This window comes from Numenius arquata, chromosome 16 (assembly GCF_964106895.1).
Source record: "Numenius arquata chromosome 16, bNumArq3.hap1.1, whole genome shotgun sequence".
NCBI lineage: Eukaryota > Metazoa > Chordata > Aves > Charadriiformes > Scolopacidae > Numenius > Numenius arquata.
Window position 1 is genome coordinate 105481 of NC_133591.1, and position 143489 is coordinate 248969.

The 143489-nt window shown below is 41.6% G+C and overlaps 3 protein-coding genes across 4 annotated transcripts; 1 reads left to right on the plus strand and 2 right to left on the minus strand.

The window, feature by feature from the left end:
- Positions 1 to 11135: 11135 nt before the first annotated feature.
- SNAP29 (synaptosome associated protein 29) lies at positions 11136 to 19490 on the minus strand. 2 transcript variants are annotated; one of them, XM_074159460.1, is made up of 5 exons: positions 19091 to 19490; positions 17410 to 17606; positions 16580 to 16665; positions 15410 to 15514; positions 11136 to 13696 (listed from the first exon to the last, which is right to left on the minus strand). In XM_074159460.1, exons 1-5 carry the CDS (start codon positions 19301 to 19303, stop codon positions 13539 to 13541), a joined length of 759 nt encoding a protein of 252 aa, XP_074015561.1. In that variant the 5' UTR covers positions 19304 to 19490; the 3' UTR covers positions 11136 to 13538. The 2 variants fall into 2 exon arrangements, with proteins under 2 accessions (XP_074015561.1, XP_074015562.1); XM_074159461.1 differs by having other exon boundaries at positions 11466 to 13696; positions 15410 to 15493; positions 19091 to 19303.
- A 258-nt stretch (positions 19491 to 19748) lies between these two features.
- On the plus strand, positions 19749 to 83818 carry PI4KA (phosphatidylinositol 4-kinase alpha). The gene is made up of 55 exons (XM_074159734.1): positions 19749 to 19955; positions 22363 to 22479; positions 23710 to 23803; positions 24466 to 24554; positions 25064 to 25136; positions 25478 to 25737; positions 26423 to 26489; positions 28669 to 28817; positions 29101 to 29166; positions 30200 to 30296; positions 31446 to 31637; positions 32403 to 32503; positions 33209 to 33338; positions 34378 to 34510; positions 35184 to 35279; positions 36012 to 36195; positions 36892 to 36995; positions 39011 to 39179; positions 42104 to 42154; positions 54405 to 54513; positions 55026 to 55162; positions 56159 to 56292; positions 57675 to 57757; positions 58032 to 58102; positions 58220 to 58344; positions 58769 to 58850; positions 59494 to 59577; positions 59928 to 60017; positions 61528 to 61647; positions 63265 to 63357; positions 63716 to 63872; positions 64149 to 64276; positions 65491 to 65649; positions 65914 to 66065; positions 66585 to 66692; positions 67389 to 67516; positions 67597 to 67716; positions 68375 to 68454; positions 68598 to 68791; positions 69528 to 69618; positions 69805 to 69972; positions 70497 to 70550; positions 71782 to 71902; positions 72211 to 72340; positions 74465 to 74535; positions 75370 to 75442; positions 75562 to 75632; positions 76190 to 76299; positions 76905 to 77009; positions 77464 to 77589; positions 77910 to 78030; positions 78707 to 78866; positions 80131 to 80220; positions 81097 to 81180; positions 83119 to 83818. Exons 1-55 carry the CDS (start codon positions 19749 to 19751, stop codon positions 83168 to 83170), a joined length of 6360 nt encoding a protein of 2119 aa, XP_074015835.1. The 3' UTR covers positions 83171 to 83818.
- Positions 45439 to 51685, minus strand: SERPIND1 (serpin family D member 1). Its single transcript, XM_074159725.1, has 4 exons — positions 50830 to 51685; positions 47260 to 47533; positions 46047 to 46191; positions 45439 to 45630 (listed from the first exon to the last, which is right to left on the minus strand). The coding sequence occupies exons 1-4, from the start codon at positions 51683 to 51685 to the stop codon at positions 45439 to 45441; spliced, it is 1467 nt and encodes a 488-aa protein (XP_074015826.1).
- Positions 83819 to 143489: the final 59671 nt, after the last annotated feature.

Sequence of the window (143489 nt, forward strand, 5' to 3'; positions counted from 1 at the left end):
CATCCTGTATTCCCTGTGCATGGAAAGCTCTGCTGGAGATGATAGATTCTGATGGCATTTAATGTCAAAACGAACAGAAGTGTCTAGAGGCAGTAGCAGTGCAGGCTGGAGGTCTTTAGATTCCCCACAGAGCTAATGCCATGATACATAATTTACTTGTAACTGGCAAACAATATGCCTGTCTTTTCTCCCAGAAGCATTTCCATTTAAAGAAGCCATTTATGTTTATCTTTGTGCTGTACTCTCTGTGCATTCATACAGTTGTTTGCTGCTTCTCTGGACACTTGTGTTCTCCGAGGTTTGCAGCACAGATGCTGAATTACTTGCAGGGCAGTACATTAGCTGAAATTGCAACTCCTCCAGCCCAGCCTTGTAAAAACAGGTGTCTACCGGTCAGTGATGCAAAGCCGAATAAAGGGCACGGGAGTCAACGTCTGTTTTCAAAATTGTGACAGATGGGTCAGGGCTGCTCGGTACGTGAAACTTTTTAGAAGCTGAATTCCTCCTGAGTGTTTTCTCTGGCAGTTCACCCTTCAAGTGGATAGAGGGTGAACCTGTTCTTTGAAAACAGAACTAATGGAAAGAAATGAGATAGCTAATATAAGTAAGTGTGTACCTATTGCTAATTTCACTACTTCTGGAATGTCAGAAAACCAAGCTACACCTATAAATAGACCATGCAAAATCTTAGCCTAAATGGTCTGAATGGTTAGATAGCATTTAGGAGCATAACTAGTAAGTGTGCATAAATAGGACACAAGAATAAAAGTCTGGAAACGACCTGAAGTAGTCTTCAGTCTTCTGGTTATTACTTCTGTCCTACAGCAAGACTGAATGAACTGATGTTTTCTAATTGCAGATTAATGGGATGATTTGGGAAATGCTGAATATATTGACTGCTAGGGCCTTTGGAATAGACCCTTGATAGGGAAAACTCACTGTTCATTTTCTTAACATTATTATTTTATCCAGGAAATAGAGTAAAGCCAAGAAAAGCATAAACCCCATTACATTTTAAAGTGTAGTAATAAACCATGCAGATGGTAAACAGACTTTAAATTTTCTATATAGTCTTTACAGTATATTTCCCCGCCTCTTAATCCTGGAAAGATGCACTGTCTAAACCCATAAGCTATGAATTTGCCCCATCCCTAGAAGGAAACAAGTCTTTTAGGACTATGCTTTCCCTATGTTTGCCCATTTCCTTTTCCCCACCGTAGTAAGTTTTGAGACCACTGGCCAAATTCAGCCATACATGATGAGGAGAATAAGCTCAAAGATACTAAATTTCTGCAAGTTTCATGAAAATAGGCAGCCAGAGAGTAGAGACAGACTTGTATTAAGAAGGAATGGCTGAAGTGGGAGTTCAGCCCATATGGCAAGTCTACGAAGCAGTCAACCCAAATCACGGGGGAAAAAAAAGTAATCTTTGACCAAGGCCTGCACCTTCTTGGATTAGTTTTATTGTTCATTAAGTATTTTTGTTCCCTTTCTTTACGCCCAAATTCTTCCTTTTGTATGAATCTGTACCTTTGTCTGCATTAACTTTAAAGATACGTTCAGAAATCCCTTCCTGAAAACACTATTATTTCCTGAACTGTGTTCTCCCCTTCAAAAACAGGGTTTTACTAGATCTTAGCATGCTATTTTATGTAACACAAAGGCCCTGGGCTTAGTTTTTTGTTTGGTTGGGTTTTTTTTTCTATCAGCTTGTAGGGTTTCAGGAAGCTGAAGATAAAAGTCACTCTAATTTCCTTACTCATCTTTGGCTTCCTCTCTCTTGAATTGTTTGTGGAACAGGTTTTAATGGAAGTTCTCCAAATTTCATGGTTCTTAATGACATATATAACCTGAATGTAACAGACTGACTCTTCTTGAACTCCAGTCTTAACCAGAATTTTCAAAATGCAAACGCAACATGAAGATGTTTCCCAGAGAAGTTCAACAACTAGATATTTGCTACCTTTTAGATTTTTGAGAAAATAACAAGACAGGTGAGCTAGAAGAAAACATAGGTAAGCACAGACACACATGCTCAAAGTCCTCATAACAAAATGTCTAAATTAGCTTTAAAAAAAAATTCCTACCAATGCTAGCAGAAGTAGTATATAAGCACTTTTACTACCCTGTTGCTAGAATGAGTTTAAATGACACAAGATTAAGACAGCTGTGCCGCTTTACGCCAGTGCTTTCAGTGTAACTGATCCTACTTGCCTGAGGGATGTGAACAAAGGGAGAAAACCTCTTGTGCAGAGGCAGCCTTAATAAGCACCAGAGGGAATTTACAATCCTAGCTTTTTAGAGTGTAGTTAATCTTTTTAGAAATACCTATCTTTTTAGAAAGATCTTCCTAATTTAAAGAGTATTTAGTACTTCCTACTTTTCTAAAGGCCTGAGACGTGCCCTGCAGTATAAAAAAGTGACATTGATTTTTGGCAAACTGTGCCGTTCCAGATATGTAGAGTATCTTTAGCAAACACCAAAATGAAAGGGGAAGCATACAAAGTGCAAGTTAAACCATTTATTTAGCATTTTGTGGTTGCATTTCTTTACAGATTTTTGGTCCTCATCATGGAAAAATGGGATTTAATAAAGTATTAATTTCAAAAAGAATGTGTGAAGGTCCAGTTATGCAGAAGGTTTTAGTTGCCTCCCTCTTTCTGCACCATGCAATACTGCATCCAGGAAGCAAAGGAATGATTTCTAGTCCCAGCGTCAGAATTTTCCCTCTTCCATCCAAGCTCTCCACAAGTCATTTGCTCCCACTCAAGCAGAGCCTCGCATAAACATGTTTAAAATTCTGGAACGAGTAAGGCTGTGTATCCAGAGCACATCAGAAATGAGTGATCTTTGTGTGTTTCTATCCACTTCTATTTCATGAAGACTGAAACGTAACTGTTAAGAGTATATCAGCTTTTCTTTTGGAAGATGAGAACTAAAGAACTGAAAGAAACAAGTCTAGTGTTAATAAATAACCACTTTCATGGGCCCTCCCAAAGATCCTTAAATATCTGCATGGTTCTCTTCTAGCCGAGAATGTGTCTGAGGCGGCACGTGATGTGTTGCCTGCTGCAAGAACTACATTTCCGTTAATGCATATTGCCAAGTTCGTGTTTGCAAACCGGAGCTTGATTTCCTAAGTCTGGGCTGTGACTGATCATATCCATTCCCAAAGCAAGCAAACAAATGGCTGTGTAAGTGGCTGGTAGAACACAGAAAACTGTCCTGAGCTTTTTGATTAATTATACCAAAGCAAGGATAGTAAAGTATAGGCCATAGGATTAACACACAGCCCGAATCCATCCTCATCTGTAATATAAAGTTAAACATTTTGGAATGGTCACTTCCCAGTCCACCCACTCTTGTCAAAAAATGATGCAGCTCAATTTGCTGGTGATATGAGGGTTCTGGTAGGGTATCAGCGTGGTCCCTCTGGTTAGTCAGGGCTTCCTGATTTGTTCCACTGGTGTGTTGGCTCCTCAGCTGCTGGGTTACAAAAAGCAACAAGGCAGCATTTATTATACTGCTTATCTCAGATATCACTTCCTCTCTATTCATCTCCATTCATAGTTACATACGACATGCAGTATTATTTTCAGCTATATTTGGCTTGCATGTAATCCAACTTTCCAGCTCCTCGCTGTATTATGTAAATACAGCAGCAGGAGAAGCAGCCTTGTGTCCCCTTGTGCCAGGAGGATATGCTGAACATCAACATGGACATGTTCCTGAAGACTAAACTGTTTTCTGGAAGTCTGCTCACAGATTTCATAATCCATCTGTTTTCTGCAGAATGCAGTTATTTAAAGCTACAAAGTTCACTTCACAGACATTGTACAGTAGCTGCTGTTTATGTTGATATTTCTGATGAGGCTCAATATTGTCTATTTTCCATTTTATCTCAACACTGCCTTTAATAGCCTCTTTCCACCAGATTTACATATTATCCCTCCTGGCTGTTCACACACAGACGTCCCTTCACTTGGCAATCTTCCAGTCACTCCATACTACAGACAAAGGTACTAAAACAGCAAAGCAGTTGATGAGAGTCAAAATATAACTACATTATGTCGTAATACACGGCCTCCAGATGACTGAACAATTAAACAACAGAGCATTTGAGACTGTCATCAAAAGTTCTCTTCCTTAAGACTGCTCATTTTAAGTACTTGTGGGCAGGTACATAACAAGGTTGTAGAGACTTAAAAAATGTCTCTTCAAATGTTACCTAATTCCATTATTTATCACTAACCCAAGGGTAAGTCAGAATTAATGATTCTCTGAAATACTACATGAAAATTGTTCTTACAGGAATTGACTCCATAACCCTGGCACTTGAGATACCTGGGGAAGCAGAGACATTCTCCAGAGATTCGCACAGATCATTAACTCAGCCAAACTGACTCAGCAGTACATCCACATGTGCCTAAATGCAGAGACACAAGGAAGCTTATTGGTTTTAATGTGACCTGCAACACAAATATGAGCCTGCTTCTTAAGTAAGTACATTCTTGAATTAAGGCGCTAGCTTCTTGCCTTCTGATGTACCCAAATCCCACTGCTCTGCCGTTGCCACGAGTGGCTAGGTGCAGTGACACATGGAAACCAGCAACATGCTGCTGTGTCCCTCGGTGAAGAGCTGCTTTGGTTCTGCTCATTCTTGTACCTGGCTGGGGCACGGTGAAGCCCTCCAGCTCCTGGCGTGATGCCCCTGTAACCCCAGTACACTGCGTGTGAGCCTGAGGGGGGAATAAGGCCTCAATACCGCATTTCAAACACTGATTAGTAAAGCTGGCAATTGAAGTAAGTGTTTATTTAGCTTATGGAGATTGCAGAAAGGGAAACAGCTCCAGAAATTCGAAGCTAGAAATGCTACAGCAGTCGGGTACATCGGATTCCTAAGAACAAGCTTCCTTCCCACCACCTTCAGCAGCGAGGATGACAGTCCAACCACACCATCTTCCTCAGACGCTGTGCTGGACAAGCAGTTGAAATGCAATTCAACAACAAAAAAGAAACATTCAAAAGGGTCAAGAGCAAGGACTCAGGCAATAAAACAGACACCCAGAGACAGAAAAAAAATCCTTCTCCATTTTTCCTCCCACATGTTTAGGAATCATTGTGCCAGGAAATTATTAAATCACACACATTTCAATAATGAATGCATTGCTTGGATGGCACATGAAATTGCTGAGGGATATGCCTAAGTAAAATAAAAACTTTTCAAAGTCAGTAGTGATGAAAGATCAGACAAGAGGGGCTAGACTAAAACTTCTATGGACTTCTGCAAACAGTACCGGTATGGGAGGATATTCCCCTGATTGATACCAGTGAACATTAAGATGAAGTGTGTGCATAGAAAGCAGAGGAATCTGTTTAATATTTTCTGCTGTAATTCAGCACTGAGGTCCCCATGATATTTTTGCTCAAGTGGGAAGACTCTGCCACCTAATTAGGAGAGGGAGAAAGCTGACCCGCTAAATCCTGGAATCCTGGGCTGCATAGGGAAGAGTGTGGCTAGTAGGTCGAGGGAAGTCATTCTCCCCCTCTACTCTGCACTGGTGAGGCCACAACTGGAGTATTGCATCCAGTTCTGGGCTCCCCAATTCAAGAGGGATAGGGAACTACTGGAGAGAGTCCAACGTAGGGCAACTAAGATGATTAAGGGATTGGAGCATCTCCCTTATGAAGAAAGGCTAAGAGAGCTGGGACTCTTTAGCCTGGAGAAGAGAAGGCTGAGGGGAGACCTTATTAATGCCTGTAAGTATCTCAAGGGTGGGTTGAAGGAGGAGGGAGCCAGACTCTTTTCAGTGGTTCCCAGTGACAGGACGAGGGGCAACGGGCACAAGTTGGAACATAGGAGGTTCCACTCGAATATGAGAAAGAATTTCTTCACGGTGAGGGTGCCAGTGCCCTGGAACAGGCTGCCCAGGGAGGTTGTGGAGTCCCCTTCTTTGGAGATTTTCAAGACCCGCCTGGATGCAGTCCTGAGTAGCATTCTCTAAGCAATCCTGCTTCAGCAGGGGAGTTGGACTAGATGATCTATATGGTCCCTTCCAACTCTAAAAAAATTCAGTGAAATTCAGTAAAGCACTTCTGCACCTAGAAGGCCATTTTTGTGTCTTTTTGAGAACAAGGCTACTTTTGCTGTGCCACAAATGTCAGTTTGTAGCACACTAGAGTTGTTCTGTGGCTTAGCAAGGTTGGGGCATCGGTAACAGGATCCTGACAAGATCGTTTTCTCACCTGCACTTTGCTTAATGCTGCAGTTCATTTTTAGTTCACTAGGTCTTGCTAAACATGTACCAACAAAAATTAACCCATCATTGAATTATTGCAACTATGTTGTTTAGGAAAGAACATCCTTCTCTCCGTATCACGATACAGTATGTTCTAATCACTATTTTCTATCTGGCTCAGCCATAACTGAAGATGAACACAAGAAGAGGTGGGAGGTCGCAGGCTGGCCACGGCAGAGCTGATGCAGCACCATCCCTGAGCACACGTGGAGAGGTGGGAAGCATCCCAAAGGCAGGACTGAGGATTAGCACCCACAAACGTTGCTAGCTCCTATCTATACTGTATTACTGCATGCAGCTTTGGGAATAAAAATAAATGCCGGAAATGCCAACAGCCTAGAACACAGCAACGTACAATGAAGAAGGTGAAATGACCCGCAGGTCTCCTCTGCAATGTTGTCAGCAGCCTAAATATTTCTAGGGAAGAAGGCTGCAGAACTTTGTATCGGGAATAGTCACAGTCTCCATAGAATTCCTGCCTTTTAAGAAATCTTGACTTTCCACAAAAGTCAAGTTACAAGTCCTCAGACATTCAGTCCCGGTCATCCTGCATGCGTTACTGCAGCGGGAAAGATACAGCCTGATGCTGCCTCTCCCTTGCAAAGCTTTCTCCATTAGCAGCTGGATGCAATTGGGTTTTAGCCTTTGCTTTCTTACGTGGCATTTTGTAACCTTACTGTTTACACCATACTGCTGGATTTCTTAGCTGCCTCTCTGACTAGACTTCAATCAAAGGAGGAAGGAACATCCTGTCATCAAAAGAACCACCAAAAGAACCCTTCTCAGTTGCTTCAAGCAAGGGAATTCCCGCAGGAATTTTTCAGGCACCCAAACTGCTAGCCAGTAAACACTATCTAGCAACAAACATTAGATGCAAACAAACACTGGGGTTGCACAGAAATTCTAAGAGGGATCTGGGGATAAAATCTTAGGAAAAGCAAGTCATGTTTTAGTAGCTACATAATCTGAACTCGATTAGGAACTGGTAAAAATAATACACTTGTGACAGCATATTGAAGAAAAGCTCTTCCCTTAATCATTTCTTTCCCAGAGGAAGGAGAGTGGGTGAATTTAAATGAAGAAAGTGGGTGAATTTAAAGGAAGAGCAAGGAAGAAATTGGGAAGGACATAGGAAATGACAAGGAAAACTTTGATTAGTAACTTGATTTAATATAGGGAGACTGGAAGTCAGGAACAAAGAGTGTAGATTTTACCTATTTTACAAAATACGTCACGTCAGTAAGACATTTTCTTGAGTAAAACCAAAGGAAAATAATAAAACCATATAATTTTTGTCAACAGCTCTAGCGTGCCTGTTCTTAAATTTAAAAACTTTTTGGGGTACTGTCCCCACTCTCTAGGGCTGTCAGCAGCTGACATACACATTCCAAACTGTATAGTTTTCTTTCCACGCTGCAGGGTTGATACGCACAGCGTGGCCTTGGTGGCACACTGCATCCTCTCGCTGCCCTACCTGACCCTGAAAGCTGTGAGACACACGAGCTGGGCAAAGGCTGCTGCTTTCAAGTGACAAATTTTAGCGGCTCTTCAGAGTGCTGATCTGCAGGCAGAGCTCCCTGTTGGCAAATGACTGCTATCCGTTAACAGAAAGAACAGATTTCCAATTAATGTGGAGGGAAAAAAAAAGGATCATCTAAAAAGAAGATGCCAAGGAGGTCCATTGTTTTCCCCAAAATATCCACAGCTAGAAGGTTCTGCCTCACCAACAGCAAAGTCACAATCCATCTAGACTTTTTATAGCTGAGGCAGGGCTCCAAAGTCACTGTATTTAGAAAACCCTGCCTGGCATTCAGGGATCTTCCCAATTCAGCAGTCTCTTTACTCTGGGGGCACCTCCCTGTTTTCCTTCTAGTGAGCCTTACCCAGCCTTCAGTTCTGGCCCCAGTGCAGTGGGTCTTCATATCTTCCCATTTCAGGAACACGTATTTATTGGGAAGCCAAGAAAACAACCATCCACCTACCAAAACAAAGTGAAAATTTTAGAACTCCCTCCTAAAACCAAACCTCCTTCAGAAGCAGGGAAAAGGGAGAAAGGCAGCAGAAGCACATGGGTCTCGCTCTGCCTGGTTTTACATACTCGCATGAGCAACTTTTACCTCCCCTTCCCTCTCATTTCCCTGAAAAGCAGTGACTGAATTGTATCACGGAAGTCCTTGAGAAAACGCAAAAGAGCTGAAGTACCTGACCAGCCATAAACAGATTGGTGGGAAATACTTGCCCTTCTAAGACTTATAAACAGATTCACCACACAAAGCAGAGCAAGCTCAGGATATTCCCAGCAGAAATCCAGAATCTACTGCACTGCTCCATTCTCTGCCAAACTCCACTGTGCTCTTCACACTATTTTGTTTTTCCTATATGCAACAATAAAGTGCAGAGATGGAAGAGCTCTCAATTCCCATTTATTAAAGAACTCCTAGCACAAAGGCAGCAAAACAAAGTTATCTGCATCTTAAAAAACCTGTCACGCTCTCTAGCACATTGACTTTCCCTTTCCAGAGCTTTTGTAATAGCACTTCTGAATCTCTGCTTTATGGTACCAAACAAAATTAAACTCTACTACCAAAAAATTTTCAGAAGCCAAGCTTCTCCCTTCATACACTGATAAGAACCTAATGAAGGTCAGGACATTCTGAAGTTTTCTCCCAGCACCAGCTTTGGCCCACACAGGAATATTACATACCTGTTGGGTTTAAGTTTTCAAGACAGTACATTTTTTCTTTGCCTTACTCCTGTTTCACCTGCTTTGTTCACGCATGCATCCAGTTTATGCTACTCCTGATAACAGCAAGCACTATGGCAAGATTACTTTTCAAGACACATCTTGAATTATTTTATCATCACACGTTAGACTTCTGCAAAAATAAACACCTGTTTGCATTCCTCTCAGGATCAAGTAGAAATGCAATATCCTCTTTTTATTCTCAGAAAACAAAACATACCAGCTGCAAACTTATTTCCTTTCTGGCACAAACTGTACAGAGTAGGTCCAGCATTTAAACAGATCATATTATGGGAAAGATGTGTCAATGAAATTGCAGTCAAAGAATTTTGGGAAATAACTGCAAAAACTCTCCATTAACAATAAGCACCTTTATTGACCGTCTTACCATTCAACATTCATTTCATTCAATCTCCTAAACTTCTGAACTACAGTCCAGTTTAGCATTTAAATAAAAGAGATATTTCCATTTGACTTGTATAAAAAGTGTTATACCAGAGTGGCACACAATTAAAGTACCATTTTTACCATAGACACAGACAATCACTACCTGTGATTTTGAAAATTAAGCCCATATATTTCAAATTCAAAATTAACACATAACCTCCATATGTTATGCTTATAAAAATGCCTACAAAAATCTGTTTGTTCAGAAGGCTGAGTGGCTGGAAAGTATATTCTATTTCACAATCTAACAAGTTACATCACTTCACAAAAACTATGAGGCAGCAAAATATTTCAGATAAATTTCACACATTAAAAAAAAATCCCTGACACCATATAGTGTCCCAACAATTTCAGTAGGCCAAGAGAGTTCAACAAATCTTTGTAGTACAGACTAAAATTCAGCTATGCATCGTTTGTTACAGATATTTAATTCAATGCTCAGGAAATTTAAAAATCAAGTACATCTAGGAATCTAGTAGTCAGATACTGGTTATTCCCACTTTTGTTTTTTCCCTTGCTGCTTTTAGAGTATGTCTTCTCATACGTATGTTATGAAGGGTGTGCTATTTCCCAGTGTTTAAAACTTCTTCAAAATTTATTAGCAAACTTTTTGAGAAGCAAGAAAATCACCTTCTAGAAAGAGATTTTTTTTTTTTTTTTAATTAAACTTCTACTCAAGCCAACAAGAATAAAATTAGTTAACTAGAACTATTTTGCTGCAAGGACACCAATTCCTATGCCAACATGAGTATTTATGCAAAATCATTTAACTTACCAAAGCAGTGCTTAAGTGTAAATTACGTTTCTTCTGGAAGTCCTACACCCTACACAAGGTAAGTTTTTCACCAGTTTCAAAGAAGAAATAAAACTCTAGCTCAGGACATCGTAAGAAAAGCTACTGAAGTAAGTCTTTCATAACACGTGCAAAACAACATTTCCTGGAAAGGCAAAAATCATGTGTGGTTTTTTTTTTCCTTTAAATTTCCCCTTTCTGCAGGATGGAAAGTTATCCTAACAAGCAAAAAAATTTCACCACTCTTACAAAATAGCGTTGTGTCCTCATGTCAATTGGACTTAAGTTATCAGCATAAAGCATCTGTATGAAAGCTGAGAAATGGAATTCAGTTTGTAGCAGAAATTCATTCATACCCATGCATGATCTTCTCTCTCCTCCCCCCCCCCCCCCCCCCAAGAAATCCAATGTGGGAAATAACCCTTTAAAACAAGGCCATTAAAAAAAAAAAACCAAAAATAATATATAGAACAGGAAAGTCTATGCAAACAAAGATGTATGTTACTGAGACAGTAAACAGGACTGTTAGAAGAGATGAGAAGTCAGACATCTACATAACTTCCACATGGCTGAGATCCTGGTTTTCTAGTCTGCCTGAATCACGAGGTTCTCAAAGCAGAAGCAGTGATTTATTTTTTTTTTAACTTCCCCTTCCCTGCCTGTGTTTTTAAAGGCATCAAAGATATTCAAGATGCGGTAAACTTTTCATTAGGCTAATATAACTAAACAGTTGACCAAAACCTTAAGTTTGTTTTGTGAAATAGTTTAGACTAAAAAAAAAAAAAAAAAAAAAAAAAAAAAAAAAAAAAAGAAAAAAAAAAGGAATAGCTTACATCAGACAGGCAACAGACTTCATGCTTAAACCAACAGAAATTTTTGTTTAGATTCAAGCTCCACATTTCTTATTACATATCACACAATTAGATCCTCCAGCTACATTTTCCTCCATTAGCCACAACTTAGTGGAGAAAGCCTCAGCACACATCCTAGTTACCAGAGTCTTACTTTGGAAAAAAACTAGTTGCGAAATAGTTGCATAGAGGTAAAAGAAGATTTCACACTAAAAGAAGTGTTATTATTTACTATACAATTTTGGTATTCTGGAGAGAATGTATACATCCTTTCTAAGATGAAAGTGTTTCTGTTAGCCAGCATTGGGATAAGAAAAAAATACAAGTCTTTTCACCCTTTTTATTAAAAGGAGAAAGTCAAATAAGAAACTAAACATGGTATAATTAAAATTTCCGTTTTCCTTCATTGAGGTACTTAACACTTTGAAAACTAATGATTGTATCATTTAATAATAAATGTATCAGCCACCTTGAGACATCAAATCATATCATTCATAAATATTCTAACAGTAAGAGAGAATTAGTCATGGTATATACCCAAAAAGTTAGATAATACATTGATATTAAGAGGATACATTGATATTAATAAGGCTTTTATGGTTCTAAATGAGCATAAGTGACACAAACTGAAAATTAAAAAAGCAATTAGAGGTACTCAATAGCTCTCGAAGTTTTATGTCCCTGCAAAACACTTTTTTTAGGACCTGAAATCAATGACGTCAGTAAAAAAAGGGGAAACAAAGGCTAAGTAACATAAGGGGAAAACAAAGGCTCACCTTAAATCTAATTCTACTTTGGTAGTAATCCCAGGAATATTTTTTCTCTATAATACTATGTCCAAGAAGCATAGATTTTTTAGTGATTTATTTTTCTACATATGAACTTTCAGGAGACACAGTAAAAGAGGAAAGCCTCAAGTTTTCTTTTACCTCCTTAACAATCGGGTGGACTTTGTAGCAAGTAAACTCAAGGTAGCAAATCCCTTGGAAAAAAGGGGAGGGCATGAATGTGATGTTCATGAAGGATACAAGCTTGATAGCCCTAAACACCAAGGTCTTCCTTTCATTCCTAAGATAATGTGGCGTCAGCTCAAAAATGTAACTCTCTTTTTAGCCACTCGCTGTCATTTGTGACAGTGATTGTTGCAACACTGACACGGGTCCCTTGACCCCTGCAAACTGAAATAACTTACTTGTTTCCAAGACAGACAGCAAGTTCTCATTGTAATGTCTTCAGGCTGGAACAGAATTATTTTATCTACAGTGATACTTACAACAGAATAAAACAAATGGAAGGCCCAACTCGTATCCAGAAGACTCAAAAACGTTTCTGAGCTTCTCTTCATTTGCAGGAACTTTTCATACCTGCTAAGCCAACACAGAAGTATGTGAACCATCGCTGAGTTTCTTAAAAACAGTCACATTACCTAGGAAAACACAGCATTTGCTCAATCGCTAATCACATTTGAAATGTTACAATAAAGAATGATCTTTATATAATCTGTGCAATATCAGATCATTAAATGGAAGCTACTTTTCAAATAACGACCTAACTGAATAAGCTGAGAAAGAGCAGAAAATAAAAAACAGATGGTGACAATTTCTACAAAAGAATCTCTAAGACCACATGTTTAAATCCTGATTTTGTTACTCAAACTTTTCCAGTCACTGTCAATCAATATTTCTTGCAGAACATAAGATGCCCTTAGAGATCTTCACTGAAAATAAAGGTGATAGCATTTAGTGACTCAAACTTCAGAACCACAGTTCATGGTTCCACCATTTGGCAAAGGTCATCGTAGGAAAGGGAACACGCACAGAATATTATCATTAATGCATGACACCCTTGATACTTTACAACTTCCACAGAACAGTTTGTTCCTTAAGCCCCAGAAGTGCCAGAGAACAGTCACTTTGAATTATTTTTACAGCTGGAATTCAGCATTTTTTTAAATTTAAAATAGCTTTAGGTAAACAGAATTAGAGACATTTGTTCTGAACAAAGTGGCACATTCTGTTCCCCTGCCCCCTCTCCAAAACAGAGCCAAAACGTTGTTACTTTTCTCATCACAGCTCCTGGGCCAAGGACACTGAAGCTTTGTAGATTGCGAATTCCTGCACACACGTGATGCAGTTATACAATTGAGCAGGGCACCCAGCACAAAAGCACTTACCAAGCGCTGACAGATTTCATTCAACGTGCACTTTTCCCATGTACGGTAAGAAGGAATTTAAGGTATTATGCTGCATTTAAGATTATGCAATTTTAATGACAACAAAATCGATAACATAACAGAAAAAAGAGAAACAGATACTGTCCAAGATTATTATTTTTTTTTAAGAGATTAGTTGAGATAAGATATCCAAGAAGAACTGACGCAGGACAAAAAAATTTCTAAAAATTCTTCAAAGTTGTCGGACTTTTTTATCAGTGCTTTTAATATTGATGTCCAGTGTCTCTACTTTTTTTGTTAGGCGATCCAGCATATCATCTTGCTCATCTATTTCTGTTTGCAGACCAAGAGCTAGGTTTTTCAGACGACTCAACCCAGAAGACATCTCATCTGTCAACGAAGAGAGGGACCATAAGGAACAAAAGCAGTATAAAGCATACCATTTAAAGAAACCCTATCAGGATTCCCTCTTCTCCAAAAATGTTAGAAAAATGTTAGTTACAACTGCTCAAGTCTGAGTGCTCTTCTCAAACAGTGGAAACACTGATATTTTAACACTTCTACTGCATTGCTACCAGAAATAATCACTTCTTTTTTCCATTACAAGTTAACTACAAATGCTTAAAACCAAATTGGATCCTTATAAAATGACATTCCCTGTAGTTTTAACTTTTTTTTTTAAACATATTTTATAGAAAATTTGGTACATCTTTTCTCACATCAGTATACACAATACGCTCACTACCTCAATTGTTTTGCTTTAAACTTCATGCAGATATTGTCAATACACTGAAGATTTAAGCAGTGAGTTATTTAACATAGACGGAATCATCCCACTTCCAGATTTTCCAATTTGGCTATGAGGAAACAGTTTTACTGCACGATTGATTGGTATAAATGCTTCTGAGGCTAGCAAGTTTTGCATGGCTTGGGAGCAGAACAAGGTTGCTTCCCCTAACTCTTATGCTTGACTATTTCTCTTTGATCTATTCCTTTCTGATTTCTCTCCAAACTCTTCTTGTCAGCTAAACAGAGACACATGTAAGCAAAGAGGCACTTTGCATATATGCTACAGAACAAAGGAAGAGAAAGTCAGCTGAATGGTTTGAGGAAGTAATAAAGAGAAATGCTGCAAATTCACGAATTATATATTTAGTGTCTTTTGATTCTTCTATTTTCTGCAAAACATGTTTATTTCAAAAGCTGCACACAGTTGTAAATTCTTTGGATCCAAACTGATGTACAATTTAATCTGTGAGTTTAACTGTCAGTTAGGTAAGCTGAACACACCTTTCAATGTAAGGGGTAAGCTTTAGAAAAAGTGGTAGTAAGCATCCATACTGGTATAATCTGGATGTCAATGTGAAGCACTGGTTAATATTAACTAGTACCTGCTTAATAAGACTTTTCAAAATTGATAGGTAAGTCTGCTTGTCCCAGCGATACTCTACTCAACTTACAGGACGATTCAAAGAAACATTTCCATATCCTGAGTGCAAGTGTTATGGGATAATTCAGCACCATTTCCTCATTCAAGTGGCAGAGATTTGCTAGCATATTTGCATTTGGTAACAGTGTTTTTCTTGTTGTCAATATACGATCTAAGAGCATTTGTGCTTTTGGTCTGGGGTTTTTCCCCCTGGTCTCTTTGCTCAGGGACAGTTCAAGCAACTGTAACAAGCACAAGGGTGTTACAGAAGAGTTTAAGTATTGATGCCAGTAGTATATCAGTTTCCACAGTAGATTTAGTACTATTTAGTACTATTCCAGGCATCCTAGCCTGTTAGTTTCTAGCTGGTTTCATATGAAATGCATTTCTAACTCAGATTTGTTATTAATATTTGCAAGTAGTTGACACACAGACATCCCACAGTGTTCTACCATTCAAATAACAGATGTTTCAATCAAACTTTGGATTCTGCCATGTAGATAGCTTTGAAATGCAGAATAAAGCAAATGATTTTTTTTTTTATTATCAAATTTCACATGTGAACTAAATGAAAAAGTGTTTGTTGGCAATACATTACTTAGTAATTTTCTCCAGCTTAAGAACCAAAAATCAAAAATGGTATTACATCAAACAGCTTCAATTTTCTCACCCACCTAAGTTGTTATCAATTTTCTGGTGGTAAGCTCGCAGGTGTTGGTTCTTTGAATAGGAATCCCTTTGCACTGAAGAAACTAAATCTGCTTTGTTGAAATCACTGTCTGTTAAGAGTATAAAATACAGATTATATAATAAAAAAGCTAGCAAGAAGAGTATTTCATAATTTAGAAGCGCTATTAAAAATTAGTCTGACCACAGCTGCCATGTAATCACAAAACCTGTTAGGAGGAGTATCAAAAATAGTCCAACATCCCTATCTATATGGCATACCTCAAGACGAACAGTTAATTAAGCTACAATTATTCCCTTCTGGGCTGCCTTTTGTAGTTCTACTAAGTAGTTAAAAGAAAAAAAAGAAACAAAATAAAACAAAAGAGCCACCCAATCACCAAAGCAGGTCAGCTGGTAACTTCTACCGGCAGTTATTGATTCCCCAGGTCAAGCCACCAGAGAGTTATTTCTGCCCTCTATTGGACAGACTTTTAATATTATGTGGAGTGGAACGGAGATCAAGATTACCAAAAAGCATTTCTTCATTCACTTGCCAAACTACAACTATAAAGATACGTTGCTGCTTTCTCACTCTTACTAAACTATGTAATTTAAGGACACTTTAAGAAGGAACAATTAATTTGTACATAAAAGTCGCCACAGAAGTTAAGGCGTTGTGAGAATGGGGAACAAGACCAAACCCTGTAGGCTTCCTTGCGTGAATCAAGTAATGACTTCAGTATGAACAGTTATACTCCACGTTTGCAACAACAAAGAAATCTGAAAACCATGACAAATGATGGTTAAAAAGAAGAACCTCTGCAAGTATACGTTAACATTTTGGCAAACGTAGGACAAGGCTACCCATGCACTGTGTGGGTTCTTGCCTAAAGTCTCCTCTGTGCAAACATAAGCACTGGATACTTTTAAAGTGTTTAGTGGATATAGCATAAATCCCTCACAGGAACGGCTAAATAAAATCTGTAAAAACATTTCATGTCTTCCATAGAAGTATAAACAGTTTTAGGGGAAACAATTCCCTAGAATTCAAAGACATGAAGGCTGGGATACAAATCTCCAAATGTTAGGCAGACTGAAGGGTATCTGCCTTCACCACTGTGCAAGTTAGCCCCACGTTGATGACAGACATTCAGTGTAAAATAAAGTTAACAAACCTGAATTATCCAGCTTCCTTAAATTTGGATGACTCTCCTGATATTTTGACTCTTGTTCTTTACTAGACATCATTGCTTCTTTTAATCTAGTAATAAAGAGAATAAAAACATTCCTATGGACCACAGGCCTCATTCTGAATCTGCTAAACAAGGCATCAAATTTATAGCAGATGACCAAATTTGTTAGACTTGGTCCAAAATGTTCCTTTAAAATGAACTATTAGCATTTGTCTTCAGTGAAAGCAGAGCTGGTTGCTTTAGTGCTGAAAACAGCATATGGAAACTTTGGTATCAAAACCAAAATCGTACCCTCCGTCTTGGAGGCAACCTATTCCTTTTCTCTTGTGCAGGATGGAGAGGGATAGGAAAGAGGAAATCAATCCATGCAGCATTTCCAGACTTTACATATATTTCTCAGCTGAAGAAAGACAAGTACTGTAAAACATAGTAATTCCATAGCAATTAATTTTTATCTACAGCTTTTAATAGAAGCTAGAGAAATACACGTAGTATTTAACTCGAAGCATGTCAATAGTACAAATCATGATTTCCTGATAGAACTGAAGCAAGCATGGTAATTCAGAAGATTCTGAAAAAGTACTTGTGTGATTTTGTGTAATTGTAGGAATTGGTTTCCCACAAATACAAAGTTATTCTTACCACCTCAAATATAAATAAAAGTATTTTTAGTTAAAGGGAGACGGGAGCTATACACCATCTCAGGAGTTTACTTGACAGAATCAACAGATCTTTTGAGTTCTGATTTTCTGATGACATTTTCAGAGATGCTGTGGGAGGTAAGTGCCAAGTAAAACGTTTATTTTACTTACCTACTGTTAGTATAATATTCAGAGGTTCCATTTTGCTCTGGCTTGCTCTCTGGAGGTTTGGCTTTGAAGTAGTTTACCAAGCCCCCCCAAACGCTTTTAATGCTATTTATGTGCCTTTGACTAGTCTTCAAGTCCTGGTCCATTTTATCCACCATCTGTTCTGTGCGCTTCAGGGCCTCCCCTTGGCGTACAAGCTCCTAACAGATATTGACAGAAAAAGACAAGCTAGTAAAGCCAAGATGAACTGAAACATCAAACACCTGACACTCTAAAGAGAAATAACAGAGTTCCTTCAGCCATGTAGATTATTTCTAAAGGCATACAGATTTTTCACTCACACCTCTTCCATCAGGGCATTTCAATCAAGAGTTGCTAGTCAGCCACAGCATTAAGCAGCTATAAAATCCTGACCACTATGCAATGCCAGGTTCCTGACACCTACTACAAACAGCATCCAGGAACTTTCTGTATTGGTCTTTTGATGGTCAGGTTGACATTTGTACCTCTTCTTGTCAGAGCAAGCATGGCACCAGCTGGGTGATGTAGTGGAAATGCAAAAGTTTATGGCAGAGAAATGAGCAAGCAGAACTATTTCTAGTTGTAAATGGCACCTTCACGGGGAACGAATACTATTTTCACATTACTGGGATGATCCTGGTAATTTAGAAACAGAATAACCAAAGGAAATAAACACAAAAAGAATTTTTTCATACTGTAAGAATAATCTTTTAGCAAGTACTAACACTGCAGGATTTAGAAATTTTGACATATATGTTTAAGTTATTTTCTAATTCAGCAGCACAAACACAATTCCAAAGTAATCCAAAATTTAATTCTGTCAGGAAAATTGCCTGCAGCTAACACTAGTGCAAAACAAAGAACTTGTGTTCATATTCTCTCTAAACTTTGGGGAATCCTAATTGTATATTCTTTCACCCCCACCCCCAACAAAGCAGCTGACACATACAATTTCAGTTTTACCCCGAGCCCTGGGTTAAGCCTAAGTTCTTGGTTCTTGATTCCTCATTTGTGCTTTTCTGGACAAACAAGTCCCGAGGCCACGAGTCTGCAGAAGTGCAACTGCGACCCCCCTTCAACAGAAGCTTTTCCTCCAGCTCTGGATGCTTTCGGGGTGACTGAGACAATTGCGCCACTAACACTCAAGGAAACACCCCATTAGCAGGTGACACAACAGACAAAACCTTTGAGCCATGTTTCCAAGTATAAACTCTACTCTGAAACAAGGCCAGAAGAATGAAGGAAATGATTAATCGGGATGAAGCAAGCAGATCACAAACAACTAACAGGGCAGGCTCTTCATTTAATCGAAAGAACTGCTGAAAACTTTTTAGTCAGATAAAAATAAGTATAAATGCCATTAATAAGACTTAGTAAGAACGGTTAAACGCCGCTGAAAACACAGCCGAGTCCCATTCTCAGTATTATACAGATAGTGTCTAACTGCGATCTTTTCTTCAAAAACCAAACCGACTCCACCCAGAAAATCAGTCCACAATAACAGACAGGGTACGTTCTCTCTGAAACAATAAATCTAAAAAAAGCTGTTTCGAGAGACTTTCGGGAGGAAGAAAGGCAAACCAGCCCCCCCGCAGGCGGCTCTTCCTAGAGACGCCTCGGCAGCACCCCACCGCCCGCCTGGCCGCCCCCCGCAACGACCCACCTCGGAGGCGGCCACCCCGACCCGCTCCGACTCGTAGAGGAGCGAGAGGGAGCGGGTGGTGCTGTCGGCCGCAGCGGCGGAGCGGCGCAGCACCTCCTGCTGCAGGTACAGCTGCCGCCCACCGCCACCACCCGCCTCCCCGCCGCCCATAGCTGCCGCCTCTTCCTCCTCTTCCTCAGCAAAGGGGTTGTAGCTCCTCGAGAAGGCCGACATGGCTGGCGGAGGAAGCGGCCACAGTGAGTGCCTCGGGGAGGCAGCGTCCTCGGCCCTCGCTCCTCACGGCGGCTGGGCCGGGCCTGCCCCGCCGCTCGCCGCCGAGACCCTGCCTCAGGCCTCGGCCTCCGCCGCCGCCCGCTCCACTGCGTTCGTTCCGCCCGCAGGCCCTCACCCCGCGTCGGGCAGAGGCACCAGGCGGCGCTGAGGAGACGCAGCTGCTGGGCGGGACCACCACGGGGGGGATGGGGGGGGGAGGGTAGCCTGGGCGCGGCCACTTATAGAGAGGGCCCGGGGGGCGGGCGGCACGGCAGGAAGGGGTGGAGCCGTGAATCCGCTGCGGGCGCTGCCATCTCTGTGGCGCGGTTAGTGTTCTGGGAGGCGGCGGTCTCGCGAGAGAGCAGGCCGGCCGGCGCGCGAGCGGTCCCCTGCAGTGCCGCGCAAGATGGCGGCCGCGGCCGTTGCAGCGGCGGCGGCGGCTGCAGCCACGGCGGCGGCAGCGGCCACTACCCCTGCGGCGGCGGCGGCAGCGGGTCCCTCGGTGGGCGTGGGGCGTGGGACCAGCGCGGGCACCACGCGCGGCTTCTACTTCAACACGGTGCTGTCGCTGGCGCGCTCTCTGGCGGTGCAGAGCCCGGCGCCGCTGGAGAAGGTGAGGGGCCGCAGGGGCGCCGGGGGCGTCACGCGTGGGAGTCGCGTGTGCGTGGGGTGAGGGGTATCACGTTTCACGCGAGCGCAGGCTGCGCGGAATGGGGTCGGGGTCGTGGGCGCGGCGGTGGGGCTGGGGCCCTGCCTGCGGAGAGTGTCTCCGCCGCCTGCGAGCAGAGGGGGCGGGTCGCGTCCTTCTGTGAGGAGGAGGTGTCCGGGCCGCCTCGCTCGAGCTTGTCGTGCGTGGGAAGTGGGGGTTTATGCCGCGGCCCCGCGGGGTTGTGGCCGCGCTGTGTCCGCCCGCGTGATGCCGCCCTGCTCCGCGGGCGTGGCTGTCCCGCGGCCGTGGGACGGGGGCTGTCGGGCCCGCCGGACGCACGCCCGGCCCGTCGCGGCCCGAGAATACCGTGGTGGCCGCGGAGCAGCTTCAGGAAAGCGGGCCCTCAAGGCGGCGGCGCGTCCCGGGGGTGTGTGGAACAGGGTCTTGGAGGTGTCATTAGTCTCAGCCTAATTAGGGCTGGTTGCTTTAGTCCGCGCATCTGGTTAAATCCAACCGATGCGGGATCAAGGTAAAGACTGCTGTGTTGAAGTAAACATCTGCTGGATGCAAAACCGAAGTAGGGGATTTGTCTGGGTGGCAGGGAGGGGAGTGCAGCGGAGGGGAGGTGGGCAGCCCGGTGTTGCCGAGGTGGCTTCTCTGGGCACGAAGAGACTGAACTTTTGAATTGCTCATGCAATAGTGAAAGAAAGATAACTAAATTCTTCAAAAGCACGGTTCTGGGCTGAGGAAAATTACAGTGCATGGCTTGTTTCTGGCCAGCTTTTGCGAACTCCTTTTCTTAGTTCTTGCTCTGGAAATCTACTGTTGGTCTGACAACCAACAGCGAATAATTTTTTTAAGCCTTGCTGTTGGTTCACTAATATCCTGGGGTATATTTTATTTGTTTGGTTTGGGTTTGTGGGGTTTTTTTGTTTTTGTTTGTTTGAGAGACTACAGTAGGAGTTAAATGATATTAGGAGTTGTCCTGATTTGAGTTTTTGAGTTTCAGTGGCCAGTCCAGCCCAAACCATGACAGCAGTTCATATCTAGTTAAAGTTTTTCACTCATGTTATTGTGAATGTTAACCTGACATGTGGAACACATGCATCAGAATCATATTTCCTCTGCTGTATTTTATGTTGAGCAAGAGGATTATTTGTGTTGTATTCAGGTCTTGTAATTATGAGGTCTGGCAGTTTAAGGACCAGAACCTTAAATTCCGGTGACCATCCAGTAAATTCTGATTCTCTAGGGAAATAGTTTCTTGGTTTAGAATTTTCAAGGCGGGGTGTTAACAGAGTTATCTAAATAGGAAGTAACTTGACATGCAAACATAGGTCATTCAAACATATGTATTTATTATAACAGTCCTTTTTAAGCAATATTTATTAACATCAAGGAGACTTATAGAAAGACAATATGCTTGTTGCATTTTCCCTTTCTTAACAGTTTCATAGGAGAATCAAGCATTTGGGAGATTTGGTAGTTTCTTTAGATGTGTGGTCGCTGTATATGGAGTGAAATAGTAGGTAAGTTGTGGGAAAATGATTGTTCTGGTAACTTAATCTGTTATGTTTGAGCAAAGGTCATACTCAGCTGGGTAATAGTTTATCGTTCAGTGGTGTATATGAGGAAGGTGTTGGTGTAGCTGTAACCAAAGCTCCATCCACCTGGTTTTTGTTTGCAGAAATTGAGTAAATATATATGCCTGCTGCATATTTCTTGCATACCCCAAAAGCCCGATGAATTAGTGGAAGGAAGTCTTTGTTGTACCAGGGATGCAGGAATGAGCTCAGTAAATGAGATGCTCTGAAAAGTTTCAGAAAATTTCTTGAAATTTGAATCCCCCCCCCCAACCAAGCAGCTTGATCGAGTGTTGAAAAAAACTTTTAAATTGACCTGTGTTTGTGGTAAAAATGTTTGACATTTGCTTGAGATTTTTCTTTTTCTAGTGTCTGTCATGCATCACTCTTTCCTAGCCCTTCAATGCTCTCATGAAGATTGATGACTAGCAGAGTGCAATGTGGCCATCTGTCTGTCTTCCAGGAGATGGAAAGACTACTGTCCACTTCAGACACAGGAGGTCTGAATGAGTTTTGACAATCACAGCCTGTCATCTTGTTTCTCTGCTGTGAAAATATTTGCAATTGTATTAGTGCTCTCCAGGCCTGTTTCTTGGTGTGCTCTAGGGCACAGACATGATAGTGAGCTCTGCTCCATGGAAGAGAAGCTGTCAGCTGTTTGCATTGCTTTCCTGAAGTCTACTGGTGGATTTTTGAAAGACAATTTTAACACATGTACCATTGTTCCCTTGGATTCTTTTGACACTTACGATCTTGTTCCACTGATAGTTTGCTCCGCTGTTTTTCAGGTACAAAAACTCCTCTGTATGTGTCCGGTGGATTTCCATGGGATTTTCCAGTTAGATGAACGTCGCAGAGATGCTGTTATTGCATTAGGAATCTTTCTAATTGAATCTGACCTTCAGGTATTTTTCCCACTTAGGCTAACTCTGTTTAACTTGAAAGATTTTGGATTAGTTCAAATGTAGTTGTTCAGTGAATGAAAAGTTGGTATTTACTATCCAAAGAAATAAAATAAAAGATCAGAGATAATAGATGGATGCAGGCAGGAGAGCACAAGGAAACAAGGACAGTACTGAGGAGTGTTATAAGACAGTAGTCATGGCACTGCCACAGCCAAACTGCTGTCCTGTTCTTTGGTTATCATAGCGTAAGGAGAGAAAGGAAAGGCTATTCAGGAGGGTTTGCTCAAACCATGTGTGTCATCGGGTGTTCTTCCCCACATGCTTCTGAATGACAAGTATGTTCCAACGTACTCATGAACATCAGGTTTGTAATAGGCCTTTTCATGGCTGGCACTAGCCAGGATAAAAAGACAAAGTGCACATAGGCTGCGTTGTACACTGACTTCCCTGATGTGCTGTCGGCCTGTTTAGGACAAGCTAGTTCCCTTCCAGCTCCAGGCCTGGCACTCTTCCGTGCAGAGGAAAGGAAGGATATACCGAGTCTTAGATCCAAAGTCATTAGACCTCACTTTAAGTCATTTAATGTTGCTAGGGTTTGCATCAAGCATGAATTTCCTATTTACTATCTATTTACCATAATATAGCTGGCATGCATATTGTTGTTGTCCTTTTTGCATTTTTTATTATATGAAGTTTAAATAAGGTAGCTATATTCGTATTTCTTAGCATTTTTATGATGTTTTCAAAGCCAGCGGTTAGTATTAATTAATCCAACTCTATGAGGAAGGAAAGTGCTATTCTTTGATTTGCTGATTAGGAAGCTGAAGTGTTACACAGATGTGTGAAGTGACTTGTGCCATGGGATGGATCCCATATACTGAATTGGGACTGGCACTGAATTTTGAGCTGCCTTACCTTATTTTGTAACTTTGCTGTAAACTAATAAATTGTTTGGCGTAAATTACTGTTCTAGATTTTTTTTCTCCCAACTTTTACAGAGAATGAACTGTTGCCTAGAATGAAAAGATTGGATTTATAGCACTGAATTGGTTTACTTTAGTTTGCCTGTGTTGAAATCAACTTTACAATATTCAAGAAGCCCGTGGAGTAATTACTAGAAGCGAGTTCTGTGTGTGGTTAATATGTAGTCTTTCCATATCTCTAAAATATCTTGAGATTATATGGTTCAGCTTTTCTTCTCCATTTTAAATAGAGTATTTTCCTCTTCAGCACAAAGATCATGTGGTTGCTTACCTCCTCCGACTTCTGAAGGGTCTTCCCAAAGTCCAATGGATAGAAGAAAGCAATGCACGGAAAGGCAGAGGTGATGTTTGGGGTTTTTTCCATTCTTATGGAATGCCAGCCAGGAAATGGGGATAACGGAGGTTATTCAGGTTGTGGCGCAAGGGAATGTGATGGGTCCTGTTAGGTTCTTAGCTCCTGACTCAACAGCCTTTCATATTGATTTTCTTTAGAAGCAAAGAGGAAGTTGAATAGCTCCCAGCTTTCTTGCTGGACTGCTTTGTGATAAATTGCGCTTTCCAAATAATTCTATGCTCGGTATATTTGGTTACTAAATTAGAGAAGATAATGTAGTAGTTAGAGCAGGAGAGTGGAACCTGAGATTTGTCCGCTCTACTTTTAGCTTTGCTACTTAGTTGTTGCTTCATTTCTTGCTCCCTTAGTATCTCTTAATATAAGAATACTTTTTTCACAAGGGGTATTATAATATTTTTTTAAACTACTTGAAAGCCTGGAAGAGTTTTTAATTATTGGAATTATTCTTTAAACATTTATGCTGAAATTATGACGGCTAGAGTGTACTTCTAAATTCTGTATGTAATACTGTGTTTTTCTACAGTCTATATCAGAACCATATGATGTGAGAATCACTTATGTCTTCTTGCTTTGTTATCATTTGATTTTTCTGTGTTGCTATTCTCTAATAATGCTTAAGTGGCATATTTTCTGTACGTTACTTTGCAGGCTTGCTTCCCATTGCAGAAAACTTCAGCTTCTGCTTGGTAACGTTGTTATCAGATGTTGCTTACAGGGACCCCTCTCTCAGAGAGCAGGTAGAGTTTATTTTAAGTTTGTGCTCACGCCGTACCCAATTCTCCAATGCTGCAGTACTGATAAATGTCTAGAGAAGAGTATGCCACAGCTGATTTTTTTCTTGCAAAGAGATTGATTGCTTTCACATGTGTACTGTTGCATTATTCTGCTTGTGTTGATTAATAATTGGGTACCTAGGAGATATTCATGAGTCTGCTGTTACTTCCAGGTGTCAAAGGATGTCACTCGCTGAGCCAAGAGTTTTAGAATTCAGGTTTTGATACTGAAATTAGGACTGCTGCAATTTTATTCTGCTAGTAAATATCAGCTAACTGCAGACTTTACAGAAGAAGCTGTGTAAGGGCCATATAATTTTTTAGTCACGTAGCATTAAAAAAAAAAATCTTGTTTACAGGAGATGCTTACAGTAATATTTATAAGTTTCATTTGTGTTGTAGTGATCTAGTATAAGAAAATAGTATCTCTTTACGAAAAGGTATTTTTTTTATATCTGTCTTGATTACTTTAGATTTTGGATGCAATTCTACAAGTAATGCAGTTCCTCTTGGGAATGTGCCAGACCCCGCAAATGCACGATAAAGGTACTATTAAAATAACTCTTTATATTGTTGCTATAGTTGTAACTCCTGTCCTCTGAACTTCTCTTGTGTTTTCTAATTATCAGGATTACTCCTGAAAAGTGAGCAGCTTTTTCTTTTGCCTTCTCTTAGCACGTATTTATTCTGTTTGTTGCTTACTGGTAAATACGGAAGCAAGAGAAGTGTATTAATTTGCGATACCTTCATGGTTGTTCCTCTACTCGCACAAATAAGTCTTTGCAAAGCATATTAGGCTGAAACAATTTAGTAAAGTGGTAGCAAAACTGCGAAGAGAAGTTCTAAATTATTGGTAATGTACTATTATATGTGTTTTTCTTTTCCAGAATATTTATGCAAGTATGCAGTACCCTGCCTGATAGGAATTTCTCGAGCCTTTGGTCGCTACAGCAATTCAGAGGAGGCTCTCCTTTCAAAGCTTTTTCCAAAAATTCCCCCGCATTCCCTGAGAGTTCCAGAAGAGCTTGAAGGAATTCGCCGGCGATCCTTTAATGATTTCAGATCAATTCTTCCCAGTTCTCTACTCACAGTTTGCCAAGAAGGAACACTAAAGAGAAAGGCTAGCAGTGTGTCTAGCATCTCGCAGGTTTGTATGACTTGCTCTGCGTTGGAGTCAATGCTTAGATGATTTTGTGGTCTTGGTGGAGTTAAGACCACTGAATATGCACAGAGTCTCTTAACACGTTACTTGACCAGATACAGAAATTTTATTTTGGTTTTGCAACTGAGTTTCAAAATAATTTTATAGTTTCTAAGCTACAGAATAATCGATGACAGTTAAACTAATAACTGTACTAATAAGTCTTTACATGGAACAATTGGCAAATCCTGTTCCTTGTGTTATTCTTTGAAAAAACATCGTATTGTATATCTGTGAATTTGGGAAGCTGGCACTTAATGGATAAAGCTTTCTGAAGTGCTGAGGATACATGAGCTCTCACTGGTTTCACCAGGAGATGTCGATGTTCTTTGTCCTAGGGAAGAATGGTTTCAGATGTACTGGTTCTGAAATGATAGATTTTTATTAGCATGGTTTCATACAGCACTGGAGTCGTCATTCTGATAGCTTCCCTTTAGTCAAAAACACTGAACTAGCCTTTTTTAACTTCCCGTTTTTGGTTGGACTTGAGCTATTAGGCATGGCAATACATAGTTCTTGTTAGTTTTGCTTGAAGCTGTGTTTCTTTACAAAGTGAACGAACAATTCTCTGGAAGTTTTTTCAATGTTTTATAAATAGTTTTTAAATTACGGCTTTTGTGTGATGTTTCAGGTTAGTCCCGAACGCGGAATTCCCCCTCCCAGCTCTCCTGGAGGATCTGCAATTCATTACTTTGAAGGTAAATTATTTTGCAAAGGACCAGGGTGTGATTTGGGGATTTTGTTGCTATTTATAGAAAATTGAAAACCAGAATAATTTTGACCCTTTTCTCTACCCTCTAGAATTTGTACAGTAATTCTCTGGCATGTGCCTGCTAGGATTCTGAAAAGTTCTGAGGGATAAAGACAGTAGGAAGTTATTATTAACGCCAGTGTTTTCCAGGCTCAGTTGTTTCTGGCATGTTTCTGAGAGAGACGTGATTTCTTTACTGCTAGGCTATACCTGGTACTGAAGAGCTTAATTCAGCTAGGCCAAAAATATTTCAGGAGATTAGGCTGAGTAACTTTGAGAAACAAGAGTTAATATTGTTCTTCACTAGAGAACTATGTTGTTGGACTAGGGTCTGGGATTTTGAGACTTTTGTTGGCACATTGTATAAATCTAAAAGCACTGCTCCATTTGAAGTAAACGTGATATGGGTCATTGCATAACACCTAGTAATTTGTTGATGTGAGAAATAATGAAGGAGACACTGAAGTTGAGTGCTCACTAATGTGTATTAATTACTGTATCATAAAAGGCAGAAATGTGAAAAATTTTCATGAACTAATATGCAAACTCTTAACCACTGAGTTGTGGTAGAACTGTAGCTGTAAGTTCTGTGTCAAAGCAAGGCTTAAAAGTAAAGTCTTTCATGAATGAAATGGAGGACTAGCTCTGCATCTGAGGTGTTTTGGTGTATCGGGTTTTGTCTGGCCTTTTGAAGTTTTTAACAGTTTGGGCATTCTCTGTTTCTGGGTCATTCTTCTCCCTCGAGCCCTAGCTTTAATTTGTTCCACATCACTTTTCTTTTTCCTTCACATTACTATTTGTAGAGGCATCTGTATTCCTCAGTCACATCATGGGTTGCAGGGTAATCGTAGAATGGTTAGAGTTGGGAGGGACATTAAAGATTATCAAGTTCCAACCCTCCTGCCGTGGGCAGGGACACCTCCAACTAGAGCAGGTTGATCAAAGCCCCATCCAGCCTGGCCTTAAACACTTCCAGGGATGAGGCATCCACAACTTCCCTGGGCAACCTGTTCCAGTGCCTCGCCACCCTCACAGTAAAGAATCTCTTTCTGGTATCTAATCTAAATCTCTCCTCTTCCAATTTAAAACCATTACCCCTTGTCCTGTCACTACAAATAATAAATTCAAATATCATTCTTAAATTGCCAAGTAGAAGGAGACCTGTTTGTTGCCTGTCCACCCTGTTAACTAACCTATACTTCTTCAATTTTATGATCTTCATTAAAACTATACGTGGATAGTGGATAACTTTGTAAAAATTTTGGAATAATTTTAATTGTGTCTCTAGAAGACTTAGGATTATTCAGGATTTTATTTTCAATACTAGCTTCCACCAGATATTTCAGATGCAGGCAGCCCTTGTATTATTTCCGATAATATAGTTTGTGATAGTCTTATTTGCTGAAGAAGATGAGTAATGACCTTGTTTCTATTCTGGCCAAGGTTAATGGTTTAGAAAAATGGACTGAAAACATTTTTTTTGGGTCATTGTCAATAAATAGTGTTGCTTGAAAGCCTATTAGTCACAGGAACATTACTTTAGCACCGGCGGCTGAGTACCTTAAAAAGGCGGAGGTGTAATTTCTAAAGGGGAAATGGTGCCAAAAGCAGTATGCTTAGCAAGTTTTTGGCTTAATAGAGTACTTGAATCTGAAAAATAATTTGATTTCTCTTTGCCTTCAAATTGCAGTAGTGAATTGGTGCCTCTTCTAAGATGAAAGCTGTGCCATGTGTTCATTTCATCTAATACAGGGGAAAAGCTGGCAAGATATTTTTGACTTAACCTGTTCTTTGCACCTCTATGCTTTTGAACAAAATAACATTTACAAATATTTTCAGGTAAATGCACATCAGTAGTATGGAAAGACTTTTGTCAGCAGCGTCTCTGACATGAACACAAGTCATTGAAATGAATTCTTACGTTGTGGTTGTAAACTTCTAATAAACAAATGTATTTTTTAACATGGTTTCCTGTCTTGATTTACCAGTAGATTAGCTGAAATGCGCCTCTTGATAGCTTGTAAGTTAAAGACTGTACGTGTGTTGTAAATAATTCTTTAGTAGTGACTAAACATTAAACAAAGTTTACATAGCCTCACTCTCCCCAAACTTTTATTTCTGGTCAGGTTCATATCTTCCTGATGGGAGCGCACTGGATCCTGATTATTACTTCTCTACAATCAGCTCCAGCTTTTCAGTTTCTCCTCTCTTCAATGGCATTAACAATAAAGAGTTTAACATCCCACTGGAAATGCTCCGTCAGCTGTTGAACATGGTATGTGATGGGTTCTTATGAAGGCTGGAGTGAGACTGCATTCTATTCGTGCTAGAAATAGATGCAGTTTAAGCTTTTAGAATTGCAAATAAACAGACAGTGTCTCAAGCTTTGTGTGATGTTATTTTTATGGCATTTAACGTATTAATACTTCAATAGTATTCCTAAAAAGCTCTCATGTGAACCATGAAGAATGTTCTGTGCATGGGCAAAATTGTATTGTCTTCCTATCTAGTCATCAACAGGAAACATCCTTTTTTTTGTTGTTTTTTTTTCTCCATAGGTAAAACAGATTGTTGGGGATTCTCTGCTAAAGACCTTAGATGTAGTTGTAGCTGAAGTTGCAGAGGTATGTTTTAAAATTCATTTTCTAATTTTTATGACTCGAGCCATTCAGGCCATTTCTAATTACTTGAATACTTCATTTTTTGTCTTAATACTTACTACTTGGAAAATTAGTCTTACCTGTGTAAGGTATGCCTTCTCTTTGCAAAATGATACTAATTTCCTGTTTGAACTGTTCTTTCAGTGGTTTAAATCTAGCCTCAGACTGTGTAAAACGGGGATGAAGGGGGAATGTTTTTCTCTAACACAGAAGGAAATAGTTATTATCTTTAAAAATTAACCATTTTCTTACTTTAGCTGTATTATCCTACTAAATTACAGCATTGGTTGCCCAAAACTGGTTTATTGTAGACTAAGGTCTTTATTGCGTATTACAGTAACATCTTTTTTCACGTAGATAAAATGTGTTGGTTATTTTCTTTTTCTGGCTTGGAAATCACAGCTGCTCTCTTAAGTGTAATTTCTACAAGTTTAATAGTGTTACAGTTTGTGGACCTTTACTTTCAGAGGTGGCATGTTTGTTTCCGTAGGTCTCTTGAGTCCTTGTTCTCCCCTTCCCTGGGTGTACTTCTGACAGCCTCATCTCCTTGGGGGCATAAAGCTCTATTGAAAAGAGTATGTGTTCAGTTGTGTGGGAAGATGATGTTGCTCTTCTCTCCAGCTTTCTTTCCAGTAGTGCCATGTTTGAAATGTAGGCCTAAGTGGAGGCAGCTTCAGTTTCTTTTTGCTATCTCAAGAAAATGATAAGTTTGAATCCTGTCTTTTTTTTTCTTTTCTTTTTTTTGACAGCACTGTTAGAACATATATGTGCTCTTCAAATTGAAAGAGTGACTGAATCTTATTTAATGGACTGAATGGCTGTACTTTTTATAAAAGTAGAGGGGGAAAGCTGTGAGCTTACTTCTGCTACCTGTTTGAAATGCTTGTTTACGTTGCGGAGGAGAACAATTTTGTGATTGGAATAAGATGATTTGTTTATCCATACAATGGAAACTACTTAATTTTGAATCTAGCCGGTTGCTGCTTTTCTCTTTCAGACGGGTGCTAATACAGAGCTCTATTATAAAACTTTCAGTGACCCTCTTTATCTTGCTCAATTTAAAATGCTGAGAGACACATTATACTATATGAAAGGTATAGTATTTGCATTTTTTTTAATTTATCCTTCGTTATGTTTTGGATCAAAAGCATTGTTGCATTGTATTGAGTGCTTGAACATCCATCCGGATGGGATCTTGACAAGCTTGAGAAATGGGCCCGCGTGGCACCTGGGTCAGGGCAACCCCCAGCGTCAGCACAGGCTGGGGATGAAGAGAAGGAGAGCAGCCCTGCCGAGAAGGACTTGGGGGGTGCTGGGGTGGGGAAAGCTGGCCATGAGCTGGCAATGTGCGCTGGCAGCCCAGACAGCCCCCCGCATCCTGGGCTGCATCCCCAGCAGCGTGGCCAGCAGGGCGAGGGGGGGAAATCTGCCACTCTGCTCTGCTCTGGGGAGACAGCCCCTACCCCCAGTGCTGCCTCCAGCTCTGGGGCCACCAACGTCAGAGGGACATGGAGCTGTTGGAGTGGGTCCAGAGGAGGCCATAGAGATGCTGCAAGGGCTGGAGCCCCTCTGCTGTGAGGACAGGCTGAGAGAGCTGGGGTGTTCAGCCTGGAGAAGAGAAGGCTCTGGGGAGACCTTAGAGCCCCTTCCAGTCTCTAAAGGGGGCTACAGGAAAGATGGGGAGGGACTCTTGATCTGGGAGTGGAGCGATGGGACGAGGGGGAACGGTTTTAAACTGAAAGGGGAGATTTATATCTTACGAAGAAATTCTTTGCTGTGAGGGTAGTGAGGCCCTGGTCCAGGTTGCCCAGAGAAGCTATAGCTGCCCCATCCCTGGAGGTGTTCAGGGCCAGGCTGGACGGGGCTTGGAGCAACCTGGTCTGGTGGGAGGTATCCCTGCCCAGGGGGGCAGAAAACAAGATGATCTTTAAGGTCCCTTCCAACCCAAACCACTCTATGATTTCCTGGAACTCCACGTATGTTGTAAATTTTGTATTTCGAATGTTTCCATATGATAATTGTGCTATGGAAATAGAAAAAAAAAATATTTTGAGCACCAATAAAAGGATTTATAGATGCATTTCAGTTGTCTGCATACTGGTGGACTTTGCTATGAAATTTATCTTACAGGTAGGGGATAAGCTCTATGAAATTTGTAACATAGCAATGAATTTTATGTATGCTGTCATTCTGATACACTGACTCGCATCATTCTAGTATACTCTTTCCTTTTATTGCTTTAGACCTTCCCAACTCATTTGTGAAGGAAATCCATGATTTTGTGCTAGAGCAATTCAACAGCAGTCAATCAGAACTTCAGAAAATCCTTCATGATGTGGATCGACTGCACAATGAACTGAGTCCTTTAAAACTGCGTTGTCAGGCTAATGCTGCCTGTGTGGATCTCATGGTGTGGGCTGTGAAAGATGAGCAAGGTGAAGAACACTCTTCTGTCTCTGGAATGTCTGTCTCTTGGTTGTTTGTTTTTTGTTTTTTTTTTTTTTTCAACTTACAGGAAAACTTTTAAGTTCTTTGAGAATAGATAATGCTCAGAGAAATAAATTTCAACAGAATACTCTTTGCTATTGGAACATAAGAGTAAAAATTCCATCAAAAAATTGTCAAATTAGTTGGCTAGGTAGTTAGACATCTCTTCATGGAAATGGAAGCAGAAGCATCCTATTGGCTTATCTACAAGAGGTGGTATAATTGCTGCACTACATGCAGCTGCTTATTTTCTAGTTTGTTTTATGTTTTTAGTTATTGTTCTTAGTGTCTTAAACGTTTCTGTCATTCTTCTAAAGAAAATGTTTTTTCTTCGTTGTTAACAGGATTGGGAAGCTCTTACTTTTTCTCAATTTTCTTTCTTGTGTAATCTTATACATTCTCTGAATATGTGAAGAATTTTTTCCTTGCAATATTTATTTTCTGTCAAATGTGAGGTATGCTCAAAATGAACTTTAAGTATTGTAATTCTTTCAATCATAGTGTTTGACAGAGCTGTTTGGTGCAGATACTATTTTTCCAAAACTGTTTTTTGCAGAAGAAACACTAAACCTCTTTGAGGAATTGTAATATGAGGAGAGTGAAGCTGATACGTTTTCTGTGTTGTTTCAGAAATTCCAGTAATCATTGGGTTGTGTGTGGCCTAATAGCAAATCCGATAAACATAAATTTTTCTGTTTGATTTTTTGGTTAAGGTGCAGAAAACCTGTGCATCAAGTTATCAGAGAAGCTGCAGTCGAAAACCTCAAGCAAAGTCATCATTGCTCACTTGCCACTGCTGATTTGCTGTTTGCAGGTCTGTTGTTACAATATTTGACATTACTTTATCAGTGAGTGGGAGTTTGGGGAGTTTCACAGGTTGCTAGAAGAACACTTTTTATCTGCTGTTTGTATTACTTTACATCAATGTCTTCTACGTTTGCATTTTAGAGGTCTGGTGTGGAAACTAGAACTGCAGTAGAGTAGTACTTTCAAAATTTTCTTATCTCAACTACTTCTTGAAGAATAACGTTCATGAGGATTTTTAACCAGTATTTAATTTCTGAAATAATTAGGTTCTTAGTCCATTATATAAACAGTGAAAATACTGGTATTGGCAGATCACTGAGCTGTAAGACTAATGCTTGGTTATTCTAATTTTTATGTCATCTTATTGGGCACTTACTCATAGTCTTACAAATGTGGTGTTTTCCACCACATAGTAAATAATCAGGATTCTCTGAATGTTGGAACTTGTCCAGTAACTTTATTTTTAGAGAGTACAGGTCATTTTATGTAACTCCTATGAAATTACCCAGGAAGAAAACAGCAGGGCTTGACTTGCATGCAGCACTCTAGGATAAACTAAAAGAATTTGAGACTTGAAATGTCTAAATATTGTGCTAAAAACTGAATCTCGCAGAACTATGTATGGTTTGTGTTCTTTTGGGTTTTTTTTGTATTGAGCTGAAGTTGCAAGCTTACAGTTGGCTATGTTCCTTTTTTTAATTTTTTTTTTTAGGGTCTAGGTCGTTTGTGTGAGAGGTTCCCTGTTGTGGTTCATTCTGTCAATCCATCCTTGAGAGACTTTCTAGTGATACCGTCCCCAGTGCTTGTGAAACTTTACAAGTATCATAGCCAGTATCACACAGGTAAAGGAAAAAATGGCCATATTCCAAAGGATATGCTAGTTATTGTTTTCCAACTTGTATGGCTTTTTGATGCTTTGGGATATTTTGTGGTAATACAGTTGTAGGGGGAAGTGGAGATGCATTTGTGGTTGTGGTTTTTTTTTTAATATTTTTTTTTCTTTGGAGGTGAAGAGGATGAATGATTGCAAATCAAATTCTGTTAGGATCTAAGGGCAAGCAGTATATAGAACTACATTTTATCCTAGCAGCAATATTGCTGTGCCTCTTCTGCTGAAACCGAGATAGTCTTATCTCAAGCAGCTTTGTCCCCCAGTGAGATCACCAACAACTGTAGTGTGATACTGCAATACTGAAGGCTGGATTATACGTGTTAACCTCCTGCACTCAATTCAGAGCAGTTTGCTTAGGGCTTTGTCCTCATGGGCCTTCAGAAACCTCCAAGGACAGAGATTCTACAACCTGAGCCAGTGCATCATTAGCCTCATAGTTGGGAAAAAAAATAATCACATATCCAGATGGACCCTTCCTTGTTTCAAGTTATGGCTGGTGTGTCTCATTGTCCCGTGAAGCCTGCTTCTGTCTTCTCAGTAACCTACTTTATACTTTGGGAGGCAGCCGTTATGTCAGTCCAAAGCTGCCTCTTCTCCAGGCTGAACGAGGTCATGTTCCTCAGACTCTCCATGCAGCTCCTGTGCTCCAGCCCCATGACCATCTTGGTGGCATTTGGCAGGTTTTTTTGTTGTTTTTAAATTGTAATATTAAATTTAAATAACTTGCTAATGGAAAAGGAGTATCGTAATGCTAAAGAAAAACAGTTAAAATGAGAACAGGTGGTGACTACATTTAGGAATTATTTAGGAATAGGTAAATGCAGTAATATTTTGCATAGCTAGCTTCCAGTGTTCTTCAGCTCAAGTCTCCGAGCTGTAAGGAGGCTGTTTTGCACTTGCCAGATATTTCTCTGCCTATGTGCAGAGCACATCTGGGGGGAAAAAAAGCTATTTCAAATGGTGTCGATTTCCGAACTCTGTGTTGTTAGTAGGTGGTAATGACATCAAGATTAGTGTAACCAACGAGCATTCAGAGTCTACTCTAAATGTGATGCCTGGCAAGAAAAGTCAACCATCTATGTATGAGCAGCTGCGTGACATTGCCATAGACAACATCTGCAGGTAAGAGAGAGACTTGCACCATGTTGGAATATGTTTCCCTAACAGAAAAGCGTGTGGCTGTTTAGAAGGTGCTGCTCTGTGCTGCTATAAAGGCTTTTTGCCTTTTTTGATCGTGACTTCATTTTTCTTCAAACATCTCTTCGTTCTGTTTATGTGCTAATTGTAAAATAACAATTCAGTCTTATTGTTTTGTTTCTGACATACATAATTCATGCTAGTCACCGTTTTGATACTCAGCGGGGCTTTTGTTTTCTACTTAGATTATCATGTTGAGTGAGCCTCGTGACAGGAGGATTGTTACGTGCTCAAATGTGGGCAATGTAGTGATTATTCTTCCCTTTTAGACAGCTACAGAGAGCTGGAGGGAAGACAAATAGTTGGTGACTAGAGACAAGGGAGTGAAGTTTCTAAAGCAGTGCATTCTGAATTTACCTTAATTGCATATCCCCATCTTTATTGTTGATGGAGAAAACAGCAGTAGAGGCTCCGCTCGCTTTTTTAAAAATACATCTGCAGCGTTCCCAGGCAATCAGTTCTTATGCTTCAGTATAAATGTTTTTCCTTTATAGCTGGTGTGTATTTACGTTAGTAAAAAATGAAATGTTTGTCATGCCTTTTTTTTTTTTTCTCCTCCTGTCTGTTCTAGCAAGTTTTCTGTTCATTGTTATTCCAGGTGCTTGAAAGCTGGCTTGACTATAGATTCAGTGATTGTTGAGGCCTTTCTTGCCAGTTTATCTAACCGTCTGTACATCTCTCAAGAGAGTGATAAGTAAGTTGTTAGTCATCAAACCAATTTTTCCTTCACTCAGTGAACCTGAAGCTTATTCTAAGCATGGGCAACGTTATTTTGCAATTGTCTCTGGGGTTAGTAAGCTCATACACAGGGTCGAGATCTTCCCATGCAAATCTTTGCAGAGCTGAGCCCTTGTTTTCATGCCGAAGGGTATGGATTCATTTTTATCTGATTGAATCAGCAAATCTTTGATGAGTGTTAGCCGTTTTTAAGTCCTGGATTGAGTGATACTCTCTCTGCTGTATCCTTTGGGCTTCAGCTATCTTTTATGGCTAGACACAGCTTGTCATTTGCGGCATTTAACTTGCTTCACTTTTAAGAGATTCTCCGACCAAGAAACCTCCAAGGGGAAGTCCTATAGTAGCTGATCTGACTCACGTCTTAATGTTTTGCAGATCTCTTTTACCTCTCTACACTGTAGTTTGTTCATGGATTAGTGTGGGTTTCTTGAATAGTGTGTTTGTGGGGCTTCTCTGTTTTTTATTTTGAAAGCCATCTTGTGCAAGTATATCTCTGATGTTAATGTTGGGAGTAGATGGGTATATAGAGTGGCAATATTAAAGTTGTTAGTGATGTTTAAATTTAGTATATGAACTGTTTCTTACGTGAAATGTAACCATGCTTGGAGGTCTTGGTAATTGTTGAAGAGTTACATGTAGGTTTTGGGGGTTTTTTGCTTGTTTGTTTGTTTTGTTTTTTTTGTAACAGGGAAGCTCATTTGATTCCTGACCACACAATTCGTGCTCTAGGGCACATTGCAGTGGCACTGAGGGACACCCCAAAAATGATGGAACCCATCCTACAGATCTTACAGCAGAAGTTTTGCCAGCCACCTTCTCATCTTGATGTACTCATCATTGATCAGCTGGGCTGCTTGGTCATCACTGGAAACGTAAGGAAAGAACAGGCCAAGAGGGTGACAGTTCATGATCTCTTTCCTTTAGTTAAAGAAAACTGTGGTTTAGAAAATGCATTTGCAGAAGGTTTTTCAGGTTTTTCTTTTTTTCACCACGAGTATGTGCTTGTACAATCCTCATGTCTCTCTGCTATCAGAAAACAAAAGCTGTCCCTGTAAAGAAGACTAGTCCTCATAGAAATAAAACAAACTATAAAAACCCACCAAACTCAATGTTTTCAGAAATTAAGTTTGTGAACACTTGGCCTATGTCCCAAATAGGTGCACGATAATCTTTTTTCATATCAGTAATTAACTTTCAACATCTTGTAGGTCCATATATTTAAAAGGATAGTTTGCCGCCTTCGTTCATATAAGGATTAACTTTTCCAAATGTAATTTTTGTCTCTGAGTGAACAATTAATTGCCAGAACTCAGAAGCCTGGAAAAGTTTTCCATCAGGAAGGTGGAGTTAAAGAACTTGATAAATTTTGTAAAATTTGAGCAATTACAAACACTTATGAGAGCACTTCCACTGTGTGCTTTATGGAAGCTAAAATTGTTGCTCAGGCTATGACTAGGTACCTGTCTGGAAAACTTTGTAATACTCGGTGTATTTTACAGGGTTGTTCTTTAGAGAGATTGTATTCTATAAGCTCTACTTCGTGATTTGTTTTGGGGTTTTTTTTACAGCAATATATTTACCAGGAGGTGTGGAATCTGTTTCAGCAAATCAGTGTTAAAGCAAGCTCAGTTGTTTACTCTGCCACAAAAGACTATAAGGATCATGGATACAGGTAACACTTAGATGTCTTAACGCTTAGACCCTTAAATGTATGAACACTATACCAAATATCCTTCATGATACATCAGAGATTTTCACTTTTTCCTACTGTAAGTTTTATAATGAGGTTATAAATAGTACTGTTTTTTTTTTCTTTGATGTTAAAAAGTAATATATTAGTTTTAAAAAATAGTAGTACTTCATAATGTAGAGATTCCTTAAAATGCTTTACACTACAGGTAGTATTGATTTTTTTTTTTTTTCCTCTGTAAGGAGTTGTTGTTTGTAAATTATAATTGACATTGACTTACGTCATCTGTAACTAGAGTAATTAATGTCTTAGCCTAGAAAAGCTAATGAAGTTTCATTGGGTTTTGTGTGTTTTGTTCTGGGATTTTGTGGGTTTTTTGTTTTCTTTTAAATATGGTCCCAGTACTTGTTAGGGATTAAATGCAAGCCATTAACAATTTAATTCTTAGTATGTAAGTATGCATTGTAGTCCCTGTTATAATTAAAGATTATCACTGACTTTGATAGTTAGGGTAGGCTGGATATCTTTTGATGTAGTTTACGAGTAATGGAGAAGACTGTTGCTGTCATATGTTTAAACAGACTGTCTGACCCAATGCCATCTCAGCTTTAACAACTGATAACTAGTCCCGATTCTTCTGCTCAAGAGCTTTCCCAGTCCAGGAGCACCGGCCTTTGCTACTTTTTGTCTGTAGCCATATCTGCTACAGAAAAGTCATTTCCTTTTGGCCATGACAGCATCATAAATGAAATGAAACGTCTTCTAGATGCAAAGTTCACAAATAGTTTTTCACTTAAATGCTGATTGCATTTCAATTATCAGTAAAGTGATGTGCTGTTCATCAAAAACTAAGTGGCCTCCCCCCCCCAAAAAAAAAACCAGAACAAAACAAAAAACAACCAACAAACTCTTGAGTGAGGAGATGTCAGCAGCCTTATTCCAAGAGTTCATAGAATCAGAATGGTTTGGATTGGAAGGGACAGTTAAAGGCCGTCAAGTCCAACCCCCTGCCACGAGCAGGGGCATCTTCAACTAGACCAGATTGCTCAGGGCCCTGTCCAACTTGGCCTGGAATGTTTCCAGGGATGGGGCATCCACCACCTCTCTGGGCAACCTGGGTCAGTGTCTCACCACCCTCCGTGTAAAATGTTACTTTCTTATATCTAGTCTAAATCTTTTCTCTTTTAGTTTGAAACAATTAACCCTTGTCCTGTTGCAACAGGCCCTACTAAAACGTTTGTCCCCATCTTTCCTGTAGCCCCCTTTAGAGACTGGAAGGGGCTCTAAGGTCTCCCCAGAGCCTTCTCTTCTCCAGGCTGAACACCCCAGCTCTCTCAGCCTGTCCTCACAGCAGAGGGGCTCCAGCCCTTGCAGCATCTCTATGGCCTCCTCTGGACCCACTCCAACAGCTCCATGTCCCTCTGACGTTGGTGGCCCCAGAGCTGGAGGCAGCACTGGGAGTGGGGGCTGTCTCCCCAGAGCAGAGCAGAGTGGCAGATTTCCCCCCCTCGCCCTGCTGGCCATGCTGCTGGGGATGCAGCCCAGGACGCGGGGGGCTGTCTGGGCTGCCAGCGCACATTGCCAGCTCATGGCCAGCTTTCCCCACCCCAGCACCCCCCAAGTCCTTCTCGGCAGGGCTGCTCTCCTTCCCTTCATCCCCAGCCTGTGCTGACGCTGGGGCTTGCCCTGACCCAGGTGCAGGACCCTGCACTTGGCCTTGTTGAACCCCATGAGGTTCACACAGGCCCGCTTCTCAAGCCTGTACAGGTCCCTCTGGATGGCATCCCGTCCCTCCAGTGTGTCAACTGCACCACACAGTTTGGTGTCATCAGCAGACTTGCTGAGGGTGCGCTTAATGCCACTGTCAAAGTCTTTGATGAAGATATTGAACAGTAACTGGTCCTAATACGGACCCCGATCTCTCAGCATTATGAAGAAAGCACTGAAAATATAAAATTTTGAGGAATTGCTTGTTCATAACTGTTCTTTCTTCTCAGACACTGTTCTTTAGCAGTCATTAATGCCCTAGCTAACATCGCTGCGAACATTCAAGGAGAACACCTTGTGGATGAACTACTGATGAACTTGCTGGAACTGTTTGTTCAGCTTGGGCTAGAAGGAAAGAGAGCTAGCGAGAGAGCAAGTGAAAAAGGACCAGCACTGAAGGTCAGATATTTACTGGCTTTTAATTGTATGCGGCTGTACATTTATATAGATGGCACTACTAAACACACTCTTAACCAAAACCACACCTTTACACACACAGAAAAATACCACCCTTTGTTAAACCTAAGAACGTTTTATGGTCGCGGAATATGAGTGCAGTCTGTAATGCCTTTCAAACACCCAGCTAATCTTTGTATAGTATCTGACATAAAGCAGTGGTATATTCAGCTGAGCCTGATTTTGTATGAGAATGGAGTGCTAGAGGCAGAGATGCAAAGAGGAATGCTGACTACTTAACGCCACTTACTAATTCTTAAAGTGTCTTTAGATGTGATGGAATTCTACGTCTAATTTTAGCGGTGTCAAAGGAAAACTCAGGTTGGAAGGGACCTCAGGAAATCATCTAGTCCAATGCCCAGCTTGAAGTAGCCAGTTTATGTCGTCCTGATTAATCCTGAATTGCTAGGTGCATCTCAATTTATTTTTTTTTTTTTCGCAAGATCTAAGTTGATGCAGGCCTATCTGTGTAGGCTTATAATGGAAACAGTGAAGTGAAAATTACAGGTTTAATAAAAATATCTGATGATTTGCTCTAAAATATAATCATGAACAAGCTGTTAACCTTGACTTTTGCTCTTAAGGTGTACATTATTGTTTGAAAGGCAAAATGTAGTTGTTTTCTATTCATAAAAAATGAGAGCATTAGTCCAGTTATGTTCCTCCCTAGTGTTCAAATGCTGTAACCTCTTGGCATTCATGTACTGCCTTAGGATAACTTGTAAAAACTCACAGTGTTTGATAGTGATTTTATATACAAAAATACAGTTGTGTGTTTTAATAATTGAAATATGTTCATAGTGGAAAATTAAGGTTTTCTTGGAGGTGTGATTTGACAGCTGTTCCCTGCTTTTTAGGGCAGATAGGTAACGCTTTCTTTTGAAATAGGCACATTTTCCTAGTAGTGAATGGAACAATGTGTTGTTTTTCTTCTTAATCTCCTGCTCCTCTGCATGCTACATTTTAATAGTACCAAGTTCTTTCTTTATCCTTTTATGGGATGGGTGAACTCTTGGTAAATCCCTCTGAAATGAATCTGTTTGCTTTGAACATAGATGGCATTTTATTAGGGATGCCAGCCCTTCTCTTAAAAGGAAACTAGGACATGTCTAGAATTTGCTTTTCATGAAGTTTATGGTGGAAAATTTCTCTCCATGGGTTTCATAGGTTCTTTTAATCACAGATTAGCAAGCTGAAATGGTGGAAACCGTATAGTAAATGTTGCTCTAAAATGACACTTCTAAATTAGTTTCCACCCTTCTCCTTTCAGGGACATTTTTCCACTTTTTAAATTTTGGAGTCACTATGGGAGACAAACTCTTCCAGTGACTTAAAACTGCCTGCAAACAGAAAAATATGTGATTGATTTAACATGGATTTGAGCTAGGAGGCAGTGTTTCTTTATTATGAAGATACTGATGGCAGTTTTCACTAGAACACTTTCTATTCACTGTAAAGTAAAAGTTATGAAAGGTATTCTGAAGACTGGGTTACTTCATTTTCAAGAAGAGTTAAAGTAGGTAAAACACTCCACACGCTGTGCTCCCAAACAAAAGCAAGTGGTTTTTTTTGATAGTTGTCAGATGGTTTCCCTGTATCATCTGCTTCTCAGCATACCTTTTCATGGACTTAGATTTGCTCATTAAGCATTAGAATGCTTCTGTGGCTTATTTGTTCTGATTTAAACTAGATCTTTCAACCATGCAAAAGTGGCTTCTGTGAGGGGAAGAAAAATACTTTTTTTTTTTTACTTTTTTTTTTTCCTCTGGTTGCTGATAGTTTACATGAATATCCCGTGAGTATGCCCAGTCATGGAAGTCGTTGCATATTCTTCATCCTCCGTGCCATATATTATCATAAAGAGGCTGATAATCCATTTTTATAAAAAAAATGCTAGTAGAGAGGAGGGTTTTCTGCAGTTCTATCTGTTGGTGCCATGTCCTGGGTTCGGCTGTCTCAGTTAGCTTGCATCTCTACTCTGACTCTGCAGCAGTTTGTCACATGCAGTGTACTGTCTTGATGCTAGCAAAAAAAATACAATTACTTTTTCCAGTCGTTCCTACCCCTTAGAGTGATTTGAGTGGTGTTCTTTTATTCCCTTCATAAATATTTAAGGGTCTTTTGTTTTGTTTTATCTTGGACGATACAGGAAAGATAACCAGAATGTGTTTTAGTTGGGTTGTATCATTATTGTTTCATCTGAAGACTATTCAGCGTGCGTCCTCCCTCCCTCCCTCCCTCCCTCCCTTTTTTCTTTAATTGCTTCCTTTTGGTTTCACGGAATCATGGAATTTGTCAGAGTTGGAAGGGATCTCTAGAGATCATCTAGTCCAACTCCACTGCAGGATTGCCTAGAGCACATTACTCAGGACTGCATCCAGGCGGGTCTTGAAAATCTCCACTTCATGCAAAGCTGTACCCCGTTAGCATGTCTGCCTTACATCTTCCCTGTGGAACCAGCGGTCTCTGTATCTGGTCTCTCTTGCAGTTGTTGGACGTCAGAGTAGACGTGGTATCAATGTATTATTTCCCCCCTTTAGCTCAAGGCATAATACCTAACTTCCAAATACAGAAGGCCCTGTGCTGAAAGGGGAAAACATTCTTTCTATGAGGGACATCCCAGTCCATGAGGAGCCACCTGAAAAGCTTTGTTGAAAGACTCCTGGGTGTCCCAGTCCTTTGGATTTCTTGGGTGCTCTCTTGGCCAACTCCTGCACATCTATTTGCAAGACACAGCGCTGTAATGGGCAATGTATGCTGTCATTTGCATAGACAGTTGGAATGTTTGCTGCTTGAAATACGTCCTGTAGCAGGTATTTTAGAAATGCTTTTGTAGATGTTTTGATAACTTCCTTTTTCTTTTCCAGGCCTCCAGTAGCGCAGGGAATCTGGGTGTGCTTATTCCTGTTATTGCTGTGGTGAGTATCCAGTGGCTGGGTTGTTGCAAACAGAATAATTTTTTCTCACGTATGTCAAATGTAGGTGCTATTTCATGGTCAAATGGTTTGATTAACAAGAAGTGCAGAAATAAGCATCCAAGAGAAAAACAAAAATATCCTAAAATAGTATTTCTTGCCCTACGAGGGGAAAAAAAATATTTGTTTAAGGATCACATATTTCTTAAAATAATTAATATTTTATGGTTGAGAGTTAGATTGTGGCTAGTCATGAATTAAAGAGATTCATGAGCTAAATAATACGACAGGGAATATTTCTTTGAATAGTGTTTGGCATGCAGTGTAATAAATAGCATGTATGTGTGGCCTGAGGAGAAAAGCGAAAAAGTAATATTAATAGAAATAGAGTTAGAAATAAATCTTAGTTTGGCAGCACAGTGTATCCTGCTTCTTAAAAGGAAAAAAAAAAAAAAAACCAAAAAAACCACAAACATTGAGAAAGGAGGGAGGAAGGGGAGGAAGTGTCCTGTATCTTCTGAAACTAGAATTGGCTGTCATGCTGAAAGCATTTTATGAAATGTGCAAGGACACTGAGGTCCATTCCAGACTCATTTATTTTGATATATATCTGGTTTTGGTCTCGGATGACAACTTCTTCAACTTTAACAAAGTATAACTAAACCAGGACACTAAGTCAGTCAAAAAGTGGTGTGCAAGCATTCTAGATCTCCAACAGAAAATTTGATACATCCAAGCTGGGTTTCCAGGTCAGTAGGACTAGTTGCCTAACTGCCACAACTTCTACAAAAATACCTAAAAGATCCACAGGCAAACTTAAACTTACTGGAGAACAAAAAACCATCATGTCACTTTTGCCCCTCCTGAAGTTGAATTCTTCTGTGGAACTTCTCCTGTACAGGTAGTGGGACAGAAGGGGAAAGTGTATTACATACTTGCAGTAGGCATGCCTGCTTGCAACTTGCTCATGCTGCACATCTATTAACAAGCAGAAAAAAAATCACTCCTTTCATACTCTGCCCTCACAAAACTCTTTACTGAAGCTTTTCAAAGAGAAGAGCCTAAAATTAGCACTGGTTAAAGATGAAAGAAGTGTTCGTTTCCTCCCGCTGTCTCTTCCAGCAATTTCCAACATAAGCTCCTCTGGAATTCACCAACAATCGCAAGGGCCAGATCCTATAGCTTTACACAGATGTGTTTATAAATGTCTTGAATGGCTGTTATTCAATAGGTGCTGGGTTTTTGCATGAACATCATGAGAGATATGTTCTAGTGGGTAGTATCTTTCAGCTGCCAGTAATGCCAGCACTGATTTGAGTGAAAGCAAGATCATTCCTTGCATATTGAGAAAAGATTAGTGCTTGTTAGAGACTTCATGTAAAAGTTATGAAAGTACTTTTCTATTTCAAATTTTTATTGATGATATATTTGTTCTGACTAGCTGGTGATAACTGCATTTTTCTTAACCAGTGTGACCTTTAAATGGAGTCAGAGAGTGCCAGAATCTGAAGCAAGAGTTAATGGTTACATTATGGTTGTTGAAGCAAATATTTGACTTTCTTGCACAATGTATGAACATCATGAGTTTTGAGTAGTAACTGATTTGCTTTTCTGCTTGAACTCTTTCCCCTGAATAATTCCTTTTACTTAAGTCCCAAAACCTTTCAGATGCTCCGGCTCATTTAATCATTGATAAACTAATTAAATCCGGGGCCTAAATATTTAATCTTTTGAATATGCTTGTGTTTTTAAATACAGATGAAACAATAAAATGTCTATGAATGTTAATGATTTGTTGTGAACCTTTAATACTGAAAATCGTCTCAGAGATGGTGGGCTTACAAGTAAGCACAATGTGAGACAGGAACAGAGAAACGTATGAGCTTCCTATTCAATATCAGCTCTTCATCATCCTTCATCTTCTAATACTGGTATTTCACTGGCTGTCACGTTAAAAAGTTTTGTGTATGGGGCAAATAATTGTAGTAGATGCAAAATTACAAATGGCAGCATATAAAAGCCGAACGAAATCAAGAACTTAATATTAGAAGGCACCTTTTAAAGATAATTTAGAATCCTTAAAATAACTGTTGGTTTATACCTTAATTTGCATATTTTTGCTAACATAAGACGAATCTATAATATGAATATATTTACATGGATACAATATTTGATACAGCAAATAGTAATAAAAATACCCTCACTAGATTGTGAGGCACTTTTTTTTTTTTAAAAAAAGGCATGATGTGAAGGAAGGTATGCAAAGGTGAGTTATTTTCATTGGCTTTAACAAATGTAAGAGAGAACTCTTCCTTCTATGGGGTAGGTAGTAATATACTACAGAGTGCAAGTAAATCACTTTTTCAAATGTGAAACAGGCATTTGTACTGCATTCATGTTGTTACCAGAATGATTCAGAAAGTTTATAGTCTTAAGTTTGACTTGAAAGGTGTTGTCTATTGAATCAAGTATCAAGAGTGTATTTGAATTATTAACAAATGTGTTGTGATTGCTATAAATCACGCTATTTTATAGAGAGGATTAGGTGATACTGAGCCTGTGAAAAGAGCGTTTTACTAGCTGCTTTCACTCTAAAAAGTATTCTAAGCTCTTTATGTAATTTATCTGGTTGGCCTAATTCTGATACCGCTTATATTTGTGAAGATGAGAGAACTGTATTAAAACCATACAAGTTAGGTTGGGGAAAAGTAGTGGATCCATTAGTGTTTCATTTCTCCAAGACATGTTTATCTCCTCTTATTTGGTACACTCGTCCATAAGGTTCGTGGTGTGTAAATCTGCTGAATGTTAAATGATGTAAGCAAGTGAAAGAATGTAGACACCTACTCTTTTTCAAGTTAGTTTATCTAAAATACCCAGGACAGACTTCAGCTTCTAAGACTGGTCAGGTATTCAGGATTTCCTTATTCCTATTTACTATAAATAGCACATATTTAGAGCTACACTTCAAGAATCTAGATAGTCTAAATATTTTTATTGATTACATTTTAACACTGAAGTAGAACACAAAGTGTAAGTTACTTTGTGATTATTTTTTTTTTAATACACTTGTATTGATACATGGCACTAACCATTTTAAATTGCGGTCAAATTATCTACTGCTATGAGTCCATTCATGTGAAACTACCTGCATGTAATATATTTTCTTTTGATACCAGTGGCTTTTGTATTAGCTAATACGACAATAAAATTTCCTTTATGGTACTCGTATATTAATACGTAATTATACAGCCCATGTATAACTGTGTTGGAGATCTTCTCTGCTTTTAAGACTTGGCTGGGTTGACAACTCTACCCATGAACAGAAGGCAACTGGTACGATGTTCATAGATCATAAACAAAAAGGGGCGGTCGACAACAAAGCGAATCTGAGTAGAAAGAGGCATGAACCCGACATTGGTTATTGCTCCGGCCTCTGTGCCTTCCTCATTCACGGTTATTGTGCCTTGATGATTGAACTGTTTAAGCAAACAAAAAAAAGGAAAACAAAAAAGAAATTGAGGGTCTGGTATGTATATGCAAACGGTCTGCTCATAGCCTCCCCCCCCACCATGGGTTCTCCCAGGGCTCCCTGGTAGCACTCTGGCTGGTAACTCCTCTGCGGCTGCAATCCTTTGGTTTTGGTTTGCGAATAAGCCTGTTTGTGACTGACCACAACACCTTTAGTGCCTTTGACATCTGATTAATCATGTTCCTCATTATATGAATAGACGAGGACATGCAGAGAAACCCTCCTATCCCTCCTATGTCCTCAAAGAAAGATAAGAAAAAATACTATTTAAGCTTACTGTGAATTATTTTTTACTATGTTGCCATGTTTTCAGGTGATACAGTCTAATCAAAAAGGAAATGAAAAGAGGAGAGGAGTTAATACCCTGTCAATGGTGATTTTGTCATCCGATACACCAGAGTAGTTGCCTTTTTCATTGAACAGTTCTTCTATTCCCATGGATGTCAGATAACCAATCAAGTTATAACTCTTCTCCAGCTTAAATTTAGGCAGAACCACTTCTCTTGTTCTAGTGAAAATAAAAACAAAAATGAAAAATCATTGAGGAAATACATACTTGCATGACTCCTTTGCTTTATATATGTGTTGTGGTTTGGGTTTTATTCTGTCTTCAGCGAGGACACAAATATACAGGACTGTTTACTGTACTTTGAGAATTTGGACATCATTACTTTTAAGCTCTGTTTTAAAAAATTAATTCCCCTGCCAAAACTTCTAGTTTGTCAATTTAATACTTCGCTTATGATGATTTACATTATTTATGTATATAAGATATATAGCTTTGAGCAGTTCAGTACATGTTTGGTTATGCTTGTAATAAATGTTGAACTGTCATATTTTCTGGAGTACTAAATTGGAGACTTGTCACTTATTGTATACAATAGAAGTAGGTTGGCTTCTTGAGTAGCACATCAGATCAACTCTTTGTTGATCAAGTTGTTGATCAAGTCTGAAGACAGATACCATCTAGTCTGTCATCTTGCAGAAGAGAGGCTATATAATTTTGTCTGTCCTGTAATTGTGATGTCCATTGTGGATTACCGAATGTGTGCCTTTATACAACAGATATGTTGAGATACATAGTGCTGAAATGAACATAGGCTGCTTTCGATATGATTGAGATTATTCTGCATAAATAACCTGTTATTATCATACTCCTGTTTTTGGTCCTTATTGTAAACTTTATCAGTAAGAACTTTTTCTTTAAATGTACAGCATTAAATACTTAATAGAATTTTGGAACTGTAGTAGAATATTCCACCTCAATCATCCTTGATTTCTTGATGGCATTTAAATTTTGAGAGATCATTGGTCCGGATTTTTGGTGCAATAAATCTGTCTTTTTGGGGTTTTTGTTTAGGTTTAATGTTTTAATCAAAATAACCTGGTCTAGTGGGAGGTACCCCTGCCCGTGGCAGGGATGTTGGAAATAGATGATCTTTAAGGTCCTTTCCCACCCAGACCATTCTATCATTCTATGAAAATATCACATATTATCTCATGTGCTCTGTGCCCTTGCCAGTCTCATCAAGAAAATACGTTAAGACTTTAACAATATGTACTTTGCAGCAGATACCTGTTTGTCATGCTCTTCTGCCATTTTTCCACCACTTGCGGTGTTATCTGCTTTTCTAGGGCTTTCATGCCCGAGAGTTTGTGCGGCAGTACAATCAGCATGCTGATGTTCCCCACAAACGGGAGCTGGATCACACCGCAGTCTAGCTCGGGGTCTGCAGCAGCTAGGAAGTTCCCTTTAGTCTGCATCATAGGAACCTTTATTGTTTGCTTCTCGTTCAGTCGGAAGCTTCTCTTTGCTGTCATTTCCACTGGAAATTTATTCTCCCAAGTTCCTGTTAATACAGTGCAGAAGACAGATAAACAAAAAAACCCCAAGATCCTTGTTTAATAAAATATTTCCACAATAACAGTTTACATTAAGTTTTAGTTGATATGAATTGGGAATTACTGTATGTTGATTTCAAATAAGCCTGGATAAGAATCAGAATAGTTTAGGTTGGAATACAAGTTTTAAAGGGACTTTGAAATTCCTGGCTTGCTTTCTTTGTAACTTAACATTTGTCTGATTTGAATGTTCTGAATTACTAAAGCAGGTAAACAAAAACTGGAGATTTGAAAGGGCTTGGTGTGTATTATCTTTTTTCTACAAGGAACCTAGATATTATGAAGTTCAAACAGATGCAAAATATTTGACAGGGCTTGCATACAGCGAAACACAGCTGTATTTTCCGAGAGATCTGATACTTGAAACCAGACTGTTTGAAGCATCAGAAATGGCAAGCTAAGTAATGGCTGTTTTTATTTTGCATACAAGATACTATGTTGAAGGCACTACCTGGACTCAGTCCACTCAAGTTAGTTAACTTTCTGTGTTAAAACATCCAGAAGAGTTTGGGTGTTGACTGCTTAATTCTATGACCCAGTTGCACACCTATGGGAGCCTGTCATCTGCCAGGTTTATGCCCCAAGAATACAGTTCAACATATTTTGCAGGCCAGAAAACTTTGCCATCAGGGATTGAATCTTTCTATGTGAAGATTCTTTGTGTATCCCAGTTATTTACTGACTGTGTAAAAGAAGGTGGTTTTTTTTCTTAAATGATCTTCCTATTGATCTCTTTTCAGAAACAAGGCTCTGGAAAAAAGATTTTTTTTTTTCTTAATGGACAGACAAAGCTAGAATTTTATAATGGAGATTGGGTTGCTGGTATTCCCTGTTAAAACTCTGGGTTTTAGGTAACTGTTGGCAAGCAAGTATCTGGGGAGTGTGGCTGTAACTGTGTGGAGAGACTACAAATTTAACCTTGATCAATAACCTTTTTTTAAGCTGCAAGTGATTCTGAGATCCTTAATCTGACTTTGCCAAATTGACAGTGAAGTAACAAAAAAAAGCCTTAAGTCCCACTGCAATTCTAACAGTTTCTTCATATGTCAGGCTGATGGGGAGCAATTTGAGACGTGATCAGACTGTGGTTAACATTCTGGAGGGAATGGGATATAAAATGGATTATGCTATTCCCAAACAAATTGTGTCACTTCTCAGGAAAAAGTAACATCTGGCTGTTTTTCAAGGAGCAGAGTTCGCAGGCGTAGGACTCAAACTAGCTAAAGACATGAAGTTGCTGTGGGTCAGCAGAGCTTCAGCAGCACTGTCATCAGCTGAGGAAGGGAGATGTTTATCAGCTCTTCCTGGCAAAAGAGAGGAGCTGAGGAACTTTTTTCTTGAATTCACTTTTGCAAATGTGTTTGTCTTTGGGTAAAATACTGTTCTCCAGCAGGAGGCATGTGATTTTCTGGGGTCAGCTGAAACCAGTTGGCACTTTGACTTTTGTGACTTCCTGTTTTGAATCTTCCTACCAAGATGTCATTTGAATCCATCTGTGGTTGCAGATAATGTTGTCTCCACTGATTGACTTCTCTCTTGCATTTGTGACTAGAATCCATAGAAGCAATTTTGGATCTGTCAAAATTTGTCAGTTATCAAAAGCTGCCATGATCTGCAATGGCTAAAATAACTAGCTCCTACTTGATAATGATTGCTCGAAAATGATTGTTCAGACGTCTGCAGAATGGAGGGTAGATCTCAGTTGGAGGTAAACTGGACGCCTGTACAAGGTAAAAATTGCTTCTTACCAACGTGAATAGTTTCCAATAGTTTCTTGATGGTATTTAATATAAAAGGAGCTTGAGACTTCATGGTGTTTGGCAGGTATCCCATTACTGAGCATCTCTGTGTACCTGAGAATACTTGTAGGTTTCTTAGCTCTGAGAGCTTAACACATCCTGTCTGCAATGATGCAGACAGTGTAAATATTGTAAATGGAAAGACGTGGACAAAAGTTAGCATGTCTGGAAGGACTGGTGGTGAAACTAGGAAACCCAGGAGCAGAACTTGCTTTTGAAAATTCAGTTCCACTCGAAATAGAATTACCAGGAGACTGTCACTATAAGACCAAAGAATGGGAGACAGCAATATAGAATTGGTCTTTTTGGTTTTGGGGAATAGAAATTACAGTCTTCAGCAGACAGCACCGAGGCAATTTGGACTAACAGGACTCCATGGGGAGAAGAAAAAGCCAAAAGTCTTTTTCGTCTTGATGACTAAGATATCCAATACTAAAGCTATTTAATTTTTGGTGGTGTTTTTGTTATTTTGAGGTAGCACAAGTATTTAATAACTTCAGAGTAAAACAAAAAGGTGTTTTACTTTTGACCAAATTGTGAAAAAATAATCCATTTCATCCTTTTCTTAGGTGTCAAGGTCAGTAAAGCCATGTATTTAATATGATATGACCACTGGAGATGTACTTAAAGATACAAATAAGTCCCTTTTGGATGGTACTTCAGAATAGGGGATTAATGACTGCTTCAGATCTTTTAAAAGAGACAAGTGGCGTTATTCAAGGAAGTAATGCCTTGCAAGTGAGTGGGAGAATGTACTCTTTAACTGTTAAGCCTGTGATAGTGATATGGTAGGAGTCCATATCAGCAGATAGTTGATGCTGAATTAACTGAAATACTCCAAATAGTAAATGTGTTTGTTTTTTAGTTTTAGAAGAACACTGTTTTTGTTCTTTTCAGTCTCCCGTATAGGCTTGTTGACAAGGATCGTGCTCTGATCATGTAAAAAATACATACTTTAAGCTGAAATTCTTTATAGTCATTCCTGTGAATCCTGAATATTTCAGAAATGTTAAGTGTTTTAACTGAAATCACCCGGTAGCATTTCAGTGAAGCTGGTAATTAAAGCAGGACTGAATGTGACTTGCACATGAAGTAATACCTCTCTGTCTAAGACTGCTACAAAGCTTATGCTTTCTAAGGCTATTCTGCATTCATATATTGTTTTTCAGTCTCACTTTTAGACTGTAAGGTTTTGGATGTAATAAGCATTTGCTGTATTTGTACAATGCCTGCTAACTTCAGGGCATGACTGGAACATCAGTGTGCTACAGAAACATGCAAAAAAACGGGCTAATAATAGAGATTCTTAATGAGGCAGTGCGTATGCCTTTTTGAACTGTAGATTTAACTGTAGATTTAAGTTCAATCTGGAGTTTCTAATGAAATATGCAGTGAATTGCAAACTGAGAAAATCCTGAGCTAACACTGAAATAACGGATTCTTACCTTTAAAGTAAAGACAGTTAAGAATCATCATCAGTGTTGTAGGGTTTACATTCACAAGAGCTTCCCTTATTAATCCTTTGGTCAGCTTCAAGATGCGTTCATTGGTTTTAGTTATGAAGTTAGGATCCGAAAAATCAGCTGGTTGGGCATCAGCAAAGTAGTATGTTTTCATATTGTTTCTGAAATCATTCAGAATAGAAAAGTCCTTTTGAATATAAAGGTCATTGACAGACCTCAGTGTATAACCAAAATTGCGCCTGAATAGCCGATGAGTGAGTTTGCGGAAGAGATTATGAACAGTCATGAGCTCATATTTGGTGCTGGCATTAATGAAATCTTGAAAGCCAAGAACAGACAACACTTCCTGATGAGTCTGACCCTTCAGACCCAGAGAAATCATAGCCATTGCAGTGGAAATGCCAACAGGAGCCATGAGAATATTATCTGAAGAGTTGGTTTTGTCTGCCACACTGCGGTAAAGGTTGAAGCCAAAGTTGGCGTTGAGGATGTTGAGTCGCTGGATTCTGGTTTTGCCTTGGAATAGTTCAAGAATATTTCCTTGCTGAATTTCAGAAACCATGTATGGGCCAGCATCAATAATGTCACTGTAGTCATCTTCACCCAATATCTTGTCGAGGTCGAGATAGTCCTCCTCTTCCTCCTCTTCAGGAATCAAGTCATTAGTGATAGTGTTTTCTCTGTGGAACTCAGGTGGTAAGTTTGGCATATCGTAAGTCCCATTTTCATGTGACTGTGCATCTTTAAGGCTTTCAAAATGCTCAGTGAAGTCCTTGACTCCACAAAATGTGGAGGTTATGATGAGAGCAAGGACAAGCAAATGAAATAGGAGCTTCATTCTGACAGGTCAAAACCTAGAAGACAACATAACAGTTGAGAGAGCATAGGGAACTGAATTTTAGTTATCTGCTCTGTAATTTTAGGTCCATGCTGAACTCTATCACAGCACAAGGTCTATAGTACCTTAATGAACTGCATTTTTTTTAGCGGAACAGAGCTTAATTAGGTGGATACATCTGTTTTACTGTAATTGGTTTTGCTTACATAATGCCTCCAGCCTGCCAAAGAATTGGTTGACCTCCTCCCATGGAAGTCGGTCATTATTGGCATGTTTTATCAGTAACAAACTCATTACCTAAAATACATGAGACTCTTTATTTATAAACCTCTAGCACTTAAAAGTGTGTGCTGTGTTACTAGCATATGCTGAAAACATGACGTGAAGAAAAGTTTGAAGATTCAAGCTTGGTAGGAGGAGGGGCAAGGCATCCACTAAGGCACAATATCAGAAGGCTGAGATGTACTGAAGAATTTGAAAAACAGACGTTCTGTAGCTACAACAAAAAAATGGGATTTTAATGGGAGTATTTAAGGAAGAGCAAAGCTGGAATTTGTTGGAATAAAGGAGATCTAGGGATTTAGCGATAAAACTGGAGAAAGATATACGTTTGCACTAAATACCATCAGTGGGACTGCACTGTTAAAACAAGAATCTTATTGATTGAAATGTTCTTTAAATTAGCAAATAGTCCAAAGAGCTGTTCTGTAGAAATAAAATACATAGATATATATACCTGTATGTCTGTGACTAAAACCAGTGCTTGAAGTATTTTCAAACATGCTGTAGCAGGACTGAAGTAATTGAGCTAACAGTTTAATTTTTGAAACTCTCCCCCTGGACTGCTTAGCCTGAAATCCCAAAAGCCTTTAAGGTGATTATCCCATCCAAAAAATTACTACTTTTGCAACAATGGAGGATCCACAGAAGGTGCTTTTAAAATGCCTTTTACACTGGGACTGAAGGACTTGAGTCAGTCTTTTTTTAATTGTTTATTCATAAATTCATTGCCTTTTTTCCCCCAGAAGTCAGGCCCTTAGGGCTGAAATACTCTGTCCAATAACTACTGATAAATGTTTTCTTCTTTTGGCATAGAAGACTGCTGTCTGTAGTTCCCAGCTTTACAGTTTTGTCTTCACTGAAGTTTAATTATCGTTTAGATGCACTTACGCAGGTGAAACATTCCTCTGCTCTGCAATGTATGTCTCTCTGGTCAGATCAACCTAAAATAAGAGATGGAAATGAAGCTTACCTTTAAGCCACTGTGCAGAAGGGATGTGTTGAATAGCTCAAGTAAGGGGACTGGCAGGGTTTAAATCTGAACTTTGACGCTGGTTTTTTGTGTGTCTCCCAAAGTAAACATTCTCTAAACCAAACACTGCTAAACTTACTTCGTCAGCCAAAAATCCCTCCCTTGCCTAGTGATCTCTGCTGAATTGTGTGTTGTTTGTTGAACTACTTTTATGCCTTTGCAGGTACTCATTTGCTTTTGAGGAAGATATTTGAGCAAAAATTGGTCTGCATGTAAAGTTTCAAAGTCAAACATGCACATAAACTTCACTGTTTATGACAAGTAAAAGCCATGTGGCTTGTATTTTGTGGGGGATTTGTGCAGATGTGGTTGGGGCCGCTGTGGCTGTGATGGTCAGGGTTCTTTAGTCAGTGTTTTGCTGCTGCAGCTCTTGGTGTTACACAGGCAGCTTTTTACCAAAGTGCCATTCACCAGGTTAAACTCAGATTAATTTTACTATATTTTTTTTTTTTATTGAACGATCTGCCTCATGATTTACAAGTATATCCAAAGTTGGCTTTATATAAGGTTTCACTGGAATACTGTTGGCTTTCATGCCTCAAGGGAATTATTGTACAGTTAGGTAAAATCTCTTCAAGTTTATTAAGAAAATGTTATATTCTAATCTAAGTTTACAGTAATAATAATATACAATCATATTGAATAAAGTTTGTGGTTTAATGGACCATTTCTTTCACTTTTTAAACACTGCCTGTGCTTCTGACACTATGTGGGATAACACACTATGAGCTTTGGTAAATGCAATTTTATATAAATGTGTATCGTGTTGGCTGGGAGTATGAACTGTGGTCCTCCAGTGATAGCAGCTGTTTGTGCAGAAGGTATCAGAGAATTTTAAAAAATGTCTTGAAAATAATGCTCTTTTACTTGCTTGTTTAGATAGTAAATTCTCCAGAACTGATGTCATGGTGTGTGTGGGTGCAAGCAATGAAAGATCCCCAATTGGTGCCTCAATGTATTTCCACAAAGCCAATAAACAATAGCAACCAGAAGTATGTTTGACTAATATTTATTTAGTTTTGAGTTCCTTTGCACTGAAGCAAAGCTGCATGGCATTGTCTTCAACACAGTTTAAAGGACTGTGTGGTCACTTCCTCTCTGCAGTTGATCGTATATTAATATTATGTATTCCCTTCAAAGGTTTCTGTATCAGCATGGTATTATTCCTGCGTAAAACAAAGGAAATTCTTACTTCAGGCATCTCAAATGTTAGCATTTAAGATACTCCAACAACATCTAATTTTGTTCAGTATAACAGCAGCAATGCAATACTAGTTTTCATAAGTAACAAAGAATATTACCTTTGTAAATCATAGTAAAGAAGGTATGTTAATTGATTCCTTAGCATGGAATTAAGTTACTCTAACTCCCACCATTTTCTGATGCTAATTTTTATTTCTTTGATAGCTCACTAGACGCTTGCCCCCCATCAAGGAGGCCAAGCCCAGGTTGCAAAAGCTGTTCCGTGACTTCTGGTTGTATTCAGTGCTGATGGGATTTGCTGTGGAAGGATCAGGTAGTGTAAATTCTGAGACAGCAACATTGCTGATCGCATTTAAACTCTTAATGAATGTAAGTGTAACTGTATGCAAACCGTTCACAGTAGGCAGAAGAAAAATTATGGGCATAAAGGCACTACAAAGCAAACAGCTTACACGCCAGTTCTCTGCTAGGATTTCTACACGTCTTTGTCTTGCTGTGAGATTCAGCACAGTGCAATTTGTTCTTGTACTTGATAGAGCAGTTAGCCTTAGTTAAGTATGGGTTTTGGTAGCTAAGTTCCTGAAATGGAAGATCGGACACATGGGGTACAATGCTAATCGGGTGGAAACTTCTTAGCCATTGAGAAACTTCACTTGGAACTACCTAAACATGTTTATTATGTTTAGAACATGCATCACTTGGGCTGAGTGTTTGTGCTTAAGTGCATGAAAAATTGGCCCTAGGAAGGAGTACAAAGCCTGATAATGCTAGTTAACTTTGAATCTTAATGTTGTTTCCCAATCCCACTTCCCTCTTGTGCTCCAGGTCTCTGGCCAGAAGAATGGTATGAAGGCGTATGTGAAATTGCCACCAAGTCTCCGTTACTCACGTTTCCCAGCAAAGAACCACTTCGATCTGTTCTTCAGTACAATTCTGCCATGAAGAACGATACTGTGACTTCTGTAAGAATTAATTTTTTCTATTATCTCCTCCCATAATGTCTGTCAGTGTTAAATGATATAGTAACCATGATTTATTGAAATAGCACAATACCCTTTCAACCTGGTTCCTGTTAGGGAAAATCATCTTTTTTACATTACTCTTATGACAACAGTGTACATAATTTACTTGGGTTTAGTTTTATTGAGTGTTAATACAAGTGTTTAGGGTGGTAGCTGCGCTATTTTGATTAGGCATAGAAACCAAGTCTTCGTGGAGATGGAAGCCTTTTAATAGTTTTTCATCCATTTTGTATCAGATAGACAAAACTTGCACTGTTTAAAAAACAAAACAACAAACTTCGGAAGGAAATAACACATTGAATCTTTCAAAGAAATGTTCAAAGAAATGTTAAGTGAGCTTTTTCCCTTTTTATCCTCTGGCTTGGTACTGGTATACATCTCTCTACCTAGTATTTGCAGGATAGATTTTACCTGAGGACTATTTGTGGTAGCAGTGTAAAGTGGACTGAAGAGTTGCAGCTTGTGAAATGTCTTTGGCTCCCAAATAATACAGAATCATAGAATGGTTCAGGTTGGAAGGGACCTTAAAGATCATCGAGTTCCAACACTCAAAATCAGCATTGTGCCTAGATACTTAGTTCTGTGATATCAAAGAGTGGCACAACAAACCCGTGAAGCTTAAGAAGCTGGACAAGGTTGATGTTGATCAAAACTATATGCGTTTAGTGTGGGAATTGTATTTCTTCATTGGTATAACTGCATGGAAGCTAGCAGTTATTTCAGCAGGGAGCTCGACTCCAGTAATTAATTCTGTTTAATTCTGTATTTGAAGAATCATAACTTGCTGGGTCAGAGTAGGTTGGTCAGTCTGCAGACAGAGGCATCCTGGCATATTGTCTGCAAAGGTTAAAAAGTAAAAACAGTAATAGCTGAAAGTAAATGTTCTTAGAACACAAACTACTCCTACTTCAGATAACTTCATGTATTCATCTCTAGGCTGAATTAAATGAATTGCGGAGTACCATAATAAATCTCTTGGATCCTCCTCCAGAAGTGTCAGCGTTGATCAATAAGTTGGACTTTGCCATGTCTACCTATCTTCTTTCTGTTTACCGCCTAGAGTATATGAGGTATATATATGTACTTTTTTCACTGATGAATTAAAAAAAAAAAAAATTAAAAGCAGTTGTGGAATAATGGGCAGGGGTGACTTAAAATTTAAACTTTAGTGTTGTTCACACATCAAGGAATGGTATAACATCAAAGGAGCTTCCAGGATGGAGTACAGCTGCGGCTGGTATGCAAGGAATCCGTTCCACATTGTTTCCTGGATAAAATTGCTTGTGAAGCAGCACGGGGCGTGGAACAGAGTGAAGACTCCATGGCCAGCCTCTGTGATATCACTGCAGAGATGGGAGCTCTGAGAATGATGAGAATCAGTATTTTGAGTCATGTTAGCTCTATTGAAGATTCTGAGACTGGGAATTCATCTCTGCAAAAATACCTGTAGGGTAGATAAAAAGGATGGAATAATACAGTAGGACTCCAAAAATGGAATCTCCTCTGTATACGAACTAATAGAAGATGGACCAAAGGGTTCTTTAAAGGAATGTCTTGCAAGCATAGTATATCCTTTGCAGAGTCCTGTGCTCTGAAGGACAGCATGGACACTTGCCTATTTTCTGAAATTAGTGTTATGTAGGAGCTGAGAAATTTTTTTGTAGGGTACTTTTTTCCCCCTCAGTAGTTTGTATTAGATTGTACTAACCAAACATACTGAATTCACAGACTATATTTTTTTTTTCCTTTAAAAGTGTATTTATTACTGCTATTCAAAGAAATGTGTAGCTGAAAGCTGAGGTGGTGCTCTAGCAGTGAGGAAAATAGGAAGAAACTTCTCCATCACATTTTTACTTTGACAATAGCTGACAACAGGGACAACCATTTCCAGAAACCTCTTGGCTGTATTTTAGAAGCAATTTTTTAATAAGTGATCACGGAATCAAGGAATTGTCAGAGTTGGAAGGGACCTCTAGAGATCATGTAGTCCAACTCCCCTCCTAAAGCAGGATTTCCTATAGCACATTACTCAGGACTGCATCAAGGTGTGTCTTGAAAATCTCCAAAATCTCTTCAGTTGTATGCAAATTCAACAGAGGGAAAGCCTATAGAAGTGCCAAAGATTATACTGTGTTTGTATGTTTGTGGTGATTGTATAAGTGCATCATCATCCGGTTTGCCACTGCTGAGACACGGAAGTTATTCTCTCAGTGACAAACAAGCATTTTAAGACCTGAGCCCTGTTAGTTGAATGTAGAAACAAATAGCAGTATCACACTTGCTAGAGACTAAAAATTATCATGAAATGGACAATTACTGTATGTGTGTGGTGTGTACTGTGACATTGAAGTACATAGGTTTGTGTTGAAGATATTTAAAAGAAAAGGAACAAAAAACCAACCCTAAAACAAAACACTAGAACAACCCAACCCACAACCTCTTCTTTTCCTAGGGTGTTGCGTTCAACTGACCAAGATCGTTTCCAAGTCATGTTTTGCTATTTTGAGGATAAGGCAATTCAGAAAGACAAATCTGGTAAGATTACCTGTCTAGGTTATCTTGCAATTTGAGATACTAAGAAGTTATCTCCAGGCATGCAAAACTAATACAAACAAAGAAACTGTATAACAAAATATATCACGCTTACTAGATTTCTGTTACTTTGTTCTTGTCAAGAATGCTGGTTTTGTTTTGAAACAGCTTAGTTCAGTGTTGGCTGAGTAAACAAACACTTTTTAGCTGTTAAACATGGTTTATAAAGCAGACATAATACTGATAATCAAACCTGTCATTTCTCTCAATTCCTCAGGCATGATGCAGTGTGTGATAGCTGTTGCTGATAAGGTGTTTGAAGCTTTCCTGGCAATGATGGCTGATAAAGTAGGTACCATGGAAACTAAAATTTTAAATTTTTATAAATGTTCTCATTTCAGTTTATGAAAGTGTACTTGTCTTTTTCCTTAAGAGCTTCATGCTTCTCTTTGGCATGCTTTTTAGCCTAAAACTAAGGAGAATGAAGAAGAGCTGGAGAGACATGCTCAGTTCTTGCTGGTGAATTTCAACCACATTCACAAGAGGATCAGGAGAGTTGCAGACAAATACTTATCTGGTCTGGTAGACAAGTGAGTATAGATTTAATTTTCCTGTTCTCTTTTCACACTGACTGCTTAGTGATTATTTACGCAGTTGATGACAAGAGTCAAGTGAATTTCTTGGCTGGTACTTAGGCTGAAACATCTCCTTGAAGAATACCATTCAATAGTATTTATAACCTGAGCTCTGAAACTCCTGTTTAAAATGCCTGCTTAGTATTCCCATGGATGGAGCAGAGCAAAGTGCCCATGAAATAAATGGGCAACCTCAACTTAGCTCTACTTAACTTGCTCTTGCAGAGCTTTTGACTGTATTGAGCTTAGGCTGTTGAGTGACTTCTGCTGAGTATCAGCTACCTAGTGGAGCTCTTTGAGCAGCTCCGTTTCTTGAGAAAATAATTTCTTTCCTCACCTCTCCATAATTATTGTGTTTCTGAATCTGGTCTTGCTCTAGATTTCCTCACTTGCTGTGGAGTGGAACTGTGCTGAAGACTATGCTAGATATTCTGCAGACGCTGTCACTGTCTCTTAGTGCAGTAAGTTCCTTTTTTAGTAATGCTTTTAGGGAAGTAAATTATGTTTCCATTTTTCTTTTTATTTTGTAGAACCAAATTTTTTTACTTCGGTTTGCATTTATTTGATACTTACTTGAGTTCTTTATTTGTTTTTGCTTTCATCACTAAGATTGATAAAATATCAGTTTTCATTTCTGTGAAATAAGGAGTGCATTTGTACCCCTGTTTCATAGGTAGTAAAACCTAGTACTAGAAAGTTGTTGTCAAACATGGTTCAGAAAGTCAAATTTAGCATCAAGAGTAAGACACAGGATTTTTGGGGGGGTTGTGTTCTTTTTATGAATTATGGTTGTCATGTTATTTTTTTTTCTTGTATGTGTATCCATATTCCTTGGATTTATTACATATTTATATTTTTGAAGATGGAAACGCTTTAGAGAGTTTTATTTTTCTACTAAATGTTGAGGAGAGGGATTTGGATTTTTAAAATTATACTGAAAACCAAACTACAATAAAAATGTTTTTTACAGCTGTTCAGATTGACTTTGAGAGCAAATACTCGAAAAAAGATTTGGTAAATCAGAATTTCTTTTTGGAGATAGTCCTACCTGTAGTGTGATGATGAATTTGATCTTATTGAGAATTAATAATTGTTTTTGTTTAGGACATTCACAAGGACCAACCATACTATGACATTCCTGATGCTCCATATAGAATAACTGTCCCTGACACACATGAAGCCAGAGAGGTAGGTGGTTCTCCTTGATTTATCAAGCAACAAAATAATGCCTGATATTTTTTTATGCCAAGAGGATAAATTAGGTGCTTTTTCTTTTTTAAATACTTCCCTAGGTGAGGTTTTTCTCATACAATATGACACTTGATATTTATGTTTTTCTGAATCTTATTATTTTACTTGACTTGCAACATGACTGTTCTTTGCTTATAAAGGGTACATTTAATTGTTACAGAAAATTTTAAGCATATCATGTTGCTGCAACCTCTTACTCTTTCTGTTACTTATTACACCATTAAAACCAGTGACTCTTATTAGATGTCCTGTATTTTAATGATTACATTGATGCTTTCTGGTTCTAGAGTATAGTCAAGGATTTTGCTGCACGCTGTGGGATGATTCTGCAAGAAGCAATGAAATGGGCTCCCTCAGTTACAAAATCTCATCTCCAGGTAATGAGCCTGCTTCTGTGAAAGAATTTGATCTTTGCAGATCTTCAAAATGAGAATTAAATTATCTAATTTTTTTTTTTTAATTTTTTTCAGGCTATCCAAGCAACATTTTAAATTTTTCTGTTCCTCTAAGATTTCCTTTGTAGCATTGGCAGAGAATAATTAGAATTTTTTATTTGATGTGGCTTTTGATGTAGTCCAAAACTGTGTATATTGAAAATAACAACTTTTGTAAACAGTTGATCACCCTGGATTTACTTCAGAAGTCAGAATTTTGTACAATAGAATGCTCTGCCTAGCAAAGTTTGTTTAATGCTGGTGCATTAACTGAAAATATCAGCTGGTCTGAAACGTATGATTAGGATGTATGATTAGGATGTCTTTTGTTGTTGTGTGTTTTTTTTTATATGCAGAGAAACATGGCTAATATATGAGAACACTGTAAACCGTGGATCGTAGAATGGTTCGGGTTGGAAGGGACCTTAAAGCCCCCCCAGTGCCACCCCTTGCCCTGGGCAGGGACACCTCCCACCAGACCAGGTCCCTCAAAGCCCCCTCCAACCTGGCCTTGAACCCCTCCGGGGATGGGGCAGCCACAGCTTCTCTGGGCAACCTGGGCCAGGGTCTCACCACCCTCACAGCAAAGAATTTCTTCCTGAGGTCTCATCTCAATCTCCCCTCTTTCACTTTAAAACCGTTACCGCTCATCCTATCACTGTGCTCCCTGATAAAGGGTCCCTCCCCAACTTTAATTTGGGGAGGACTTTAATTTGAGTATGGGTCTAGCAGATGCTCACGTGGCAGAGTTCAGTAGGAAGCTGTCACAAGATCACAAGCAAAGACTACAAAAGGCTATTTATGATGCACTAATAAAATACCTTTTATGTAAACAAAAAGCCTTACTTCAGTAAAATGCAGATCTCTCTTAATCCTTCGTGAATAGTCAAAGAAACCATGTAGTCCAGGTTAGACTAGTATTCTGTCTAGAGGGGCCTAACTTAATGCTCATAAAGAATTGCTGGGGAGGCTCAAGATCTTGGACACTGCAACTCTACCTAAAGTTTATATTTCCTTCCCTAAAAAAACCTCAGGGAATTCTACCCTTATGTAAAAGGATAAGTAATTTTAGTTCCTTCTTCCATGGAGTCCAAAGCATTTCCTTTTGTAAGGTTCTTTTTGTGAACAGTGACTCTTTTTAAAGAAGGCCTCAGCCTTCAATTATCTATCTTGATCACTTTATCCTTTTACAAAATGGAACAAGTCTCACTCTTTACATATTTAGGAGAACACTCAGAGTTTCTTATTACCAGGAGAGCAATGCCTAAAAGGGAGTAGAGAAGATCTATTTATTGTCAGGTATGTGTGTAATGAAGTTTTCTGGTATTTTGCAATGATGCAACACTTGCTTATGAGCTGTTTTGTTTTGAAAAACATAGTAGTTTTCCAACAAACACTTTTTTTGATTGGGTTTATGGTTTGGTTTTTGTTTGTTTTTTTTTTTTTTTGACAGGAGTACCTAAACAAACATCAGAACTGGGTGTCAGGTTTGTCCCAGCACACGGGACTGGCTATGGCTACAGAAAGCGTTTTACACTTCGCAGGCTACAACAGACAGAACACCACTCTGGGCGTGAGTATTGGGCACAATTCTTGTTTGGTTGTTTGTGTGGCTGTATAGCGGTATCGTGATTGGGCTGGGCTGGTCACTAAAATTTTATAACATTCAGTGTAGCCACATAATACAGATTTTTCTAAATCACCTTTGTCATAGCTTTGAACATACTCAGAAGGATAAGTTATTTCTTTCCATCTCAAGGTATCTTCCAAACGTGTTGTTCTGTAAAATACTGAAAAATAAAATGATAACAAGCAAGAAAATAAAATGTATCTAATGCTGTTTGAGTTTTCTATAGATGATTCTTAATGATTTGAAAGTAGTATCTTCGTGTAAGACTGAAATGAGCTGCTTTCTAGAATAGTAGCATAGGTGAGTGTCAGGTGACACCCATTTGCTCTGAGTTTTACACAAGTTCACATAGACATAGATGCATTTTTTTTGCAGTTCATTTTTTTCTCATTTGCAGTTGTAATTTCTGATCTCCTGGATGTTTCATCCAGTAGCATTTGTTGTATCCTCAGCAAGCTTGTTTTCTAGCAGCAGTTCTGAAAGTGCCTCCGTGCCCAGCTGTAGCAGGATTTCCTTTTAGTTCTGTTACATTCGTCCTTCGAGACAGCGCTAGTCCCTAAATGTAAATAGGATAAAGAACTCCTAGGACTTGGGAGTGCAGTCATGTAGTTCCCTAAAGGGGCAAGGTGAAAAAACTTGGTAAAATAAAGACTAGGCTGGAAGAAACTAGAAACTACAACTGAAAAGGAAATAAGAGAAACAGCTTTCTCATTTTCTTAATATGTTAAGAGTATTTGTTTTGATTACGGCCCTCCTGCATGTCAGCCAAGTGACAAAAGCTCTTTCAGAAAGCTTTCAGATTGCTAGCAGTTTGTTTTTTTCCCTCCTGCTTTATTCCCATGGATTGGACATTGCTAGTGCAAAGATGATAGCACATAAATTTTATATCTAAGACGTGTAATAAGAATAGTTCTCAAAAGTGTATCCATTGCTGAGCCAAGCTAGCCGTTGGCAGTACTGAAGCAAAGCATTGCAGGACTGTTGAGTTTTTGATGATTTTGCTGGCCTTGTATTATAGTATTAAAATGCAATATGAAAAAATCATTTTACAGTATAAAGAATCATTCTTTTTTTGTGTATGTGTTTGAGGAGAAACCTCTGAGTCACAAATTCCTGAGTGCTTTGGCAGAGGGAAAAATGGATTACTAGTGTACTTTTTAAAGACAGCAACAAAATACTCTCTCTGCATTACTCTTGGTTCAGCAAGCTGTTGTATGGAGGGGGCAGAACAAAAATCACACCTGTTCTCTGTCGTCTTCCTTATCAGTTCATGAAAAGGGAGCGTCCCAGAGTTTCTACCCTTTCTATGCTTTTTTTGGTCTTTCAAAAAGTATATACAAATATATATATATTTTACACTGTATACGTAGAATTCAGGCACGTGTTCTTTATTTCATTTTTATCAGTCTGGGTACCGTTATACCTAGTAGTCATGACACTGTTCTCTTTATTTGCATGAAGAAAACTAAAATTAAAACATACGTGAATGTATAAATAGAAAAAAAAAAGACAACGGGTTGGATATGAACAGCATAAACAGGTATATGTGTCTGGTCATAGGCAACCCAGCTAACCGAAAGACCAACTTGTGTGAAGAAGGACTACTCCAACTTCATGGCTTCTCTCAATTTGCGCAACCGCTATGCAGGAGAGGTGAGTACAGGATTTGTCGTGAGTGTGAAGTGTCCATGAGCTCTGGCATGGCTTTTCAGGGAATGATGCCCCTTCCAATGCAAACTATTGTATGCACAATGTTTTGTGCATAAGAACAAAAGTGCACACTCTAAAGTTAAATTCCTTCAAGATAAAGAGTGTAATTTTCTGAGGTTGTTAAACAGATTATTTTACTGTTGGTGTTGGAGAAAATTCTTGCATTGTAGATAAAGCTAGAGATTTAGCGAAGTAGTAACAAAAGATGTCTCTGTGAAGTTCCTTAATCAGCACATGACCAATATCAAGCTAGGTTCCTAAAAATACAGCGCTCTGTTGAAAAACCCATTACATTTTACAGGTTTCTGGAATGATTCAGTTCTCAAACGCTACAGGACGAACATCTGACCTGAATAAACTGATGGTCAAAGAGCTGAATGATGCTCTCGAATCAGGCCATACTGAATTCTACACCCAGGCCATGTTTAAGTTGACTGCACTGCTAATAAGCAGCAAAGGTAATGAAAAACAAATGGAGTTCTGCTTTCTGGCTGTGAATGCCAAGAGCAATAAACTACAAAAACTATCCATATACAAACCCAATACACATCAGCTTGAAGCAACACTGTGTTTTGAGTGTTTTCAATTAGGCTTATGTTAGGGAAAACCCTTCTTAAACTAGAAGGTATTTATTAGGAATTGATTATTACATACTGTGCACACCAATTTCATGCTGATGTGAAAAGCATTTTATTTATTCTGTTGGAGAAATCTGAGTGAATGTTTGTTTTCAGATTGTGACCCCCAGCTCCTTCATCATCTCTGTTGGGGACCTCTGCAAATGTTCAATGAACATGGCATGGAAACAGCAATTGCTTGCTGGGAGTGGCTGCTTGCTGCCAAGAATGGAATAGAAGTGCCGGTAGGAAGCGATTTAAAACTCTTTCTCTGCCCCTGCAAGGGGGTAAGAGAGAAAATTTTGAGAGATTCACAGCTATTGTGAATCTGTGTCAAGTAAGGATGTTAAATGCATTGTTAATCACTTTAGCCTGCCCGGAAATCTCTGTTCATGTGTTTTTGGAAGTCTGAGCACTCTCACAAAGTGGACTGTGGGAAACGGATCTTTCTCAGCAGCAGGAATTACATAGCAAAGGAAATCTATTAGAATCTCAGCTATACAATTTACTTTGCTGCTGAGATGCCTGAGCTGCTCATGAATCAGGTTCTGAAGTACCACAATTTATAGAGCAGTGTTTTAAAACAAATACAAATTAATGTCCCTGCTCATCAGTCAGAGCCTCAGGTAGCTGGCATTGCACCCTTGCATAAAAAATAGGCTCGCAAGTGTCCTGATCCTGTAACAGGCTAGACCAGCTGTATTTTGTGAGGTGGGGGTGAATCTAATAGAAGTAAAGCAACCCATCATGGTGTAGTGACAGCCTACACATAGCTGAGAAAGATGCTTCTGGTAATCGCTCCAGTTAGCGAGCGCTGTGTTTCATTTGCTGGAGACAGTCATCAATCTAAATTTACTGAGGTCAGTTTTCATGCTCATTTCAGTGTTTAACTTCTTAAGCATGAGTTTCATTTTTCTCTGAAGCTTCTGGGAAACCTCTTGTATCTTGTTGACGAGATCAGATAAGCACCCTTGGTTGCTGGGCCTTCTTTCTACCAGAGGATGCTGCTCTCTAGAGCAGGTTCAGCTAAAGCGAATTATGTGCCATCTTTGTTGTGTGCTTCATCATGGGCCAAACTGCATCGTACAGTACGTGAGAACCTGGCACACGCTTTTCTCTGCTGTACTGGTGTTGGAGGGAGTAACCTATAGTAGAGGGGGAGGATGGACGGCACCAGCTGATCTAACAGTTCAGTCTCCTCAACAAAGCAGAGCTCCTGTCTGCTGTTGCACTTAGTCTCCCGTTACTGGGGGAGTCTTTCTTCCCTCTGTAATTTCGGATATGAGAGAAACATTTTATTTCAGGTGGAATGTATAGACCTGTCTCTGCCTCTCCGTTAACATTGTAGTGAATTTTCATTGATGTATTAGATTCTTGTGTGCACTATGGAGAAAGATTGTGCTTCCCATATAAGAAGATGCTCCTGAAACAAGAGACACTGTTGTCTTCCTTTTTGCAGTTCATGCGGGAAATGGCAGGAGCCTGGCAAATGACAGTGGAGCAGAAAGTTGGCCTATTTTCTGCTGAGCAGAAAGAAGCAGATCCATTAGCAGCCTCAGAAGAGAGCCAACCAAGGCCTTGTCCGCCAGAGGTGACTCCACATTACATCTGGATAGAGGTGTGTATTTCTTCTGAACGTCCTGCATATGGCAGTGTCGCAGTGATGCTGTGTTTAAGCCACTCTACACTACTTGGTCTCATGATTCAGAAAGGGAGTGGAGTCGTGGTGGTCATCCTTCTGCCCCAAAACCAGGAGACACGCTCTTTTTAGATGAGCATAATAATTGAGGGGAAGAAAAGTGTTTGAAACGGAAAAGACTGGGTTGTTTTGACATGGAAAAAAGGTCAAAGGAGGCACAGCACGTCTTTCCCTCTTTCTCAGTTTTTGGTGCAGAGATTTGAAATAGCCAAATACTGCAGCTCTGACCAAATAGAGATATTCTCCAGCCTGCTCCAGCGATCTCTTTCATTGAATATTGGAGGGGCAAAAGGCAGTTTGAATCGGCACGTGGCAGCAATTGGACCCCGATTTAAGTGAGTAGTGGTTTGGTTTTTTTCCTTGGTGGAAAAAATAAGGTTATAGAAGGGTGGCAGGGAAAAACTAAAAAACTAAATGTATAACTTGTCTGTGGCTTCAAGTGGCGAAAATTCCTTTGAAAGCCTGGAATCGTGTAGAGTCTAAGCTCTGTTTTCAAAGTAGAAGTAGCTAACTCTAGCTTGAAAGCAATTTTTAGTGCTTCGGAAAACTTCTTGGGATAATTTCAAATAGTGAGTTGCCCACGTCATGGATCCAGTCAGTGTATCAGTTGGGGATAATCTTGCTCCATCAATTGTTTTCACTTTTTGTGACTTCAAGGCTTGAACTTTCTATGGTTCAGTAGTTACAGCTGTAGGAACAGGCTGATGATAGTGAAAACAGTTTGCCAAGAGCTCTGAAACAGACACTTTTCAGTTAGTTGAACTGAGCTACAGCTGTAGCTGTGGGTTGTATAGTGTTGCATTGGTCACCATTTTGGGAATGCCAAAATTTTCATTCTCTCTTTTGCTTATTAGGTTACTCACTCTGGGGTTGTCTTTGCTGCATGCTGATGTGGTTCCAAATGCAACTATTCGAAATGTTTTGAGAGAAAAGATTTATTCAACTGCCTTTGATTATTTCAGGTACTTTTTTATTGGCAACTGTTCACTGAAAGTGTATGTGTGATGTCCTGATCTTTCTGTGATACTTCAAAGCAGCAGCTGTCTTTCTCTTCTAGTGATTTAACTTCTTCCTTTCCTTTTTTGCCCATTTTAACAGAAACTTTTCTTTTCCTTGTGCTTTTATGTAGTTCATAAACCATCTCAAAAAGGCAAAAAGATATAAGTTCCAGTTTTTATATGGGGGTTATAAAGTAGTACCTTCGGGAGTGTTTCTGTTTTTTTCTTTCTTTCCGTATTTTGGAGTTTATTCAATGCTCAAAACTGTACCTAGATTTATAAGATTTAAAGAATTGCTGTACAGAGCGTGTGGCTGAAATGTAGTTTCACTCTTTTGAAAATAGACCCACACTGAATCTGATGATTTCAACGTTTGACATGGACACAACAGAAAATAACGTAATTGATAGAAATGTCTGAATGTGAGATGGTCAGTCAGTCATAATATTAAATTTCAGATTAATCCAAGATGCTGACAGACTGCTGCTCTAATTTTCAGTTATAATAGGAAGTTTGTACTTTTCAGTGAGGATAAAATGTAGTGGTGTGTAGTCTCATCCTTGTAGATTGTGGTCAAAATAAGAAATGTGACTTGATTAGATTTGTGGGAGTTTTTTTCTAATACATTCAACTTCACATTACTTGTGTGATTTCTTTAAGTTGTCCCTCAAAGTTCCCTACACAAGGGGAAAAGAGGCTTCGTGAGGATATCAGCATATTGATCAAGTTTTGGACAGCGATGTTCTCAGACAAGAAGTATCTGACAGCCAGCCAACTTGTGCCGCCCGGTGAGTTCCTTTATGTGCTTTTTCAAAATCCTGTTGTTTCTTTGATTGTGTTCTACATCAGATCTGTGCTCTGTTGTTAGATAATCAAGACACCAGGAGCAACCTGGATATTAATGTTGGATCTCGGCAACAGGCTACACAAGGATGGATAAATACTTACCCTTTGTCCAGTGGCATGTCAACCATATCTAAAAAATCAGGTATCTTTTTGATTGTAACAGGCTCATTGCAGCCAACTCTATAGCATATTTTATATGCAGATATTGCTTAAAGTCAATATTTACCTTTGATATTGGGCTGCTGTTCTTCTGGCAGGGTATTTAATTGCCAGTGCCAAACTTTAGAGGGGGAGTGAAAAAAGTCTCACTGTTAGCAGGCAGCAAAGTTTTGAAATTACCTGCATTTTTTGATAGAATGTTCAGTTGTGTAGTACAGGAGAAATAAGACTGAAGATCAAGATGTATTGAAATCCTGTCAGGAAACTGCTTTGTTTGTGCAAACATGACCCTAGTGCTTTTTGGGGGCAGCAGAGTGACGTTAGATTGTGGGCTGTGTTTTTGTACAGTTGTAAACTACGTGCTTTTTTTTTTTTTTAGTAGGCTGTCATGTTCCTAAAGTGAATGCAGTACTGGCTAAAATGATATCCCTTTGGCGTGCCGTACTCCATGTGTTCAGAGAACAACTGTACAATGAGTAGCTGCAGTGCTGACTTTCTGAAGTCACTCTGATCTAAATTTACAAGTGCTCTATGGTCATTCCGTTTTTATGTGTTAATGTTGCCAGGTGCGGACAGTTTGAAAGCACCATTTAACATACTGAACAAAAGCCACTGAAAACTTTTTTTGTCCTTTTCTCAAGGAATGTCTAAGAAGACTAACAGAGGTACACAGCTACACAAGTACTACATGAAGCGAAGAACATTACTGCTGTCATTGCTGGTGGGTCATCAGAAGAATGGGGAAACTGTATGAATTTCTAACACCCTGTTTTTGTTGCAGGATATGTAAATTAAAGTATGAAATTGGGAGTGTTTTTCCTTCTTCCAGAAAACACTTTTTTTTTTTCTTTTGCTTTCCCTCAGGCTACTGAGATTGAACGCTTAATCACATGGTACAATCCACTGTCTTCCCCTGAGCTAGAGCTGGATCAGGCTGGAGAGAGCAGTGTAGCAAACTGGAGGTCTAAGTATATCAGTCTTAGTGAGAAGCAATGGAAGGATAATGTAAATCTGGCTTGGAGCATTTCTCCTCATCTTGCTGTACAACTGCCTACCAGGTGAGATATTTCAACAGGTGGAACTGCAGTAATTCCTGCTGCCTTAGAAGTTGAGTGAGTACTTACAGTGTAAGTACTGATGGCACTTGCGCTTGTTTACAGACCCCTTGCTTTCACAGCCGGTTGAGACCTTTGAAATCATAAGAACTAGATTACTTAATATACTCATTTGGCTCAGGCTCTAGCAGAGTCCAGCCTCCTTTTCCTGCCACCCATTCTTCGGTAACACTTAGTGTTTTGTTCAGAAGAAATCATGCTTGGTTTTCAATAGCATTTAACCCATTAGCAGGCATAGCATTTAAACAGTGCTAAAAGTGTCTTTGGGTGAAGTGTTCTAGCTATATATTGGCTTGCACTTTAATAAGTATTATAGGAGAATTAGCATAGTTGGCTCTGGAAGGGAAAGGAAATTCTTTCCCCCTTTCAACAGTGGTAGTTTTTGCCAAGCAGAGTTCTGCATGCTGGTTTCTGTAGAATCTCAGACAGTGTATTTCAGCCAAGAATCCAATAGTGGGCTAAAATACAAGTGGTTTATACAAAAGCATTGGATGAGGACCAGTTGTTCCTGAACCCTCTTTTGACAGCATATTGGTCCCTCAGTGTGCATTATTTCATAGTTGGACTATTTGTTTTTTAAGCATGTACTTTTCTGCCTTTTGCTGTCCTCATCTTCACATGAATAGAAGAGGCTGTCAAACATTTCTAATAACGTTATTGTATTCCTGGTTATACTCAGATTTAAGAACACTGAAGCTATTGGAACAGAAGTGACTCGTCTGGTTCGGTTGGACCCAGGAGCTGTTAGTGATGTTCCTGAAGCAATAAAGGTACTTGCAAATATTTATACTGTTACAGGGCCCCTCTGTGCCTGTTTCATTCAGATATATTGGAAAATACAGTCTTTACTTAACACAGTGTATGATCTAGTGGAACTCGATTATAGCATCTGGTATGTATTACCCAGACATTACTGAGTGCTACAGACTCCTAATGTGTCTGACCTGCTTTTTCAGTACCTGGTTACCTGGCATACAATAGATGCCGATGCACCTGAGCTCAGCCACATTCTGTGCTGGGCACCAACAGATCCACCGACTGGCCTCTCCTATTTTTCAAGCATGTATCCACCTCATCCTCTAACAGCGCAGTATGGGGTTAAAGTCCTACGATCTTTTCCTCCGGTGAGTTCCATGAGAGCCTTAACACTCCGAGTAAAGTAATGGCCTTTGTCATTACAGCCACAGGCTTCATTATAATACCATGGAGAGGCATGTATGATAAATGGGCACATCACATTGCAGAATGTGAATAGATTGGGATGAAAAGCTAAAGTTAACTTTCCTGCATAATACTGGCTTGTGTACTTGTAACTTTTTTGTTGTAAATCACACTAAGCTGAATTCTTCAGACTGCTCTTTTCAAATTGTTCCTTTCAAATCTTCTCTCAGTGGAAAGGTGTTTCTTCTAAAGCAGCAGAAGGCTGGATTTTTAGCACTTGTCAGACTTGCATTAGGAGTGTAAAATACATGATTATTAATGATATTTTTGAAGGGAGTAATTGGACAGAAAAATACTTAGAGGAGGTGGCATATATACAGTTTAAAATAAAGAGGCAGTGGTATTTTGTTCATCAGCTAACTGAAAGGAGCTTTTCTTTGTGCATGTGACTCGTCTTCCTTTCTGACCGCTTTCTTTTCTCTTTCAGGATGCCATTTTATTCTACATTCCACAGATTGTGCAGGCACTTCGGTATGACAAGGTGAGGATATGAAACAGCTGTGTATGAACAAACCAGATTTTTAAAGCAGCTTTTACACTTAAAACTGCAAATCAGACAAAATTTGAGCTTAAACCAATGCTGCTTATTATTGTCCTTTATCTAATACATAGCTGAAAAATTACCGTCTCTAGAGATTGGCTTGCTTTGGATACACCTCTCTTATGAACAGGTAAACTTCAGAAACCAGAAGTTACGTAGCTCATCTGTCAGGAAAGAGATTTTGTTATAGGAAACCCCAGCTGAGGACTCTATCTGAATAAAGCTTTTGAAGGTCTGCATGAGACAAGGAGCAGTGAAATTTAATCACTATCCTTAATTATTTTGCTGTGGAGTTAGCCAGAGAAGACATCGAGGGGTGTCTTGTGCTTCATCATGTATATGAAATTGGATCTTAGCTTCATCTTGCAGAAGCCAGAAGTAAAGCTTGATGACCAAGTTCAGGGCTCATTAATGTGAGATCATTGTTATCTGCCTACAAGGTATATGAGCTCTGGTCAGTGCATTATTTTCAGGTGAAGACGTCCCCAGTCATTAGTGTAGCTGACTGTATTTGTTACTATTTGAGAACTTCGCATAGATGAGTATCCTCTGCAATGCAGAGTACGAACATCAGACATCTCGTCTGTTAGTAGCAGTCAGACATATAAACCTCGACAGACTACAGAAGTAGCTGCAAGTAAAGGAAAGAGAATGCAACTTCTGGAATGAGTAGGATTCCTTCCTACACTTAAACTTCCTTTGTAAGTTTGCTCGCTCTTCCTAGAATTTCTGAGGAGATGTGCCAGCACATGCAGTTCTTGCCACTAAAATGCGCGGTCTGTATGATGCTGTCTAGATTTCTGGTATTACAGGAGCATTTGGTGATGCCAGGCAAGACTGGTGCCTCTATTCCACTGTGCCTTGTACAGAAACTAGAAAATGCCCTAAACTCAAAAGAGATTTGAAATCCAAATAGAACAGATAGAAAATGGCACAGAAGTGGGAAGAAGGTTGGTTAGAATAATGGAATGGTGTCAGTAATAAAGTTGAAAACAGTTTAGATCAATTCACTACCTGTTAAAATACAGTACCATTTTCAAAGGTGAAGAGGTCTTACCTTTCCGTTCATTAAATATTTTTGAGTTTGAAGAATAGCTGTTAGAAGCAGTAATGTTCAGTCTTCTAGAGTTGTAATGATCTTTTATACTTACTGGACTGGATATGGTTGCAGATGGGTTATGTTAGAGAATACATCCTGTGGGCTGCTGCCAAATCCCAACTCTTGGCTCACCAATTCATCTGGAACATGAAAACTAATATCTACCTGGATGAAGAAGGACACCAAAAAGATCGTGAGTGCTTTAAGATATAATCTTTCTTGGATCTTTTCCTTGTCTCAGTACAGACTAAATCTCCAATCTCCTTCCTGCTTCTGTTGTGGCAGGAGGAGTCCTTTTAGCTAGGAACTTCTCTTTTATTTGTAGAGGTAGGGCCCGTTCTGTAGACGTGTTTTACCTGACAAAATGCATCAAGAGATGTGGCGATATTTGCATCAGTACCTTTTTCTGAATACTATATGAAGGTGTCTGTTTCCATCACCCATATCATTTAGCTTTCTGAAATAAGCTTCTGGAACAAATGCTTCCTTTTTCACGTGCAGCTGACATCGGAGAACTTCTGGAGCAGCTAGTAGAGGAAATAACTGGCTCATTATCTGGCCCAGCCAAGGAGTTCTACCAACGGGAATTTGATTTCTTTAATAAAATCACCAATGTTTCAGCCATTATCAAGTAAGTATTGTACTTGAGAAATTGCATTCTTTTGGGGCTCACTGTTCTGTTAATTACCAGCATCCTGATTAAGAGGCTAAGTTGCTTTTAGGGGTATTGGGATAGTGTTTTCAGGAAAAAAGAGTTAATTACTTAGATGATAAGAAATGGATTATTTTTTTTTTCTTAAGTGTAACTTAAGAGTTGTAGTAGGATGCAAAGGATCATTTTAGTTTGACTTTAGACATAATTTATTCCTGCCATGATCTCAGTGCTCACACTCTGAGCTTGCAGTCTGTCTGAAACAGCTATAACTATTTACTCTGGAAGTAGATGATTATACACGTGCACTTTGGTTTTTAATCTGATTTTATCAAATACTTTGCGGTTGGTTATAGTGGAATGAGGTTCCATAGAAAAGTAATGGAATTGGTAAAGCAGTTGGTCCTCCTGTCCTAGTTGAAATCCCATCAGTCTAGTTGTCACTTGCATCATTAATTTGGCTTTTTGGATATGCTACTATGTTCTACACAAAAAGCAAGCGAAGATTGGTTCAGGCAGGAAAAACGGCACTTCTCTGTTTAGGTCTACTGGATTGACTGTCACTTTTTTGCATATTATAACTTGTTATCAACATTTTGTGTGAAGCTTAAAAATAAACAAAAAACCCCACCACAAACCTAAAAAATCTCATGCATAGACAAATGGTTTACCTTCTGCTAAAACTCCATGAAACTGTCTTTTCCTCTTCGCAAAGGGATTTTGTTGTTCAGTGTAATACAAAGACGGTTGTTCTTTTTGCATATGTAAGTCTTCTTCCTTCAATCATAAACTGTGGTTCTGGAGAAAGATTTGGTGTCATAAACACTGGATTGTTGATCTCCTAAAACTGGAAGTCTTGCTCAGAGAGAGAGTCTCACTGTCTGCTATAAAGACTGCAATAAGATATGTAATTTAACTTTTATAAAGCTTGCCAGTGGATGGCAGCAGCTCAGCACCCAAGCTCTAAGTCTGGAAGTCTGGTTTCATTGCATATTTTTAAAACATTCTCTGGTGTATAAAAGTATTTGAAAGTCATTTAAAATGTATTTCCTGGAACATACCTCCTTTAAAATAAAGCTTTGCAAATCACCAGTTACAAGGGCATCAGGCTAAAGGACACTTACATCACAATTAAATATCGTGTGCCGTGTATGTGCATGTTAAGATGTTTTCACCCAGTAGGATCAGTTAAAAAGGGGGTGTTAGGATCTAAATATCTTGATATTTACAATGAAATCAATCCACTGTTTGTTAGTGTAAAGTCATAATTAAGCAGCTGATAATAATTGTGCTTTGCAAGCATTGCATTTTATACCCTAGCCTTAAAATGAATCTGGTATTTGTGCATCTCTAATGTAAAGACAACATAGAAGAGATGCTGTTTGCTTTGTAGATGGCATAAATGAATAAAGGTATCATCTGTGATGATTTCATTATCTTAAGTGTTATGTTGCTGCTTCAGTAATCTGCTGTATTCCTGAACACTAGAGCCATCAGTAATACCTTTCAGTTGCATGCTGGTCCTTCAGGTGAGCATGCAGTTGTGGGACTGACTGCAATAGATGGTTAACACAAGTGCATGTCCAAACTGGGTAATTGTATGTACTAAGCGTTAACCGTGTTACCAGTTACTCAGTTGACACCTGCATTCATGCTAAGTATGTGAAAAAATTAGGCGTGTAATTCCATAGGCATTTTGCTGGCTTGTCTGTTTCTAGTTAGCAATGTTCTTATTCTAGAAAAAGTTCCACAAGGGAAAATTATATTGGTATAACTATAGGGTATAATGATGCTCAAATTTCCGTATAAGGAAGAGCCTTCATATATTCCATTCACATCTCTTATGTTGTTCGGGTTTTTCAACAACCTGTATGTCAAATCAATGTTAAATCTACAAAGCAAAAACTATAACCTTCATTAAGATAGAAAATGTTCTGGTTAGGTGTTGCGCCTGTAAGTTCTCTAGAAGTGGTGCCGTTAAGAGATCTTTGTTGTTACAGGAAGAAACATTTTTAGTGAAAGTTGTGTAAGTTTGAAAAAATTTGAGGTTAGTACATCCAGTAATGTATAGTATGCACATAAATAAAATATTGATCTTTTCAGGCCATTCCCTAAAGGAGATGAAAGAAAAAAAGCTTGTTTGAGTGCTCTGTCTGAGGTTAAAGTGCAGCCTGGTAAGAAGTGATTTAATCATATAATATAGTGGGCTTTTTGCATTCAACATGAGCACTGTATTTTCTGCAAGCAAATCTTAAAATCTCTGCAAGTGGCAGCTCTCCATTTTGGTGCTGGTGGTGGCTGTTCTTCTGTTACAGTTGGATTGTTTCTCTCTTGAAACATTTTTACCCACCCAAGAGCAAGCTAGGTAATGCACATCATGGATAAAAAGTAGAAATATATGCCTGAAGAGGGAATATAAATAAGCTCTTTTTCTTTGGACCACCTTTTTAAAACAGATGAGGCACTTTTGAGAAGTCATGTTATCTCAAGAATGAAGCACATCCAGTTCCTTTCATTCTCCTTTTTCTCCCATCAGGCATTCCCTTGAAACGTCATTGTCTGAAGGTCCTTTCAAATCTTGAACATATGTTTTCCCAATCTGAATCTTCTCTTTAAGATGGAGTTTGATTTTTCCCGATCTCTGTCTAACAGGTCTCAATTCTTCTGCCATGTGTTGGTTCCTAAGGGCCCTCCCTAGTGCACTGGGACATGCTGCCACATCTTATTAGGGACTGTCATAAGAGAAGTTCTGTCTGTACATTTCTGCGGTACAGATTCTGCAGCATCAGTTCAAAACTGTATTGTATTAGTCTCTGCCAGTCACTCACTAATGCAAAGGATACTGCATCCTTTGTGGCTCACAGACTGTAATCTCCAGTTTATCTCTAATATTTTATTTAATTCAAACTATGTACTGAAGTTATAGAAACTTAACACCAGTTACTTTCCAACATGTGTTGTTGCAGTAGCCAGTGGATTTGTTCTCAGCGCTCTGCTCTGTTTTGCAGGCTGTTACTTGCCCAGTAATCCTGAAGCTATTGTTCTGGACATTGATTACAAATCAGGAACTCCTATGCAGAGGTATTATGCTCTCATTATATTGTCCCATTAAGTTAATTCATGATATTCAGGTATTTTTCTAGGAATTCTTGTTTGGCTAACTCACACTTATCATCATCTTTGTTTTTATTACAATTCAGTGCAGCAAAAGCACCCTACCTGGCCAAATTTAAAGTGAAGCGATGTGGAGTTAGTGAGCTTGAAAAAGAAGGTTAGTAACAGTGTCTTAATCATTGACAACATTAATTAAGTGTCACCGATTCCTTTAAACTTGCCTGCTTTTAGTGACTTATACTACAGTAAAATTATTTACATGTTGAACCTTATCTGCAGTGGTTCAGCTTCGAAATGAAACTGGATCAAAGGAATAGAGAAGAAAATTCTGAAAACTTAGATCTGTTGCTCTTGCAGTATTTTTTTTATGTCCCAGGAAGCAAGCCACATAGTATCTTGAAGAAATTTCAACATAAAAATTGGTTGCCTTTCCTTGTTTTTTAGACTGTAGCAAATTTCAGGTTTTGGCATTTTTTCTTCATAATAAATTTTGTGGGATACTCTAGCTGGTTAGCTTAATGCCATTCAGGCATAAATTAGGTAAATCATGAACAATATTTTGATCCAGTAGACAAAAGGAACTGTCTTATGGTATTCATCTTGCAAGGCAGAAATATCTGTAGTGCACCTGCAGTGAAATGTTATGGTTTTGAGTGCAGAGAAAGTTGCTAATTAAAATCTGTGTCTGGGTTTTGCTTTGTTCTCTCCTTGCAGGTCTGCGTTGTCGTTCTGATTCCATAGATGAAAGTGCAGAAGAAGGGGTGGACAGTAAAAAAATCTGTTGGCAGGCAGCTATCTTTAAAGTGGGCGATGACTGCAGACAGGTACAAACCTACCAGGCTTTGCAGTTATAGAAGACAGATTTGTAGGTGACAATATATAAGAAGAAAATAATTTTAGTACAGAAATATTTTTCTCTGGAATTTTTAGTATCTCCACGTTTTACGGACTGAGGGAGACAACTGTACCACCACAGAAATTCTGGTTTTGAAACAAAGGCCATTCTTTCAAGACAGTTTACCATGACGTAAAATTCTTTTTCAGAGTTTATTTTTCAATTAACTATTGGTAACATAGCAGTAGTTTCCAAGGTCCTATCTTGTACGTTGAAGTTTGATTGTTCTTGATTAAGAGGGAATGCTAGGCATTATCCCTGGCGTTATTAGTAACCCTCTTATCAAAGAGTGATGGAAAAGTTTGTTCTTCATAGGTCAGTAGTTAAACCTTCGATGTTGCTTGCTACCCACTTAAACATTTATTTTTTCCCTTTTTGATGTCCCCCAGAGCCACAGTGCATGCACAAGCACACATCTGTAGACCTGCTGGGGTAACTTAATGTTCACTTCAGAGTTCCTCAGAGTATTTTTGTAATCTGACTTATGATCCGTAACCCCTGTAATGCTTGTGCAATTTTTTTCTTCTATAACAGGACATGTTAGCTTTACAAATCATTGATCTCTTCAAGAACATATTTCAGCTGGTAGGCCTGGATCTTTTTGTGTTTCCATACAGAGTGGTGGCCACAGCTCCAGGGGTAAGTGGGCAATTAGCTGTACTGCTGTAGAAAATAGTTCCTAGTTCCTCTTATAGCACACATAAAAATTTCATACTGCAAGGAAATACTGCCCACATCACTGATGCCAAATATTTGGAGTACCAACGACAAAAAGAGTCTTTGCTGTCCTGCTTCCTGCTTTTCTAAAGCTTTTGGCTCTGAACTTTTGCTGCCTGTGGTTATTCATGTTTGTTGTTTGATATTTGGGATTACATCGTGCAAGTCAGTGGAAAGTCACAGAGCTCATCTTATGTTGCATGGAAATCCTAAAAAACTGGATATACTTTTTTTATGAATAAACTAGAAATTCTGTATTCAGTGATCGATAGGCTTCCCCACATTTCCCAGGGGACCTGTATAACTGCCAAAAGCCATGAACAAAATATATGTTGGGAGCGTGCTTTACAGCTCTGTTTCTCCTCTTCCCCTTCAGTGCGGCGTTATTGAATGCATTCCTGACTGCACGTCCCGTGACCAGCTGGGCAGGCAGACAGACTTTGGGATGTATGATTACTTTACAAGGCAATATGGAGATGAGTCTACCCTTGCATTCCAGAAGGTAAAATATCAGTTGGTAAGCACAGCAAATCTCAACTGAGAGACATTCTAGCTCTAGGAAATAATGACCAATAATTGGATAATGACTACCATAATGCTGCATCTGGTTTCTGATGCTGATAAGCCATTTTTAGCTATGAGTTAGCTAAAGAAGTTACTGCAGCCGTAGATGTATGGAGAATATCATTGAACATTGCTTCAAACTACTCATGAATGGAAAAAATGAAACAAAAACTTTGTTCAGCTGTATCTGCTCCTGGGATGGAGAGTTATTAAATTCTCTAAGTTCTTCTGACTTGTTTTAACTTCTCGTTTGTACAGGCTCGCTATAATTTCATCCGCAGTATGGCTGCATATAGTCTTCTCCTGTTTCTGCTCCAGATTAAAGACAGGCATAATGGCAACATCATGCTGGACAAAAAGGGACATATCATTCATATTGGTCAGTCATATCCACATTCAAATTTCAGTAGTTACCTTTTTCCTTGTGCTCTAAAGTATTGCTCTTAGGAGACCATAAGCAATTTCCCTTTTGAGATCAGTCTATATACTGATTTCACACTTTGTAAATATGCATGGGATTTTTTCATGCCTGTTCAGTATTGTATATATATTTGTGTTGGCTGCTTCTGTGTAAATATAGCTTTGCGAAGTTTTACCAGCTTCAGGAATCCATACACATGTATGGATGGATTATGCATATATACATACTTACACATGCATACATACCTATATATACATGTGTGTATATATAAGCATATAAACATATCTTTGACTTTCATCACTGTATGAGTATGAATTAAATTTGACAAGTAAATTTATATAATTGTGTGAGGCTGTAACCTCTGCTTTAGCTTTGCTTTTCTGGAACTGCACAGATGTTTCAGTAAGGAGTTTTTATTTGATGTAATCATTCTTAAGTCTAGTCTAATGTCATGGTGATGATTCTTTTGTTGGTGTTCTTATACTTCACCAAAGCTCTTTTCCAGTTGGAGTTGAAATGTTGATAAAAACCCTATGTATTAATATGTGAAGTCCACCTGTCCTTTCTTCTGTAAGCTTTGACAGCACACAATTAACCAACAAAGTTTATGAGGTACCTTATCTTTCGTGCACAGATTTTGGATTCATGTTTGAAAGCTCACCTGGTGGAAATCTGGGCTGGGAGCCTGACATTAAGCTGACTGATGAGATGGTGATGATAATGGGAGGAAAAATGGAGGCAACTCCGTTCAAATGGTTTATGGAGATGTGTGTCAGAGGCTATCTGGCAGTCAGGTAAGGTTTTCTTAACTGCTCAAAAGTGGAAGTGCTTGCATGCCTAAAACCAGATGAAAAGATAAATGATAATAAACATTTGTCTGTAGGGGGCTGAGCCTATCATTCTGTTCTGGTACATCTTGCAAACTTTGAAACAACTTACTAATCCTGCAGTTTTACAGCCTAACTTTGTGGGCTTTCTTTCTGTTCCTATATTATATTTGAAAATTTTATATATTCAATTTATAAATATGATGTTGCATACATTTCTTTATATTCAATTTATAAATGTGTTGTTACACACATTTCCGTATACAATTTAGTATGCTGTTAAAACTTCGCAGTAAGAAACTGCAGGAGAATCAAAATCTTTCTTATTTTCCCAAATACGACAATCACATTAATCACCATTTCAGATAGAGTTAATTAGGTAGGAGATATGAAAAAGTGCTATAATTTTCTGTTGTAAAATACGGAGGGGTTTTGGTAGCTCAGCTCTTCAACTGTGATTGCCAGCCAGTCACCATAAAGATATGCAACTTTACCTTGCACCACGGCAAGCAAACAGGATTTGCTTTAACACACAGGAGCACTAATAAATCTATATGAAGAGGATGTTGCATGTGGACAGGAGGAGGACAGTACAGTAGAGTCTAGATAAAAGTTTATTCTATCACGACTATAAAGTATTATTGATGTTATCTTACAGAATCAGAGTTTCTTCAGCTAGTAGCCCCAGAAGGGGCTGTCTTGGAGTCAAGATCAACTCGGTTCCTTGAGGGGGAGCAGTCTGGAGAAAGTTTTGTGTCAAGGCAAAAATGTCACCCAAGTAGTAGAGTAATAGTTTGGTAGGTAATAAATGTTCTAAGTGGGAGGAGAGGAAGGACAAGGGAAGCTGGGCTGATGTAGCAAAGAATTACGTGGAGTAATTAGGAATTAGAAGATAATCTGTTACTGTGGTATTGCTGATTTCAGCCTTTTGTACTGTTTTGATGCACTGATTCACCTTTCTGATGCCAAAGAAATGGTGTTTACTAAAGCACTGCTTTGTGTAAATCCTCCTTGAGACTGTTCATCATACAGCATTCTGAGTATCTCGTAGTCAGTGACAGATCGCAAGCAGTGGTGTAGCTCCACCAGCAAATGTAAGAGGATTATATGTGTTGATTTAATTACAGAAAAAGGTGTCATCCAGCTTGTTGAGCTCCTCAGCTTGCCTCCTTTACCTGCTATGGCTGCAGAAGTTTGAGTGCTGTCACCTTTTTGTCCTCTTTTTCTCTAGGCCTTACATGGATGCTGTAGTCTCGCTGGTGACCCTAATGTTGGATACAGGGCTGCCCTGTTTCCGAGGGCAGACAATCAAGCTGTTGAAGTAAGTCAGCAAATGTATGAACTGGAAAATGTTCATATGTTCCTCACAGAATGTATACTGTCACAGCTTGTGCAGTGAGTATAAGTGTCAGGCTGCTCTAATATCTTAAATGTCCTAATGTTGTAAAAATGGTAACTTGTTCGTAGAATATCTCAGGAAGTAGGAATCCTGGAGGCCTTTTCGTAGAATTAAGTTCAAGCTGTTCAATGACTGTGCAAGTACATGGATTATCTTTTAAGTTCATAGGACTAGCAAAATAAGACTGTAAAGGAAGGATCTGCTGTAATTGAGAGGTAATGTGTTGCAGAGTCTTACGTCCTCTGAAATGGTGGTGGACTCTGTAGAACAGCGTGTTAAAGTTTGTTGTACAGATAATGCAGTACTGAATGGGACTGTTTTAATACCCAACAGCTTAGGCAAATACAAATTCTCATGTGACACTTTAAACAGCCCTTCAGGCTTATGCCTCAAGGAGTTAGCTCCAGAATGAGCAGAGTTAGCTCAGCATTTCCTGCATATAACTTCCTACAACTTCCTAAAGATAAGCACAGATTCATAAAGTATGATGGGCTGGAGCTCAAGGGCACTACAAGGTACAAAGTATTTTAAAAGCAGCAGCTGCCTGAACGAGGGATCCACTGTTCCTAGAGTTACCATTAGACTGATGAAAATTTCACAGCCTATCGTCACTGTAAGACTAATGGCAAGTGGTTATTAAAACATTCCATAATTTGTATGAGGTCATCTTACCAGAAGCAGGTACTTACAGCAAGTGAAATCAACACCTGGCTAAGCTTACACAAAGACACCTTTGTATTGTGTTCGAGGGGAACCTTGCTAATTTTACTTTTGCTTTTTGTGATTTTCTGCATATAGACACAGGTTCAGTCCCAACATGACTGAACGGGAGGCTGCAACTTTCATCATCAAGATCATCCAGAATTGTTTCCTCAGCAACAGGTTTGGCATCTGTGCATGTCTTTTCCCTATCACTGCAGGAAGGTGCTTTGAGCAGAGCTAAAAAGTATTTTTATCAGTCAGCTACCAGACATTTTTGACTTGTTGATATTTAGATAATGCAGGATGACAGCTTTGCTTCTGAATGTGCTGCATCTCCTCCCTTTTACGCTGGGAAGGAAGGCTTAAGCCCAGGCTGGTCAAATAGCAAGGCTGACTAGTCTAAAGAATAGAAGATTTTCTGTCTGGAAATGACACTGTCATTTTCACAGAGTGAATCTTTGGCCCACAAGTTAAGCATTGTGGGTCCTGTGTTAGAGCGTGGCCAACTGTACTATTAGGGTTATATGTCTAGTTGTGTTATCTCCTTGTATATAGGGTAGGGTCATCTCTATGAATAAAGGGATAAATAGTGAAGAATGGTATTGAACGGCAAGAGGAATAGTACGCGTTCTGATCAGAATGAAGAGACATTGATTCTGAAGCTTTTTCCCTTTCATTTTGTAAGGAGAAATTTTCTTAAAAACCAATATGCATTGTCCATTGGTCTGGGTAAGGATGCAGCTGAAACCGGACTGCGGTGACTTTTCAAAATCTTTTTTATAATTGCTTGTAGGCATTAAGTTGCCTGAATATCCTCCTGAAATTCAAAGCTGTTACTCTGTGCAAAAGGGTATTTGACTCTTCTCTAGAAATGAGTTCTAATCTTTCTACTAAATTTTGTCTTCATGACTTGATACTACATTAAAATAGTAATCATTCTGCTAGACCATATGTTAATTATTGTGTAATATTGGTTAGGGAAAATGCCTTAAGTAGAGAACACTGGCAGTGTGGTTTTTGAGTGTCTTTGTACCTGGGCCATATTTATTTGTCATTTACTTGACTAGATAGTATACTGAAGGGAATAATCAGTTCTAGCAGGTAATTAGCAATTTAAAAATTAACTTTATCACCAGCTAGCCAATCAACTGTACGTTTTTCCCTTCAAGTATACAAATAATTTGGTATCTTGTGCAAAACTTATTAAAGGAAATGACATGTAAAAGTAATTTAATTACATTTAATACTTTAAATACAATACATTTTAATACTTACACATCTTACGTGCATGTTTTATTATTATTGCAAATACAGATTTTGTGGGACATATTGGAGAGTCTAATACAAACTTTTGTGTAGTTCCTTATGGAGTCAGCTTGAGACCAGTAAGGCTCACCGGTTCAGATACAGCCCTGCTAGAACTGAATTGGATTTTCTAGTGGCTCCTGGTGCCTCTGCTCAGAGTCTCAGAGTACTATTGGAGGTTATGAAGGCAGCCATGCTGCTGTTTGAATGTCCAGAGCCAGCTTAGTTCTGATAAGTTTGGGCTTCTCTACCTGTGGTGTGGTTAGTCTGTGACCTGAATAAGCTCTGCCTGTGGATAATTGAGTTATCTCTAACAAGGCTTAGATTTGTTTGTTCAGTCACTCATCAGAGATGCTGCTGTTAATGCTGTTATTTCCCCTGCACTTTTATTTTCATTACTAGCATTCACCTTAATTAAGATTCCTTTTATTTCCATGTAATCCTATCTCCATGTGGCCCTGATGATCTTGCTTCGTTCATTATGTGTTTCCTTCTCCTAAAACAAACTTCCAGTGCAATGTGAGGTGCTTCTGGCTTACCCAAACACAGGATCCAAGCTGCTGTTGCCACATTGAGAAGCATGGAAATACTTTTTTTACCTCGTTTAAACAAGAGCAGGATGTTTTGTGCTGTTCAAAACAGTAACTGGGTCTTCACAATGCCTTCAAAGCGTGTAGGGCTAGTTTTGATTAGCAGCTAATTTCCTTCACCCATGTTTTGTTTATTTGGGATCTTGATGTTTGTTTCTGTGACAATGGGTGCAGTGTTTTTTTAAACTTTTACTTACCTCTGGCTTTGCTTTTTTTTCTACAGGAGTAGGACGTATGACATGATCCAGTACTACCAGAATGACATCCCATACTGAGAGGAATGAGAGATTTACTGCCCAAGTGAAACACGTGACCCCTGTGCCCTCACTCCAAACTTGTAATAAATAGGAGATGCTCAATCACACCTTGCTATATTCCATGTTTTGTGTATTTGTGCGTACATGTGAGTATGTGTTCATGGACACTGCAACAATCAGTCTGATTCATTCCTTTCTCTACAGGTTATATCTTTTTCTGGTTTTCCCTACATTTCTGGAGTTGGGCTGCAATCACAATAAAAATTGTGCTATGATTATGAATGTGTGAAAGAGGTCAAGTTTCTGGGTTTTGATAATTTTTCATGCAATGCAAGTATTTTATAATACCTTTAAAAAGTAAAAAAAAAAAAAAGGCAGCAAAACCTTTCTTGCACAGTCCTAAAAAATGCCATGGAAGGGAAGCAGAAATGCTGACTTGTTCTAATTCTACTGTAGAAGAAGCCTGATAATCATCCAAGGTGGTGATGTCTATGTAGCTGTGTTGATACTTTGCACTGTACATGGTCCCTGCTACGTGGTCAGTATTTCATATGTACATGAAGAATGTATTTTTTTCCTTTGGTGTGTTTTAAAAAAAGAGACTCTACTGAAGATATATTTAATCTATAAAATGCAATAAAAGACCTTAGACTTTGTGTGTGTTGCAACTCTTTTGCCACGTGCCGAGTTTTAGTTTATACAGGACATCATTCTGCTCGGTTGTGTACTGTTCATTGCATATTGTGACCTTTCTTTCTCCTGGAGAAATCTGATTTCTTCTTCAGCTTCTCATCCATCTTAAGTGACATTTTTTATTCATAAATTAAATGTCTTGCACAAGACTGATGTACTGAGGAGCTGAACTGTAGGACCGAGGTAAAGCTGCCCCTGCGCTGCGTTCAGCGGAGCCCTGCCCCGCTGGGACACGCCTTTCCCGCTCGACATCGGTCATCCTTGAACGTGCTCTGGGGAAGGCGACAGTCACCTTTCTGGGGGTTGTTTTTCACGGATGCCTGGTCCGGGCCTGCTCTGAGAAGGGGCTGCTGGGGCTGGACCGGGCTGCTCACGGCAGGGGGCCGCTGGGGAAAGGGGCCGGGTGTGCTGCCTCCCGCGGAGGATGGTGGGGCCGGACGGCCTGGCGACTCCACGGCGGAGCGTGGCGCCAAGGTGGGCTTGAGCCTGAGGAGAGGGCCCAGCCCTGAGGAGAAGCCATGTCCTGAGGGCGTGGCCCGGCTCTGAGGAGAAGTGGTGCTCGAGGGAGCTCCATCCAGAGGAGGGCCCAGCCCTGAGGAGAGCTCAACGCTGCCTGGTGGAGGTGTTGTGAGGGGGAGACCCTGAGGCGGGGGTGAAGCACCATGAAGGGACCTGGGCTTGAGGGGTTGGGAGCGCCCAGACCTGAGGAGGAGGTGGTTGTTCGTGTGAGGGTTCCGGCCTCTACGAGGCAGCCGCGGCCCCGAGGGGAAGGGCCCTGGGCTGTAGTTGCCCAGCCCAGGCTCCTGGGGCTACCCGGGAGCAGAGCTGGTGTGTGAGGGGAACAGTTGGGTGCCTGCCCTGCAGGGCTGATGGTGTGGCAGCACTCAGGTATTTCCCATGGTGGTGTGCCCTTTTGAGCACCTTTGAGTCAGCACTTGGATCTCCCTGGGTGAGCTTCTGCTTTCCTGGGGGAACTCCTAGCGTGTCCCCTTGGCCCAGGGCAGTTGGAGCTGCTTTGGGGGGCAGCTGGCCCAGTGCTGGGCTGGCTAAGGAGGTCCCTGCTGGAGAAGGCTGCTGAGGGGGTGGCAGGGAGCCGTGCTGCGGTACCTGCAGCTCAGGGGACAGGGGCAGGAGAGGGGGCAGCGAGGGCAGGCTCCTCTGCCTGTGAGGTGGAGGGCCAGGCTCTTTGCCACGGGGGGGCTGCAGCCTGCCTGTTTCATTCAAAGATGCCTTGGGCTTTTGCCACAGGTATTGAAATCGATTTTGTGCTAATGTCTGTTGCCTGTGTCGTGGGTGGCTCACAGGAAGGTGGGCTCTGAGCCCATTTTCTCATCAGAAGAAGGGGGAGATGCTGCTGGCTTTCTAAAAACATTTGGATTTTCACTGGGGAGTAGTGTGCAAGAATTATTCATTTAATTCAGCTTTATTATACAAGCAACTGGGACATGGAGTAATTTTTGTGCTCTGTGCCTGCAGCTGCTTGTACCTATTCAAGCTCCATAGGAAAAGGAGCTGTGATGTACTTCCTTACACCTTTCCTGTAACGGGGAGAGGGTGGAGTGATGAGATGTGAAGGCTGCTGCTTTTCTCGGAGGTGGTGATGAGGAGTTCTAGTATTTTTCCAATTCAAGTTAGCGCTCATATGCATGTATTTTCCTCTCCTGCATCTCTAAATAAATGCACTGTGTAAAATGAAAACACAAATGAGTGTCTCAAGCAGCCTTATGATGAGAAGATCATCATCAGAAGATCAATTAAGAGCTAGCATAAATGGCGATGACATGAGAAATTGCTCTCTTGAATGAGTACCGGATAAATGGGTATTAGGTATAAACTTCCTAACAAAAGCTTATAGTAGTATTGTTAGAAGTATGTGGGGCTAGAAGTGACTATCAGCTCGTGAATAATAATATTTGGAATAATAAATCGAGTTCTGCTAATGCTGGATTTCAGCCAGTTGCAAATCTCAACCCACATGACAATTCCCGTGTGTTCTAACACATGTAGAATTTGCTTGAGTGTAATTAAAGCTATCCAGGGTTTTGTATGAGGAGGTGAATGAGTTTGAGTGTTCTTCACAGTGCTCGCTTATTTCATGTACTTCAATCAGGCTGTCTAGAGAGCTGGCATGGTCTTAGTTTCTTCTGTCAAATTTGTGCAGAGAAATGAAAGCAGCTGGAGCCAATTGCATGTAGAGGTAAACTGGAGTTATCACAAGAACAAGCTGGTTTGCAGTATGCTCTTAAAAATGAAGATAACTGCATTTGAGGTATCTTGGTTGTATTGTTTTTTCTGCTATGAAGCTTGCGGAAGTGCTGTGAATGTTAAAACTCAATGTTAGTAGGAACGTTGAGCTTCTGTGAGTTCTTTTCTGGCTGGGGTTTCTGGTGACGGTGTGTGCCAAAGCTCACCTGCTGACACATGCAGATTTCATTTTCACAAGTTGACTGTGCCTTCTTCCTCTCCACTCAAGGCTCCTTCCTGCAGCACAGAGATGGAAGAAAACTCCCCTGTAACTGAGCATCCATTGAGATACAGAGGGGATTAGGCAGTTTACATTTAATCATGCAAGGCAGTGCCCTAAAGATTATTTTTGCTAAATGGGTTGTGTTCTATATCTTCCTCCAGGGAGACTGAGGAGGTGAGAATATAGAGATGCGGCAGACTATTGCAAGCACTTCAGAGATACTGACCCAGTGCAGTTGGAGGCGGCATAGACTTAGTTCACCTTCATCCTCCCACCAGGGAAGGATACATCCTTTACACAAGAAGGCTGGGAGGACTTTCAGAAGTTGCTCAGGTAATTAAGAACAGATAGAGTTAAGACCTACATGAAAGTATTTTGAAGGTTTTTGTCCCTGAAGCTTATGTCAGAATATGCCCTGATGTTTCCACAGCCCTCTAAGAAAAGACACATCAAAAAGACGGGGGGGAAATGCTGCTTTAAAAAAAAAAAAAAAAAAAAAAAAAAGTTTTATGTAAGAAAAGTTGTTGTTATGGTTTCTCCAGATTGTGGTGAGAGACAGAGTTCCCTGGCTGTCCCCACTGCAGTTCTTTCTGTGTTGGCAGTGCATAAAAAGAGCCCTTAAGAAAGGAGCAAAATTTATAGTGATTCATTTGCATCTGATGGACCCAGGATTCAGTGCTACTGGTAACTTGATCAGCACTATTCAAATGCTAATCTCATTATGTGTGTTGGAGGCTGCAGCAATCCAGCCCCATTAGCCCATGTGCCTGTGTGATGTTCTGGCTGGTGCTCAGGCCGTGGTACCCCCTGCGGACACCCAGCACATGCTGCACAGCGTCAGGGTTGATGTGGCAGAGAAAGGGAGCTTGGTGGAGGAGCTAATGAAATGAGCAAATGTGGGAAGAGGAGCCAGAGTCCTCTTTGGAAAATGCTGAGGACGGGGGGAGGGATTGTGGCCAACAGAACAGTTTACATGCGGTTTTTTTTCCTTTTCACTGTATATATGCCCATCCTTTCCCCTTGCTTCAACATGAACACTATCCAAAAATAAAGCACTAAACAAAAGATTTGTCTCAAATGTAGATACAGCTTAAAAACATGATTAATAATTGTTTGACTTTACGAGAAGTATTGTGCCTGTGCTGTTTGGTGTTTAGACATGGCACTTTTGCTTGTCCCATCTAACAGTGACTAAAATCTGCTGGGCAGTACATGGCACACCCAAAGGCAGCATGCACAGGGGTTACTTCTAGGTAAGGGCTTTCTGACAGAACCTTGTTACTGAAAGCACATTGAGATCATGTTTGGAGGTGCTGCGGCAGTATCCAGGCCTGGTGTGAAGGAGGCCTACCCCAGGCTGTTACCTACAGTATGTCAGTGGTGGGTTTGTTTGTTTAAGGTTTTTTGTGCCTCATCTGCTTTATTAAGGCTTCTGCATTTGGGAGGTCACAGGAGTTACAATCCTGAAGAAGCAAGATTCGTAAGGTGACGTAGTGTATTTATGAGGTAAGCTACTTAGCTGGCAAAAGCAAATGAGCTCTGATAATGTGCAGTCCTGCCATCAGCTGGCTTATTAAATATCACAGCCTCCCCAAAAGGACTGTTTTTCTGATGTCACTGGAGCTTTGCAGTTCTAGATGACTTCTTTGTGTTTGTTTCTGGTACAGTATCAGTTGCCTAATAGAAGTGAAAGTGTTTCTGTGAGTCTTGTTCTAACACGTCCCTTTCCACGGTCAGTGCTGCCATGGTTAGCCTCGGTCCTCACTTAGCAGCAGCGAACTGCCAACATGCTTGTGTTAAGGTTTATGAACGTCATGCCTGGCTCTGCTGGGGGAGCAGAACAGGGAGGATGACAGACAAGCAGTCGCAGTAATCGTGCAGGTGGACAACAATGGCTGGTAGTTTCCTGAAGGGAGAAGTTACCTACCTGACTGCATTCAGGTATCCTTCCGAAGGGAAGCATGGCATCCAAAAGGGGAAGGGAACTAGGAGTGATTGTTGGGAGTGTGGTCTAAGTGCCATACAATGACTATGTTACATACCCTGACACCTGCCCCCCACCACCTTTGGGAATCAAAAACCCCTCACTGGTGACAGATACAGAGCTAGGAATTTGTCTTGGTCTGTTCTTAAGCCAAGTAGTGCCAGCTTTGTGGTGACAAGCCTGGCAAAAGAAATTGTGCATTGTTGTGGGAGGGGAAAAAATGTCGAAATTGTAGCAAACCTAGGAGGCAGTCCCAGCTGTGTCTATTGATTAGGAGTGCATGTGTGGGGTGGTAACTTTGATCCCGACATAAGCAGGGGAGAGTTGTGGAATTCCATCCTTGTAGGTGTATAGGAGTGATACCTCCCAGAGAGGAATATGCCTCTGGATAATAAAAAGATAAGAGAGAAAATCATGTACTGCTATCAGGTAGTTCTCTTGGCCAGTTCAAGATTTGGTGAGTTGTATTTTGACTGCCACGTCTAAGCTTTTTTAAGCTTCCTGTTAGCATACAGATGAAGACTGTGTGTGTGCATCTTCACATGCACACGTACAAACCATTTCCCTTCTGAGAACTTCACATTACTCTTTGGAGCATAGACCTAGCAGCTTCGCAGTACCGAGCCTCATTGCACAGAGTCCTGTACGTATTGCAAGGCTGTTTCTTGTGCAGGACAGTGCTGTGCCTGTGTGGTAGCTGATGAGTGAGTGATCTAATAAAGCTACTTATGGGTGTTGTGCTTAAAAGAGCTTTATTAACCTAGGTGAGTAACAAATTGCAGGAATACATCATGTTCTGGCATTGAGAGTCAGAAAATTGAATCTTAGTGACATGCCAGGCTGCCTGTACCCACTTGAACAGAGTATTGGTAAGGGTAGGGCAAAGATTCTTGGAGCTGTGAGGATAACTGACTGACTATACTAGAGGTTGTAAGCTAATAGAATCTTCTAGAATATCTGATCTCTTACCACCTAGATAGAAACTGTTTCTGTGCAGTTTTCAAGGACTCCACTCCTGGCTCCAGGTCTTGAACTAGGGCAGGATGAAAGCCAGCTCTCTTATTTCCTTTGGAGACTGGAGTTACTCTTCACTCAGATGACTTGTGCCGGGTAGAAGTGAAGAGTAGAGCTGCCTCCCATGGCTGCAAAGGAGGATCCCATCAGTGCCAGTGCAAGGGGCATCTGCTGCCTTTTCTGCCCGGGGTGCCAGATGAGAAGAACTGGGTGAGAGCTTTGTGAGGTGAGAGGTGAGCTGAGATACAGTTACCCCAGAGAGCAGACCTGAAATCAGTTGTCTGTGCAGCCCTGTTACGTGGCAGTGCTTTCCAGCCATCCACCTCCAGAGCCCGGGCAGTTATGGCCAGGCCCTGAGTGCAGGTCTCAGCTCTAGTGCGGGGCCTCTGAGCTGCCTGTCGGGCGGCATGGTGCTGACTGCTGTCTGTCCATAACACGGATCCCGACAATTTTCTCAGCCTCAATAGTTGCAGCCTCACAGCTGTGAGGGCTGGGCGGCAGAGGGCACTCCAAAACAACCCATGGCACCTGGACACATGCACTAAGCAATTGAGGAGAAACAAATCTGCCGTTCCTGTACCACGAGCAAGTCTGGCAGGGAAAACCTTGCTATGACCTTTAGTTGTGACAGATCAGTCACGGCGTGCACTGACTGGTAGAGCAGGACAGCTAGGGAGTACCTGAATATCAGATATGAAATTGCTCAAGAGCCTAGCAGTTTGAATTCTGGCATATTCTGCTGGGGAAGTTTTTGACCTTCCAAGGAACATAAAGGAAAAGTGTTTTGCTGACTCTGCATTGTTGTCTCAGGTGAAGCTTTTAAATATATGGGTCTCCTCTGTTATAGCAAACGTGCAGAAATCCGTAGTTCATTTACCTAAAAAACCAGGCTTCTCATGGACAGTGCAGTAGTTGGATCTGTTGGATGAACAGCAGCTGTATTCAGCTCCAGAGGTGGCTACAGTTCTGTGGTTCTGTGCATGCACAGTTTTGGAAAGCTGCTTTGGGCTAGAAAGTACTCTATATGCAGGCTCTGATGTAAATTGTCCATTATTTTAAGGTTCATGAATAATTACTTAAAAATAAAAACCTCCCCACGTAACAGTAGTTTAGCATTCTCTCTTGCCTTTGAGCAGTTCACCTTCGGCTTCGCATTTGGAGTAGATATAGTGGGTAGATGGCACTGTGAAGTCTCTAAGCTGCACAGAATAAGCAGAACAGAGGTGGTAGAATGGGAGAAGAAAAAAGGTCCAAGAGAAGAAAATATTTTAAATCAGTGCAGCTATAAACAGCTCATTGGTTAAGAATAATTCCTATGGTCATTTTGAGTCCAGGCAGGTAGTAGTTAATAGTCTTCCTCATGCTCTCTGTGACAAAGGTGGGATCAGGTGTTTGGAATTCTCTGCTATGAAGATAGCCCTGGTCCATGCTGTTACCAGGCTTAAAAAACACTGGCTAGGGATGGATCCCAACAGAAACCTGGGCTCCAAAAAGTGCTTTCTCCCTCTTACCCACATGTAAACTGGGATTTGAATTTCAATGTTTTCAGAATCAAGTTTGGCCTCCAGGCTGCAACCCCAGACAATAAAGAAAGAAGAAAGTCCAGCTACAGCTGTGGTTGTGTCACAGATCAGAGCTCAAACAGAGGGGCAAACAAATATACAGTAATTTAAAGCTCATTAGCTTGCAGACAGGGTGACTAGATCAGAGGGAGGGATTAAGCTTTAGGTAAGAAGACAAACCTGCCAAGGAAACACCTGAGCTGGATCCACAACGAAACCTCAGAAAAACCTCAGGAACCTGAAAACCCAGTTGGTTTCCAGGACAATGCTGAAATTATTTTTTCCCTGCCTCTCTGCTGACACTGTGATCCTTCTTCCAATTTGAAGAGAGTTTGATTTCCTTTGAGATGTAGCTCTGATCAGCTTGTGGGACAAGTGACTCAGTGCAGTGCCTGAGGCTATAAGAACAGCGCTGATGGTAACCTACCCATCACCTGAGCCTGGAAAAACAGTGGGGTTTGTGTTTCTGCTCCGTCTCAGCTGAAAGGTAAAACCTCTAAGCTTTAAATCTCACTGAAGGTTCCTTAAAACCAGAGCAGGCTTAAGAGCAGGTACATCAGTTCCCAGCTTCACTGAGAAGCAGGAATCCATGTTGCCATAACCTTGTTTTATGGGATATATGGTGGGCCAAGTGCCTTTAGAAATGCTTGAAGTGAGACATAGGAAGCTTGATTTCTTGCAAAAGATGTGCTCTGAATTTGGGAGCTGCTTTGGCTGCTCAACGCTTAGGGAATTTGAACACAATAGGATGTAAATTGGGAATCCAGTAATCAGCTGCCATTTCTTGAGAACTGAGCTCATCTGTGTGCTTATGCAAGGGAGCTCTCAAAGTACAAATTGAAATTGGAGTCCTTTTTCCTCTATTATCTATTACTAGGATTTTTGAACATTATTGGTAACAGTGGAGGTAAAAGTGACATTTCAGCAGATGCAACTTTTATGCTGATAATGACTCTTGAATTTAAAACCTGTTTACAACTGAGCCTGCTGCTGATTGCTATCCCCCAAATTTATTGTGGTTTGCCCTTTTCCCAGGAGATTATACATACTGAGTGTGTAGAAGTGATAGGAAGAGCAAAGCTTGCCCTTCACTTTATTAGGGAACCTTTGCAAAAAACTCTCCTCAGGCTGCGAATGGGTTTTGCTGAAACGGGTGTTCTGCATCTCAAAGCGTTGATGCGTTTTGGGATAAAGTTACTCACTGGACCTGCAATTGCACTACACTCCGAGGGGATGTTAGGAAGTGGAGGTGGGTACTGTGTATGCCCGTACAAGCTGTCACCACTAGATGACACCATGACTCTGGCAACGAGGTCCAGGTGAACCTGAAAACCAGGTGCATTTTGCCTGTTTTGGAGGGTTTGCTGCCAACCCAGAACACAGGCTGGATTTGGAAACCTTTCAGTGAACTGGGGTCAAGTTTCCCCCAGATGCAGGCTGAGGTCTGAGCAGAATGGGCTCGGTTCCAGGTGACAGAGGGTGGGATTTATGATTTGGGGTGGAAACCATCTGAATGTTTGACTTGCAACCCTGCTGATCCTGGCTGTGGTTACGCTTGGAGGGCCTGTGTGTATTTGAAATGAGATCTCAGACCGAGGTTCAGGGAATATGAGCCTGCCTGAGCCAAAACCAGAAGGGGTTTGCACGACCCTGCTGTGAACTGCTCTAAGAAGGTTTCATGTGAATTCATTGCTCACCCAAGGTGAGTCTGGGCACAAACCCAAAAGCAGTCTCCAGATGTGGTCAGCGGTAGCCCTGCTTCCCTTTTAGCCCATCGTCATTGGGTGGTAGGTGGCTAAAACCTACCACTGCCACAGGTGGTGCCACTGGAGCCACTGCCGCCACACCTGGCTGAAAGGCTCACCGCAGGACACACTTGGCTTCCTGATTAACTGTCTGACTGGTTACCCACCAGCAGAATGTATCTGTTTCTCCTGGAGTGTCTTTCTGGGCTCTCGCTCTTTAAATTGCACAGGGTCTAGCAGGTACAACTCTGCAACTGTTCATCCAGCAGTGGCAGTTACTCGCTACCTCTTTCTCTTTTTTTTGGCAGAGGAAATGCTTAGTTATTCCCTAGCCTGAAAAAGCTTCTTTCTCCTGTAATTACTGTGTGTGTACACCTACTGAAGTCAGCCTTCCATTGCTTTTTTGTCCCTTTCAATCAGACTCAGAGGGTGTTCACACAAACCGTATGAATAAACCAACCTGCATGTCTTCTGCTGTTGCAAAGGGTATTTCTGCATCATAACGTTTGGCAACTATCTTGTAATTATGTGGCTCCAAGGACAGATTCAGAGAATTGATAATCTAAGAGATGCTTGTACAATGCTCTGTCGCCACCTTTGAAAGTCATGTCTTTCCACTTTCCACATGTCTATCACCTTAGCCACAATCCTCACATGCAAACTGGTTAAATATCTTGTAGCAAGGAGTCAGCACACAGTGAGGGCATTTGCCTCATGAGCACATGGAGTGTGAGCTATCCCCAAATACCTGTTGTCCTTGTGTCCCACAGTAGTTGTGGCCTAGAGGGATCCCAGCAGTTTGAGGGACAGGTCTTTTTGGTAACACTGTGACTCTCAATAGTGCTTGGAGATTTGGGTTTTATTTTGGCAAACTTGTAGTGCAGAGAGTTTCCTGAGTTACTGATTTCATACATTGATATTTTTATAGGATGCTCAGATGGTTAACTAAAACTAGCTGTATTAGTACCGTTATTTTATGCTAATTTGTCATGTGTGTAGAAAACTTTCAAAATAACATTCATGAAAGCTTCATTGCTATTGGAGGGCTAAGCATCACAGAAAACCCCACTACAAATGTTTTGGTTTATTGCTTGTTTTTGTAGACGGATAGCGGAGTGCTTACCTTGAATCATCCCAAAGCTTTGCTTTGGTTGGAGTATGTTTTTTGTGCAAGTCAGCTTTTATGTAAGGCCAGAATTTACATTTCTGGTGCTTGATGATACTGTGTCTTGCTATATTCACTGATGCAGTCACAGAATTCTGAAGGATTAGTTTTACAAAAACTTTGTTCATAGCCCATCATGGAACAGCAGTATCACTATTCTTATTTTTCATTAACATCTAAATGAATTTACCAGCATACAACATTTGAGTCTGTAGCTCTCCAGAAAACCCTGAGGGCCTTTCTGTAATACAGGTACACTTATTACCTTGCAAGGCTGCAACACTGTACCTGATTTTAATGTGAGATTGCATATTTTTATTCACAGGCTTGATACTTCATTCTTATGACCCTTCACATGATGAGGCATTGTTTGGTGGGAGGGGCAGGACTCTAGGCAGGGGAAATACGAGGAAAACTCTTTCCTTTTTACACTGTGATAGTTCAGCCCAACATACTCTGCCACAAGTGTTGTGTAAAACTGACACCAGGACAGATCAGGGGAGGCAACAGATATGGGTGGGTAATGGGAGTAAAACAAATGGGTACTCGTGGCCTAGAATGTCAATTGTAGTATGGATGTGTTGTCTGAATCGGGTTGTTCCTGTTGAAGTCTGGAACTGCAGGAATGATGTTCAGGTGCGTTCACTGAAATAAGGGGAAGAAAGTAGGAGTTTAGTCTCATGTGATACTTTTCCTGGCAGAATGTCAGGTAACTTTCACCCCTGATAAGCCTTCCAAAATTCATTGCAAATTTATTGTTTTTGCATTGAAAGCCTTTATTGCTTAAAGAAAATTATTGCTTTCTGAGCAGTAAGTTGTACTGCAGGGATTTCTTGCTGTGTCCAAAGATATAAGATACAGCTATATCCAGCACTCAGCACTATGTTGTCTAAACTTATGCTACTCTTAATGTTTTCAGAAAGTCCTGTGTAAGCTGTTGTTCCAAAGGGCCAATATACTACAGGCACAACTTCTTTCCTTCACCTGCAAAGTACCTCTGGAGCAGATGTGTGAGGGAGCTGAGTGGAGCTGCCACAAGCACCCTCCAGGGATCTGTGCAGCTCTGACTGCTCCGGAATTAACGGGCCATGGTCTCTGTGAATGTTGAGACCTTCTAACCCTTACCCTTTCTTCTACTTCCACTGCCTTGTGCAGAGTATAAACGGGGAAAACAGTCATTCCTGTATCTCTTAGCCTCCCCTGCCCCTGATCTGCCAGGCTTACCGTGTTGAAGATAACTTTGCCTGGTGGTGGAGGAATGAGTCTTCAGCACAGACACTGGAGTGGAAACTCCAACCCTCTGTGCTGGGAGCACTGTGCACCTTGAACTATGATGCCTTGTAGGAAACAGCAATGTTACTGAAATATCACCAGTGCTTGTAAATGTGTATTTCTGATTTATTCTGTGACTGACTTTTACTTAGGGGGCTGGACACCTTCTGAAAAGCCAGCTCTCTTGCAGAATGTCTAGAAGGCTGAATGGGACGGTTTAACAGGATGAAATGTCACTCCAGCGAGGCTGTTTGGTGCAGATTCCTATAATGCTTGTAGCTTCTGCTTGGCTGTGGGTAGGGAATCTCTTGTCTGAGAACGGATACTCTACAAGTTAGTGCTTGCTGCTTGCTTGCTTTCTGCATACTGATGTGATAGAGAAGCAAGCCAGGAAGCTGACACTCAGGGAACTGTCGGGCTTCTAGCATTGCTCCTGTTTGTTGGACCTGCTGAGACCTCAGTGGGGAAGGATTGTCATCTTCTCTTGACAGCTGGGAAAACAGAGGGCTGAACAGATTTGCGGCAATGATGCAGACTCCCATGTGCCCAACTCTAGTCCAAGAGCTGCTGGTGCCCATCACAGAGAGATTTCAAGGCTGAAGAGCTTAAGCAGGGCACTGAGGCTCTCCCTAAAAGTGAAGCAAAAGGCTGGGGGTGCATTCAGCAGGGGGGCCTAACCAGTGAGTTGTCAGTAGGTCGTGGCAGTGTCAGACAGACTCCCTGGTTCTTCAGGGGATGAGAGCATAACTGTAGGGAATGAAGAAATAGGCACAGCTTCTTGCTGGAAGTTCTGCCTGTAGAGAAGGAGCTCCAGCAACGGCTGTCACTCTCCCATTTGTTTTTTCTTTCTCTCTCATTCCGCCATCTCCCTGTCTGGCCATTTGTGCTGACTGCCTGTTTGTTGGCTGAGTGGCTGCTGAATTATTTACCAGCCTGACTGAATTAAGCAGCAGCGAAAGCAGGGGAGTGAATCCCACCTGAGACTCTTCCAGGGAGAGAGGCGGTGGAGAAGTGGGGTGTGCATGGGGAGGTGTTGATACATAGTGCTTAATTAAATGTACCAGCCCATTCCAGGCAAAACCTTGTGGGAGGAGAAACACCTCTATTGGCCCGAGACGCGGCTGAAGCAAGCCAAGCGCGTGGCTAACACAGCAGCTCGGTGGCAGCGTGCCCCGTCTCCTGCCTGAGTGAGGGCCCAGCTGCTGGGAGTTACCTTCAGCCCTTGCCAGTGTGGTGACAGCCCCGCCACATCCCAGTGTGCTGGCAAGCAACCATTCCCCTCCACCACATCAGATGCGTTGTTTGTGACGGTTGGTGTGCTGTGGGGGGTTAATTGGGTTAATATGCGCATTGTACGTTATTAGAGGCTGAATTGGCAATTATGCTAATTATTGCGTCTCCCAAAGTGCCAGAGTTACTGAGGATGCTTAAAAGGACAGGGGTTCTTGTACCACATACTAAATCAGAGCTGAGTATCTGGACACCAAAGGACCTCTCTTTACTAAATGGTGGTGCACTGGGTGTTTGGCGTAAGGAAATGCCTCCTTGTTGGCATATCCCTACCATATCAGCAAGAATGTCCAAGCTTAGCACACAGTCCTTAGCTCATGCAGCTCCTCTCCTGTCTGTGTCTTTCAGCTATAAAGTCTTACAGATGGGGAAAACGAGATATAGCTCACTGTGATATATCCAGTCTGGGTACTCTCTTCCTAGAGCACGCATGCTCCAGTGTGGTTGCTTTCTCCTTCCCTACCCTGTGGTGGACACAGCCTTGTGACTCTGGAATGTGCCCTCATCGCAGTTCTTCGGACTATAGCAGTTGGTTGAAATGTCAAAGATCTTCTCAAGACTCTGTTCTCCTTCCCATCATGCTCTGCCTGTGCTGAAAAGCAGCAGTCTTCAGGTCACTATTTGCCAAGGTACAGAAGCAGATTCTGATTTGTAGATTCGCCACTTTGGGCTGCTCTCTAGGTTGCATCACTTTGTCACATGATTGTTTGTTACTGTCATGCCACTGTAGTAATGCCATCCTGGCTCTTCCTGATATATAGGATTCCCAGTAAAGATAACCCAGGGATGCTTTTGTGCCCTAAAACTAGCTTTGAAATGTTATTTCTGTGTACTGAGCAGTTTCAAACTATAAAGCAGTGTGGGGATTGAGAAAGGTTGTCATCCTTGCTACCATGGGCTCACATGAAATGCTCACCAAGATTAGTGCTGCCTTCCGTGAGAGCAGAACTGAGGCTGAAAAATGGGGAATGCCACAATGTGCTCCGAGTCATCTGTAATGCTGATCTGAAAGGTGCCTATCCAAAGCAATATAGTACCAGCATGTGGGCTGCACAGCCTTTCCAAAAGGCTGATGAGATTATCTGGTGGTTAACCTGTGCTGAGCTCCATGCTGGTTGCAGTGTCTCCAGTTACTCCTTAGGCATAGCCATGCTCATGTAGTATAGCTATAAACTGGGTTCAGACTGCAGAATTTGTGACATCTGATGCCTAACCAAGGAACCGATGCACCTTTTAAATCTATAGACTGTTTCTCTCATATTGTCTTTTCCCTGAAAGAGTTTTCATCTCACCTGGTTTAGCCAGGAAAGCCATCCATCCACGAAGATACTTGTGAACCTGGGAGTGCTTTAGTGTCACATGAACAGTACAGAGCATCTTTGTCTTAGGCCAACTGATTGAGAACTGGTCTGTGTCAGCCCTTTTTTTCACATGTGGCTACACATGCTCCAGTCTATTAGGAAAACCTTAACCCCTCCAATCAGCCTGCTTGCACTGCTGTCTCCCAGACTTCTGACTTCTTAAGGCATCTCTTCCCTTCCAGAATGTGGCACGTCAGAAGAGGCAGCAGATGCAGAATGCAGACTAATCCTTGTTGTCTATAGCATGGCTTTACCATGTGAGGTAAAATACTGTCTCCAGAAGGTAGATAAAGAGGGAGCTGGAAACGGCAAGACATGAGAAGAGCACTGTGCGATCAAAAGCACATGCTTCATGAATTTATCACGAACTACCTCTGTGTGACTCTCGCTACATAAATCAACTGATAACTCACCATGTAAAAGATTATATACAACAATTCACCATTTCCTTCCCATTTCTGCTATATCCTTCTTTTGAAGTTCATTGTACAGTTGGTGTGAATGTGCTCATGCACACTGCACACTATTGCAGAGATACGTGTGTGGCACATCAAGATAAGGGATTTTTCTTGAATAACCTATGCAAGTACTGTCATGTTTTGCATCAACAGTAAGTGATTTCATATTGCATAAAGCAAGGAATTTAAAAGAGTTGATGACCCTTTCTGGCTTTATTCCAGGTGGTGATCATGTGTCTGCGTTACTGCCCAACCTTTTCTAATAAGTTAATTCCCACTCTTAGAATTGTAGTGGCTGCATTGAGTTGGGCTGCCCTCCATAATAATTACTGACAGAAAAGAAAAAGTGCTTTTTCACTGCATTCCAGGATTCCTCCTCATGTCTTGCCAGCATTTTGTGCAGGTGCCTACGCTTTGCGCTTGCTCTGAAAACTGAGGCATCAGGTCCAAAAATCATGTTGGCATGAGCATACGTGTCACATTCTAAGGCTCTGCAGCAACATTTGAGTCAACCAGTTCTATACTACCCTTGTGCCTACAACTAAATTAATGTATTTCTTTAATAAGAAAACTTAACTGTCCTAGATCATCAGCAGACATTGTCTAGCTAGATTTCAGCAAAGCACTTTGTAAGGTATCTCACGGGAATATTATATTCTCAGAGAAAACAGGGATTAGCGTGTGTTTTGTAAGTAGAAGAGAGGCTAACAATGGGAGACTGCACAGGAAGGAAAGTCATAAGTGTGGAATTCTGTCAGTACAACGTTGATGTATTTACAAATGTTAATTCTACTACTTCTGTACAGATTTACTGGGCAATATTAGGATTTTGCAGAAGCATTTGTATGTACAGATGTATCAGAGGAGCCGAGGGCCCCTCTTCCTTTGCCTTTGTACCCATTGAATGGTACTTGCTGCTCCAGTCTCTGCAAGAGGAAATGACCCTCTCTGGTGCTGCCATCCCCTGCTGTGTTTCAGAGAGATTTACTGCTCTCTGCTCACTGACTGTGCTTGAGAGCTGGTATAAAAGCAAATACCTAAGGGATGCATACGTCAGCAAAACTTGTTCTCCCTGATTACCCAAGTTAGGCTAGGGATGGGCGTTTTGTCAAAGCAAGGATTGTAAGTCTGGGTGTCTTCCTTGGACGAGGTCAGAATTTCCCCCTAAGTCTGCTCCTGCCCGCATGTCTGAGCCTGGAAGGAGAAGGGGATAGTCCTACCTAGCATGTCAAAGGAGAGACAATATTCCTGGCTGATACCAATACCAATGTCAAAGGGACGTCTTCTTTCTATGGCATGTATAACCAAGCAGATGATAGCTGCACGCGAGCATCAGGGTCATCCTGCCTCACACTCGTAATACTGGGTGCAGCTGCCACTGCTGTACAATGACAAAGTAAAGGTCATTTCCCTGCTTGGCAGGCTTGGCAGGGCGATGATGGAAGAGGCGCACGTCAGGGAGTGGGTGCTTGGGCAGAATGACTGAGGGAGTCCCGGATAGTACAAGAGGGAGAGATTCAGAGATGACAAGGGAGAAGAGATCACATGGGACTGGAAGAGAGGAAGGTAGATATCTAGAATAAAATGAACGCAAAGGGTGAAGTACTGTGGAAGGATACAGAGAGGGACTTGCTTTGGCAGCAGTCTGGAGAGAATATTTTTCTTCTCTTCCATTTTCCTTTGTCAACCTTTACTCTTTCTCATCTTTCCCAAATAAATATCTTAATCATGCCCACATGGCAAGTCAGTCCAGCATGTAATCTGCACTGCTCAGCTCTCAGTGACTGGTTGATCTGTGCTGTTTCTTTTTGGTGGGATGCTCCTCTCCCTTTTCCATTTTCCCATGTGGGAATTTGATACCAAGAACAAACCTTTGGATCTTGTCCCACCGGCAGGAGGTGATGTGTTAACAGGAGAAGTGAAGGGAGCCATCCATGCCTAGTGCTTCAGAGCCATTTCCTCTTCCACTCATGGATGTTTGGTAAAGAGGTGTTTTGGTTTAACTGTAGCTTATTGGATTATGTGATTATGGCATTTGAATTCTTTATTAGATCTTTTTTATCTTGGTCCCTGGGGTTGAGAGGGACTTGTTTTCTGGCCTTTGATGTGTTTGAAAAGTCAAGCTATTTGTATCACAGCTCCTTTGCTTTGATTCCTTCTCTGGGGAGCATTCTGATGTGCAGAGCTCCACTTTGTGTGCGTCTGCTGCATGGGATGTCTTTGTGGTTTGTTTTTGTACAAGGCACGAATCACCCCTCCTGCTCCCATCTTTGCAAACTGTCATGAAAGAAGGCTATTGCTGACCAGTTATTTTGGAAAACTTGTGTTTGCTGAAAGTTATACAGAAATGTCAGTATTTTATGAGAAACACAGTATCTTTGCTTGGAGAGGATGGTTCGCATTGCAGTGTGGCATTGCAGCAATGCTCAGATTTCCACTCAGCCGCTTTCTTCTGTGTCTAGAAAAAAATCTTATCATTATAGTTCACTTATCAAAAGAATTTTCCTCACATTTTACTGTATCTGCTTTTTCCTGATGATTTTGGCTGGGGTGCCAGGAGAGGACTCCTCCTAACCCTGTAGTGGCAAGTGAGAAGCTTCTGCTCCAGTGCTTTACCACAAAGCAGCACCCTGCGAGCAGAATATCAGAGAAGGGAAATTTGCTTAGCCTGCAAGGGGAGGTCAGGCCCAGCCTGGTAAACCCTGCCAAGAACGGTCAGTGTGGTAAACCAACTTATCTGTCATTTGTCACCTGTCAGTGCTGAGCATGATACACTTAATAGCATGGTAGTGGAAAGGGCAAAGGGGATTTCAGATGGGGAGAAGTGAGGTAAGCCATAAATAATGACAACGCTGAAGGAAAAACTCCATCTTGGAGCTGCTGAGTTTCTTTTGTGAGCTCGGATGTTTTCACACATGCTCGTAGCACAGCAGAGCCACATCCATATGCCCTAACAGCCATCCACAGTTGCGTTCTCCACAGTCTGTCATATCAGGAAAAGGGACGAAATAAAAGGGTGACTGAGCCCTTGTGGACATAGGCAATGACGGCAGTACGAAGTTTTGTGAGGCGGTGTTCCTGCTGGTGGAGAGCACAGGTGCAGTCTGAGCTGTTGACTGAGGGAGACGAGAGGAGTCTCCCATGCTTATGTTAATCTGGAATTAATCTCCCCACCCAGCATGTGTGAAAAAGGGGCTCATTGGCCCCAAGGAGGACACTGTTGTTAATGGTCACCACAAGCAACAAGAAACAAGGGGTTCCCCCCGTCCTCCTCCTTTCCCTGTAGGATGAGCTAATGCCTGTATCTCTAGTGGCTGGTTTGTGTATAACCTCTGCTGCATGGGTGGTTACTGACGCATTCCTGCTTTTCCCAACACTGAGAACATGCGTCTTTTCTCCTTTGGTTCCTGAGTAGCTTCCAGCCAGTGCCACATCCCTGTATAACGTACTCACATGTACTCCATGGCACAGGCTGCTTCAGTGTTGAAGCATATACTAGTTGGAAACAAGCAATTTGGTGACAGCTTTTTCTCCCAAGACATAGTATGGAAATAGCTTTGCAAGGGTTGCCAGTGCCCAAGCAGTGATTTGGTTCCCACATCCTTCTCTTGTTTTGCGCAGCGACAGCTAGCAGAGCAGGCTGTGAATGCTGAGCCTGCATTCTACCTCACCCCAATACTTGTAGCTTAAGTGGGCCTGAACTATTTTTAAAGGAAAGCTTTCAAATGTCATTAACAACAAAGTCATAATGGCAGCCTCTGACACAGCTGGAAAACATCTGCAAACACTTGGAACAGGTAACAGTTTGATGAGGGCAAAGTTGTCTTAGACTGCACATGGCTCTTGGGGATTAAAAGCCTTAGCTGGGGTTAGCACGACCTCTGGTTTGGCTTGGAAGCACATTGTGTTCAGGAAATACTGGCAAATCATGGCAGCTCCTTGCTTCTGGAGAGTGTCAGGATGTAGGATACCAAACGAAAAGATAATTTACCTGATAAATGTCGCTCTGCTCTTTACGGAATTTTCTTCTTGAATTTGCTCATTATTCCAAAGTTGTTCGATTTCTGTGCCATTTTGGATGGTGGAGAGTGAGCTTTTTGGGTTGTCATAGGCTGTGCTTTAAACAGCTGCCTACACTTGGTAACTGTGGTCACTGTTTGTGGTTAAATGACTAATGTTTTACACTCCCTAACCTTGAAAATAGTTATGGTTCAGATTTTGCTTGGATTAGTTTTGTTGTTCTGTTTCTGTAAAGACTTAGGCAAGTGGCTTTCTGCTGATGCAGACAATCGTGGGAAGCATCTTTGAAGCTTTATTATTCACAGCAGCTGTGGCAAGAGCACAGCAATAACAAGAAGAGTGATTCCCATGGCCAAATAAATATTCATGATGCTTCTTTTGCTACATTTGCTCTGAGGAGTGTATGTATGGTCAGGATGCCATGGTTTTTATGTTCCTGCTATTTTGGCTCGAGATCTGTATGGTGATAGGGAGGCCCTAAGGTGTGACGACCATGCTGTGTTATCAATGTAGCAAAAAGACAGTGGTGTGTTCTGTGTCCTCTCTACCTACCACCTCAGGATTACTGGTGTCTCAACAACCTTTTTTTTTTCCTCAATAATTTTGATTGAAATGCCAGGTGAAGTAGATTTGGTATTATTCTGATCATTATGGAGCCATTAAACAACACTGCAGTTGCCCCGTTCGTGATGCTATTATTTTTTTATGCCAGGAAAGCTACAGCTCATCTTTTTTTTCTCTCCTAATAAGGCACACTTCTCACTTGAAGCAGGCACTCTCAGAGCATGAAGCACCTCCTACATACAGAAAGAGGTAGCAGAGCCTCAGTGCTCCAGCTATCTCTCATGGTGTCCTCTGGACCTCTGTGGTGCTGTTTGGCAGAGCAGTCCACACTGCTGCTACATAAGATGCCCATTAGAAAGACTCTGATTTTATGGGCCTCTCATTTTAATTTTATCAGCTACGCTGCATGCAGAGTAAATAATGTCAAAAGACCTTATTGGAAAGACCATGGCAGAAGTTCTAGATCTGTGCAGTAACCTCTGTGTTGGAGACACTTACTGAGTCAGGGTTCACCAAGAAGACTTTTCAGAGTTTGCAAAGAGGTAAACTGAGATAAAGGGGATAATTCAGTTTAAATATTTTTTTCCAGTTTCAAATCTAAGACTATTTAAGAGAACAGCAAATATTCTTCCTCTTCCTCATCATCTCATTTTTTAAATTCACTGTAAGTACCTGTTCAAGTAACTGCTTTGCGTCTCACTGTGTCAGTCATCGCGGACTAATCCATGAGGAGGCTTGTCTGTGGGTTGTCCAATTGACCTCAATTTGAGCATTCTTGGGAGTGGAGCAAGGAGGCATGTGTCTACCAGCAAAACAGGGGAATACCAGGCTTCAAAACTTCGTCTGTACACCACACGTATCTGCATAAACTATATTGGTAAGGAGTAGGGTTCTTTGTCAAAAGCACTGGGACAGCCTCTAGGCTATATAAAATTATGCAGATACAAGGGCATATTAACAAATGTGGAAGTTAATTCATTAACATTATTCTCTTCCCTAAAGAAAACACTAGTATCACAGTCAGATTAGAGGCAAACATTGTCTTCCAGATACAGCTGTGCTAGTAAAAGATGTTACCATCACCAACTGATGTAACTCTTTACACTCGTCACTGGAAGAACCCCAGGCAAAGTTGAGTGTCTGTTATAAGCAGTTTCAGTTGTTGGCCACAGCAAACCTGTTGGCTCTACCTGAAGAAAATTAGAGAGTGCTCACAAGAAGTGTTCCTTTGGAAATCTGGTGGAAACACAGCCCCCAGTAAGGACAGAAGAGATGGGAGGAGTAAGTGAGCAGCTGGGGGACGTAAGCGCTGATTCTGAGTGATGATGACTGTCCGTGTCCTTAAACACCCTTATACCACTGGAGTGACAGCAGAACTGTCTGCATGTAGACACGTCTTTTGTTATTGCTTATAAAGGAAAGTTTCAGCAAATCTTAGATGACTTCTTTGCCTGTCATAAAGAGAAAAATTAGGGTAGAGGGCAGGTACAACTTTTATATAACTGCTAAGGTGCCTGCCCAAGATTATGTGAAGTAGGTGGTAGACTTAGAAATAGAACATAGGAGTCCTGGCTTTTTAGCTATCTTCACTAACCATTAGATGATACTTCCTCCAGATGTTTCAATAAGGGGTGCTATAAAAAGTTCTTGATGCTGCTGTTGCAATTCCTCATTTCCAAAGGGCTGCCTGCCTTTATGTTTTTAATATCACTGCTTTGAAGCACCATTGCTAGAAGTGACAGCACCAGAAATAAAAATAACAATAATAATCTGCATAGTATAACAGGCATTTTACCAGAATGTAGGAAGACAAAGGTCTCTGCGTATTTTGTACTAGCACACTGAAAAAATCTTAGTGAGTCTATCTGGAATGCATAGGTGGGAACCTTAACCCCTCATATGCGGACAAGAAAATTGCATGCTGACCTGAAGGCTGAATTAAATGAATAAAAGGGCACGTGAGCTTCATTCCTTTGGCAGTGCTAGGTCTTTCTGGACCTTATCCCTTGACAGTCTGTTCGGGCTTATGTGTTTAATATCCATGTGACACCAGAGTAGTTAATTTACAAGTATTTTTCCAGTTTCTTCAGCCATATTTAATTATTCTTTACCATAGACCAGAAAAGACAGGGAAAAGGCAAAAGCTATCTCAAAGCTTGAAATTCTTTTTTCCTCTGCAAATTCCATCCTTATTTCTGCCATGGCCCGTGTTCAAAACCCAAACAATAAAACATACAGCTGTACCATAGGGGAATTGTCCAAAAAGGACGATGTCTGAAGGTTTGTGATTAGGTTTTATATTCCCCTCTGTCTACAGAGCAGCACTTCCTGAATGTTTCTGTGGTGGGAAAAGCATCCCAGCCATTTCCCCTTGTGGATGATGGTGTAATTAGAGCTGTAAAGAAAGAACCCATGACACTAAAAGGCTATAAGTACTGCAGATTTAGGACAACAGGTTTCTATGGAAACTGAAGTGAAAATAGGACCTTAAATGGGTGAATAACAATAATATAGAGTTCTCAGTTTGGATCAGTCTGGAAGTTGCACTAAAATACTGCCTGCCTTTCAGGCAGTTATTTGCATAACCTTTTCCATGGTGCTCTCAATGAAACCTTGCCCCCCCCCCCCCCCCCCCCTTAAATTTCTATACAGAAACATTCTTGCCTTAAGACAGAAAGATGAGGAATTTCCAGTGGATGGCATACACCCATTTATAGATGTTATGAAAATAATTTGAGCATAAAATAGGGAAATATGCAACATACTAAGTTATGGCATCCATTGTGATCACTAGTACTACTGTGTTAGAGTCCTTGGCAGTAGCTGAAAATTTTCCTGCATCAGATGGAATATGAAGTCTTCTTATATTCTGGTTCATCTATGGTGCACTGGAAAGACGGGGCAATGCCAATGACACGTTTGCGATACCTCTGTGCAATTCACTGCATGCTGTACTTGCCAGTTCTTGATAGCTAATTGTCTTTTGAAATTCTGCTGGAATGCTTTGCATTCTAAGACTAGGTCTTGTGTCTGCAGTGGGAGATCCTTTCCTTTGGCTCTCCAGTTTCTGAGGAAATTGGGAACAGTCTCTTATTGGCAGGAAACCTTTCCAGTATTTTCAATAGAATATGGTGTCTTGCATTGGCTGTGCCATGCTTTAAGCAACATCTGAAAAGGCCACCGCTAGAAATACTCCAGGGAAAAACAGAAAGGGACTTTGCCTTCTTTGCACAGTGATTTTTTTTTTTCTTGTTGATAATTTAACAACAGTGGAAGAAATGAAACTGCAGCAAGGGAAAGATTGAACTGCTAGTGACAGAAATACCCATATGGTTCTTTTTGTTTCTGTAGGAACAGCCGTGCAAACTCTGTAGTAATAAATATACTAACTCAGGGATATTTAAGAAAAAACTATTGTAGATTACAGACTGCTCTGCAACTAACCTGTATAGGCTAAATATATAGCAATATATATGTGGAATTATTGCTAAAATCAGCGGCAACTGAACTGGGACACATTTGTGCTGTAACTGACCGTGAGAGCTTATCATCCCCCTGGCACTCTGAATGGTTCATGTCCTCTACAGCCTGAGACATGAATTAATTTTCCAAGCAGTGGGGTAAAAGTCACATAAGCTGCAGTTTAACTCTTTGCAAACTGTCCCAGAAGAGCCAGCCTCAAAATATGCTGGGTCTGCTTCCCTGTCAGCGCTGGTACAAAACCACTGTTCCAAATAGGAACCACTTCAACCAGTCCATTGCCAGTCTTTGAATCTGAGTGAAGATCCTGATTTGTGGGAGTGCATCATGCATACAAGTGCCAGTGATTTCTGGTCTGAAGCTTGTGTCCTTCCATTTGAGTTTTAGTTAAATAATGCCAGCTTCCCAGACTCTCCAGCTTTATCTTGCCATAAATGAGAGAGAAACTGCTTCTCTGTGCATGTATCCAGAATCTCTCATTGCGTGGCAAGCCAGGCAGATTCATGATCCTGGCTGCTCTACTTGTGCAGGCTCAGGGCATCATCCAGATGCTGAGGCGCTGGCTCCAGACAGCCTTTCCACAAAATAAATGCTGTTAAATTTTTGATCTGATTGGCAGCCCTGGGAATTCAATTCAAGTCCCTGGGGAGAGGCAGGAGAGCATTTATTTTCTCTGTGGCTATTGTAATGAAAATGAATAAATTCTTCTCCCTCCCCCCCATCCTCAGGTTGTCACTAGCCTGGATTAATTTTGTGTACATTTTTCATATTCCTTCCCTAGCTTCTTGAGAAGGGGATTGCCTGATTTTCTGTTTGAGTTCAAAGCAAAGCCAAGAAACCTGGTAGGTGTGAATCCAGGAAGGGAAGACAAGCGACCTGGCTGAAGCCTCTCCAGCCTAAAGGCTATGTGAATATTTGGTGCCCCGGTAAAGAGAGAGACTTATTGGGGCTGATGGGAGCAAGGCTGGTCACACTGGCCATTTCCTTTAGCACATCTCATCATAGTTCTCTTCTTGTTAAGACATTACTTGATGATTTGCCCATGGATTTGCCTTTTATTTTTGGCAAATGTAAGTTATTCACGACTGAGCTGGGGCCTAGGTGCTCCCCTTGTCTGCCTCCTGTTCATCTGTGTGCATCCAAGGTTGGGTATTAGCTCAGAGCACTCACCAGTGAAGAGCGCAAGCCCCGTGCTGCAGCGTGGGTTAGGTCAGGCACAAATGAATTGGAGGTGAACAGCAGCTGGGACCCAGCGCAGGGGTTGGGCTGCAGCCTCAGCAGTGACTTGGGGATGCTGCACCACAGACGGGCAGCCAGCCCTAGGAGTCAGAGCAGGGACCAGCCCTGACGTGCTTGGCTGAGGAAACCCTGTCTAGCCTTTGTTTGCATTTTAGCGTAGTTAAACTTCACACTCATGGAAGAGCTTGCAGGGAAAAATGGCAAATAGATTTTTGGGTTGAATTTTTCTTCACTGAAACTTTCTGCTCTGTCTCTTGCCTTTTGAAGGGAAAAATGATAATAGAAATGTAGGGTTTGGGGGAGAAACATTTTCATTTTGAAAATGCTTTTTCTTTTACGGGTCTGATTTATGGTCAGTTCCTCCCCCAGAATTTTCTTTAGAAAAGCAAGCAGTATTTCTCAACCGGCTTTGTTTATATGTTTAAAATTACTTACATGCTTAAGCATCTTGCTGAAGCAGATCTTTAAAAAAAATCTTTTCTTATCTTAACTACAATACTTATTTTAACTTACGTAGGGACATTAACTATAATGGTTATACGCTCTCTCTTTTATGTCATAATTATAGGTCTTTAAAAACCTTTTTTAAAAAAATGTATGTAATTATTATAGAGATCAGAGGTTTTACCTTAAAATGTCAGGCATTTGCGTAAAAATTTACATATATTAATGCTAATCAGGGCCATAGGAAGAGAAACAGAATTTCACTAAACTCCTTGCTCTGAATTAGGACTCCAAGGTCAGAGGTCGGGCTAAAAATACAGATGATGACACCATCTGTATTCCCCAAATCCTTGCACAATTGCAGAATTGTCTGATGTTTCTGTTGGCCATCATTCTGTCACGCTGGTCGGGAGTGCTGACACGCACCTTGCTGGTGCTGCACTGGAGTGTTAATACCTTGTTGAGCTGAATGAGAAACGTGCACCTCTTTTTAAAGCAATTGATTTAGTGATTTATAATCTGCGGACTGGAGGCTCTTCTGAGAGCACCGAGGGAAAGTGGGCCTGTTGTCAGTGTGCTTAGATTTGCTATACAAAGCCTAGGACTGACACTGGGAAATTTTTAGGATCTGCAACCTGGAAAAGGTTGGTAACTGTTGATTCAGGCTGTCAGCAGTCACAGCAGTCAGAGCTGCTCCTGGTTAAGATCTGGACATTTCCTCTCCAGCCTTCACCATGGGTTCTGGGTCTGTTCTCAGTCATTCCGTGTTCCCAGAAGTATTATAAAAATGGAAAGTGTTCAGGGAGATGTGATTGCTCTTAGAAACATGAGGCAGCTTCCACAGAAAAAGAAGATTATTTAGGTTGAAGAGCGGGGTAATGATGGAGAGTTACTCTGGAAGCATGCGAAATAAGGACTAGTATGATGATGGTAAGGAACTCCTCTTTCTGCATTTTACAGTAGAAGAGAAAAGAGATGTCTGATAACTTTGAAAGATAATTTTTTTAATGGCTAAAAAGAATGTTGTCACATGCTGCAGAACATCTTGCCAAAAGGTGGCACTGGGCCAGGAGCTCAGCAGGATCCAAAGAACTAAGGAGGGGAATTTTCCAAGGCAGATAAAACAAGCTGGGCATCGAAATCCCTTTGGAAATTAGGTGAATGCTGAACCTGCATTCATGACCCCCTCATTGTCTCTTAATTGCTGGGAGCCTCAACAGTTGAATTAAAAAGGATAAAGTGAAGTAAAATGGTAAAGCTACAAGAACCCTGTATGTCAAGGCATAAACCTCTGACTTGTCCCTGCTAGGAAGGAGCTTTCCCTCTGGGCAGATTGTTCTGTAATTTGCCTGCTGTGAGGCTCCCCTCATTTACATCTTTGCAAGGGATCGTTTAACAAAAAGGAAAACAAGCAAAAAACTTCCCATTTCTGAAGCACTGAAATCCGGGAGTGCATGAAATCCTAAGGATTTCCGTCACGCTGACGCGGGGCGAAGATGCTGCTGTTGGTGCAGGTGGGGTGGTGCTGTCTGCCTGCCACCATCCCACCTCCAGTCGCCTCTGCTCCATTTGGAAGGGGAAGGAAGGCTGAGCATGCTTGAAGGGGAAATTATTTTTCTGAACTTGTTTGAATGTTGATGTTAATTTGTCATGTTTTGTGATAAAGTCTTGAGTATCTGGAAGCTTTTCGTCTCCAATAGTCAGCGCAACAAATCTGCACTGGCCCAGAGCAACCTTCCCCAGCATGTAAATCTTATAGAAAGATTTCTTTCAAAGCACAGGCCTCTTGCACACAAGCTAAATGAACGTATTCTCATTTAGGAAGTAATTAATTTATGATGAGCAAGGACTAAAAAGGAGACACTGACAATGGAGACACTGTAGCCAAGTAGTATCAGCATTTATGCACAGTGTTCGTATCTGTAGATAAATAGCGATGCTGTAATAGTATTGTTCTGTCTGTTTAACATGAGAATGGCACATACACAGGTGAGTATATGGAAGGAGACCATGCTATTTTCTTTGAGTCCTGCCTGTATGCTATTTTAAGATGACATCATTTTCTAATAGTGATAGCAGCAAGCTTGCTGTGGTTTATAAACCTCTAACTCAGCGGTGGTCCGTGATGGAAAAAGAGCACATCTGCCTGTGTAAGTCATCCCCCTGCATCTTGCTTGCAGTTTGAATACTAGAAAAACAGGACTTTTTCAGTCAAATTAATATGTAAAAGCTAAACTATATCCAGTTGTGAGACATCTAAGGCAATTATAGTGTCAGTCTTTGGGATTGTGATTTACACTATGTATGCCTTTTGACTGTGGCATAGAATAGCTTTGAAGTATGTTCTGATGGAACATGTGCTGCTGCCGTCTTTTTACTGGCGTGGGCACAGTCAGAATCCACAGGCATCTAGAGTAGAGCTTAGTGTCTTTATTGTACTTTTTTTTCTTTATGGCTTTGATTTACAGTTTTTTCCCTCTAAGTCATAGTGAAAAAAAGACTTGAATTTTTGATAAATTCTTTTTTGTGAAAAAGGCAATAAAGCGTTATCTTTCACAATCTATAGTCATTGTTTAAAAAAAAAAAAAGTGTTTCGGTACAGATGAGACCCATTACTAGAAAGGAGCACAAAAGGTAGAAGAATACATTCCACAACTTCCATTCATATTAGCAGATCTGATTCTGTAGCTGTGGGTACCAGTTTCATCTGGAACAACCCTGATTGTTCAGCCAGGGAGAACTGAATGCACCATCATGCTCATTCCTTGGATGAGAGGGCAGAATTGGGCCTGGGGAATGTTGATAGGCAGCCAGAATAAAGCTGGTGGTATATTGCAGGGAGAGTGTCTTCAGTCTGAGCCTTCTGTTGGCATGTACAGCTGTTTTGTGCAATATACTGCAGAGATTCTGTGCATGTTTTATTGCTATAGAGGACACTGCATGCCTTAGATGTAAGCATTAATTGTTTCTACTGCTCAGTGTTTGATCATTACACTGATTTGCTAGATGCAGAGCAGTTGCTGCAGATGACACTGATGGCATCTGAACAGATTACTAGGACCTGCAGTTTGCTGCAGGGCAGCAACCCATGTGATAGAGATTAGGGGTCAAAATCTGCTCCCCTGTATACTGTTGTAAATACCAATAGTCCAATTAATTTTATCAAAGTAACTCTGGATTTAAACTGGTGTGATTAAGGACATCTGACCTTGTTGTTTTGTTATGTTCGTTAATACATACAATACTATACAGCAGCAGTCTTTGTAATGGCAATCGATAGAAGAGATTCCAATATGTTGCTGAGATTTTTGAAGGAGTCTAAATAACTGTAACATGAGCCTTTCATTAACTTCAGTGGTCCCATGTTTAAGTGTCTGAAAACCTCAGGTGTACAGCGTAAAATGGAAATGATGTTACAATGGAGTTTTATGCAACATCCTCCAAAGGGAATGCCCTCATTTCAGACTGAGCTGTGAGGAAGAACAGTGTGCTGCAGGATATTACAGAGACATCATGATGCACAAGATATATAACATTGATTATACAGGATGAACAGGCAAGTGAGTGCAAGTAACGTTAGTGGTTACTCATGGATTTAGTACTTGATCTTATTACCGTGAAAGCCTGTAGCAAAATGTCCCCCAGCTCGAGGGGGAGGAGAACCAAACCCTGCTGTTACAGCCATAGAGCACAGCCGTCTTGTACGTGCTGCAGAGAGAACAGTGCATCGTAATGCAGATTACATTGGTTTGCTGCAGCGTCAGGGAATCTCCTGGTGGTGTGTGCTCTGTAATAGAAATGTCACTTAGCCTGCCTGCTTTTATAAATAAGTGTAGTTATTTTCATACTACTTTTGTCAAATTCACAGCTGCTAAAACAGCTCTGAGTGGCAGGGATAAGCCAGCTTTACCTGCAGCTGCCCTGGCAGGATGCAGGATTTTGATGCTTGTTCCTCCAAGGAAGAACAGCAATTCTGTTATCACACCTCCTGCCTGACCTTGCAGTTCCCTTGCACAGCAAATGTTGCAAGGAGGCTCATGGTAGAGGTGTGGGACAGATAGATTTCTCCTTGCCAGGGGAAGCAACCCTTGCCCACTGTTGCTCCTCTACGTCCTTTGCCTCCCTGAGCAGAAGGACCCAGGGATTAGTGCCTTTTTTCGCTTTTGAAGTGGGAGCCATCACTGGCCGTGGGGGTGGCTGTGTGGGAGGCTGGGGCTCAGAGGAAAGAGCAAAGCCCCTGCTAAACTTGGCTCTGGGGTCTTGTCACCTGCTCAGAGCCACTTCTGCATGTAGATTGCGTCTGGCTGTATCCTGCTTTGGGGCTGTTTGCACTGTGGGTAGGCCAGGGTGGCCAGCAGCCACTGACTTACTAACGATTTCATAAATAATGTATGTGCCAGAGTTTAATTGGATGGCTACTGGGCCCTGTTTCTGACCCCTTCAGGGTGGAGTCTTTCTTTGAGCCTTGTGATCTTTTGCTCTTTGGATTTTGGGGTTACATCAGCTGCTGATTCTTCCTGGGAACTTGATCCTCCCATAGGTGACCAGCTATCAAAATGACAGTCACAAATCTGATAATTGATACTTATTTTTTCCTGGTGCTTCATACACCTTCTCTTCCCTTTTGCTAAAGGTACTCACTGACAAAACACAGGCTGAACTGGTTGAAGAAAACAGTGCAGGTAAGCAGAGACAGTATGGTCTTACCCTTGTGCTCTGCGGGGCAAAATGTGGTTGAGGCAGTGGCAGTATAGTGTCTTGGTGAAGCCCTAAGCTAGTACACAAGAGGCTCGAGCTCTTTCCCAGCCCTGTTTCTGGGCTGTTGTATTGCTCCTCAACTGCATGCCTTACTCTCCACTCGTCCTGTGAAATGTTAAGATTTCAGGGCCAAGGACTGTGGCATGTTAGCATGACATCTAATGAGGTAGGCAGGGCTTTAGTCCTTGGCTGGAGTTTTTAGGCCAGGTGCAAATGTAATTGCTGTTTGGTGCTCTGTTTGGTTTGTTTTAAAACACCATAGCCTGTCTGGGTACGAGTCCAAATCCCTTGCAGTGCTAAGCATTGCAGCAGGTGGTTCTGTCACACCAACAATGAACAGGTCCCACAGGTGAGCACTGCAGAAAGGGTCCCTTTACTCTTGGGGTGTAGAGAAATGTGGTAACTGCTTAGAATGCAAAATATTCTCATTTTATTTATTGCCTTGTCTCCTCCTTCTGTTCCACCTTCCAGTTGTGCCTGTCATTAACTGAGAGTATAATCAGTTCAGAGGGGTTGTTGCTTAAATAAAGGTAGAAATAAGTGTTCATAGAATTTCTAGTGTAACAGGCTACATATTACTACGTCTATGGACATTATTAGCTGATAGGAACAACAAAAGTAAGCTTTTACTCTTTCCTCTCATCTCTGCATTGTCTATCAATCTGGACTGTGCTCTGCTTAAAAATTACCAGTAGATTACAGGGTCTGTCCTCTCTGGCCTGTGTCCCACTGAAAGCGATGGGGTCACAGTCTTGTGGTAACTTAGACTGAAGGATCTTTTATTAATGGAGTTGATGCACCAGTAGTAAAGAGTCAGAGTTAAACATGTGGCTGTTCATCTTTTTGGTCTGAAAACTCATTGTATTTACACTCCAGTTTCTGGAAGACAGTTATGTGGAGCCCTGTGCTGTTGATTTTAATTAATTGTCTGAGTAGAAGCAGCCTCCAAAGGCAGTGTTGAGGCTCTGTCTTCATTGAGAGGAGCTGTTGTGTTGTGCGGTGGCAGTGAGTGTGCCAAGGCTGACTTAGCTTGCAGGTCTGAGAAGTTTCTGTTACCAGTTCTCCCATTCATGAAAAGAAAATCCCATTCATCTTCCTCGTACTCAATTCTACCCTCTGTGGTAGGTTAGAGGGATTTAACTTGTAACACTGGGAGTAGGAATTTTGAAGTGTCAGACTCATTTGCTTCCTTGACTGTCCCATCATTTCACCCCGACCAGCAGCTGCGTATTGACCTACGAGGACTGCTAGCCCTCAGTGCGTTAGTTTATCTCCCAATTTTCTGCCCTCAGGAGCTAGGCTCTGTAATAGGCCAGGGAGGTTAGAAGATCTGTGTGAGCGTTAAATGGATCTATGCAGCTTTGACACAGCTCCAAATCAGACCAGAATCACTGCTTCTCACCTCTGTCATTATAACTGTAACAACTTAATTATTTGATTTCCAGTTGCTACTGTTTTGTTGTTGTAGGCACTGTATGAACATAAAAAAAATAATGGCCTCTGCCCTGAAGCTCTTGCAGTCTTGCATACGCAAGGCAGCAGAATGATGCAATGAATGTGTATTACCAGGCAATTCAAAGTATAAAGCAACAGTTGGGTTTTAGCCTCAGATCCTTATGGCTGCCAGATGCTGGTCTTGTGGTTACGTTTCAAGTTTGCCTTCTCCTGGATGCAATGGGACAGGCTTGCTTGTCTATCATTTATGCAAGTGTAATACTTCGTTTTGTGTTTAAACAACATAAAATGTTTTAGTGCACAGCTTGAATGAGACAAGAAGCCTGAGATGAGTAGTGGGGGGACTGTCCTGTGCCAGGTAGAGCTGACACAAGCCACTTATGGATAGCTGTTGGTTTTCATTGTCCTGTCCTAGCTTCATTGCAGAATCTGGTGTTAGTTATCAAAATATCATCCCCATGGTATCTTTGACTTCCTCTGTTGGCTTTCCCCTGGTTACTCTGACCAACATAGTTTAGTTCATAGAGATGTTGGGAAGAGGAGACTCTCGTAGGAAATCCAGAAACATCTAGACAATAAGCACACTGGAGAGATAATAAACTCCAACAAAGAACACTCAAATTCAATAGTTGTGGCAAGTTGTTAGCAAATATTCCAGATAAGTAAGGTATTCCAGGAAGTATTGCAAGTATTCTGGTGTGTAGTATGTTTGCATAAACCATCAGATAAGGCTCTGTTACACTGTTAAAACAATGATGGGAAGTATCTATTTCTGTTGTTTGGGGTTTTTTTTAAGGTAGTTTGACTTAGGCTTGGCTTGACATTTTAATAATTTAACTAATTGTGGTTATGCAATATGACTTTTTGCTGGTACAGTTGCAGTTTAAAAAGTCACAGTACAAAGTCGGGTATAGCAGTACACGGGTTATTAGCAGGCCGAGGAGGGGAGGATGCTGTCGGAGCTCCGGAGGAGCTGGGGGGGGATTGCCTTGCAGGGAGGCAAGATGCAGCCATCAGCTGCTTCCAGCAAGCAGCGCTCGGCTCTTGCCTCTGGGCTCCCACTTCTGCAGCTGAGGGGTGGTGTTTCGCTTCTCTGTGAAACAGCAGCCCTTGCGAGGTCCTTCCAGGCATTCAGTGTGCAGCTGCGAGACTACAAAGAAGAGGGGAGGGGCAGCACGGTGGTGTTGCAAAGCAGGGAAAAAGAAGGGTAACATGCCTCCACATATCACTGCGCTCTGGACAGTGCGGTGAGAGGGGACTGTCCCATTTTCCCTGCAGGAACAGTGAAATCTGCACAGAATGCCTTTAAAACGAGGTCTGCCCGGATGGGGAGGTTGGTAGATATATTGGTATAAAAAAGTGGTGCAGCTTTCTAGTGCAGACCGAGCCCCAGGCAGAGCTCCAGTCGTGTTCCTGTTTGACACTGTGTGACTTACTTTTAGAGATGTGGAGAACCACAAGTTTTATGGGCATTTGCTTCCTTCATAAAACCTAATGTGCTCTATGTGACACCAGTGAACAGGGTTAATAATTTCTGGGGGGTAGCTCTGTGTATGTCAGTACCTCAAGGCACTGAAATCTGGTGAGAAGTTGCTCTGATGCTTGTCTGTTAGTGTCAGTGCTGCGGTCTCATAGGTCTTTATAGTTTTATAAAACTGGCCTGTCTTATTTTCACGTCTTCTTGAAAAATCCGTTTTTCTTCCCGTTCTCGCTTTGTTTCATTGCTGGCCAAAGCATGGTTTCTTCAAATGCATCATCCTGCATTGGCATGCAGTCTTTTTGGCTGTTCTTGATTTCAACAGACTTTGCAGAAGAGGTTATTTATATCACTGAAGTTTGCGAGATCTGACTTGTCTTCATCCATATGTAACTAGTAAGTCTTTGATAAATTAAAGTTCTACCCAAGTAAGCATGTAGAATCCCATCATCTTTGGAGTAAGTGTTCATCCTCCCTGGTTTTGGGAGAATGTCAGCAAGAAACACGTTTCTTTTGGTACTCTATTTAACAGACAAAAGAAACAAGCTATACCACCAATCTCTGATTTAATTCAGCCATAAGAGCCAGTGTTTGTGGTTTTTGTGTTTGTTGCGTGGAGTTGGAAACAATTACAAAAGCAGTTTTTTCCAACATTAGAGATCTTTCCTGACACGCCAGCCTTTTTGTCTTATCAGACCTTTTTTTTTTTTTTTTGTGGTCTTGCTGCTTTCATGTTATTTTCTTAAGCCCTCTTTGCTGACAATAAATTTTTTGATATATTCTGCTTTTGAAGTACTAGTTATTATTGCCCATTTTGTTCTGGCTTCTCTGCTGTTGTTTTCTTCTTATTGATGGCCTTGAAGACCTCTATCCACTTGCTTTTAATGAACCCTCTCTCTTTCTGAAGCTTCTTCAGAAATTATGCCTTATATGCAGTGAGATTACATGTAGTGAGGAATCTTTGCCTGCTCATAGATTTCTTTCTCCATGGGGCAGATTTGTGGCTGGACTTTGTAGGAATGACATGAATAAGGAGATGGTTGAGAATCTTGGATTTCTGTGCTGTGTTTGCAGGCCTTGGTGGGGAAAACACAGAAGATAAGTACCACAGAGGAGGAGTGTGTGTGAAAGCAGTCAGTAAGCCTTGTCCTGAGTCGCATGTAACTGTAATTTTAGTTGACATCAGTGGACTAGCGAGTGTACTTACACATGTCGTGGGAAATATGGCAGAACTGGAACCATAATTTGTACAGGAATGGGCTTGAAAAAAACCAGCACTGAACTAAGCAACCCTTGTACAAATGGCCTTTTCAGGTGAGCCTGTGCAAGATAGACCATGCTTCTCAGAAAACCTAATTAGTCCAGGCAGAATGCCATATCAACACAGCTGTATTGCTTCTAGTTCCTCACTATTGCTGAGCAAGCTTAGCTGGAATTATCTACTGGGCTCTGTGGGAGAGATTCATCCTTCTCCCTTCCCACTGCTTTGGTTACTTCTCCATTTGGGAAGAAGCTGGGAGTGCGGCTCTTTCTGTACTAACACAGGTTGCTGGGATGTCCGTACTGCCCTGTGTTGCTGATCTACCCCTTTGGGAGCCTGGCGAGAATGACAGTTGTCAGCAGAGCCTTGAGACTGCTGGCTTTGGGAATGCTGCTGCTCAGATTCTAAGGGTATGTGAAGTGCTGTTTCTATACTGTGGTTAAAAAGTGGTGGGAGCAATTCTTTCTCCTTGCATTTTGTAGCGGCACAAATAGCTTTCATTTTTAAAAGAAGTCATTTTGAATCTGGAGCACGTATCAGTTTGCTAGGAAGGTGAGACTTGGGATCTGAAAACTTGGGTGGAGTCTTAAGAAATACCCTAGCAAATAAATGGTTAATCAATAAGGCAGAGCACAGAAATAGGATGGAGGAGTGTAATTATCATGGGATAAGCAAATGATTAGAGTGTTATGATGCTCAAAGTATACCCCTAGAGTCAGGTGCTTAATTATTAATATTATTATTCATGGATGGGTCTTTATGATGTGGGAAATGAATATTTCTGGCACTGGAAGGAGATGTAAGACACCAGTTTAATATGCCAAGCAGGGCTTATGAGACAGTGATGTGCTTCATATAAATTAAATCTACCCGTTAGCCATGTGCTCTCCACTGGGGATGGAGTCTTCATCCACTTGCTTCCTAAAGCTGCTCATACAATGTGAAATTAAAAAAAATAATAATCTCCTTTTAATATTTTTGCAGGTAAATCAAAATGTTCAAAATGGAGGAGAAAGGTGAAGGCAGACATGGGTGAAGGCTCTGGGCAGGCAGGGTTGAGAGCCTGGTCTTGGTGATGAACCCAGCTCTGTTTTTCAGGTAGCATTGACTGTATTCTCCTTTCATTTTGGTACCTCATAACCTCACAAATCCACAGTATGTGTGTGGTTAGCAGCACGTGTCAGCAGACACCAAACGGCACTGACACAGCTTTTGTGCTGACATAAGCATCAGCTGTAGCACTCCCAAAGCCAGGCACACTAATCTTTGTTTTGGAACTGTTGTCAAATCGGATGTTTTTGTGTGTGTTTCTTGCATTCCTCTGCTGAACTCCTTCATAGCAAAGGCTTGTTTGTCTGGGACCTAGCCATACATGGCAGTGATTTGGCTGATATATCTGTGGACCTCTTTGGAGGCCCCTGTGTAAGGGGCTGGGTTAGTTCTTATTTGTGCAACAGTATAGACTTGATTCAAATGGGCATCCTAAGCAGATCTAGAAGAAACAGCAAATGAGATTTCTGCAGTGAAAAAAAAGGGAAAAGATTGTTTCACTTGGCCTCCTATCACCGAGGGCCAACATCAGCCTCTGCAAACTCTAGCTTGTGAGCTGCTCCCTCTTGAGCAGGGGTGGACTGTATGAATAAACCTACTGCTTCCTTAGAGCAAAGGAGTCATGTCTCTGCGTGGATAAGAGGGTGCTAGGTAAAGCCTTGTCTCTAGGCAAATAGTACATAATTTAGCAGAGGAAGAAGAAGCAGTGTATGAAGTGTTCCGGGGAATAGAGTCTGCATGCACGCTGAGCGTGCTGCAGCTCTTCTCAATGAATGGCGCCTGTTTTCTTCCCTATGGGTATCTAGCTGTTTGGCAGTGTGGCTGTTGAAACGCTGTTCATCTTTCACTCCAGTCCTAAAACTCTTGCTCTTGCAAAGTGCTTGTGTGTGGTAGGGCAGGTGAGCGGTGGCAGAGATGCCTTTCCTCCCTCTTCTTTCCCTCTCTCTTTTTTTTTTTTTTTTCTTTATTACAATCCTGCTTTTTTGATCTTGCTTTCTGCAATATTATGAGGACTGCAACGGATTGCTATGGCAACTGGCCAACCAGGCCTGCATACTAAATGGAGACACCTCCATGAGGACTCACAGAGTAAGGAGATAAAAGTGTAAATGATGCAAACAAACAGAACAAACTCCCAACAGCAGCAGTAGCACCACTTGGATGTGTTATCCTGTGATGTGATGGGGGAGCGTAAAGAATGAAGCCCAGCATTGCTGGCAGCGTCAGGGCCAGAACTTTTTGTCAGGCACCAGCAGCACGCTTTTCTGCTCCACCCTCCCTCTGCAGCCTTCACCACAAGCAGGTATCTAGAAGACATGTTGGTCTGTAAATATAGGTGGACTGCTCATCTGCGGGGAGTTGGGGGAATGGCTGTGTGAAATCAGGGATGCAAATGTTCAATTATTGCAGATTGACAGTGATGAATGGAGCAGGGAAGAGGGGCTGCATGGCTGGGTTCCTCCTCTGGAGCTTCTGTTCTGATTGGTCTGAGCTGCATCCCGGTCCCCACGTCGGTGGCTCTGGGGAGCGCTGGGCAGGAGAGGGGACACAGCAAAACAAAAATGCCTCATGGGGCGGGGACAGCTGACAATAGGGAAGGTCTTCTCTGTTTAATGAAACAGGACAGAGATGTTCATTCCTAAGTATCTGGCAGAGGGGGCAAGGAGGTGGGGAGGTTATATGCTTTTCCCTGGCAAGCTTGGCTTTATCTCCATCTTCATCTGTCTGCTCTACTGTGTGTCCCCCCACTCTCTCAGCCACAAGCCCATATGGCAGTTGCCCCTCCCCACAACAGGAAGGAGCCAGCCTTTTTGCCAGAGAAGGTGGGGGGGGGACCTGTATGGCGAGAGGGAGGGGGAGGCTGGTGCTGCTGTTAGGGCCAGATGGCCCCGAGGGGCCGGCCTCCAGCAGCCTGAGGTGGTTCATTGTAGGCTGCTCTCTCTGGCTCAGACCTTTTCAGCTCTTTTATCTCTGCTTTTCTCCGCCCAGCTCAATGGTCAATATCTGGTGTAGCAGGGACCACGCTGCCATTAAAATCTCATTGGCGCTTCCGTCCTGGTGGGCTGTGGGATGAACTGGGTGAGCAGGCCAGGGGAAGTGGAGCGCGTTTGGCCCTGTGCTGCAGTAGGGCAGCCTGTCTGTGCCTGGGTCCAGGGAGACATGCTGGGTGCAGATGAGTTCAGCAGATGTGTGTATCTCGCTCTAGTCCCGGGCTGAGGCCCCACAGAGAGTATGATGGTTAGTGCCTTGGTCACCCTTTTCTTCCAAGGAGCTTCACGAACCTTTCCCAGCTTGCCTGTCTTTACTCACCATGCTTTACCGAGAACAAACTCCCGCTTGTCTTCTGTGGGGTTGCATCAGTGCACAGGGGATGACAATTTTGCCCTTCACCCAGAAGGAAAGCCACTGTATTAAAACAACACATTTTTGCAGGCCGGGCAAAGCGCTTGCCCAGGCACCAGGCAGCTTCTTGAAATCAGGTGGAGAGACACAAACCTGATGAAAGAGCAGAACTCCACAGAGTGGACCAGGTGACAGGGAACACTGGGGAAAGAGGCAGACCCGCTCTTAATAATATCTTTATAAATTAATGAACCCTGCTCAAAGACAGTGTGCAATGGACAAAATGTGCTAATGATCTGGAACCCGGCACAGAAAATCAAGCAATGTTGTTGTTCTGGGGCTCTGATTCTGTAATCAGTAATACTTGCAGGTGCTCGCCAAACCGACAGCCAGCAGAGGGGCTGTGCTGTCCTGCAGAGCACAGCTGTGACAGGGCCAGCACATTTATGGTGTCGTTCTGCATAACATTGCTCCATACAGATCAGCCCGCCTTTAGAGTACGTCTTTGCTGCAGACTTAACAGCTTTTTTTTTCTTAGCATACTCCTTGGCCTATTCTAGACAGCCATCCTGCAAAACTGCAGGTGAGTTGACTGTGCTGCTTTATTTGCCATCAGCCACACTGTAAAGTTTTCTGGGTTCACATCTCACAGCAATCTGTGCTGCTCTTGAATACATTTTCCAATGAGTTTGTCCTGTTGCGTATGAAAGTGTTGGAGAGCTATTGGAACTTGAGCAATTCACTGGATTTGAGTTACCAAAATGAGAACCCTTTGGTGTTACATACCCTCCTGGGCTCCCCAGTAGCATGTTGCTAAAGTCATTGTGGGGTTGCTCATGGCAGACTTACTCTGTGAGTGTAGCAAGGAAATTTCATCCCATTGCTATGTGCACAACATTAACAGACTTGTTAAATATGAAATGGTGAGCAAAAGATTTGCACCACTGATTCTTTCCTCTGCTCCCTGTGGCTAGGGTATAGCTTGCACATTTGCATTGTGTCGCTGTGGCCTCTCTCCTGCTCTGTGATCTGTGCTGCAAACGGTTGTCACTGTGGTCCTCCCACCATCATGTAACCAAGTACTCTTTTACACGTGAATGAAGAAGACACTTCAAAGATTTGCAGAAATGGTTCCCAAGGCATCGGTGGAGTGGCATACAGCGGCTAAAGCAGGCTAAAGCCTCCTGTCTGTTTCAGTGGTGGTGTTGGTAATACTACTACAGCAGGAAGCATCTCAAAACCCATGATTGGTAACAACTACATAAATATATAACTAGAGTTTCTAGAGTTTATAAAGTGCATTGAAGAGACCAGAGCTGTAACAAGTGTTCTGCATTAACCTTACTGCTGCACACAAGCCCCTTTCAGTGTGGTAGCTATGTAAAAATACTAGATGAGTCTCTGAACCTCTGCAGAGGCTGGGGAATGCTACTCCCAAGGCGTCAGTCTGAGGAGCTCTGCAGGAGCCAGGCTTTGAATGCCAACATCATGTTCCCATGAAATTCTGCATCCTTCCAGAAGTGGGCTTCAACTCTCTGGCCCTTCCACAAAATATTTTCAGTTGATTTTCCTTTGCCAGTTTCAATATATTGTTATTCCGTTTGTGGGGCTGTACTAGGCTCCCTGTGGCTGGTAATTAAACACACTGGAAATTCTTGTTCTTTCATTTTTGACCAAAGACTCTAGGCTGGCTGGCACAAAGGGATAAAGTTTGCTGACTTTGGTGTAGGAGGCCCTGAGTTCAGATTCACTTCCCTTTCTCAGCACTTTTCTCTTTCTAATGAAAACAATAAAAAGAAGAGAGATGTGATCAGAAAGCACTTGACAAGTACAAAAATATTGGAAATGGGATGTTTGCTGCAAAAATGGGAAAAGTTAGGACAGGCTGAGCCTTGAAATGGGCCAAGTTAAATAAGAAGCAAGTCCGGATAACTTGGCCCCCTTTTTTTTTTTTTTTAAGGTTCATACACCCACATGTGGGATCTCAAAAGGGTGAGCCAATGCAACCCTAATTCTATCTTATTTATCTTGGCTGTTTAAACAGCTCACCATGCTGTAACTTGGCCCCTTCCACAGTGATTGCATCTTTATACAGCTGACCTTTTCTTCCCCCTCCAGTTTTTTTGTATGTGCTACAAGTTTTCATGTCAGATACAATTATCTGAACCCCCGTAGGCTGTAAGGATAAGGTTTCAGCCATTTTTGGCAATGGGGTTCTTTCCCAGGGCTGCAGATGGGTTAGGTGAACCAGATGTACTCAGATAAGTTTGTTGCAATTTCTCTCTGGTTTTTGGGTTGTGCTTCAAAGGATGGCCTCTGCGCTTAGGGGTTAGTTGCCTTATAAATTGTAACTTATATTTTTGCCTTTGTGATGAGGGCATTTTTCATTTCATTGAAGCCTGGCTTAAATGATCATGTTCTTGTAGGTTCCGGTGTAGAGCTTGGGATGTGACAATTGTGTGTTTGCTGATATGTTAAGTGCTTGGGCTAAGGTTGAAAAACAAATAAAAGATGTTTGGAATCAGAGGCAGCTCTGCTGCTGCTCTACTGTATCACCTGCAGCAAGCTCTGTGTAAGGGGCTGCTACGTAATGACACCAAATTTACTTGAGAGATTAAGACACTGCCTGGATGTCAGGACTGTGTGTGTAGCACAGCCCAGCCAGCCCTCTACTGCCTTCCCCTGTTCCCCCCACCACCACACAGCCACTCCTGCAGCTGCGTCTTGGTCTGGTTCTTACGGGTTACTGCTGGGCTGGAAAGTGGACAGATTGGTGAGCTGGTTAATTAATTCTGTTTTATTATTATTATTTATACTGAGAGACTACAAAACGTTGTCTGAGGTCAGGCTGCCCCTTTCACTAGGCACTAGAAAAGCACATGGGCAGGACACTTTCTACTTTGATTTGGTTTGTATCTCAGTAGACAAGAGTAGGGAAGAAGGACATGTTGTGACCGAGATTTTGCAGAGGGGGAACGGGGGAGACGGCGAGTGAGGGATTTGGCCAAGGCTGGGCAGACGCTCTGGCTGAGCTTTCCCCAGCCCTTGTGCAGGGCCTGCATTACAGGGCATCCTTGGTTCTCGCTGAAGCTTTCTCTTTTTAAAATTTCTCCTTCTTAGTATTTCCATGCTGAGTTACAACGTCTTTTCTCCCTTTTCCCTTCTCCCTCCCCCTCCCCCATCCACCCCATCTCCCTGGACTCAGAGCCCCAGTACCAATATTTGCTAGGAACAGCATCATTTTGGAAGCAGAGCACAAAATATGTTTCAAGTGACAGCCCTGTTCAGCTGCACCACTTGTAAGGGGTGGAAGGGAAGTGCAAAGAGTTCACTGGCTTCCTTGTGTCAATGAGTTGGTGGGTTTTTTTCTCCTTTCTGCAGATGCCACTCAGGAGCACCTCCTGATTTCTGTTGGGAGCCCCATTCCCTGACGAAGCCATGTGCTGAGCTCTGCTGAGCCCCAGCTGCACTGACTGAAGGCCGTCAGAGCCCATACTGCTCAAACCCCCCAGGAATTGGCTCCAATTTTTTTTTTTTAATTTCGTGTTTTTGTCTGTTTGGGAGGTGACCAGTGGCACTTAATGTGGGTCAAGCCTGGCAAACTGGTCTCCATGGAAACCCTTAATGAATGCCATTGGCTCAGTGGTTCCATCCCTGCATCTCATTAAATTTCAATGACTTTCATGGGGCTCGGACATGTAATTAATATCAAACACATGGTATTCAGTAGGATAAGGTTTAACAGCAGGCAATGTGTGCAGGAGTGGGAGAGTGATGCGGGGGAGAATGATTGGGCTCTGCCCCCACACAACACAGGAACAGACAGCCCCTGAAAAAGAAATGAAAGGCAGAGCCTGGGGATCACTGCTCTTTAGCCCTGTTTGCTTTGGTGGAGATTGGGAAACAGTTCTGTCATGGGGGCTGATGCCAGCATGATAGAGGGTGGTTCTCAGTTGCTTTGTGACCAGTGGCCATCTTGCTGAAGGCAACACAGCCCCACTGTAGGAAATGGGGTCTTATGTGCTAGCTAAAGGAAACTCCTCAAAGGCCAGGGAGACTGGAGGAAGCGGCACAAGGCAGGAAGACAACTTCAGTTGCTTTACTTGGATTTATTTTGATTGTGTATAGGTACAGCCTCTTCCTGTTACCAGCTTCTGTGGCACATAGCAAACCCTCCCCATCCTCTGCACAACAGCGTTGTAGAATAGCTTCCAAAGCCCTCACAAGAAACCACTGTGGACTGTGAAAAATCTCGTGCTTGTCATTAGGGTTGAGTGGATCATAAGACTCTCTTCAAAAGTAAGCAAGAAACTCAGGCTGGAGATGCAGCAGCAGGAGCAGTGCCATGATGTCAGCACAGAGAGCACCTGAGCCTCGTGCCATCCAGCTGCACAAGAGGGCCAGGGGAGTCTCATTCTCTAGGGAAAGGACAGATGCCTAAAAACAATAGGAAGTGGTGAGGAGTGATTTTTGAGGTTTTTTTCGGAAATGAGCTTGAATTTCGTAGGTTTTGCCTGCCTCTAGTGAAGATCTCAGTTATTTCAGCTGTATTAAAATCTTGCAGCATCTTATCTCCCATGGATTAATGGTATCAGGCATGAAATGAAACAAAAAGGTGGGGGAGATGGAGGAAATAACCTCTCTAATTACTAATATGCAAAATGAGTAATGAGACGAAGAAATAATGTGCTATCAGGTACAATCCTGGGGTTTTTAAAATTAATTATTTCATCTTCAGCTGGATTGCTGCTATTCCCCAGGGAATAATACACAATTCCCACAAGGATATGAGGGTATAATTCAGTGGCAGCTCTGGTGAAGTTATATTCAGTTTAGTGAATGTCGGTGGAAAGCTAAGATTGAATTATTGCCTGAGTGCTCTGTCAGGTTGCCTCATGCTGTTACGCAGGATATAAAGAAAATTATTATTGACAATACTAAAGAGATTCATTCTGTCTGAGTGAAGGAGGCAAAGAAGGTGTATTGAATATGTGACGTAGTGGGAGAAGGTTAATCATCACTGTAATGTGGGATAGGGAGATCGATCATGCGTGGATCACACGGATGGATATTTAATGTGTGCATGACATGGCAGGGGAAGTTTTACTGGCTAGGATAGGTGGCAGGGACAGAGCTGGAGGCAGTAACAATGACTTACTGTGTGACTAGTAAATATCAGTGTGGGGAGGGCAGCGTTCAGGGATCTGTGTGCCCAGTAGAAGGTGCAGCAGTGGGGGGAGAGTGAGTGGGATTCCTGGCAGAATTAGGCTAGATTCAAGGCATCTCCACGTCTGCAAAGAAAACCCAGGCCTCTGCAAGCTTGCAAATGGCAATCGGTGGCTTACCGTCCTCTCTTGCCATTAGGTGGCAGCATCTTGATGTGCAAAACGTGCTCCTGGAGCATTTACAGTCTTTGACTCCGGCAGTCTCAAAGGTATCTCCAGATGTGAGTTGGGACTGGCATCGCCTATTCACCCCAAGGAGTGTTGCAGCATGGTACTGCAAGCGAGGTGTGACACAACTGAACCGAAACTCAAGTATCTGTAGATCCCAGGCTGTGTTTTTACTTTCTCCCTGGGTTGCAACTGGAGACTCCTCAGCAGGTTTGCTCACAGCTTGCTGGGAGACCAGCTCAGAGCCTGGGAAGGGTGATGTTGGGACACAGTGACACGTGTCAGATGAAGGAAGATGGAGGTTCTCAGGGTATGTACAGACAGATGAACCTTGGAAGCTTTTGTTATAAAGCTGGAGGGCAACAAAGAAGATGATGGATAGTTTTCTGCACTGGCCTTGCACTTGCTCTGGGCTCCATATCCCACACTGGAATAGACTTGCTGGTATGAGGGAGTACTCTTGTTCAGTTGTCTCTCCAGCAGTGAATAAGTGATGCTTAGACTCATTTAATATATCTCATTTTCCAGTCTTCTGCCTGCTTCTCCTTCTCTAAATGTCTTTACTATTCTATTTCTTTCTTCCCTTTCTTTCCGTTCCCCAATCCATTCTGCTGCTTACAGAAGCATTGACAAATTGAGCTGGAAGGGAACTGAAGAGAATCCAAGTTATGCCTCTGACTCAGGGCAGGCTCAGCTTTCCCAGTGCCACTCCTGGAGATGTTCAGCCTGTTCTTAGAGCTCTTCAGCAGTAGTGGCTCTTCATAAGTAGTGGCTTCTTGGGGTCTTACCTGGACTGTCCTTGGTTCATTTTACACCCATTTTTATTACATCCACCGTGGACTTGGAGAATAGATTCCCTCCTCCCATAGCCACATCCTTTTCTGTGTTTAAATTCTCCTGTCGTATTTCTCCATAGTGTTTTCTTATTCCTCAAGAGTATAAACTGAACAACCTCTATTCCTGTAATTTTTGCTTGTAAAACAGGTTTGCTTAAGCTCTCATTGTTCTTACTGCTCTCTTCTGAGCTTATTAGTAGAGGAGGATGGACATCAAATTTTTGGTTAGTTAAGCTACATTTGCCTAAGAATTTAGCTAGCCTCGCAGGCTCAACAGAGAGCAATAGACTGACAGTCCCATCAATTCTAGGTATTTTCATGGACAGTCTTGGCTTGAATTAGAAAAGAGAGATGTGTAAAAAATTGAGAGTAATTATGTGCAAAACTGCAGAATTAGTAAAACCAGTTTTTCCTAAAAACAATTTGAGTATCTTTGAGCTCTCTATATCTGTCAAATTTAGTTGACCTTGGCCAGTGAGTTATAACTAATAAACTATGTATTCTATGGTATTGTAATAAATATTAATAAATCACATGATTATTAATGGAGATACTTGCACAAAGATGTACTTACACGTAGAGCAGTATTGTGTAAGACTTGTTTTCTCAGGAAACCAGCCAATAAGTAATGGATGGTTTGGAAAAAAGGATCTGAACATTTTCGAACTTCCAAGAAATGTTTGCTTAAAAATCAACATTAGAAATGCTTAAAAAAAAAAAATTATCAAATATCTTTCTTATCTTGCCCATTCTTACATAGGAAATTAATGATTTATTCTTCAGGATTCCAGGTCACAGAATTCTAATCAAGATCTCATTGCACACACTCAGAAGGTAAAGATCATTGATTTGAAGGGTTTGTTTGATTAATCAGACTTTCCATATTGAAAAATGGAACGTCCAGGTTTGAGTACCATTAGGGTATAGGAATGCTCGCATCTGGAGCACTGGATGAGTCCCATCTTCAGTATGGAATAGACTCAGCACCTATGAGAAGGAAATGAGTGTATTGGAAGTTAGTGCAAACTCTTATAAGCAAAGCAGCTGGTGGTCTTGTTTCAGCAAATTCCATTAGCTTGCAAAATAGAAGCTCTGTTCAAAAATCCTTTTCACATTTTTTCTTACCATCCACAAACAACTTCAAAAGTGGATTAAATTCAGTCTCCTTGGACCTGTCCACCACATTTCATTTTCATATTTTCTTGGAAAAAAATCCTACAACAAAATATGGAGATGATTGTTTCATTTCTCAACCTGTCACTCACAGCGTTTGATCTGCCTGTTCAAAGGACAGTCAGTTGCAGTCAGCATGTTTCTATTACAGATGGGAGGAGCGCCCAGTCCAGACCATCTAGAACTTCTCCAGTGGTGGGATTCAGAGCAACATGGAACATCTTATTGGTTTCCATCTGCTGAGATGAGAAGACTGATAGACAGAGAAATAAGGAAATAGATGGAAACAAATTTTCTAATGGCCAAACCAGAAGATACGGTCATAAATCATAGAATAGTTTGAATTAGAGCAAACCACTGAAGGCCATCTTGTCCCATCTTCTGCTCAAATTGCTCACCAAACATATTTGAATTCTGGTACCCTAGACCTCACTGTCACACTCCTGCACTATTTTGGTGGGGTTTTTCGAAGATTTACCAAAGTCCCATGGGTAGCATTTTTCTAAGAGACAGTCCTCAGGTGCAAAACTTGGATCTACATTCAGAATCATAGTTGCAGGAAAAGTCTATGCTAAAATGGAGCTGAAGTTGAGACTATATAGCAGAAATTTAAGAGTAAAACATTGCAATATGTATCATTCCAGAAGTGTGCATTGTGTTCCCAGTGAATTCAGAATTGAGGTTAAACTTTAAAGGGATCCAAATAAAGAAAGGGACAGAAAACCACCCAAAAATACCGAACTCTACCTTGTAGAGATACAGATTTGTTACCAAGACAGAGATGTTGTAGTGTTTGTGGTCGAAATTAAACAAATCTTAAGTCACGTTAGATTTTTGCACATTAGAATTCTTATTCTTTTACTAGGATCATTTGGAACATGCTGATGACAGAGAACGGGTATCGCATTTCTTAGTGGAACCCAATCTTAATTTTTCTTTGTGAGGCAAATAGTAAAATATATTTGTAAATTCACCAGTAATCCCTACTGTAAAACCAGAATTCAAAGTTTTTATTCTAAGTTATCACATATTTTTTTTGAAACAAAGATTTTTGGTTTTTGGGAAAGTCCATTTAACAATGACTCTGGTCTGAACCTGTGTACCTGGCCTGTGAGTGGGGTGGATGTGGTTTGACATATGGAGGGCAAAATCTGTAATGAGATTTGTTATTTTGCAAGTGTGGTGGTCACAGAGCTGATGAGAACCTGGCAATACCTTACTCCTAACTGCGAACAGGCACAGAGCGATCACATTTTCATATGTTATATTCTTAATGGTAAAATATGTGAGTCATGGGCAGCACATGGCCACAGTGTTCAGGTACTGAATTGGCTCGTGCAAGTCTTTTTCTTGCCTCATCTCCATCTCCAGCTAGAGTCTTGCAGATCTATTTATGTCTTGTCGAAGTCAATAGGAAGGTTGTTCCTGAAAGCAGGCTTTTGGTTTTCCCTTTGTTTTGGGCAGTGGGGGAAGAGGAGGAGGTCTGCAGGGCTGCTGCTTCCACGCTTCCTGGCACAGAGAACAGTTGCTGCGTGACACCAGACACGGTTCTGCCCACTGCAAGGGAAAGGTGGGAGCTGAGACCCATTTCTGCCTGCTGGGGGCCAAATAAAGGCTAGCAAAGTTAGAAATGTGACAATGGCATTCCCTGGCAAGAGGCTGCTGTAGTTAAGTGTGCAGAAGCAGTGGGCTTGGGAACTGAAAAGAGGAACCATAATGGGAAAATGCAACCTGTAAAGGTCCATTACCCTTCTTTCTAGCCTCAGGTTGGCAGTGAATGATATTTTAATTTTCCTGTGGCTGCTGTAGGGTGCTTGCTCTTTGGCAGCATTACCAGAGCATTACATTGTGCCTAACAGAGAGGCTGCTTACTGACAGGGGATGTGGCACTTGCTCTCCAGTTTCCCAGAGCATCAGCTGAGGCAAACTGTATCTCAAATCCACCTGCCCTAAATCTCAGGCTTGGCACCCAGGCCATTGTTTTGTGAGAGGGAAGTCCCCACTTCGCCCTAGTAGAAAATCAAGCAGGTTAGCACAGATGGAGAGGGAACCGGGTGCTGTGAAGCCAAGGGAGGAGACTTCCAGCTGGAGCCCTGGGAGCACTAGTGCGGGAGACTGGCATTGGCACGGTCCGACCCACGCCTGCGGCAGGGAGCCTGCACAGAGCCCAAATGAGGCGTCTGCCACTGCCTTGGGCATGGCAGTTCCCTCCTTTCCTGTTCGGGGGCCCAAAATTGGCAAGGGCTTGGCACGGATGGGGACTTGTGGTCATTGAAACAGCTTCTGCTTATGGCTTCCTGCCAGGGACTCCAGCTGAGCTGCTGGTAGCATGGAATGAAAAGCTGGAAGCTCAGGGTTTCCCAAAGCTCCTGCCCAGTAACTCTTCTGGCAAATGAAGGCTGAAACACAGTTCCAGCCTTGTATCTGGAAAGATGGTGAGGCCCTTTTGCTTAGTGCAGACCCATCTCTCTCTCTCTCTCTCTCTCATATTATCCAGTCAGTGTGTTTGGAGGCTGTATGCATTAAATAGATTTATGTGTTTAATAATTATTCATTTCAAAGATTTAAAGTGCCCTGCTGCTGTTTCTGTGACTGCCTCCCCAGGGGGTTGAGAAAGTGAAAACTCTTCAAGGGAAAGGAAAAGATTAGAAACTTTAAATCTTCCATCATTTGGAAAATAGGTTGTGGAGAGAATAAACACACGTTCTCTGAATGTCACTGTGCTAGGTGGGCGAATCATAGAATCATAGAATGGTTAGAGTTGGAAGGGACCTTAAAGATCATTGAGTTCCAACCCCCCTGCCCTGGGCAGGGACGCCTGCACTAGAGCAGGTTGCTCAAAGCCCCATCCAGCCTGGCCTTAAACACTTCCAGGGATGGGGCATCCAAAACTTCCCCGGGCAATATGTTTCAGTGCTTCACCACCCTCACGGTAAAGAATTTCCTCCTAATATCTAATCTAAATCTCCCCTCTTCCAATTTAAAACCATTACCCCTTGTCCTGTCGCTGCATTTCCCAACAAAGAGTCCCTCTCCGGCTCTCCTGCAGGCTCCCTTCAGATATTGGAAAGCTGCTATGAGGTCTCCCCGGAGCCTTCTCTTCTCCAGGCTGAACAACCCCAGCTCTCTCAGCCTGTCTTCATAGGGCTTCATAGAATGCATCTATCTTGGGGTTGCACACTACACATGTGTTTAGGGAACATGTGAAGGTCTGGATATGTCATCTCCTCCCTCATCGCTTTAAGAGAGACATTTAGACCAGCCAGGGGGCATAACCAGAAGAAACTTAACAGCTGTTCTGCCAGTGTTATGTTGTGCAGTGATGATTCACAGAAAGAAGCAGTCTTGATTTATCAAGAAAAAAAGAGCAGCATTTGCCAAAAAAAGATACAGCTACTTCTAATAGAGCCTCACTGGTTTACGTCATCTGAAGTGCTGTCTCCTCGTCTGTGCTCGTATCCTCTCCAGAGCTGGCTCACGCCAGAGCAAGTCCCATTGCGCGAACTGGCCATTTTAGTCTCCTTTTCATGCAAAGTGAATATAGTCACTATGAAAGAAAAAGGGAACACAAAGGGGAACTTGAGAACTGAAATGTTTGTACGTGAAGCTTATTAACATATTCATATCTGGATTTGGTGCAAAACCAATGCAGATTCATTAGATAATAATACTAGAGGCATGAGGAGTTAGGAATGCAACTTACAGAAATTGAATTTAAATGACCTGTTTTGAAATGAGAGTTACATTTGGAAAGGAAAAGAAAACCACTTTGGATGACATTTATTTATAATAGTGAAAGTGTTAATGAATTTTGTGCTAATCCTGATTTGCTTAGGCTGTCATACAAAAATTAGAGGTTGCACAGTAGAACTTAAGGAGAAGTAGCACGAAACTGGAAAGCGTGTGATGCTTCTGGGAAGAGAAGCTTTAGGGAAAACATATATTGTGAAAGATGAGAACTATACAGTAAAGAATTATGTTTCCAGAGTTTCCTGAGACCTTGGCATTTCCAGGGTCCCAGAAGGATGACAGATGTGTAAGAAGCACCAAAATTCCTGCCATGAAACGAGTCCCAAAATCACAGGAATAATGGGGCTGTAAGTGAAGGCACAAGGTCGTATCTCCCTTCTGATAATAGAATCATAGAATCATCTAGGTTGGAAGGGACCTTCAAGATCATCTAGTCCAACCATCAACCTAACTCTGACAAAAAAACCCCATCATTAAACCATGTCCCCCAGCCCCATGTCAACCTGTCTTTTAAACACCTCCAGGGATGGTGCCTCAACCACTTCCCTGGGCAGCCCATTCCAATGCTTAATTACCCTTTCAGTGTAAAAATTCTTCCTAATATCCAACCTGAACCTCCCCTGGCGCAACTTGAGGCCGTTTCTTCTAGTCCTGTCGCCTGTGACTTGGGAGAAGAGACTGACCCCCACCTCTCTACACCCTCCTTTCAGGGAGTTGGAGAGAGCAATAAGGTCTCCCCTCAGCCTCCTTTTCTCCAGGCTGAACACCCCCAGCTCCCTCAGCCTCTCCTCATAAGACTTGTGCTCCAGACCCCTCACCAGCCTCGTTGCCCTTCTCTGGACCCGCTCCAGCACCTCAATGTCTTTTTTGTGGTAAGGGGCCCAAAACTGGACACAGCACTCGAGGTGGGGCCTCACCAGTGCCGAATACAGGGGGATGATCACCTCTCGAGTCCTACTCACCACACTGTTCCTGATACAGGCCAGGATGTTGTTGGCCTTCTTGGCCACCTGGGCACCCTGCTGGCTCATGTTAAGCCAACAGGTGACCAACACCCCCAGGTCCTTTTCTGCCAGGCGGCTCCAGCCACCCTGCCCCAAGCCTGTAGCGCTGCAGGGGGTTGTTGTGACCCAAGTGCAGGACCCGGCACTTCACCTTATTGAACCTCATCCTGTTGGTCTCAGCCCATTGATCCAGCCTGTCTAGATCCCTCTGCAAAGCCTTTCTACCCTCCAGCAGGTTGACACTCCCACCCAACTTGGTGTCATCTGCGAACTTACTGAGGGTGCACTCAATCCCCTCGTCCAGATCACTGATAAAGATGTTAAAGAGAACTGGCCCCAGTACCAAGCTCTGTGGGACACCACTCGTGACCGGCCGCCAACTGGATTTAACTCCATTTACCACCACTCTCTGGGCCCGGCCTCCAGCCAGTTTTTAACCCAGTGGATAAAGGGAGCTCCTCGCTATGCAGAACACAGAGAAGTCCTCTTTCATTAGGGTGCTGAGGACAAGAACATCGTGGTGAAATGGCAGAGCTCTGAGAGGCAAAACCAGCTTTATGTCACTTGAACTCCGGGCTCCTCCTTGGCCCGGCTCCGCAGCCCCCATCAAAGGGGAGAAGTCTCTGTCCTCCCCCGTGGCCCGGTGGTTGCAGGGGCCACGGTGTCTCTGCACCCCTGGGTGCACAGACCTGCTCCTGGGCTCATCCTGACACCCAGGCATCTGCCGAATGGAAGTTTATCTTGAAATTTGGCAGCAGGGAGAGGTAGATAATCTTTGAGCAAAGCTGTGAATAGTTTGCCAAAATGTCTTCAGGGCCTTAGCAAATTGCAGCTTTTGAAGGCATAAGCTGCATTTTTTTGCTTGTGGTTTAATTTTAAGAAACCCTGGGGAAAAATCCCTTTGTAACTGGCCTTGCAACCTCCTGGTGCAGATGAAAAAACCCCTTCGTGGACACTACAGTCTGATGAGCTCACAGTGTCGAGGAAGGTGTTCAGCAGGCTGCATACAGAAGTTTCACACACTGCAAGTGGTTTGCGAGGTTCGGGTCTTTACACCCTGGTTATAGAAGAAAGCTGCTCTTGTATCTGATGGAGCAATCTGTAATCTGACTTCAGCCAGGTTGCTTTTCTACTGCAGTGGTAGTGTCAGGGTCGTGCTCTCGGATAACCGACCTGAAGCCGGTTAGTGCTGTTGTGCTGGCAGTACCTGCCATACTGTGTGTGTGCGACAAGCCTTCCCACGCTGCCGGCCGCTTGCTTGTAACTGCAGGGGTTGCAGCGCTGGAGAGCCCCTTTTTCTCCTTCGCCAGCCTTTGCAAGTGTCAGTGCCTTGTTCCCATGTGAGCTGAACCCCTTCTTGCATGCATTACATTTCAACACCTTTCAGGAGTAAAACATCACACTGCAGGGGGTTGTGCTGGCCTGAGATGGCCATTTGCTAAACTATGTTTGCAATCCCAAGAAGAATAAGAGCAAGAAAAGGACAAATGGAGAAGAGAGGGTTCTTTGTCAATGGGAGGGGTGGTTTGTGTGTGTGTGGCAGTGAAGATCCATGTGTTCACAAACATGCTTGAAGGTCTTCATTGTGTCTGTCTGAATATTTGTATTTGTTATGCTGGAGCTAAACATTTGTGTTCTCCTGCTGCTGTTAGCTCTATTTGCTTTTTGTGCATGCTTTATGACATTAAACATGCTTGCTGATGTAAGCAGTATGTAGATACCTTAATGAGCCTCCAGCCTTCAGGGGATGTATGAAGACACAGGACTTTTCAGTATCCTACATATGAAATGCTTGCTTCGTCATTTTTTTTTTATTTCCTCTAAGTAAGAAATGTTCTGATTATTTTTTTCACCTCTGATTAGTGCTTATTGGCCAAAGGTGCCCCAGCCCTCTGTGGCTGTAATCTGTCCTACTCGTAGCAGATGTGTTCAAGAGTGCAGAGGCAGATGACTTGCTGTCTTATCCTTGCTGCAGCCACAGTGCTGCAGTGCGTCCCTGCCCTGGCTCCCAGGTGAGTAGTGGACAGGCTGATTGCCAAAAGCCCCCTCTTCCTCAAGATGCTGGGAACAGAGGAGAGATGCTTCCCAGCATAGTAGGAAAAGCAGATTTTTGCATCAGCTTCTCCTCTTATATTTTCATACCCTTTTTGACTTTAATCCCAAGGTGCTATATCTGTGCCAGGCACTCAGTTCCTTGGTGACCCAAGGGTGGCTTGGATCAGCCCCTCTCAGTGACAGTCTCCTGACCCCCTGTCTTCTCCTACCTTTAGAACAGGAGGCAGGAGTCGCATTTCTTCAGATATGGCTGGAAGATGGTCAGGATTGTCCGTAGCTCTGGCTTAGCTGTGTGTGATGTATACAGGACCTGATCTCAGTAAGACCTGGATTGAAAACGTGGCCCCACTGAAGGCAGTGGGATCGTTTCATTTCAGTTAACTTCATCATTTAAACTCGTCTCCAGCAAATGCTGAAGATTTATAGTTGTCTTTTCAGCATGTTCTTAATGCATTTGCAACGCACTTGTAATAGGACTACTGTTTTATTATCATCCTTCTATAGTGAGTATAATTGTTCTACTTTTAAGATAACAAAAGCTATTATTTAATATTTTTAAATTGATTCCACTAAAATGGGAGAGTCGCACTAAGGGCATTATGTCAAGATACGCTTAAAAGCATGTGGCTGCATTTATACATTTCTGCAGGTAAAATGCAGTCCCAAATAGTCACACAGCAGGCTGTGCTGACTTGGGAACAAGGCAGTTGCTTTTTACACAGAAAGTTCATTCATAGAAATGTAAAGGCACAATGAATAGCAGAGGAGGGGAGCAGTGATAAACTGTTGGTGCCTCTTAGGCACTGCTGAGTGAGTTTCTGCATCCTCAGCTTGTGTGAGAACCTGGGACCTTGGGCACTTGCCATTTACAGCACCGTCTTTTATGGTGACCTGGTGACACTATGCTGGAAAAGAGCACTTGGACGATTAAAAATGTCTTTCTTGGCTTCTTCTACCTTTCTTTGATAGCTTTGCATAGAAAAATGTGGCTATACCTGAAGAGGATTAGCCTGCTATGTTTCTGCATGGGTTATTATTCTTTCACTCTAGATAGAGAATTGCCTGCCAGCAGTTTACTGAATTCTTCTGTCGGGTAGTTGTCACAGTGTTAAAAAGTAGGTCGTTTGAATGCGTTGCTGGTAACAGTAATGGATTCACACATCAGCGGGCTGCTCCATACACATAACCCCTGCCCAATGTCACCTCCAGAACGGTTCACTCCCACACAGCAGAATGTGCCATTCTGCTAATGCACGTAGGCATACTTGGCATTTCAAACTAAGAAGAGCTGAGAGCTTAGAAAATGCTAGTGCATGTTTTGTCAAAATTTCAGACCTGGGCTCTCTCACCAGCCATTCGGGAAGGACATAGGAAGTGGTATCGGGATTAGAACTTGCTTAAAAAGTTATGTGTTGCAGGGAGGCTGTTTAAAAAATGAAATAAAAAATTCAAAAAAACGCCCTCTTGCTCTCTTTCTGCAGTACACAGACCAGAGGATGCGTGTTCAATAGTGTCTGTGGGCTGCTCAGTCCATGCAGCATCCTTTGGAGCACCCTTCCTGCGTCCCCAGCTGTGCTGCAGCCTGTGCTGGTGAGACAGGCGTGTGGCTGGCACCCACCCAGCGCCACGCTCAGCCTGCACCGATGGGGATGGGGTGCAGGCTGTAATCAACAGCTTTGTATGGCTTTGCATGAGTAGTTGTTTCTTCCTACTTTCAGGAGAGCTTGAAACTAACTTCTGAAGATTGAGATCTTAAATACTATATATGCTTCCTTCCGCTGTCCCCGAAACGGCCTAAAGCGATGGCAACCACCAAGGGCAGCCAGGAGCCCTGGTGGTTCGGGTCACCTTGGTGTGTCCTGCTGTAGCTGTAGTTGAGCCACAGGAAGCAGCGCTGAGCCTCTGCCCTCCCCAGGGTCACTCCTCAACAAGCAGCACCGAGTTAGGGAGCAACTGCCGATATAGTTATGCTAGCACATCAGAAGGGCGGTGGCAGAGCCTGGGCGAGGGAATTAACATCGTCATTTGGCTGCTGCATGCAGAACATGAGGTTCTGGAGCCCGAGAGAGACATTTCTAGGCACTATAACTGTCCTCTGGGGAAGCAGGCCTTAGTTCCCATGGAGAGGGTAGTTCACTTATGAAGCAAAATCCATAACCTCTACTTGATATCACCTAAGAGAGCCACAGTAATTTTGTGCTTGCTTTCCAAAGTGAAATTAACTATGGAAACATTGCAGAAATAATTTGCTTTTAAACTGGAAGAAGCAAAACAAAGCAAGTCTAATATCTTCTTAGAATCCACTTGTTCATGTAAAAGACCGGGGCTGGGGTAGGTGTACTTTGAAGTGCAAGTTAGGAAATCCCAAGAGGTGAGCTAAAAACCTGCCAAAATATGTTAGAGGCACAAAACACTGAGTTAGCTATTTGCTAATTGACTGTGCCATGAAAGGAAGAGGGCATTACTCAGACTGTAAAGTGTATCTTTCAGTAGCATTGCTGGACAGTACAAAATTATGCTTGATAGGTGAAAGTAGCTTGGTTAAGGTCACACACAGCCTTTGCCTGCCCCCCTAGTTCTGCTACAATCATGAATCGTGTGTGTCTCAGCTACTTAAAAATATTTTATTGTTGGACTGGCTTTTCTTGCATAAAGATTCAGGAATTGCTGATGAGACCAAAACCTGCAGCTTTAGAGAGAATGTATCTGAAGAGTCAGCAGCGATGAGCTACCGCAGGCTGTTTCTGTGCATGCTGGCAGTAGAAGGTTAGCTTTTCTAGCGCAGCGTAACGCAGCGAGTTGATGGAAAGCTGAGTGTGATGCAGGCTTGGCTAATTGGAGCACTCCTGGGAGGATGTGAATTGCACAGTTTCCATAATGAGTAGAGAGAAAAGATAGTTTACATCCCCTAATGTAACAGCGTCGGGACAAGATTAATAGCAGAACCACAGCAGCAGTGTCTATCAGAGACTTCGTTATTAAAGGGACTGAGTTTCGCTAATGGTATTTTGCTGGTAATGGGTGCTGTGAGTCAGTAGGCAAAATCCTTTCCCTGGGTCTCCCCCAACTTTCTTATCACCAAAGCCCAAGCTTATAATGGACACATGAACACAGAGTTTTTTCTGTTATGAGATGCAATTAAATTGTGGTTCGGCTTCCAAACTACACTGGAAATGGAGTCATCTGAATGCACAATTCTCCATGGATCTTTTATTCTGCTGCCGCTTTATACAGGGTCATCTCAAGAAAGTTAATGAAGAGTCATTAATTTGAAGTTAGGGCAATGGACTGGGTTTGTGTAAACATGCCATTTTCCTTTGCTTTTTGAGCACACTGTGCTCTCCGGCCAGGTTCTCAGTGATATTAAGCTGTGTCTCAGCCTAGAGAATGTTTGTGCATACACCTCAGGCAGCACACGTTTGGAAAACGTGTCACCTTCGTGGGCAGTTGTTGCCCTGGAATGGGATGGCCAGCAGTGCCACAAATCAGTATGTGCCTGACTTGACGGGGAGACCTTTGCTCTGAGAAGCGTGGTAGGGTTAGTTGCAAACCAAAAGACGTCATTTTGCTGTCATTTCAGATATTTATTAGAATACGAGCTGTGGTGTTTTTTACAACCAGAGAGGGAAAAGACCTCTGAGTCCCCACTGCTCTAGGTAAGATGTATGCCTTTTTGCTGCTGGTTTTGAGGAAAATTGTAATCAAAATCTGTGCGGCAAAAAGGCTGTGCATTTTTCAGATCTTCATGGAGGGTGCCTTTTCCACACAGATAGTATTTGGCCTAACACTAGGTTAAGTGTCTGTAATCGCAGCGCATGATAGGTAAAACCTAATCCCATACTGGTGAAGTGAAAGTTTTGGTGCAAATTTAAATTAAATCTGTTTCCCCTTCCTGGAGAGATTTGTGTGTTTTGGCATGTGCACCCTCAGCTCTTGCAAGACATGTTGTCGACTGCCCAGATACGAGACCCTCATGGTGCCAGAAGAACTCTACCATTTCCAGTGTTTGATACTGTGATGGCTCTGATAAACTAGGGGGCCCCATTTTGCTCTGACCTGTCCTGTTGTAGAGGCTTGACGTGCTCCAACCTTGGCTTGGAATGAAGCAGAAGGTGAATCTAAAATACAGTAACTGTTTCTGAAAAAATCCCTGTAAATACTCTATCATTACTCAGAGATAGTGCAATGGCAGTTCTATGTTCTGTCTGGTAACTGAGCAGGGAAACTATTGAAGCCAAAATTACAAAAATCCCCAAATCTGCCATAAACAATGTACACGCAGTCATCTGAAGAATTTTTCTCTGCAGTTACGATGATTACACACCTAAGGAGCGAAGAAACTGAGAGTCTGGGGGTACTTTGGACATAGAGACCTCTCTCCTAGTGGCAGTGCATGAGCACATCCAAAGATGGTCCCTTAACCACCTGCCTGGCCTGCTTCTCTGAGCTGATTTGTTTCTTACTGTGATTGCCCGGGTCATTTTAGAGTGCTTGTAAACAGAGCACGTTTCCTTCTCGCTCTTTTTTTTTTTTTAATGGAGTTAGCCACAACTCAATATTTGTATCATTCAAGCTCAATTAAAAGCACACACAAAAAAGTTCATGAATAGTCTGCTTCTAATGAAGAGGCGTACTTTCATAACAGCCGATGTTCAAAGATACTTTTAACAACGCGAGCGAAGGATTTATGATGTAAGTATTTTAGTCATTAGAAAACTGGAATTGTTTCTTTGGAAAAAACAAACAGGCTTTGGGCTCTTCCTACAAGCAGTATGAACTCAGCGGCTGGCAGCTAGTTAGCCCCCCTGCAGCATGAATTAATGATAAAACTGCTTTTGTTCAGAAGGGAATTTTATTGGGCAGGATGCCGGGTACCAACACAATGAGGTCTCCAGGCGCCCCTCCCTCTAGGGGTCTTCAATTACACTTCGTAATGAGCGCTGTTTCATTAGTGAGGAAAGCAAAAGTCGGCACTAATTAAAATTAAATTAGGACACACTCAAGTTGTGTCACACAGTGTGCTGAGATATTAATAAAAAAGAAGCTGCCTCAAACAAGCGTGGACCGAAGGGTCAAGTGACAACAATTAAAATATTGGATGTGATGTCAATGCTGAATTTTTAACACTCCAGTGTTGGCTTTGTGTATGGAAAGATGATGTTTGGACTGGTTTCTGTAAGTTGGAAGAGGCATTGCATCTACATCTGTCAACATAATGTCTGACAGAACATTTTCCTAAAGCTTGCGTACTTGCCAGAGTATTTCACAAGAACACATGCATGTGCACATGTGCCTGCAATCGGGTGTTCATGCATGCTGTTGAGCTGACGTGTGAAAATAAGATGTACATTTCACGTGAAAGCCCTGCATAAACTCCTGCTAACATGCAAAAGGTGTCTTGCTTGAGCACTCCTGTAGCGAAGCAGTACAGATGCATACCATGACATGAGCGTGTATTTTTTTTATATATATATTTCACATGAAGGTGGTATCTTCTAAGAACAACTGAGTTCCAGACCCGGGTCTTGGCTCCCTTCCTGGGAGCACTAATACTTCATTCACCTTAACACTTGTGTGATGCAGTTAACATTTTGCAGAGGAGCTGCCCTTAGGTTTGGGGTGTAGCTGATCTTCCTCGCTGGTTCACTTCTTAAATTTTCCAGCTTTCACTTCTTTTGCTGCCCTGTGTCTCTGGGCGTCCGCGGCTGCTCCTTGTCGCCAGTTGCGGTGCCAGGAGTGTGGCGCGGGCACCCACTGACCTTGCTCAGGGCCAGTGCGGGTCACCCCAGCTCCTCGGCTGCATCCCTCTGAGCCTGGAGATAGTGCTCCAGGCGAGGCATTGTAAGCATTTCTGAGGAAAACTTACTGCTCAATTTAACTGTGGTGTTTAACTAAGTTGGTTCTAAAGGCATTTGCCAGAATATTAAAATATATGTGGCCTTCAAAATGGATTAAATAGACATGATGTTCAGCAAGGCAAATTATAGTGAACATCTGTACATTTTCTGCTTAAATATACAGACATGGAACTTGCTGGGCTGGTGAATGGATATGGAATATTCAGCACACACAGATTGTGATCTGGAAAAGAATTTGTTCTTCTCAGTGAATATATTCTTGCACATTAGTAAAATTGTGGCCAAGGCACTTTGTGCAGCGTACATCTGTTTGCCTGTGTAATGGTTATTAATGCCTGCCATGGTACAGCAGTAGATTGTGCATGAGACTTGGGTGGAAAACTGAGCAGAAATAGATCCTGGTGTCCCATAAGAATCGTTGGAGGTTCAGGCACCCAACCAGCAGCCCACCCACATGCCCATGTCTGTATAAATGTATTTCAAAGAATGGAGTAGGTATCTTCACTGGACCATCCATCTTTTTGTGCATAAATTTCCTAAGTGTTCAGACAGTTGACTCCTTTAAGGTTGAAGCTTGCTTAAATACCTGCTGTCCTTTCTGGGTGTTTCCTATTGTGGTAACTACAAACAAAGCTATCCATCTTGTGGGGACTGTCCCCGTTCAGCTGAGGTAAAACTAGCAAATATTTAAGGCCTCGCACTGAAAGCTGGCTGCTTACATTTCCTTAATATGTATTTAAAAGACAGATCATGAAGCCTGTAAATATGTGTTATACTAAAAGCATCCCTAATGTGTAACTGAATGCTTTGCCATAACTACTCCACATGGGCTGTTACTTGCTGTGAGGGCTATAACCTGCGTTGGAATAATTTCCTAATGTCTGGCTTAAGAAAGACACTGACTTCACTAGGTCATTTATTTGCAATTCTATAAGTGCTCTACCTTTTTAGTACAGTCAAAACACACGTTTGTGGGGGGTTTGCTTATTTTCTGGATGTATTTGATTATAATGACATTTATACTGTGCTTTCCATCCAGCAGGCAGAGATATAGCTCAGGTAAAATGTGTGTGACCACCACCAACACAGAAGTCGCTCAGAGGTGGAGCACAGCATCTGCTGAATACTGCACACAGACCAGTTTAAAGAGTTTTAAGAGATGCTTAAAATCTCATGTCTGCCCAGAAAATCTGAGCTAATGATCCAGAGTTGTTGAAAGTAAGTGTTAAATCTGCTAAGCAGAGCATTGATCATAAAGGGAGAGATACAAAGGTAAAAAGGAATCAAACAGATCACCAGAAAGCGCCCTAGCTTTCCTAGATGCCTCCGTTTGTATGAGACCAAATTCTGATTAGCTTTGAGGCAGGACAGTCTGTGGGGCTAACGGTTTTGCTCAGCACTTCAAACTATTATTTAGCTCTTTTTAAAATTTCTGCATGCTCAGAGTCAAGTACCAGCTCTAAAGGTATTAAAAAAAAGATGGGGGAAAAAAGCATGCTCTTCCTAAATACATTTATCGTCACTGTTTCACGGAATTTCACTGAATTTTTAGAGTTGGAAGGGACCATAAAGATCATCTAGTCCAACAACCCTGCCGAAGCAGGATTGCCCAGAGCATGTCAGGACTGCATCCAGGCGGGTCTTGAAAATCTCCAAAGAAGGGGACTCCACAACCTCCCTGGGCAGCCTGTTCCAGTGCTCTGTCACCCTCACCGTAAAGAAGTTTCTTCTCATATTCGAGTGGAACCTCCTATGTTCCAGCTTGTGCCCGTTGCCCCTCGTCCTCTCACTGGCAACCACTGAAAAGAGTCTGGCTCCCTCCTCCTTCAACCCACCCTTTAGATACTTATAAGCATTAATAAGGTCTCCCTTCAGCCTTCTCTTCTCCAGGCTAGAGAGTCCCAGCTCTCTCAGCCTTTCTTCATAAGGGAGATGCTCCAATCCTTGAATCATCCTCGTTGCCCTTCGCTGTTCCTCCTGTCATTTTCATCTGCACTGGGACAGGCCCAGCAGGTGCCCTGTGGGTGAGCAGGCAGCACCCCAATGCCGGCAGCGCCCCAATGCCAGCAGCGCCCCAATGCAGGCAGCACCCCAATGCCAGCAGTGCCCCAATGCCAGCAGCGCCCCAGTGCAGGCAGCGCCCACAGCACTGTTACACTGCCTTGCTCTGCACAGGCATTTTCTTCCCAGTTCCTCCCAGCTTGCACTGAGCTTGCTGGGGCTGGCAAAGGAGGGGGCTCGTGTTTTTGCTGGTGTTGAATGGCGGATAATGGAGATCTGTGCTGTGATTCCTAAGGCTGCCCGGTCCCATCCAGGAGCACAGCCCTTTCTTTTTGTGGTACAGAGGTACTTGCTTTTGCCTCCTGCAGCCCTTTCTTAATGGTGAACAGGGAGTGTGCATGCGTGTGAGCCAGCTTTACAAATCCCCTTACACACACCCCTTTGGCAACCTCTTTTATGAAATTTTTATTAGTATGTTCAGCAATGTGCATGTCCTCAGGAATAACAAACAGCACAGAGAGAATATATAGCCACTCAAACGGTCCAGGGGCTTCAGAAGGGAGGTGAACAATGCTACTTTAAATATTGCAGGATGGTTTACAACCCTGAGGGAGGAGGAGTGGGGGAGGAGAGGGGAAGAGCAGATGGGCAGAGTGTCCATTTAAGGTGGTCTGGCACAATTACTGGTCAGCAACAATGTGATTTATATTTGGAGATCCTTTCACCCCCCGTTTTTCTCCTGAGTTTGCATATATGTCTACCTCTGAAAAAGTTACCTTGGATTTCAGGGGGTTCTCCAGCTCAGCTGTGCCATAGTGATTAGATTAAAAGATTGACAAAACATTTCAGGGATCGTTTTCTTTAGAACAGATGGATGCCTGACATGGCTGACGTGCCCGTGTTGGGGAGCTGACCTGGCAGGTGATGCTGCAGGAAGCCAGTCTCAAATCGCAAGGAGATGTGCCTGTCACAGGGATCTGCTGAGCTCAAAACCTCTGGTAGGGCCTGAAAAACACACACAAACGTCACTGGCCGTTATCCCAGACACCAGACTGGCTCCAGGCTGTGCAACATGGGGAATGAAAAAACTGTGTTATTCCGGGCTTTTGGCTCCAGGAACTTTGGAACAGCACAAGATCCTTGTGTTAATTGAAGGCCTCAGTGC

Bases quoted from the DNA above. Each gene is read 5' to 3' on its own strand.
- SNAP29 (XM_074159460.1), bottom strand. From the start codon at position 19,303: ATGTCGGCCTTCTCGAGGAGCTACAACCCCTTTGCTGAGGAAGAGGAG. The intron at 17,607-19,090 runs GTGGGTCGTTGC...AATATCTGTTAG, and splicing joins TCGGGGTGGCCGCCTCCGAG to GAGCTTGTACGCCAAGGGGA. The intron at 13,697-15,409 runs GTGGGTGAGAAA...CTTCGTTGACAG, and splicing joins GAAAATTGATAACAACTTAG to ATGAGATGTCTTCTGGGTTG.
- PI4KA (XM_074159734.1), top strand. From the start codon at position 19,749: ATGGCGGCCGCGGCCGTTGCAGCGGCGGCGGCGGCTGCAGCCACGGCG. The intron at 58,851-59,493 runs GTAAGTTCCTTT...GTTTTTGTTTAG, and splicing joins TGTCACTGTCTCTTAGTGCA to GACATTCACAAGGACCAACC. The intron at 72,341-74,464 runs GTAAGTATTGTA...TGATCTTTTCAG, and splicing joins AATGTTTCAGCCATTATCAA to GCCATTCCCTAAAGGAGATG.
- SERPIND1 (XM_074159725.1), bottom strand. From the start codon at position 51,685: ATGAAGCTCCTATTTCATTTGCTTGTCCTTGCTCTCATCATAACCTCC. The intron at 47,534-50,829 runs GTAAGAATCCGT...CTGTATTAACAG, and splicing joins TAACTGTCTTTACTTTAAAG to GAACTTGGGAGAATAAATTT. The intron at 45,631-46,046 runs GTATTAACTCCT...TTGCTTAAACAG, and splicing joins ACAAAATCACCATTGACAGG to TTCAATCATCAAGGCACAAT.